Source organism: Poecile atricapillus, chromosome Z (genome assembly GCF_030490865.1).
Source record: "Poecile atricapillus isolate bPoeAtr1 chromosome Z, bPoeAtr1.hap1, whole genome shotgun sequence".
NCBI lineage: Eukaryota > Metazoa > Chordata > Aves > Passeriformes > Paridae > Poecile > Poecile atricapillus.
The window spans coordinates 18,663,543-18,797,424 of record NC_081289.1 but is presented as its reverse complement, the minus strand read 5'-3'; the positions used below and the strand labels follow the sequence as shown (position 1 = coordinate 18,797,424).

General features: G+C 41.2%; 1 protein-coding gene and 2 long non-coding RNA genes across 7 annotated transcripts in view; 1 reads left to right on the top strand and 2 right to left on the bottom strand.

Annotated features, from left to right (window-relative positions):
* The first annotated feature begins 12,283 nt into the window (after nucleotides 1-12,283).
* On the top strand, nucleotides 12,284-102,244 carry LOC131573415 (muscarinic acetylcholine receptor M2). Of its 5 annotated transcripts, none has more exons than XM_058827362.1 (4): nucleotides 12,284-12,412; nucleotides 92,109-93,534; nucleotides 101,124-101,227; nucleotides 101,742-102,244. In XM_058827362.1, exons 2-3 carry the CDS (start codon nucleotides 92,141-92,143, stop codon nucleotides 101,137-101,139), a joined length of 1,410 nt encoding a protein of 469 aa, XP_058683345.1. In that variant the 5' UTR covers nucleotides 12,284-12,412; nucleotides 92,109-92,140; the 3' UTR covers nucleotides 101,140-101,227; nucleotides 101,742-102,244. The 5 variants fall into 5 exon arrangements, with proteins under 5 accessions (XP_058683345.1, XP_058683342.1, XP_058683346.1 ...); XM_058827360.1 differs by lacking the exons at nucleotides 12,284-12,412; nucleotides 101,124-101,227; nucleotides 101,742-102,244 and adding exons at nucleotides 13,786-13,891; nucleotides 71,081-71,306; nucleotides 96,791-97,329; XM_058827359.1 differs by lacking the exons at nucleotides 101,124-101,227; nucleotides 101,742-102,244 and adding an exon at nucleotides 96,791-97,329.
* Nucleotides 57,594-108,436, bottom strand: LOC131573417 (uncharacterized). The gene is made up of 3 exons (XR_009276193.1): nucleotides 108,294-108,436; nucleotides 58,435-58,502; nucleotides 57,594-57,612 (listed from the first exon to the last, which is right to left on the bottom strand). It is a non-coding gene; the product is annotated as an uncharacterized LOC131573417 (long non-coding RNA).
* Nucleotides 108,437-129,500: 21,064 nt separating this feature from the next.
* The window catches only part of LOC131573416 (uncharacterized), an 8,870-nt gene continuing 4,488 nt past the window's right edge, over nucleotides 129,501-133,882 (bottom strand). The window contains exon 4 of the long non-coding RNA XR_009276192.1: nucleotides 129,501-130,158. This is a non-coding gene — a long non-coding RNA (uncharacterized LOC131573416). The remainder of the gene's footprint in view (nucleotides 130,159-133,882) is intronic.

Below are 133,882 nucleotides of genomic sequence, written 5' to 3'. Positions count from 1 at the left end.
GATCTTGTTGCTTATCCTCCAGAGACCTAGAGAATGGCTTGGGATGATGAAAGAAAGTTTTTGTTCTGTTTCCCTGTATATTATTATTGCCTGGAATTGAAAAGATTTTGGTCCTTGTTCTCCAGAGTGCTTTGTTTGGGCACAGCTCAGGTAACAACTCGTACAAAATACCTGGAGTTGATACAAGGAATTTTTTTCTGGAATTGCAATTTATGTACTAAAAAAATCAAGCTCAGTGTAGATCAGAGGTGGAAATCTCTGACAGAAGAGACCATTAGATAACAATAGCAATTCTGTAAAATGTGCTGAAATAAAAAAGGAATAAACAAAATCCCAAACTACCTTAGCTAACAGATAAAAAAATGTCATTTTCTGAAGCATTTTTCTTTTGTTTTAAAGAACTGTATAAACAATGTGATCTATTTCTTCTTACTGATACAGTGAATTGATTCTAAATCAAGGAAACAGCTATACAGAGATGTAATATTAATTGTAAACATGAATATAATGATATTTTATGAGTATTTGGGCATGTAAATTTTAACCTTGTTGAACCAGAGTCATGAGGAGGAACAAATAACCCACCCATTACATGAAACAGATATGTGCTTCTCTGCTCCTCTCTTAATTTGTACAATAGCATCTTTGCCACGTGTACTTTTCCCCATGTGAAAGACTTCAGTTAGCAGCACCTCACAACACTCCTTTGAGAATGAGAAATGAGAAAAGGAAGCCAAGACAGATTGTAGCCTATATTTTCACTAAGTTCTTCAGGTTTTAAACAACTAACTTGACCAAGAAAAACCCTGGTTCTCAGTAACAGCTGCTCTGCTCAACAGCCACACACACAGTAGATAATTCTGCAGTTCTGTCAGAGCAGCCTTGTGTTTGGAGCACAAGTTCTGCATAACCTGCACTTGAAGGAACTGTATTGAGGACTGGTACTCAAGTGAGTATTAAAGTAATAACTCTGACTCCTGAGCTTATTCTATACTCCCTGAGATCCACGTGAGAGCATAACATCCACATTCAGGTCCTTTAAACCAACACTTTTGTGCTGAACACTGAGCACTCACATAGGCATTCTCATGAACTATTTTCATGAACTGTCAGAATAATAATCCTGATGACACCATTTTAGAAAAGATATCAATATCTGGGTTTATCTTGCATGTGGAAAGAGGCATGAAAAGTCTCTCTATGGCATACATCTTTTTACTTGGGCCTGTTTCTGTGCACAAATTCAGCTGTAATGCTAAGTATAATCTTTAAAAATGCACTACACTGGGCTTGGCAGTTCAGGTACTCAGGAATATCTTTCCTTGAAGAGACAAATCAAGAACAGAATATTAACAGTCTCAGCAGCTTATTAAGTTTGCACCAGAGAGTGACTTCTTCTAAAGGTTCTAAAATACATTGACATGCTAATATTCCAAGTGGCTCATAATTGCATGCAACTAACTTTACTCACCATGTTTTTCATTAATGTCAAAAAGGGTCTATATACTTACTCTGGAAGAAAACACATACTTTCTTCTTCTTAGAAGACATATACAGAGTTTTACTGCATCATCTGTTGTCTCTGCTAGTGATACAAGAAGGAACTTGTCTTAATAAATGCTATTCAGTTGTTGAAATGTGTGGTACAGTGAGGAAGAGTAAAAATTCAAATTTGGTATTTCTGATAGAAAAGATGGTTTGATGAAGGTACTGTTTCATTAAATAGTGTTTGACCCAGCAGAAGTCCACACTGATATCTTGGTATGTGAAAAAAATATATGAAAGGAAGGAGATTTTTAGCTATTTTTCATTCTAAGGATTCACAAGAGAATCATACAGACTTGGATACAAATCTCTGTTCCTGTGTAAGATTGCCACATGCTGTGATCTACAGTCTTGCTGGATCACCAAAGAGTATTAAAAGTGTGGCTGCAAGACACATTCTAAAAGTGCTCCAAAACTAATTTAGTTTGCTGGCTGAACTTGACCCCATATGATTCATTGCTCTTAATAATCACCACAGCAATGTAGAACTTCATCTGAGAGCTTTCTCCTTCTAATTTAAAAGCTTATTAGAAAGGCTGCTTATATTTGATTTAATACCAGCTTGAGCTACAAAACTATTGTCATGTCTTTCCTCATGAGAGTCTATTCCTTCCAGTGTAAATCAATTCTACCAAAAACTTAATACAGAGGAATGTGAAAACAGGTAATTTTAAGCTGTACAATATGGAAATCCTGACAGAGGGTCTATAAATGTTATGTTTGTTGAGTCAAACTGAATCAGAAAATTTTGTTACTGTTTTTATTAGTATTGTCACAATTAAACATATCCTGTTGACAAGAAATAACCTAAAATCATAGTAAAGAATGGCTGCTTATTGTCATGTTTCATAGGCACATTTCACCCTTTCTAGGTGGGAGTACCTTTCAGCAAAATACACAAGTAAATTCTCCAGGATGCTTAGGAATATTGTGAAGTTCTTTCTGTGTTGATAATGAAGGTGAGGAGATAAGAAACATGGTAGGATTTTTAACTTCTATGGAAAGATAACACTGGCTACAGTTCAAAGCTGCACAAGAAAAAAAAAGTATTTAAGAGTAAAAAAATTGAGTAATGGGATATGTAATGGTAACTGTTCCTAACCTTATCCTGATTTGCAGGCTGCAGGTGGAGAAGCTGTAGGTACACAGATGAAGCGAGTCAGTACAACTTGAGTGCAACTGCTAGAAGTAGAAAGGACGGGAAGTCCAAGCAACTCCATTTGGTGGAGTTTTATTCTCTTTCAAAGAATAAGCAGATAAGATAGGAATGATGTAATGAAGGAAGGAAGAGCAAGAATTTAGCACTCAGACATTAGTAATAAATGAGTTTGAGAATTGGTTGTGACAAAGGGACACCAGCAGCAGTTCAGAAGAGTGCAGTGAAATTGAGAATGGGTTTTGTGCTGGGCTGGAGGCAGTTGAGAAAGTGAACAGTTGAATGCATTTAAAAACTACGGTGGCTGAACAACAGCACAGTTTACAAATCTCAGTGCTGGAAAATACAAAGCAGTAGATGTTGAAGAAGAAAAAAATATATGTTGTATTTTACTGAAATTTTTCAGTTAAACATATCAGTGACAAAAGTATTAATCAAAACAGATTAGCATAGATGTGTTCAGAGATTAGCTAAGTAAATAAGGCAGAAGGATGTTAAGCAACAAGGTTTATGCTGATTTATGAAATAATATTGGGCAATCATATTAGAACATTATACGGACATTATACAGACCATCTATCTAAGTGGTGTGGTTTCATCCAGAATAGTATCTGCAATAAAATTAACTTATCTCAAGAAAGATGCTCTAAAAGGGGAGCAGAAAAGGGGAAAAATAATTGCCATGAAGAAAGCAAAAACAGAGGCACTTGGCTGAACAGAGGGTGAAGAAAAAAAACCTGGAATTCTTACCCTTAGAGAGTAGGGACATAAGAAAAAATATAGAAAAAATAAAGATAAAATTAATAATTCCAGTCTGGGAATTTACTTTTACAAGACAGGAAATCACTGGTTTTGCCACTTCAGACAGAAAACCAAAACATTGTGGGGCCATCAATTGAGGTACTAGGTATCAAATTCAAAACTCATATAAGAAAATACTATTTTTCACAGACTTTTGAAGCGTATAACATCTATTTATACTGTAGTTCTCAAAGCCAAGGATGACCTTGGGTGTGAAAACTTCCCAAGGTTCAAAGAATGGGGTGTTTCTAGACATATCATCAATATCCTAATTTACAGAGCATAATACTAAGATAAACAGGAGAAGAGAGAACAGAAAACACACAGGAGAATTTATGCAACTATAATTCTCCATGATTTGGAGGAGTCTTCTAGGAGGAAACAGATTTTGTCTTGTCTAAGGGTTAAACTGTCGCTCTATTAGGAACGGCGAGAAGAACAACACAGACTCTCTCAGGAGCTAATCAGGAGAATTTCTCTCAGTTTATTACTTCAGATCCTTTTTATAGACTGATATGTGAAAAGTACAGAAAAGAAACTCTTATTGGCTAACAATAACACATCACCATCATTGGTCAGTGGGGTTCACCACCCCTCAACCGTCTCTTGTAAGAAAACAAGGAACAGACAAACAGCACCTGCAAGGCTGTTTTCTGTCTCTGAGGATTGTTTTAATTCCTTCCCATGATTTCTCAGGCCACTTTCTCAGGCAAGACTGAGAAAGCTATGTGGCCTGCAATTTCCACAGGCACCGTGCTTCTCTGTTTTACAGTTAGCATCCATATTAAACTGCTTGGCTCTTTCTACAGAAATACCTGAATCTGGCCATTGCTGGAGAACAGCTGTTAAATTTGCCAGCCTACAGATTGGAAATTCTTTCCTTTCCTCATGCTGTGAGCCTGAGACAAAGATAAAAAACTTTAAGAGAAATTCAAGCTGTGAAGGAGAAGAAGTGAAAAATGTAGAAAAAAAATGAACATGAAACTCAGGTTAAAGAGTAAGGTAAACAAATGAAAGATGTGTTTTTGAGGCCATCTACAGAAGTCACTGGAGGGTAATGGTTCAGGTGCTGAAAACAGAGCAGACACAACCACATGGAGCTTTATCTGAGCCCATAAGCCCTGATCCATGGAACAGATATTTATAAAATATTGTGTCTCATTGCAGAAACACCTCTGGCATCTCAGGACTCCTGGCAGTGCATGGTGCAAACCCTTTGGTGAGTGTGCCACTCCCATCACTACCAGTGGGAGAGAGGAAAAGGCTAAAATAATGTCATATTATTCCTGAGCATGATGAGTGATGTCTGCCCCAGAACACAGGACAAATAGAACTGCTTTCACTCTGATTCAAATCAGCAACTCACTGGACACTAAGGAGAAGGTGCTATCCAGCACTGCTCATGCAATGTTGTTGTTAATGCTGGGTTTAAAATGAAATGGTTGTCAGTTTTTCTATTATTGCTTGAATTCTCATCCCAGCTGAGTGCATTTGTGACCAACATGAAGTTAAGCCATTTAATCAGGCAATGCCTTTCTTCTGCAGGCATCAGTGCTCCAGTAAGTGACAAAGGCACAAAACACAGCATTTTTGGGAGTAGAAAAAATAAAAGGTACAGTTTCCAACGCCCTCTCCCCAAAAGAAACTGAATTAATTTTCCACTTTGTTTTTTTTTTTAGGATGGATTTAAGCTGCTTGCTGAAGTAGTTTACTAAAAAACTTTTCAGGATCTCCTATTTTAGGGAATCTGTTTCTGGATTTATGTGCTTCACCCAGGCCATTCATTCCTTCTGTGTGCTTGGGTGAGCAGTATCAGCATCAGATTTTGCATGTGCCCGGTGGCAGAATCAAAAGTTCAAAGAAGCAGCTACAGAGTTACATTGCAGGAGAGCTTCCAATGTGGGCTTGAGTGTTTAAAGAGCAGACAGAACCCTTGACTTCATGCCCAGGGAAGATGAACTATTGAGTCTGTTTGTAAAGTAATATTTGGGGGAAAAATTTCCCCCTGAACTGTGACCCTCTTTAAACCTCTTCATCAAACAAACAGTCCTTGGTGCCTCTTTGCACTGGGGTGCACCTTTGGAGCCACTGGGGTGCACATAAAGCTGCTAACAGTCTGGCTGCTCTGAGAAAAAATTGAGTTTGAAATACCTCTTGGTCTTTTTCCCAGCTAATTAAAAATAAAAGAAGGGCACGGCCTGTCTAACACCTGCTTTCCGGTGTCCACACATCATCCTTGTGTACAACATGAGTGAAGTGGGCAGGTTTCCAGTAACTGAGGCTCTCTGCAGAAAAATTCCTCTTTTGCAATAACACAACTATTTGCTTAAGCCCATACTGAAAGGAGTTTTCCTGGTGCTGAGCTTCAGGTTACTGTGTTCTGTGTGTTTGAACTTCTCTTGAAATATTCAGAAGCCATCTGAATGCAGCCCTGACTAACATGCTCCAGGGGACACTGGGAGGCTGGGCCAGGTGTCCTCTGGTGGTTCCTTCCAACCCTTCCCATTCTGGGGTTCTGGGGTTCTGTGACACTCTCAAAGGCACAATGAGCTCTTCCTCATTTCTAGCCACTGACTGCAGCTCACGTGAAAGACACAGAAACACCCTTCTCCAGCTTCCTGCGGGGAGTCATCTTCCAAGCGATGTGGCATTCATGACTAGAGGTGTGACCTCAAGGGACACGCGGCCCATTATTGGCTTGGGTTTGCCTGAGCAGCTGCAAGCGCAACTACGAGCAAGGGGCATGCAAAGGAGGATGTGTCTGTGTCCCTGTGTGTGCACAGACACAGGGACACACGGACACAGGGACACATGGACACACGGACACACGGACACACGGACACAAGGAATCGGGCACGCCGGCTGCGGGCAGGCCGCTCTCCAGGGTGCTGCAGAAAGAGGCTCCAAACTCCTCCGGCGGTTCCATCCATTTCAGGGTTTTCCCATTTTCCCCCCATTAGAGACACTTCAGGATATGAACCCCTGAGATTCAAGTCAAGGAGGATCTGTTTTTCTATGGTCAACATCAAGTAAAGCTTTTATGTGGCAAATAAGCCATTCCACACACCTGTGCACAATTAGTGAGAATTTTATTTAATTCTTTGCCTTTTAAGAGCTTTGTGTCAACAGCTATAAAACTTACCATGTTAAAAACAAAACCATATCCCTGCTAATCCCCTCGTTAGTGTGTGTTTTTTAAACTCCTGTATCACATAAATTGAAGTGACATACTTCTTTCTTGCTTTCTTTTTTTCTGAAACACACTCTCCTGTCTGTACTCTGAAGTATCTGACAACCTTGAACATATGCTATATTGTGATTATCAGTCATTGTCTTCCCAAATCTGAACAAAGTTGACACTGATTCTCAGCAGATATATTTTTCAGATTGTTCTGCAACTCGTTTCAGATCTGCTCACCTGGGACACTGCAGCATTTGCAAGGAATAACCATTCCTACACAAAACAAACAAACCCCAACAAAAACTGCAGTGAAGATCTGCAGTTGATAGGGGTTTATTGCTAGGATGATAACTACGTGCATGCTTGTATTAAAAAGTGCTCCATCAGCTTTGCTGTGCATAGCAGAATGCTCTCCAGATACTGTGCTTATCCTTAATAAAACAGTAGATTTGATTTTCCAGTTCGCCACCTAGCTGCTCCACGAGTGAGAGGATCAGTTTGGCTCTTAAAATTAGACCCTGAGCCCCATCTAAGCCTGCTGGGAATTTCCACTGCATCCATTTTCATCTGATTTGAATAATTCCGGGTATGTTGGGCTTTGAGACTCAAAGGGGACATGAAAAGTGCATCATCATTCAGGGGAAACGGAAAAGAAAACTTGATGATTTTGTATTAACAAAGCAGTTTAATGTAGCTGGTGGGTGAAAGCAACGCCCCTCCTTGCCAGCTGTTCTGGAGGACTTTAAAGCTTGAACTGAGAAGAAAAACACAAGATGTTCTTAGTCCCCTGGCACTAGTGAGATCCAAGCTAGCACGTGTCAACATTGCACTGCCTACCCTGGCAGACCTAACTGTGGTTTGTAACACTCCTAGAAATGCACTACCCTGGACAGAGCTGAGGGATTACACATAATTTTCTGTTAAAGGTTTGACCATCAGTTTATTGAACTCATTTAATTTCCTCATATTTGCATCTATTAGGAATTTATTTACACAAATTCTGGCCTGCCTTTGTCTCAGTTGGGATTTGTTCCTTTCTTTCTTCTTGCTCTCTGTGTTCTGCACTGTCAGGATGATTTGCAGTTCCATTGTCCCACTCTCACCAGCATTTTCCCATCATCTCTCAGGCACCTGCCTCCCCTGCACATTAAACTCAGCTATCTATTGCACGGCTGGGGGTAAATAAATGTACAAGTCCAAGGGCCTTTCATTATTTGCACTAAGAACCTGTTTTCCTGGTGTTTTCTCCCACAGAGAAATTAGGGCTTTGTCCTGCTCTTCCCAGTCCTGTTTGCCTAAAACTGCTGGCAAAACCTCACAGGGAAGAGGTGCTCTCAATAAACACGGCTCTCAGACCCACTTCTTTCCCCTGGCATGTCCACTTCCAGCAGGCACCGGGGAGAGGACCACACCTCTGAAGGAAAATCAAGAATTTTGGTTAGCAGAGCTGGCTGTTCTTGGGCTTTCTCTCTCAGTATCCCAAGAAAGCTGTGTGCTGGCTGGGAAGCCAGTCACCTAAGCCATGGAGAGCATATTGGGAGGGAGCTGAGCCATCAGATCCCCGTCCACCAGGCATTTGCACATCTAAGCGTGCACCCTCCCTGTTTCCCTCCTCCTAGGAAACCTGGCAAGCAGGAAACAGCGAGCGACAGGAGCTGGGCTACTCTCCTGGTCCATCCTCATCCATCTGGGGATAGGAAGAGGCTACCAGGAGAGAAGCTCCTATCTGCCCTGACTCCAGGTGAATGTGAGAGCCTCTGGCTGTGAGAGAGAAGTCACAGCCTGCCCTTTTCCCATTCCCCTTTCTAGCACTAATCCTGCGGCAATGGGATGAAACAGGCGTGGAGGGAGGCTGGGAAAGAGGAAATAAGAGGAAATAAGAGCCGTGGGAATATGGGGATCACCCACCCAGCCCCTTGGTAGCCTTGAGAGAATCTTGAGTTTCTGCAGATATCTCTGTGACCCCCAGGTGCAGATGAGAGCTGAATCGGAGAAGGAGCTCATCCCTACAAATAGAGTAAAAAAGCTCCCTTTGGAAGTGGTTCCTGGGGACACCGCCCCTCCCTCTCCCTCCAGGCTATAAATCCATGGGGACGGGGGACTCATCCTGCCGGAGCACACCCCAACGAGGCAGCTCCACGCCGGGAGAAGGAGCCGTTTGGGAGACGTGTAGCCAAAAACAAGGAGAGCCCTCAGCAAAGTCTCACTAGAGATCACTCGGCATCTCTGGGTAGGGATGCGGTTTCCTTTGGAAATAGCCTCGCTAGAAGTTGATGTCTTTGCTTGCGCTCCCCGGGAGCGACTCCCGGTCCCTCTGCGGGAGGGGAAGTTCAGCATGAGCAAATACTCTCTTCTTCACCAACCTTTTTATTTTCCCTCCCAGCGAAGGGCTGAGTGCTTTGTTCTGTGGTTCTACGAGGAATTTAATTCTACAGTTAGCGCGCTGTAAAGGACTCGGCTTCCTCTTCTTGCATGAGCCGGGGACGAGGGGACTTTGGAGCGGCTGGGGAGTGGGGGGGGTCGGGGGATGTGTTTTAAACGTTTTAAGCTCAGAAGCGGCATTGTTTCCCTCAGGAGGAGTATCTAGCACGTAGATCTATAAAGAGGAGAGCCCGTAATGACGGATGCTCTGTCAGACGTAAAAGGTGCCAATTACCGCGGAGTCCCCGGTGCCATCAGGATGTATCTGCTGAGGCTGATGAAGAGCCGGGCTCGGGAAGGCAGCGCCGCTCACACGCGTGGCGGTGCGGGGAATCTCCGCTCTCCCCGGGCGGGCTGCAGACAAGGCACGGAGGAGGTGAGGGTCACACTCCAGGGGTTTTCAGGACTTTTATTTCCCTGGGAGATGACGGCGCTCCCCGCTCGGCGGAGGCCGGCGCGGCAGAGGATGTCCCTCCATCGCTCAGCAGCGTGGCACTGGGGAGCCCCCTGCAGCTGTGCAGCGCCAGCTCGGAGCTGCCTCCTGCCTCCACTCCAGCCGTGCTGCTGGAACCATCCCCGGGCCTCTGTCCTTTCCTGCAGGGGAGACTGGGGAGTCCCCAGCACTGCCGTGTGCTGCCGGGGTCAGCCCAGGGCAGGGCCGCCACCCACTCCCGGCTCGCCACGGTGGGAAGGGCTGACTCCTGCTCGCAGTGACTGAACTCTAATTAAATCTCCAGAAATCAACGCGCACAATCAAACACTCGCTGGGAGGGAAAAAAAAAATAAAAAATAACGATAATGATAATAACAAGGGGAAGAAGAAGCAGGCGTTGTGACTTTTGAGGCTGCTGATCATCCTGATTAGTGAATGTTAAAGTGTGTTAAGTGCCAAGGTCTGAGAGACAACCCGTGGGAGGTGCAGGAGCCGGCCGGGGCTGAGGCTCTGTCTGGCAAAGGAAAGGACAGCCAGCCTGTGGAGGTGCCTGTCCCCTGCCCTGGCACTTGAGGGGGAGCAATCCCATGGAGCTGAAATGTGCTTATGGAATACTTCCAACCTCCCGATACCAAATATCATCTGAGTTGCTTGGATAGCTGTCTTCCAACCTGCTGTGAAGTCCAGGCAAAATTTTCTGTGAAAGCTGAGAAACCCAGGGGCAGAAGTCAGGTCCCAGGTGCTTTGATGCTCCTGAAGAGCTACAAGTAATCCAGCCCTTAAATCAGGGAAAAGTGCTTTCAGGTAGAGAAACACAGCCTTGTGTAACACTGAAGGACAAGCACCTCCAAAATTCAGAGCTCCCCATCTCCAAATTAGCTGGTAGTGAGGAACATGAAAGATCATTTAATTCCAACCCCACTGCCATGGGCAGGGACATCTTCCACTAGATCTGGTGCTGCAAGCCCCATCCAGCCTGGCCTTGAGCCCTTTCAGGCAGCAGCCCTACTCGGAAGGCACATCACCCTCTTTGGGGAAAATCCACCCCTAAGAACCTTCCAGGAGCCACAGCTACATGTATGTGAGTCATGCAGGAAACTCTCTTCCTGGAGCAATCTCAGGCCAATATTTGGAATATTTGGAATATTTGGAGAAACAGTGGTTAGAGTGGAGAGGAGGGCTGTGGCTCCTTCAGCCTTTCAAGACAAGAGATGGGGCAGGGGAGGCAGCAGCCAAAAGCCTGGACTGCCTTCATAAAGTCCATTATTCTTTTCTGCACTGAGCACTTCCCCCCTACTAGGCTTTGGACAATAAATGAGATGGGTTCTGCTCTCCTGCTTCCTACTCCAACAGGCCCTATCCCAAGGGAAAAAGCAAACTTCAGACCACAAATCAGTTCTGGTCCAGGAGAGAGGCAAATAAAACAAAGAAAACCTAAAGATTTTTATATCTAGATTATGTCCATAGAACTGTCAAGTTTCCTTAAGCAAGGTGAATACTTCTTAGGCTAGTTAAAGACTATTAGTTAAAGAGGAATTCTTTACACCCTATGAGAACTATTCTCAGAATGTATCTGTTTTCCCTAATTTATTTGTCATAGTGCGAAGGAAGACTCTTCCCATTAAAATTTCAGGACAATAATCAGTTTAAGAAACTGGATTTAGTTTAAGAACTGGATTTAATGTAACAACATTTCTCCACAATGTGCAGAGCCTCCCATGACTGCAATAATCTAAAAACAAGATCTCTTTCTCTCTTTCTTCTCTCATACATTGCTTTAGACTTACAGCTATCAAGGAGTTGCAAAAAAAAAAAAATTAAATTAAAATAAATAACTAGAAATGAAGAGGACAGTATTACAGGGAAAGATGGGGAGGAGGTAATTGAAAAATAAAAAATAAAAAAAAAAAACCCAAAAAAAAGTGGTTCTGATGTTCTGATGTGCAAATTGTAGATAAAGACTTGTGATGAGAAAGAGGGGAGTGCCTGATGAGGAAGACTGGAGAGTGTGTTGAGAGATAACAAGAACCAGTAATTTCTATTCAGCAAAGCCACCAAATCAGAGAGCACCGCGATCTTATTGGAGGAGAGCCTTCAACAGCAACTAATCCTGTCATATTGAAAGAAAATTGTAAATGTTCTCTGCAGAAATTGCCTTGCCATTGCAGCTAATCGAGCCCACTTCGCACTCACACACATCACACACCCCCGCACACGCTCGGGGCGGTCAGCGAGCGCTCCCAGAGCCGCAGCAGCCGGCAAGGACACTCACCCAGCCGAGATGCTCACCTAGGCACCCCGCTTCCCCCGCTCGCCGCCAGCTTACCCTCACTCCCCACCAGCTCTGGGGGAAGTAGGAATTATTACCGGCTCACTCACGAGTCCCGGCTTCACCTGGTTTTAATTACTCCAGTTTTGTCTAAACCTTTAAGCCAGGTTTGATAGCATTATTGCTCTATTTTTTTATTTATTTTTTTTTTTTTAAAAAGAGCTCAGCTTGGCTGAACTGCAGCAGCGACTCCCGAGGGTTAGAGCCACCGAGGGGCTGTGTGTGTGTAAAGTGTGTGCCTGTGGGTGTGGGAGGGCGACAGGGGAGCGGGAGACAAAAAACTCCATCAGCCCGGACAATGCCACCCCTAGTTTAAAGCTTCCAACCTGTTATTCCTTGCCCCCACTATCACGGTACCAAGTGCTGTGTATTTCCCCCGGCCCAACCCCCCTCCCTGCTGGTGGAAGATATGGAAGAGGACGATAAAGGCGCTGGCTGCGGGCGCTGACGGCGCTCAGCCCGCATGCCTCTGCCGCCGCGGCCGGGGCCGCTCCAGCGAGCCGCTTGCAGCGGGATGAGATGCAACTTCTGCTAATTGGATCACAGGTAGGAAAGCTTTGGTTTTTACTGACGTTTCCTCTCTCTCTCTCCCTCTCTCTTCTTTTTCATTTTTCTTTCCATTTTTTTTTTCTTTTTCTTTTTTTTTTTCTCTTGGCTTTTCTTTCGCGTCCTCTACCCTCCGCCCCTTCTTCGCCGCACCTAGGATTTCATCCCCTGCTGTCATAGGAAAGCTCCCGCCAAGGAAATAATGTCTAAGAAACGAGCTTTTGTTTCCTGGCAGAAGAAGCAGAACAGACCATAGGGAAACTTTTGCTGAATGGGTCACAGCCGAGCGGGCCACCGGTGAATAGCAGCGAGAGGAGAGTAGGCAAAGCGATTGTTCCCAGCACAGAGCCCTTCTCTGTCGAGTTTCAGTTGCGATATTAATCCCAGAACCGAGCCTAGCATGGTGTAGCGGGAGCGACACGTAGCCTGATATAGAGAAACCTTCACATTTTTCAAGAGCTATACACAGGGGGTTTTATTACAAATGCTACATTCCGACACAGGTTCATCTGCCGGGCTGCCCTTCCCGAATGCCTCTGTGACATGTTTGTCCACGACTCGTGCAAGATGTCCCCGGGAGCGGGGAGCGGAGCCCGCCCGCCCGCGGTGTGCGCTCGCTGTCGGACGGGCAGGAAGGGACGGGGCGGGGGGGATCCCTGCCCTGCGGGACAGGAGCGATGTGGGGTGCCGGGGAGGAGGCTGCCGCCGTGCCGGGGCTGTCCCCCGCCCCCAGAACCGCTGCTGTGCCCGGGAGCAGCTCCCGCCGCCCGCTCTCTCCCGTCCTGCCCCGGGGAGGAGAGCTCGGGCTGGGGGCGCCGCCGGGGGTGGGAAGGGTCTGGGCTTCCCCCGGCTCATTCCCGACTCCCCTCGGCCGCATCTCTGCCCCGGGGCTCGCTCCCAGGAGCAGGAGGCTGGGTGCTGCGGGAAGGGATGCTCCGGGTCCGGCTGGCCTCTCTGCCCCGCTCCGGCTGAGACCCCGGCAGGGCTGTGTCGGTCCCGGCCGTGCCTCCGGGCTCCCTTTCCTCTCGCCTGTGCCGCCACCGAGGGGTGCTCAGGGCCAGAAGGAGCGAGCTGATACTTTGAGAGGGAGCTCCGATCAATCCGTGGATGAAAAATTGCCTCCCAGAAACAGCCCTGGGGCATCGAGGTCCTGGTGCAGCCCCACAGCGAGGCCGTATCGGGGGCTCTGAAGGGACAAAGTGCTATCTGCTTCTTCTCGGGCGAAAGCCGATTCTGGCCAGCTAGGGCACTTCTCCTGGCTTTGCGCCTTTCCACCAGCCTGCCCCATGCCGCGCTTGGCGGCTGCCCCAGCGCCAGGGCGATGGGGGAAGGTAGGCTGGGAGCTCCCCTGCTCTTCCCCCTGCGGGGCAGCCCAGCCGGAGGGCCCTGATGCCAGGAGCTCCTGGAGGATGGCTGTGCCCGCTGCCAAACCCGAGGGGAGGCTCTCGGGGCTCACAACTCATCCCTACTAGCCCACGGGTGAGTCCTTACCCCTTTGCTGGGTGAAGAACAAGGGATGCTTCTTCCCACCCCTGTAAGATTGTTTATTCCTACTATTTTCATTTGTTAAAGTTCCTTCCAGGGCAAGGAGATGGCTCCATTTCCAACTGGAAATTCTTGCTGCAAATCTAGCCAGAGTGACATCTATTCCCATTTTGATGTATCAACTAGTGTGTTGGCACACACTGGCTTGTCCTTGTCCCTTAAGAAAGATACTCTGTTCGCAGGAGGAAAAAGGCAAGGACAAAAAAAGAAGGTCTAACCTCTGCCTGACAGCCCAACTGACAGACAGTCAGTTCTTGCAGCTATTTGGGGGATATACCAAATCCATAAACTATAGAAAACAATAAGGAAGGTGAATACAGGAGAGCGGAGGCATGCATGCTGTCTTTTATGGTATTGCATCACTTGCAATCACAGCCCCTGTCTGAATACACACCAGCTTTGATTGTGTGGTTTATGACACCAGCCGCTCTTGGTGACTCATCTATAAACCTCTCTAAGCTACACAGAATACACTTCCTCCCTCCTTTGGGATCTTTTGAGTATAAGTTTGGTTGAACTTCCCCCCTGCAGGACCCCCAGACTGTTTGCTTTTGCACCAGGGGAGTGAGAAGTGTAGTAATCTCTCTGGTTTGTTGAGCGTGTGCCCCACTGAGCTGCCCTCTCTGTTCCTTCCCTCAGCACTCTCTGATTTCTGCATTGCAGTCCACTTGGGAACAAGGCACAGGATATGGGAAGGGAGGGTTTAGGATGTCCCCAGCTTGCTTTGGATGGAGATCAAAATTATAAAAAGGAGAGGTCCTGCTTTTCTCCCATCCAAACCCAGGATTTTGTGTAGTATCCTCTACCTGAATGGTTGTAACCCTGCATCTGGGCAGAGCTCAGGAGACCTGGACCATGTGTGACCACGAATGTCCTGAGGAGATGGAAGGGACAGCAGTCTGGCTGTGCTCTGTCACCATACAGGATGGAGACCCAGACACTGAAAGGGGGAAACTGAGGCCATCAGTTCAAAACTGAATCTATAAACAAAACCACATTTTGTCCTCCTAGATGTTCAGCCCGGTGCCCACTGTCACTTTGGTTGTCACCTCTGGGCTGAATCCCTGTTGTGTGTGTGTGTGTGTGTGTGAGACAGTTCTCAGCTACTCAAAATGCTTGGCTCTTTCAGCCCTTTTGGTGTCTCATTCAAAAGCCTTTTGAGGACATCTACTATGAAATCCCTCAATGTTGTAAATATAATCCCAGGAGGTTTCTCTGTCCCACTTCACGTCTGTAACCCACTCACCCGTTCACCCAGCTTTCCCTTTTCTGCTAATATCATGACCTACATGCAAAAGACGTAGTTTCTGGTCCTGTTTCCATAGCAATGCAGCATGGGGAACTCAGACAAGCCAGTAATAATGAAGCCAATTCCCTTTCTGTGAAATCAAGACCTCTTTGAAAGTTGAGTTCAGTTTAAGGCGAAGCAGGGGGCCGCGGAGAGTTGGATTTCCAGCCCGAAGCCCAGATCTCCGCGCCCTCTAGTGCCAGAGGCAGGCGAGGAAGAGCATCCCCGGGCACAAGGAATGTGAGGCTTCATAGCCAACTACTGCAGAGGGGGAGAGGCAAGTGATATGAGAAAAGGGCATTCTTCCATCCTTCCCAGTGTCTGTTGCCAAGCAGATCTTCCCTCTTCCAAGCTGAAAGCTTGAATCAGCTGATTCAACTGATCCTGCTTTGGTCACTGGGAGATTATGGCTTGGGTGGGTTAAGCTGTGGAATAAAAAGTGGGAAGAAATTGGAGCTGGGAAGCCCAGACTATGTCTGACCATTTTTTTTGGAAATTGTGGATCTCTCTGGCTTTGAGCTTCGCAGCTTGTAGCAACTCGCTGCTAATTCTGAGAGATTTGAAGGTACAGAAGAGGATTACTCACTTGTGAAACTGCTGCCCTGACCTTCTACTGGCTGTTTAGGTGGGTGGATGGGATAGGCAACAGTAATCAGGCTAAGAAAAGCTGAAGGGGCTTAGATCCATCTCATATGAATGACAGGGATAACTTTTCCACAAATACTTGTAGCCTTAAATCTTAAAAAGCTTAAATTGTATGCTGGTATTTAACGTATGGTAGCATTAAATTGTGTGGTAGTATTTCAAGCCCTGTTGAACCCATCTTAGAGATTCCCATCTCTGAGAACCAGGCTGTAGAAAAACCAAGCACTGAGAACTCCTACAGCTAAGCAAGGCTCCATGCATACCACCTACCCATCTTTTCCAGTTTCCATATTTTAGCAAAGGTAGCTTTCAGTTTTGCCAGGGTCTCCACAGCTTTTCCTGTGTCAGAGCTGCCCAAAAAATACGGTTTTGTATTTTGTATTCCCTACTTGCTTGTCCACATCCCACCAGCTGACTGCCAAACACCTGTGCCTAGCAGATTGCATTTCCTAGCTCTCCATATTAAATCGAAGAGGGATCCCTTGCTGATTTATCCCACTGCCTTCCTACACTTCCCTGATTGAAGTGGGCAGCATTAAAAGTTGAGACCACTCCTGAAGTTGCATTAAAGGGCTGCCTCCTTTTCCCATGCGCCCTGAGCTTTCTGCTGTGTAAAAATGCTTCAAGCTGTGGGGCTGCCTGTCTTTTTGGACTGCCAGTCCTACCCTATAAACTGTATTGTTACCTGTGTCTAACACCATCTATTCCCCACAGACAGGGTTATATATCAGCAGGTCCTACAAAGAATATCTCTCATATAACACAATCTGAAGTCCCAAGAGGATAGGATAGGGTGGAGTGATCTTATTCCTAAAGAATGTTTGCCAGTGCCACTAAGAAGTGCAATGGGATTTCAGCAGTGCACGTGCTCCATGTATTTGTTTTTAAGGATACGATGCAGTTTAAATGAAAGAGAATGCATTTAGGGCCAGCTACTTTGCTCAAAGTCTTCTGCATGTTTTCTATTTGATAAGGTGATTCCTGTCATTCCAGTATTTCTTGAGACTCCATGGGCTAGATTCTGATCTTAATTACCTTCTTGCAAATCAGGGGTGCCTCCCGTGATTTTAATTGCGTCTGGTTTATTCTGGTGCAATTGAGCTCAGAATCTGATTTTCACAGAAACATAGTAAGTGTTGTAATTAGAATACGCCAGTGTTTTGACAACTGTTCATGGAACAGCTCTGTTTCATCAGACTCTGCTGAAAGGGAAATGCAGTGTGATAATGGGCATTGGGAATAGCACGGGGCACCTCTCGCAGTGATGGCAATAAAGATCTCTGTGAGCAGCCACAACATAAATAGGCGAGAAATTTTGTAAATCAGCATTTCCCAGGGTTTCCCTCAAGCTCTTAGAAAAGCTCTGAGTAAACTGTGGGCATGTGTGGGTTTTCTTAGTTTTTTTGGTTGCTTATGTTTTTTTTGGTTTGGTGTTTGGTTTTGTTTGGGGCTTTTTGGCTTTTTTTGAGAGAGGTGTAATGAGACAAAAATATCTCCATAGGTCTGTCTTCTGAATCATTGTCAAAATTAGTGTTGGAAACCAAGGTGATAAAATAAACCTAGTAATTTAATAGAATTTTCTTTCTTAGTGATTTCTCTGGCTCAGGATTTTCAGGTAGCCTGAATATATAAAGATTTCTTTATTTCTGTGCAGATAGGATGATTTTCAGGCATGGAGATTAGATCCTTCTCTTCTGTAATCCATTCCACCATGAGAGAAACAAAAATTAGTAAAAACTATTATAGGGAAAAATCTGGTTTCTGATATAGATCAGAGCATTTTCATAGATTCCTGAGAAATTTTCTCTCAGCTTTGCAATGAATTACTGATGTCTATTTTAAACTCGTCTATCTCATGTTCAGTCAATTAGAAAGCAGAGCAGCCATATATTGAAAATTATTCATAACTTTGTTCATGAGTAATGGCAACAAGCTTATTCCTCTATTATTTCTGAAACCCTTTAAAGCGAGCCAGTGACCAATGATTTATTCATGAAAATATTCACACATTTCAAAAGTTTCATGAATGTTAGCATGAATTATTAACAGAATTTGTGTTATTTGTTCTCATTGCTCATTATTTTCCTATTCAAAAAGGCATCAGTCATCCATTTACAGAGCATTAGAACATAATGATTACAGCATTGGATCAGACAGGTGTTTTGTCTCGTCCTGTAGAGTGTTCCTATCAGTGTTGGTTACCAAAAAGACAGGTGTAGTGAGTGCTGCCCTAGATGTCTGCACTGCCCTCAGGTAAAAGGTTTTCATCTTGGGTTTGCTCACCACCCAGAGATCTTCTCCAAATGACAAAAAGATCTACTCGCCTCCCTCCCCAGATGGAAACCTCTAGTGATTTTAGAGAAGCTGCAGATGTACTCACTGGCCAGAGAAGAAACTAATGCTGTTTTGCCTCCCAGTAAGTTCAGTACCTTAGTGATAGCATGTAGCAGGGAATTCAGCAGGTTAATTAAATATTTTCTTTGGAAAATCATATTTCAGACAACCTTTGATCTATTTAAATTAGTTGTCTTTCAACATTATTGATACCTCTCTGTTATGTGACAGGAAAAGACCAACTGGAACAGCCAGTTCATTGTAAAAGTGCCATTCATTTATTCCAGCATGACAGAAGAAAAGAACAATAAAATAATTTACATTTTAACACCTCTTACTCCTCCCATGCTAATGAAAGTTTTGATTTTTCTGTTTGGTTTGGGATTTTTTTTTTTTTATTTCTGACCAGTGCTGTAATAGAGAAGAATAGAGTTGTTCACTGTAATGTCATAATGAGTGGCCACAGGTGGCTTAGAATAGAGAAAGGCTACCAAATATTTCACTCCACCTCTGATTGTTCTGCCTCAGCCAATGTTAATTTCCATTGGGGATCCAAATGTTAGGTTCTCCCAACTTAATTAACATACTATGAGGTACTTCAATCCTTATTCTCTTTTTCTAAGAGCAATAATTTCAGCAAAGAAGTTCTAAGTTCTTGGACAACCCAGCTGTTAATCTTTTACTGTGAAAAAGGATCATTTATGTTTGGCTTCTGTTTTCTCTTTCTTAACCATGTTCCAGCTTGTAATAATAATCCACCTAGTCTATCACAACTTAAATGTGTCAAAGAATTTAATACAATATATAAATACCTATATATGTAGACTTGTCAGGTTGTTTTTCCTGGTCTTTTAGCTTGATGCTTCAAAAAATATGTCAGACAACATTTTTTTTAAGAAAGCTATGATTCTTTTTTATCCCCTCCTATATGTAAATCTAGTTTTTGTTAGTTTCAATCAATTAAGGTGGAAGAGAAACAAGGCTTTTCAGTGTATAATACCTGAGATTAATCCTGTGCTTGTCCTAAAGATAGGTATGCTTGTTGCTACCCTCTTGTCCTTCTGCAGAGTATCTGACTTCAGCAACAACCTGCCTATTTTTGCTATCAGCACAGCCACTTCCATTTCAAATGCTTTCCAAACCCTTGCATATATAACCATGAGGTCCTTTTGATATGCTGCTGGTTAGTTTATCAGTTTGTTCCAGTGTTTCCCCTTTCAGTGTTTCACATTCTGACAGCTCACATGCTTTCTTGTCTCCAAAAAAATAGGTCTAACATGGATATTGGCACAGCATCATTTGCAGAGAAGATTTAACCAAAAATATAATTCAGAACATCTGCAAAGTCCTTTTCCTCATTAATTATTCCTAATAGCCCCTTGATGTGCAGCAGATCCCACTGGTTTCCTCCTACACTGAGTGATTTTAAGACCTTTGAGAAATGTCCTGTAGTTCCCCCCTCTGTACACCGCCCCACAAGCTCCTGTCAGTTTGTGCATCCTTGGACCTCTTCACTTACCAATGACATTTTGTTTGTGTTTTATTTTAACTCCCTCCCTTAGCCATGGGCTTCACCAGAGACGAAGTGTCATTTCCTCAAACCTGGTGGCTTGGCTCAAACAACTTCTTGGACTTTAACATTTCATATTTTTCCTGTCTTGCCTTCCAGTTTGCTTTCCACATGACTTCACTGAATCAGAAACTGTCTGTTGAAACACCTGTTGTTTTGAATCCATGGATTTTACTTTCTTTCTCTTTTGTTCTTTGGCATTTGTTTTGTTTTGTTTTTTAATTTATTTTATTTTTTTTTATTTCTGCCTTCAGTACTTTTTAAGCAGTTCACTAATTATAATTAGTTTGTCTCAAGTTCTTAATGTAGTAATAAGTTTATTATTTTTCAGTGTTTTGTCTGTATCACATCTTCAGCTATTTAGTTAAGAGCACCTACTCTTATGTTCTCCACTTATTCTAGAAATTACTTAGGAATTGATGGGGTTTTTTAACCTGCTTGTAGCAGTTGACTTACCAACACGTAGGTGGGTGAACTCACCAACATTTACCATCTTATTAGACTTTCATACCTCTTTGATCTCTCTGTAATAACCCATTGAATATCCCAGACATTTCTTGGACTAAGGGTTCTGGTGCTTTGTGCAAGCATCAGGCTTGAACTGGAGAGGATATTTTTTCACTTAGCACACTGGACTGAGGCCAAGTTGATCACAGATAAGCTCCTGACCATGCCACCAACCTGCTGCCTGATTTTTGACACATTCTTATGGGCCTGACACAAAGTCTGCTGAGGTCAGACACCAACTCTTGTTACCTTGGGTAGGCTTTGGCTTGGCATCCTGAGGCAGGGACAATAATTCTTCCTGGTCCCATGACAGTGTTGTTGGGATTTGCTTCCTGCAGATTGTCAGATAGTGAGGTTCACCTGTGGTGCTGCCAAATGAAAAAAAAGGACAGACAGACTCCATCCACAGGGTTTTTCTTCACACTGGGATGTTGGAAAATTGAGCATTTTTGAGATGCTTACTGGGAAAGTCTCTGTTCAGAAAAGGAGGACAAGATAAAATGTGTAGTATCCCTCAAACAAAAAAATACTGAAGCTGCAACTGCTCTGGATCTTGGCGAGAAGAGAGGTTTTCTCTGCTGTTGCTTTTCTATGATTAAGCTAAACTTAAACTGATCCCCTGATCCATTACTGGCATCCTTAACCCACACTAATTTCACTTTTCTAGCAGTGTGTATTCAGCTGATGAAAGCTGTCAGAGCACGAGTGACATGAGAGGAGAGGCCATCACCAAAGCACTATATTTAACCTGGCAATGTCATGCCTTCTCAGAATGACCTTGAGCCCCAGCAGTGAGAATTTAAACAGGGAATCTTGGTTGTGAAGTTTCTTCCTTTAGCCAGACACAGAAGGCTCTTAAATATGAGGAAAAGCAGGGAAGAAGGAAGGTAAAATAAGTTACCCTCCTGCTTTTGACATTTGTGATAGCCCACACACTTAACTGCCACTAGAAGGAAAGAATACATGAAGGGATCACTGTTAAATTCTCATTAAAAATGTCTGTTTGATGTCTGCTAGTCATTTTCACAATCTGATCCACTGGGAGTAAATGTAAGGATTTTTTCTGAAAGGTTTTGACATCAGAAGCAGTTTCCTGCAAGGAATGTCCTACTATGATTAATTATTTTGCTATGTGCTTCAGTAAAGGGGGAAAAAACCCAGAAATATACAATTAGAAAAAAAAAAAAAAGTAAGGAAAGAAAAAAAAAGAAGATGAACAAAAGCATTTGTTATGTTTTGTCTGAAGAAAGCCTGTAACTATCTCTCTCCCTTTCTTTAGCCAAGAGTGACACTGTTTATCTCCTACTTTGAAACACAGAGGTATGCAAAATATCAGGTTTAAAAAAGCCCAGATAAGTCAAGCACTGCCATCCTTTCTGAATGACATGTTTGACAATTAATATTCCACATTATTGTCTTTAATTCCTCTTAAAAATCAAAGTGGGGTGTGGAAATGACACATAGCTAAAAAGGTGAGTAATGGTCTTGTTAGTACTTTCAGAAAGTAGTGACAAAGGCTGAATTCCTGGTTTCACCACAGGCTGCTGACATGGCCTTGGACAAACCCAGTTACCTCCTCAGCTTCTAACATGGATATAGTATAAAATGACATTTTAATTCTCACAAGCCTTTGTCTGCTCTTCCTGTTTAGATTTTAAATTGTTTGGCAGCATTTTTTGAGCAGTCAGCACTAAGCTACCCTTAAACTTACCTAAATTTAGGCATCCATAGAAAGAAATGAAGGATATATTATCTTCCCAATATTCAGCTACTTTTTATTCCATGTGGAAATTACTTAATAACATGGGCCTTTGGAGATTGGGAGCCTTTCCACTGGCCCCTGGTGTCACTGGCACAGGCAGCTGTACATGGTATCCCAGTTTATGCTGGGGTGCTACCACCATGTGCCTGTTCCCTTTGCCTGCTCCCTGCTGCCACACTTCTGAGAAAGTGGAAAAGCTGCCTTAGGGAGGATTGCTTTTGCACTGAGTCATCAGGTGAGCCTTCTTCTTTGGACAGTGCTCAGCCTGCTTTACTTTTTCTGCTCAGCAGAAATTTTTTGTCCTTCTTGGCTAGGTTCTTACTAAAACTAAAGCTACTGTAAGACATTTTGGGAAGTTGCCCTGAGGGAAAGGCAGGTACAAAGCTGCAGAGAGAAAGCACTTAGGCCCACAAACCAGTGACAGCATATTTACCCAGGCTGGGGAGATGTGACAAGGTGATGTAGTGGCAGCCTAGAAATCAAATGTGCTGCTCTTCCAGGAGAGTCATTGGATCTGGCTGCTGTGGACAAAAGGTGCAGTTTCTAAAGACTCAGTCCCACTGAAGACTGACTGAATCACCTTTTCCTGGCACACAGGCAGGCTGGTCATTCTCTCTCAAAGGGGATCTCCTGGCAATCAGCAAATTCTGTGATGCTATGACTTGAATGAGAATGAGCCCCTGGCCCTCCCTACACCTTTCTTTTCCCCATGTTTAAGAGTTGAAACATCAAGTCTCCTCAGTGCAGGTCAGTAGACAGGACCAGCTGAAGGTGCCTTGATTTTGTGCTGAGGATGACAGCACAACAAATGCCTAGAGCACAACAGCAAAGGAAAAATGCATTCTCTGCATTTTCTGATATTCTTTGGATGCTATGTTCAGTTTGAGTCAGCTGGGAGACTTGTGATTGCACATCTTAGCAGGTGAAAAGCTCTCAATTTAACTTTTATTTCAGTTTGAGTAGATGGAGCAAACAAAAGAAGTCTTCAGGCCTTTCCTTCAAGGCATGAGGAAACTCTGGTTAAATGTATTTCCTAACCCTCTGGCAGTGGTGTTAATGCAGTACAACAAAAAGAACAAGGAAAAAAGCTCAGGAGAGCTCTCACTTTTTTTTTTTTTCCCTTTCATAATTTGTTTATTTCTCAAGAATAGCTCCAGATCAACATTTTATTCATTGCACACTATTGTTTCTTAAACGAAGGAACTAAATTAAAAGCACAACAACCAGAAAGGAAGAAGTTTTTTTGCAGCTGAACACAGACAGAGAAGAGATGATAACTAAGTAAAGAGGAATCATTTCTTTATTTTGAAGGTCTACTTAGATCTCATTTTTAGGGATCACATCAGCATTTTTTTGCTGACAAACACCCTCATCTCTTCAGCATCTTGTTCTCTGCCATGAAGCCAGTTCCTGCAGTGCAGAGTTAAGGAGTAATTATCACTCTTTCTTCTATAATGATTAGTTATTATACAGGCCACCTAGAAGCCTCCTGTAGTGACCATGCCAAGTGACCTCCAGTGCTCTTTAACCCACTCCTCTTTGCTGCAGTGCTCAGCCACAGGTGGGATCTGGGGCTGCATGCAGGCTGTGCACAGCCCACCCTGATTTCACAGCATCCTGGATGCTGAAGGGGCACACAGGGTCACCGAGTGAGTACAGGCACAGGGATTTATCAGCCTGTGCTCCCTGCCATGATGGGAGAGGATTAGCATGTGTGCTGGGTGCCAGACCTCTTGCTGCTCTGCAGCCAAGCACTCTGGGTGCTTCCAGTGCAGCCTCAGAAGGAGCCTAATCCAGGCCTGTCAGCTGGCAGCATGTTTTCTCTGACACCAGGGCTTGACAAGCTGGGGCTCCATGGCTGTTTATGAGGCAGGCATGAAAGCAGGAGGAGAGGTGCTAGAAGAAGACAGCACCTTGGAGAAGTCAGATGCACTTCTTTGCTCTGGTAGGAGCCAAGGTGTGTTTCCAGCTACCCCTCAGTGCTGCTGCTGCTGTGATGTCAGTCCTTTTTAGGGGGGAATCAATCAGCTAGAAAGTGAGAACATCACTGTCTGTGCTTTAAAGTGGTGGCTACTGTCCCACTAGGGAGAAGGGAGAAGGACTGTGTGTTGTCTGATCTCCCACCGTTCCTTCAACTCCGAATTGAATCACACAGTGAGGAAAATGAGAGCTGATCTTTGCTTAGATAAGCATTCTCAAGCAAATTAACCAAACAATGACAGAGCTATTTGTGCTCCTATAGGAAATCATATACACATCATCCTAGCAAAGTGCAGTCCTGAGCACTGAATGGTGCAGGAGCTGAAGCAGCTCCCTCAGCTCAGGAATACCTGGGATTTGGTACAATACCTATATATATATATATATATTTTTTTTTTCTCTTGCTGCTTGCTGAAATGACTACCTACAGTCCCTCAAGGGCAAAAGAAAAAAAAAAATCTGAAAAAAGCCCTCCATATTCTCCACAACAGAGTACAGGCAGTTGTTCTTATCTATTTATACATAGATGATTATGCTATCTTTAACACAGTGAGGAATGAAAGGATTAATTGGGGAAATAATCTGAAAATCAAATACTTCTTTCCTTGATGTTTTTTAAAAGGATAGATTTTGCCAAAGCTGTCCCACATTTATTTATTTTTTAAATAATTTATTATTACTCTAATTAAACATCTAACTGAAGATAGCAACATTTTTACAAAAACAAGTTAAAGATTTATTATTATGTGGAAAGCAGTGCTCTGTTTTGGATAGGGAAAGAGAGAGGAGACTTTCTTTCTTTGGTCTACATCCAGCAGCTTGAAAACACAGAACTCTTCTGTTCAGTTTCCTTTTTACTCCTCCACCCTCCATACTCTTCCTTCCACCATGCACTTCTCACCATTCTTTTCAAAGACACAGCCTCATCAGTCACAAAATTACTTCATCTGCTATTTGAGTCTTTGAGTCAATGAGTTATGATCACCTATCCAGCCCCATTCACACACAGAGCTTCTGATTTTCTAGGTTTTGCACATTCACTGCAGGAGCACGTCGCTGTTCTGAGCAGTTTGCAGTCTGTGCCTTCTGTGGGGTTGTCTGGCTGTTATCTCTGCCCTCAGCCTAAGGAAGAGAGGGCAGGACACAAAACATTGTTAGGCTTGTGAGAAAAATTTAGTCTTCCCAAATAGCCTCAAAGAGGGTTGTGTGAAGGTGGGCTTTTCTGAGAACATTCCCTCAGTCCTGGGTCTCATCAGTCACTGGTCTCATCAGACAGCTGACACTTCCTTCTGCTTTCAGATCACTGAAAATAAAATGACCTATGCTGAACAATCTGTTAATTGTCATTAATTTGTCCACTGGATATTTCCCCCCTATATTTTAAATTGTACATCTGCAAGTGTGCTGGCTAAGCTTCACAGTCTGATTAATAGCTTTGATTATTATGTCAAGGCCAAGAGATTCTTTTAAGCTTTTCACATTCAGTATTGAGAACTTGGTACTTTTTGTGTGTGACTGTTCACTCAACACACGTAAACCATCTTCCCACCTCTAAATTAATGACCTGATCCCTATAGGCAGAAGCTGAAGGTGCTCTAGGCAGGCTAGACAACAGCTGTTCCCTTTTGCTCTAAGAAGGGCTTGAGAGCAGCACAGCTGAAGGAGGAGATGGCAAACCAGAAATATCTTGGAGAAAAGACAAAACCAAAGGCATGGGCTGTTCAGTAGGGGCTGTATTTATTGCTCCTTTCCCCACATCATATAATTATTGCAAATCACTGGTGGCTGACTCCATACCTCAGCCTCTACTTGATCACATCTTGCAGGAGGATCTTTTGGTTCAATACCTGTGAACATAGCACTGATATGTTATGGTTTAGCATTATTTAGCATCATCCACCCATCTGTTTAAGGACAAGAGGTATTAAACTGCAAGTGTATACTGTGGGTAGTAGGGGAATCTCCCTTTGGGCACGTTTTGCCTGAGTACACCAGGACTGCTGCCACACACGGCACAAACTGTGCTGCATCTCCTCCATCCTGGAAGTGGCAGAGCTCAGTCCACTCCAAAAGTGTAATCCTGGTTTGCTTTCTGCGTCCCAAGGTAAAATCTGTGAACTTAAGATAGACTTGGCTCCCCTGCAGAGTTCATTTCTGTCTCATGGTCTCCTTCACTTCAGCATTGGCTGCTCCATCTTGAAAACTTTCGTGAAAACTTCACAAAAACTTGAAAGCAAAGGGATTCCTGTCTTATGGCATTTCTGCTGCTTTAGCACTGCCTTTTTTTATACTACCTGCTGTCAGTTCAGCTCACTTTAGGATTGAGGCAACTGCTCTTTTATTCAGTTTGGCTAGTATTTCACCAGTGAACAAACACCCCAGAAATGTTTGTCACATCAGCTGCTCCATACTGTGAATGATAATCCCTGGATCTGGCACAAAATACTAAAGGAATGAAATAGTATCTAGTCTGAGCAAAGACTGCAAAATCTTTCATTAGCTTTTCACCCACAGTTGTTAGCATCTCCTCTTTTACACATAGAACCTGTTCACACAGGCTGAAAATACAGGGCAGTACATTTGAAAGTGTTTGCAAGGTATATTTTATTCAGTGATTTCCTTACTGTTAAGCAGCTGAATATAGACATTTGCTGAACCAAGAAATGTAATGGATTTTTAAGAAGTATTGGTCAATATGTGGAAATAGACATCACTCTCAAGTATGATTAAAATTACTAGTGGTATCAGACCTTATGTGCCTGGTTTTACATTGATTACTGAGTTCAGCGAATTATACTTCCACTTAATAAAAGGCTGCTGATTATTGAGGACAGCGCATGATTTTCAAAGAATTAAATATAAATAATGACTATATTATTTTATTATAATATTATTTATTTAATACATAATTTGTTTTATATATATACATAAATATATATATTCTTATATGTCAACTTGTGACTGCTGTACCCTTGAATAGGGGCATCAGTGGTGTCTGCCTCCATGGAGATTCTAATGTTTCAAGAATGTCTCAGAGCCATAAAAGAATGACCAAAGAGAGCATGGGAGCCTCACAGGGCCCCAGGGACCTGTAAATAGACAGACAAGTGTGATAACTGGCAGGGTTAGATAAATTCTATTTGAGACGTCACTTCTAAAGAGTCTGTTCTTCATTTGTTGCACTTTGTTAGCAAAGCAGAGCTTCTAGAAATCTATTTCAATGCATCAGAGTAAACAAAGGCAGCAGGAAGAATAAATGTGTTCTGTCTAGTCTCATGCTGATGCCAAGGGGCCAGAACCCAGATGTCCTAACCCTGAGTTCAGCACCATGCTCTTGTTATTGGACTATAATTTTACATGGAGCTTACTTTCTCTTCCTTTTATTTTTTAACCCAGGGTGTTGGGGGGTGGTACATTGTATTTGTTCACATCAGCCAAGACTGAAGAAAAAATATTATGCATAATTACAGAGCTAGGCAGGCTCATACGTCACCCACCAGCATTGTCTAATCGCTGGTATTATTCTCTGTTCTTACTCACCCTCATGTCACTGCTGCCTCTCTTTCCACCTCGAAGGCTTAACTCCTCCTTCCTCTGACAGGAGGTACAATAGCCAGAGCAGTATAAACCAAAGCCTAGAATCAAGAGAATTATAACAGATTGGAAGTGCCAGTTCCTCAAGAAGGAGAAGAGTGAAACAAGACGGCAGGAGATCAGAAGAGTGATTGCAGCTTCATTACAAGGGCCGTTCTACCATCACTACAGCTTATTGCCTGTCACAAACTGTTTTTATTTTCCAGCTCCTGACTGGTGAAGATCTTGATCTGAAATACATGCCAGCTATCCACTTTATAAATCTCCTTGCCCTGCTCACATTTAGTATTAACTTGCTGTCATGTTCTTCATGTAAAATCTGATTTTATACTTTTTGTATCTTTATTGTAAAGCAGCAGCAGAGAGGTTGAGAATTACAGAGGGTCTCTTACAGGTCCATGCTGCAGTGGGGCTGAGAGGGAAAAAACTCAGGCAGATCAAAATTCAGGATAAACTGTGACGGGGTTTCCACACACTGCACTCAATATAAACTGCTTCCTTAGTCAGGTCTGGACATTAATCATACAAGTGGTCAAAATACTGCAATATTCAATTTTTAAAGCTTTCTTTCATTAATTTACTTACCAGTTAAAAAAACAAAACAAAAACAACCAATGAACCATCAAAAATAAAATAAAATCTTATTCCCAGCAATTCTCTAACACCAGGTTGAAACCTAAGGGTTTCAACAGCATGTCATTGGGAGTTTCAGATTTAAGAGAACAGTGAAAAAATGCCTGGAGCAGAAAGAGGTAAAGATGGTTTCTGCCTGAATGCTGGATCTTTCTTTGCTAAGTGTTTTTTTGTTGAGAGCAGATCTCCATACTGACTTTTCTGGTGGAGGGGGTGGTTGGGGGTGTTGGGTGGAAATCATCTCTTTAGAATAAAGAATTTCTTTTTATTTTAAGATTTATATGTATAACAATGACTGGCCTTTTTGTTAGCAGCACCTATAATTGTTAGACCTCCTATTTACACAGCCAGCACAGTATGCCCAGGTTTCTTTTACGGAAGTTGTGTTTGGAGGGAACTTGAGCAACCTTTGCAGTACTGCTCAAACTCGTGGGCTGGCTTATTCTCCCCGTGCTCTGCAAACAGCAAAGTGCTTTGGGGTAGTAATTTTTGAGTAGCTGCCATCCCTAAAGCAGCCTCTGTGTCCTTAGCCTGAGGTTGAGTGGGTGTTCTTCTCCCGCTGACACTTTGGACGCTGTCACCCTCACAAGTGGTCCCTCAGAAGAAGTTAGGAGATTTGGTTGAGTAATAGGCATTTGTTTGAGCCAGAACTGCAGGATCTGAGTCCTGAACTGGGAATGAGGAGTTCTCATTACCTCCAAGCAGTGAGGGAGAGATCCAGCTCTGATTTCCCACCTGTGTATTGTAAATCTGCGTGGGAAGGCTGCTACTGACACGGCACAGGACCTGTGAAACATGCAGGCTGTAAGGGTACCTTCCCAGCAGGAGGAAATCTGCTGCTATTCAGCCTTGGCTCACTGTGAGAGCTGGCAATGAGCAGTCTGGTTGGGTTTGTGCTTATGCACTGCACTTTCCTGCTGAAGTTTTGTGCCCCAGTCCCATCAGCTAGGTTTTTAACACACAGACGGACTTGGAAGACAAAATGTTCACTCCATTTTTTACAATAAGCTGTTTGACACCAAAATAATCTGATTTTGGTACTTTAATGATGTGTCCCAGTGCTGCTTTAGGTTAATGTGTCACTGGCTGGGTAATTGTTCTGAATAGACCAGGTGAAGTTGAAGTCTTGTTGCAATAATGGGAACAAAAAAAATCATCAGTTTTGCTTCATGAACCTCTTTCTCACCTGAGATGTATTTTCAGTGTCTCTGTGGAACTGAAGAGTAAGATTTCAGCTACGCTTATCTCTATTGAATGTCCAGACTTGGAATGAAGTATTACCATTTTAGTGATTTTTTCACCCTTTCTCTTTACACTCCTTAATTAGTTTTTAAGATTCAGAGCTGACACCATATTTGCAAAGAGCTTTCTATTTCTGACTGAGTCTTTTTATTTTTTGAACAGTCTTACTATTTCATTTTTAATCTTTATAGTATCTCTTTATGTATTAAACTTCCTTATTAGTATATATATTATAGAATTATTGCTGTCTCTAATGAAAAACAATATTTTAGAGCAGAGGGGGTTTATTTCTTTTCAGATTCAGAAATTTCCTATGCTTAAGAACAAGAAAAGACCTATCAGGAGTCTTGTTTCTTGTTTCTTGTATCTTGTTTCAGGAGAGGAAGATAAAAAAAGAGAACAGCTCCAACTGCCAGTCCCTGTCATTTATTTGTATTAAAAAGCAATAACTGCCAAAAATTACAGAAGCTCAAGAAAGTTATTGCTTTAATAAATTTGTTAAAGAAGTTTCCTTAGTAAAATATTTAATTTTATATTAGCTAAAAATTCTAGTGGAAAACATCTGTCTAGATTAAAAAGAATCAAAACAACAAAAACTACTAATTGCTTCATTAGAAATGCAAAACAAATGCAAATCCATTTTCTCAGGTTCCAACAGCTTGTTGAAGCTCTTTGCCTTTAATTTCTTTCATTTTAAAACAAAGTTTTAAAAACCTTGCTGAACTTCTTTGCTTTTTCTTATTGTTTGGAGGGATCAAAGTACCAGCTCAGCAGTGTGCAAGGTGTATGTGAAGAAACTAAATGCAATGACAATTCTATTTAGTGGACAAAAGGAGAATGAGATGATGTAAGCCTTAAGAGATAATGGTAATTTTATAAAAATATACTTTTTACTACAATGATATAGCCCATGATAAGTTTGTGACCTAAAAATTTGTTATTTTCCTACAGGAGAGTAGAATATGTATTTGATCAGATTGGATCCATTTAAATTTGGAATTTTTTTTTTTTTGGGTTGGTTTTTTTTTTTGTTTGTTTTGTTTTGTTTTGTTTTTCTTTTTTGTGACTGGGCCACTAAGACAATTTCTTGAAACAGGCTTCATTTGCTACTTTGAACAGAAATAATTTTTTTTGTGCCTGCTGTGGGCTCTTCATGTGTTTGGGCAAAGTAGGCAGGTATGAGTTTGAAAGTAACCTTTGTTTGATATTTTCCTGTCTTCTACCAAAATCACCATAAAACATCAATGCTTGTTTAGGATGAAATATGATCACAGTTGTTTGCCACTGCTTGACTGTGGCAGGGTTTTGAATAGCAGGCAATTTCTTCAAATTGTCACTTGGTTCATTTCTTTTACCACATGAAGGTTTGGAGGAGCATGGACAATTCATGAACAGGAGAGACCTGTCTGGAGAGACAGGGCTGGAGGGAATAATTCTGAGGAAATACTGTTTTGTCTAGATATATAAAAAAAAAATCTACCTCAGTAAAATTATCTAGCTTACACAATTTTTTAAACATGATTCCAAACTAATTTATTTTCCCTCTCTGTTCTGAGCTAAAGTGAGCACTAATGTGTGTCTTATCTTTATTGTAGGGAAAATGTACAGGAAAATAAATAAAAACATCACAATACTTCCCAATGTCTGTCCCATGGAAAACATAATTTAAAGATGAAGAAATGGATTTAGAAGACAACTTGAGATAACCACTGTACCTTTGCAGCAAAACACAGACAGATCAGTTGACTGAGAAATGAACAATGCAAATGAAGCTAGTTGTTTTAGATAAATAGATTAGGGATGAATATATCCCACTGCTTTAAGCCAGACTCCTGTTTGTCTCTTAAACTCTGTTCAGCTGTCAGTCATTTCTTCTCCAGCTGGCTTCTTCCTTATCCATTTGGTTTTTTTAAACTAGATCGCATTTTTGGTTGGGGTTTAGAAGGAGTTTGATTTTGTTACCTAATTCACTCATTTTGGGTTATTTTCTTTTTATTTTCTGGTGGGTTTTGTGTGGTTTTTTGTTTTGGTTTGATTTGGTGGTTTTATGAGGTTATTTTCTGTTATGTTTCTGGTGTATGATCTTTTTCCATTCTTTCTTTCCATGTTTCAGGAGCTTGTTTTATACTCATACATAAGGATTTCCCCACTTCTTTCCTGCCTCTGCTTTCTCTTTTCCACCTCCCTACCTGATGTCTTATTCCTTATATGTTCACCTGTAGTGATTTTTGCAGAATAAGTTAGATGGTACAATCCTATCCTCCGATCCTTTGCGGGCTCTGAGTGTCACAGAGGGACTCCTAAAACCAAGTAAAGTAGCTGGAATTTGGTTCACAAATGTGAAGCTCGATTTTTACATTACTTTTAATGCATTCTCTTGAAAGTACAGTACAAACTTAATTTTCATTTTCTGCCTCTCCTTTTTTTCTACCAGCACAGAGGGGTTTGGTTCTCCAGCTCCTGTCACACAGGGTGGTGTGACAACATTAAACTATCCCAGGATAATTTAAAACTTGCTTGCCAGCAAAGCTGCACCAGCTCGGTGCATTTTACTGTGGCCTTCCATCACATCCACAGGTAGAGGCTGGCTGAGAGAGTCCAGCCTCAAAGCTCAGGTATTTCTCACCTCCACAGTGCTGCTGTGGCAGCTACTGTCAGAGCCCTTGCATGTGTATTCCTTGTAAAAATAGCTGGGTAAGAGGGTAAAAGCAGTGTCTCCTTCACGCTGCCAGCTGCCAGTAACAGCAATTATTCAGAGGCATGAGATAAAGAGCAGACGAGCAGCCTTTGTCTGCCTGCTCCCAGCACCCTCACACCTGCACTGTGAACTGCCAGCAGAGCCCACAAATGCAATAATGTAAGGAACACTAAATTAAGAGAGACTGGCAATTGCAGGCCAGAGAGACTTCAAAGGCCTCCCACAGTAGGCACTCAGTAATGAGCCCTGAAGGGCAGCCTGTGCCTGGAGCAGAAATGAGCATACATGTGCCTGCTTCATTCGTGCCAGGTTACCTTAGCTTGGAGCCCAGGGTGTTTCCAGACTGCCTGGCTGCAAAACACACACCTGATGCTGCCTCTCTGAGCATCTCTGTGTTAGCCTGCTCAGGTCAATGGCCTGACTGCTCAGAATGTGCCCCAGCAGAGCTGGCAGAGGGTGGTTTTTGTCACAGTCCCCTGAGATGAAAAGAAGCATCTTTCAGCTGTAAAGATGGAAGAGAAATTATTCTCAAAGCCCAAGCTACTCTGGAAATAAAAAAAGAAGATGGATTTGTTCTTTATAATTTTAACAATTGTAATTTTCATTTTTTTCTAAACTAGAAGATAATATATATGCAGATTTATAAACAAAATAAATGAAAAAAATGCACAAATAAACCATCTTATTCTCTTTTCTTTCTCCTTATTACTAACATTATTATTCTCTTCTTATTTTCGTTCTACATGTCTGTGTGGAATTTCTTGAAGTGTTACTGATAAAGCTCCTGAAAGGCTTAGAAGAAGTAAAAAACTTAATTGGAAATCTGCTTGCTGTTCCAACTCAGCAGCATTCTTCAGAAGGAGACTTTTCCTTGTTAATGCTAATGCTTGAATAGAAATCTTTTGTCATCTGTGGCTGCTTGGAGCTGGCATCCTTTTATCCAGGAGCACTGGGAGCAGGTCTTACACTTTACCCTGAAACTGTTTAGGAAGTAGTTCAGTCTATTGATTGTTGAAGGAAAATATTTCACAAGATAACTGGAGTTTGTGGGCGATATGAAAAACCATGTAGAATTACAGGAAGCCTTCTGCCGAGGAGAACAGCTTTGAGTTATGCTGGGAAATTATCTGACAGCTGGTAAATATCACTTCTATATGACACATTGTTCTACCTTTATTAAAGCAAGAAGTCTGGAAAATTGCTTAAAGCCTGGGATAGCAAAAAGCCCCAAAAAAGCAGGGAAAATTAAAATATCTTTAAAGAGTCTCTTTTTCCAAGGTATTACCATGAGGATGCTTACTGTCAATTACTACCTCTGCTTTCTGACAAGATGCAAAGTATTTCTTGGTATTACTTAACTAATTCTGTGCAGTGCAGTTTTTTAAAGAATTAAAATGCAATAGCAGAAGCAATTAATATCTGCTCTGGTTTTTATGTTGGTGCACGCTGACTTGAGTTTAATTCAAATTTTTTTCCTGATTTTGTGTACTTTACCGAGCTGTTCTATCCAGTTACCTCTGATATGCACAGCAGCCTGTTCCAAAAATACCATATTTCTTGTGAGCTTCAGTAGTAAGAGAAAATCAGATTTCACTCCATTTACCTGAGGAAAAAATCAGTTCTTCTAAAACAGTGTTTCTACTGGTCAAAAGAGCAATCATCATTTTCTGAAAGCAAAAAGTAATAAGCCCCTCATCTTCCAGGGTTTTGTTCTGCTGGTGGTGGTTTTTTCTTTTTGTCCTGCAACACATCACAGCCCTTTAATGTAATTTTGTTTTCTTCATTTTAATCAGTTTATCCTTTAACTACAAGATTTCTCTGCCTGCCTGTCATTTCCCTTTAGCTTTTAGACAAAATTATTACAAAGTAGGAAAACCAAAAGAAAAACAGACCAAACCAAAAAGTTGGATTTCCAGTTAAGTCTCTAAACAAGACCATCTCAAAATGAGAACATCCTGCTGGGGATATTTCTGTTTTGGAAGAGAATTCTTCCTTAAAGATAAATGTCTAGTTTTTTGTTTAGTTTGGTCACTGTCACTGGCAGGAGATCATCCTACCCTGTATATCCGTTTTTCATGTAATGCATTATGTAGTGAGCAGCATTTGAGTTTTATTGGGTAACACGGGTGCTCCTAAGATTGTTCTTTCTCTTTGGTGAGTGCTCTTTTCTTTCTCCTTGTGACCTGTCATGAGTGATGTGTAGCAGACTTACAGAATTTAGGAGCTTTCAGATGCTGGCAAAGCAGAGTGTCTCCCTGAAAATTAACCTAATTTCCTGAGCTTGGCATTGCAGCAGGAACACAAGGCTGGGACACAAGAGAACGAGAAGTGCTCTCTTGCCTCTCACTCTCTTCAGGTCCTTGCTGGCATCATGAGTTTTGCACATACACACGAATCGCATAAACCCATTACACAAACAGGCAGACAAATGAACAAACACCGAAAGGAACATTAGAAATAAAACACCAAAGCCTTGTTCAAGCCACTTAGGCAAGATGTAGCTTTCTATCAAAGCTTGTGCTCAGTTTTTAATGGATCAGAATCCTCATGAAAATACTGGATTTTCTGACACCAGAGTTAAACTCCTGTGAAAAATTGTCCTCTACTGGTGAGGGTTGATTTCCTACCTAAAGCCCAATTATAAAACAGCAATATGGAAAAGGACTACTTTTGCCAGGCTAATTTTTTTAATAGGGTAAGAGATAGAGTGCAATTTGTTTAAATACCACGACTATCTTGAACTGAAGCTCAGCCTTTTAGTTCAAGAAATGGCTTGTGATGTGCTTGAGATTTTTCAGTACTTAGATGGCTCGTTCTTTGGCATTAAGCAAATGACTAGCACACTGAGGAGTGAGCTGGCAAGGAGTTAAAAATCTGAATGTGAAAGATAATCTCTTTTGAAAATGCCAGGGACATCAAGGTGTTGCTTGTCCCATTTGATCAAGATTAAAGATCCCATGTTCCTCACAGCAGAAGCTAAACTCATCAAAGAGGCAAGGTTTTGTAGGCAACTCTCAGCAGGGTGTTTGTTTTCAATGTATAATGGTACAGCTAGTAGGAGTCTTCTTCAAAGAGTTGTCTGATTTAAATCCCTGATGGGAATGGACACCCATGGACTGGGGTAAGATTGTCTCTTAGGTGAAAAAAGTGGTGCTCTCTTAGTTTTCAAGCAAATCTCTCCAAAGACTGAAGCCTCTGATATTCCTGTGGATAATTTTGGTAATAGTTTAGCATACTGTCCTATGCAACACTCTTCAGGACTCAAATTCTCTTCTCCTTTTTTTATGGATACATCTCATGAGCAAGTGTTTCAAAATTATCTCTTTATTGAATTGGAGTAGATGAATTTTTTTTAGAATTGTGTGTTTTCTCTCAGCTTCTGCCTTAGTGTTATCACAGAATCCTAAAATATCCGTGAGTTGGAAGGGACCCACAAAAATCACCAAATTCCAACTCTTGGCCCTGCACAGGGCACCCCAAGAATCACCCCACATGCCCGAGAGCATTGTCCAAGCACTTTTTGAACTCTTGCTGTGACCACTTCTCTGGGGAGCCTGTTCCAGTGCCCAGCCACCCTCTGGGTGAAGAACCTTTTTCTAATATCCAACTTAAGCCTCCACTGACCCAATTTAAGGTCCCTCCCTCGAGGGGATGCAGTCACCACAGAGCAGAGATCAGTGCCTGCCCCTCCTCTTCCCCTCACAGGAAGCTGGAACTGCACTGAGGTCTCCCCTCAGTCTCCTCCAGGCCGAGCACACCAAGAAACCTCAGTTGCTCCTCATCTGCAGCTTTCCCTCAATGCCCTTCATCATTTTTGTTGCTCTCCTTTGGATGCTTTTTAACAGCTTTATTTCTTCTGCAGCGTGCAAAACTGCACACAGGACAGGAGGTGAGGCTGCACAGCTTGGAGTAAAGCAGGACAGTCACCTCCTGTACTTATCAGAGAGCTGCTGGGTTTTATAAGACAATTAAAACAATTATAGTAAACCATTCATCATTTCGGTATTGGTTATAGCTCTTGGATGAAAGAGGGCAAGTGGCAGTATTTGGGGACAGGCAGTTTGCATGGTCAGTACTAAGATATTGGATACTGTCAAAATCATCTCTGAAATGATGGATTGTGCTGTCCCTTAAAAAGATTTTAGCTGCATGTTGGTCTTTATTTGTCTTCAGAAAAATGCTGGCCCTTAGAAGAATCATTTCATTTTTGACATCCTGCAAAAAACTGTGTGACTCAACAGAGTGAAATGCCCTGCAGATACCATATCCATCAGCAACTCTTCATTAGTTCAATAGTACACAACACACAGTTCACATCAAATTAATTCTGCCCATTAGGTAGAAATCTAGAAATCTCAGCTCACAAAAAGTTGGATTGGGAGAAATCTTGTTTCCACTGTGGTCAAAACAGATCTTCTTTCTCTCCTGGTTGTGACAAAATTTCATCTTACACCTCTGTGACCAGGTAGTATTAGACAACATCTTTCTCCAGATTAAAATGAAGCAACACAGGCATGCTTCCCCAGAGATCCTCAGAGATAGGAAAATTTTTAATCTTGTGAGAAGCCTGCAACATTATAAAACAGCTATCTCTCTTGATCAAGTCCTCCACAGAAATTAGTGGAAATTTTTGACTGAAATTCACTTTGTAAAGATTTTATCCTGAAATAAATTTTATACAAATACTAATAATAAATTTCTTTGACACTTCCCTTGGACTAGTAACTTTACACAGGCAGGAAAAGCCTTGACTTGGCAGAACTTTCATCTTATAACTTCTACCCAGGAACTTTCACTTCTATGATGATTATAAAAATTACCATCCAGAGCTTTCATCTTGTCTCTGCTTCATTCCCTCATGTTACTAGCAGTAATTACAGGAAAGTCTTCTGTAGCATTTTAGGGAAGCCCTTGAGGCTGATTTACTGAGATTTTGGGAATCTCTTTGCTTTCATAGCCTTCAGCTGGAGGTGCTAGAGCTCAGCACTACCAAAAATCATGCTAGGTTCTCCATAATCAAATGCTACTGGAAATGGTTTGCATTTTCCTGTTATCTATCAACTTAAGGGAATAATAAAATATATTACCAACTGATTCAGCTCCAGTACACTAAAAACTCTCTACTGCATCATATTCAGCACACTTCTGGGCTGAAGCATGCCAGCTGCTTCAGAGTATTTAGCAGAATTACGCCTTATCAAAGGGTAGGAAATAGAGTATGGTATCCCATTGCAACGCCAGATAGAATTTTACATATTGGAATTTAATTACCCAAGTTGTATTAGGATAGCAGTTCTCTATCTGCTTCAATCCAGCTCATTATCGTTTTAGAGAATAGCACAATTGCTGGTAATTTGCTGCTGGTGATACCAATGGTCTCTAGAGGTAGTTTTATCCAGCCCTTGTAATGTTAAAAGAGAAAGGCCCCAAACCAAAACTGTTTAAAGGAAAAAAGTGAGGAATAAAAGAAAATCTGCTTTGAGGAATGCCTTTCACATGCCTTTAAATCAATCACTGAAAGACTTTGCAATAACACACAGCTGAGATGTAATATTTTACATATTTTACATTAATAATATTTTAATATTATTTTGTAGTATTGCAACAACAAATTTGAACTCCAAACTGAAAACGTCTAACAGTATTCATGGCTTTTGGAAGGAATTGAGTCTCTTTAAACTCTTAGCTTTCTGAGGATAGAGGAAATCACAGAGATGGGGTCATCTTTTAAAACCTGCAAAAGAGATTGATATGGGATCTGGACAGTGATCAGTCAGTCAGCAGGCACTACAGATCACTGGGCATGTTAAAGTAACCTTGGAGCAGATCCCCAGCCAGGAACTTTCACAGAAGTAGAAGCAAGAACATTTGCAACTTTTTTTCCTTTATTTTTTTTTCCACATTTATCAGTTTGCTCTGCTGCTGACAGTCAGGAAGTTCTTAAGAAACTGTCTCTGGTGGTGCAGTGGAATTTGCTGCTACAGTGATAATATCATAAGGGGGACTGACAGAATGCAACATCAATTATCTTTCCACAGTACACTGGCATCATTGCTGTCAGCTATCACTGCAGCATATTTGAAGCACGGACTTACAGTCCTACCTGAGCAAGGAAGGAGGCAGGAGAGGTAAATGAAAGTGAAAAGAGCACTGGAAGGTCAGACTATACATTTAATTTGTCTTTCACCTTCCTTAGTACCTTCTTTTTGGCAGCTCTTTACCCCTATCCTTTAAAGATTTTCTCATGACAATTGATTTTATAAAACTTTATTCAGATTTACATTTGATGGAAATGAAACAGGAAACAACAAATCTCCAGTGCCATTACACAGTAAAGTGGTCAAGGGGCTGCTGATCAGTTGTACAAAACTTGCTGAAACACAGTCTTGTGATTTAGTTATGGATCAGATTCTGTGTCTTTTACTTACTTTTCTCTTAGAGCTAGAGCTTGAAACATTATTTCATTCTGAGAAGAGCTAGTTTTCCTATCAGTCTTGCACATTGCTGCGGGTTTGCTCAGCAGCAGTTCACGTATTCCAACTGGGCTATTTGAAGAATAATGTCTTACTAAGCAGGAATCCCATGTATTTCCCCACAGCAACCCAGAGAGTAATGTACTGTTCACCATAAACTAAGTATATGTCATCAACATAATTTGAATTACTCTGCATATATCTACTTGAAACGACTGCTGGCAAGTGCATGAAAACAAAGACTAAGATTTCATTTGTCCTTTCTGCTTATACTTGTTAGTTGTCCCTGCTGTGACATCAGCAGCATCTTTGCTGCAACTAAAGTTAATGGCACAAACAGCATTGTAATTTCAAATAAAGATACAGCAGCAAGAGCAGATGCACATCCCTAAACCCCACATTCCCTAAAACCCCCCAGCTCTAGCACATGTATTTTGACTGTGAACAAAAAATCGTGCCAATACAGTGCAGAAGAAATAAGCACCAAACACATCCATTGTAGAAACCAAAAACCTCTAATCCACATACTTTCACGACAGTTATATGAGACATCTTTATAGGGAGGAACTGAAAGATTCAGCAATACTTTCTTTGCCTTAAGTAGTACTTCCTTAATACAGTGTAGTTTTCAGAACTGAATTGTCATTGGCATCTCTTTACATGTTTGTAGGAACATATTGTATATATCATTACTAAATGTTAGATCTGCTTTCTTGTTCCATTTCTACAATTCTAGAGAAAAAGATTAGGGAGTGACTTTTACTGTTCTGTTGAACAGGAGCCTAAATATGTGTAAGATCTCTTCTTCTGCTTTTCCCAGGTTATTCAGGCTTTTACAGAGTGAGGTGGCTGTGTGTGCTTTTTCCGTGTGACAGAGTGGTGGGGCATGCATGAATCTTGTCCCTGTGTCTTCTCTAGCCAGGAAATGCTGTCATGTACTGTCATTGTATATCAGTAGTGAATAATTACAGCTTCTTCCCCCTGAAAAGGAAAAAATAAAATTGGGGTGGCAGAAAAATGAATGGCAAACCTACCTGCCAACTTACAGATATTGAGGTTTACTAGTTCCTGCTTTTCCATGTATAGTTCACTTTCCCGTGTACAGCTGCACAATTTATCCTGTCTGCCTCTCAATGTCTGCTTCTCCATTCACATATCCATAACCTCAGAAATATTTACAAGTATGAAGTCTCCAGAAATAATCCTGTCCCTTGGAGTGACTTTTTTCCTTTTTTTTTTTTTTTGTAATTATCATTCAGTCAAAAATAAAGGAAAAAAAAATATACAAGCACAGCTTAAACAGATTGCCTTTGCACAGGCACTGAAAAATTAAGAATGCTAGGTTACAAATCAGTAGGGGAGATGAGTTCCAAAAGAGATGCCTATTTGTTCAAAATGTCCTGCTATCACTCCTGAGTGAAGCAAGCTTAAAACTCTTGTCAAGAATATATCACCACACATTTTAATCACCACACTGGTCAGCTGTTTGCATAAAATAATAATGTGGCATTTAGTCTTTCTGTGAACCTGTCTGTAAAATGTATAGCATGTTTTAAAATTCATATAATACCTTGGAGGAGTTTTGTAAGGCTAGGCTAATTAGTGTCAAGCAGTCATCTGAAATTTGCTCTTTAAGCTAAATTAATTTATCTGAACCTTCATAGAAAGAAGATTTCTTAATACTTTTCCCTAAAGGTCCTATAGCCATCACGCTGACCATTTATTATTTATACATCAAACCCAAAGTGAAGGAGAATAATGGGCAGACCAGAAAGCTTGAAAATAATAGGTTGCAAGAGAGGTCTCATTAGAGGCACCAAAGTGAAGTACCGAGAAAGAAAGAACAGTTTATGACACTGTGCTTGCACATTTGCACTCTGCTTGGAAACGTTAGAAAAATTTCTAATATCACCATGATCACCATAGATACACTCTTCCTTGGACACCATGTGATTTGAGGCCAGAAAGACAATCCAGATTCTGCTCATCTTTGAGAAATACTGAGGCATCTCCTTCTAGAAATCTTTCTTGGCCAACCAGAATACATTTCTCACATCATTACTCACTTTCCTCCACATCATGGCAAAACAAAGCAGCTACCAAAAAAAGATTGTTAGGACTTAAAAAAAATCACAGATTTTGTAATTCCTGATGGAGGTCTCCACCTTGATACTCTGATACAGAAGGTGCTGACTATGGAAGGTGTAGAGTGACTGATTTACCAGATGCTGGAAGGAAAGGCGTGTGTGACCTCTTACCCATGTGTATTAAAGTGTGCAATGGTGGGAAAGGGGTACTGAAAAGGGGTACTAAAAAGGAGGAAAGGACTTTTCCTGTCATAGAAGAAATGCTAAAGGATTCAGCAATCTGCTATTCGGCGCTCTGAGGATGAAGAGGAACACTGGAAGCAGCGCTGTCTTCCTGAGTTCATGGTTCGACACCATGGATCTCCAGGTGGGTCAAGATTATAGAGATACACCAACCTGGAGGACTCCATGCTGTTGAGCTGTTCATAAGCAGCGGAAGCCAATAAACTCCTCTCAACTACCAGGTTATTTTCCCTGTCTGCCTCTGGAGCTCTTCTGACTGCATTGTTTGTGCTCACTTTGGAGGAAATTACCCGTGGAGAAAACCCAAAACCTTCCACAACTGAGGAGACGGAGCAAACCATCTCTCTGTTGGGGACTAAAGCACAGTCAATACTGAAACACAGCTAAAGAGGTTTCCAGGCTGTTATCAAGCAAGTGCATGTGCGTGCACATGTCTGAAGTGGATTTTCTTCCATCTTGCTGTAAATGCTGCAAACTTCATTTTTTTTGTCACAGGGAGAGGTGAATGAGCAGATGATGTTCTCTGTGAAACCATTAAAATAGTAAGTGGGTAAATATCTAAAGGAAAGAAATCAGGCATGTTCTGAAGGGGTATGACTACACTGTCAAAAATGTATGGGTATGAGACCATTCTCCAACTCATGTGGATGGATGCCTTCCACCCTCAGTGAAAACCTGCAGTGGTGGTAGCAGTTCTGAATTCAGTTCATTTATGATTCTTCTGAGAGAGGAGCCTGAGCCCATTCCCAACCTCTGCACAAACCCAAATCTCGTTTAAATATTTCAGGCAGAGCAGGTTGTGCAGTATTCCAGGCAGAGCATGTAACTCTGCCACTGCATCAGCACATAGGGACAGTTTTTTCCTTTTCCCTGGAAAACTGAGCTATTAATACCAGTGAGGATGGAAAGCTTTGAAGACATGGGGAACAGCACCCTTACATCTCTTTTTTGAGCTCACTTTACACCTGGAAGTGTAGACATACCTGTAGAGGATCATGTCTTCTGCATGATAGTATGTGTTTATGTACATTGATGTAATTCAGTATCGAGACCTCTGGGGTTCACTTGGGTAAAGACAAGCTGTGTCATTCTGGGAGAAGGAAATTACCTTGGAGCAGAAGACAGCTGCTCAGGTTGAAGACCTTGTGGCTGTTGGGACACCCACTTTTTGCAAGGCTCTTCAAGGATATTGGCAATGAATTGTTGCAAACCAGGAATTTTTTGCTCTCAGGAATTGTCAGTGGTAAAACTTTTTCCAGTAAGAAGCTTCCACTTCTTACTGGACTTACATTCTGTGTTTAGTATACAGGATTTCTAATTGAGAGTAGAATAGGAGGTTGGACATGAGCAAGAACTCTGTAATGGGGGATCATCCTTATGCATGCTTCACTGAAATGTGATTTAAATATATCTGGTCTGCCACTGACGAGCAATTGAGAATTGATGGGATTTTCAGAGAGCTCTTTTGCTTTCCGTGAATCATTTCTCTTTTCCTTGGGGAAAAAGAAAGGAAAAGAGATTAAGAGAGTGAAAGAGTTCTTTGGGAGATAAAATGACTTTCAGAAACAAACAATGCACCTGTATTACACAGTATAGATTGTGACCGTGTGGCTGTGAGTTACATGGAATTACGAGTTCCCTTGCTCTCTGTTTCACCAGGGCTGTTTCACCTGTATAAATCGACACAGGACCCACAGCTGAGGGGCTGTTTGTTTCACCCTTTCCCCTGAGCCCTTAGAGCTGCTGCTAATGGCTGAGAACAGGGGGGAAGTGATAACCAGGGAGAGTGGAGGCAGTGTATTACTCACTTCCCAGTGCCCTATTATCACACTGCTGAGCTGGCTCGGGGGACACAGCCCTCTCCAAAGCAATCTGCAGTAGAGCCATTTGCCTCCAGCAGACAGAGAGCAAGAGAGCACACGGGGTGTGACTTCTGTACTGCTTATCTAATGTCGTGAAAGAAACTTTTTGGACTCCAAAGTGGCCAGGAGTCACCAGATCTTGTTACTAAGCAAAACCGGTTTGAATCAGGAAGAAATGAATGCTGCCGCTCATTCAAAAGGGTTCTGTGATGTAGCATGTTAAATTTTGGCTGTGTGAGTGGATTATACTCAAGCAGATCACTGATGTTTTTGAAAACAATGTTCGCCCAGTAATGCATTCATTCATTGTCCTCAAACAACTCCTGGGGTAGAGTGGGACCTTGTTGAGGCCGAGGGGCTCTGAACTGTCTATACCGATCTGTCTGGACATGCCCTTAGAGAGTAGGGTGTAGTCATTGTCACTGGTTTTCCCTTGTCTTCAGAACAATAAAATATGTTCCTTTTCCCTCAGGTTCCCTTAAGCAACTCTGGACCATTTTTTATGGGTTTAGGGCTTTTGTCCCCATGTTTATGGCTCTTATTTTTAGACTGTGACTGGTGCTGAATTACAGTACACCATGGCAGCTGCTTATTCACATGTTTGTAGCTGTAGCTTTGACTTCAGTTGCTCCCTGTCTCATTGCAGCATCTCTTAAAAATGCAAACATGCTTAAAAAAGTAGATTATATTTTGAACCAAAGTGAAAAAACAAGCCCAGTTTTCTTTGTTTATGAAATTTCATGGCATATGGATGTTTGCTAGCAGGGTAACTAATCCCAGCTGGTGTGTTCAGTTTGCAAAGTGTAAAGTGTACTGCAAACTGGCTAATCAAGTTGTCCTTTTCAACCTGCTGATTTCATAAGAGTTATAAATCCATCCTTCCCATTCTGGTGTGGCTGGATAAACAATGTAGCAGCTATTTGAATCTGGGTACCACAAGCTGCAAAAACAATCCATCAGACTAATCCAGTTTAATATTGCACCGGGCAGGGTTTCTAAATCTGTTCAGCATAGTGCACCTCAGTATGAGCTGGAATTTGCCTTTTCCTTTCCCTTCTTTGGACATTCACACATGGAAAGAAAAAGGAGTAGGGGCAAGTGAAGGAATTCTCATCTTCTAGCATGTAAGCTAAGAGAGTGTAGGTTTTAAGTTGTGCCACCTTCAGCACAGCAAGGGTTTCTGTCTTCCCTCACTAGTAGCACAAGCCACTATCATATATAGGACATATATAGGACACTAGACAGCAACAACCTTTATTTTAGTGTTAAGGTTTCATTGGGCTCCTTTGTGATTCCTTTCTACAAACAGATATGGAATTATCTTCACCTCAACCCCGTAGATCTCCACAGATCAGTCTTGCGAAAATCATTCCTCAACAAGCATCTTTTAAAATGAAACATTTGGGTTGTTCTCAATTCCTTCCAGATGCTGGAATGTTTTGATTTTGATTGAAAGCTTACTTTCTTTCAAAATATTAGATGCTATCATAACCTGATTAACAGGACTGGTATTTTAAGGGAGAAAAACAAAATAAAAAGGACCCCAAACACATGAGGTATTTAAATTACAAGATCTGTCAGTACTAGATTTTGCATCTGATTTATAAAGGCTTTTAGGTTGGCTTTTGCTATTTTTGGGAGGGGTCTTCCTGGTACATTATTATTGTCATTTTTATAAAAACAAAACGAAACCCAAAAAACAGTCAAAATCACAAAGCAAAACACAGCAACCAAAAACTACAGATCAGAATTTCATCTTGTTAATCAATATTATTTTATTGGACAAGGAAATTAACAACTGAAGGATTTCAGTAAGATGAAAGCCAGTTTTAAATCTGAATAGAAGCCGTTCACGAGTTGGATTGTTGCTCTCCTTTTCTTTTTATAGTTGCTTGAAGGATGTAGCCATCTCATTGCTTTGTTTTCTGCTCAGAGAACAGAAGCTGTGACCATCCTGCTTGTACCTTCCTACCCCTAATTACAACACCTGTGGCACAGATTCCTTCTTTGAGGGCTCGGTGACAGGAGAGATGCTGCACCAAATTCCCAGATAATATCAGGCTGCTTGTGTCAACACTGCTTGTCGTCCTCTTGAAGGCAACAGGATGAGCTTTCTTGTTTTCTGCATCAAAGATCTTCATTATAAGGCACTCCTCAGCAGGTGCTTTTGATGGGCTGTGGTGGAACAATGCCATTAATGGTGTTGTGAAGGAACAGCAGAGCACAAATCTACACAGCTAATGTAGCCTCAGCCTAAAGTGTGAAAAAGACTTCTTGATCCACATTATGTATGTGTCCTTGAAGATTTCTGCTTCGTTTCCTGACCAAGATTTTCTATTGTTAGCATTGCACAGCCATTACAATCTGGAAGAATGAGCTGTGCTCTGATCTGGTGTGCACTGTCAGCAGAATTGTCAGCTCTGCCTTCGTCACTGCACTTTTATTATAGGAGGGTCTAGGCACAAGGCTGGGTTTGCAGGCCTTGTAGACATCAGATTGACTCTTTATTTGTGCACTGAGCTAATATGACAGAGAGATCTACACGAGGCAGCAAACATGAGCTAGAACCCTACTTGGTACTTTCACAGCGTGGTTTTTGTGGTTACCACCAATCTTTGCAGTGAGGATAAAAAAATCCCATTATTACCCTTTTTTTGTTTTCAGAACTCCCTTCCAGCTCATTTCCACCAACTGTGAGTTCTGTCTCACACACATAATGGAGAGAAGGAAATAATACCTTTAGCTTGAAAGCTTTCTAATCACAGGCTAGAGGACTGACATTTTACCTAACAATAGCCAAAGAGATCTATGTGCTTTAAGAGCCCTTTCTAATGCCAAGGAAAATGAATAATAGCTTTACTACTTAGTAAGCACTGAGAATTCCATGGCACATTTGTGATGATGTTTCTTTTCTTGCAGTGGGATGGTTCACAAGTGAAATTTACTCCAGTTCAGTACTGGGGGTGGGATTCCTCCCAGTTAGGTTTCAAAACCCAGTTACAACCTTCTTGTCTACCAGGTCTGCCTAGTGCTCCTCTGCAGTAAAGTTCTACTATGAGAATAAGGAAGAGGGGGAAGACTCCCTTCTGGATTCCCTTCTCTGTGATGTTCTTTGCTGTAGAAGGACTCTAGATAGCTTTGTTAAGGTACCTAAATTTCAGAAAACTAAAATTAGGCAAAGAGTATCCCATGGAAGGAAAAGGAAAATCACTTCTGAAGTCTGTTTTGCCTGCTGTTTCCTATTTCCAGCCTCAAAACCCAATGAACCTTTGTTTCAACCAGAAAGGGGTACCTTCCTACAGCCTTTGATATAAAGCTTCTGATCAAATATGAAGAACAAGGAACAAAGGGTGAAATACCCCAGTGACAGAGACCTGGTGCCCCTTTCCCTTGGTACCTGAAAGAAGAGATTTCGCTTGCTCTTCTTCTCCCTTGCCACCTGCTTTGTAGAGACTTCAGATTTTTTCTGTGGTTATTGGGAGCAGACCCATTGATTTCAACAGGATTTTTATCAGCAGGTGTGTCTGTGCTGAACTTGTTATGCATTTACAGAGTGCCAATCATTTCAGTAGCCTCTGCTTTTGAAAAAGAAAGTATCTGTGACCTGGGACCCTGAGCCCTGAACATACCCTCACCCCCAGCACAATATTTGTAATGCTCTGCCTTAGTTGTAAGGTACAGAGCTAGCTACTTCTGTAGATTAGGGGTTTTTCTAACAAATACAGGTAAAGTTGCCATATCTAATTCCTATTTAATTCATGGTGCCAGGAGAGGAGGATTCAAAGTTCCCATGAAAATTCCCCTTGTACTAGATACTGAATAAACAGTGAGTTCAGACTTAGCTCCAGACAGCTTGATTCTTGAAGTTTCATAAATAAATTATTTTCAGAAAAGAGTAGATAACCATGGCTCCACAAATTTACTGCTATCAATGACCTTAGTCCTTCTTTCCAACATTATATTATTTGTGTCTCTGCGATTTTTAATGTGAAAACTTGGCTTCTGGAATGGGAAAAAAAGTTTTGAGGTTTTTGTTGTTGCTCTTGTTGTTTTGTGAGGGTTTTTTTCTTCTTTTTTTGAACTCATTTTACTTTCTAAAACTACAACATGCTGCACTTTTTATCAATTACTATTATATTTACCAATGTATAAAACTCTCTGATGTGTCAAACAACTGATTTTCCCAGCAGAGAAATTTAATTCCAAATTACTGAATTCCATATGAATATTTTATTTTGGTTGCATATCAGTTTTAAAAAATCCATCCAAGCAAGATTTCAGGCAATGAAATTTTGATTTTTAGATTTATTTATTTTTTCTGATGGCAGGCAACACAGCCAGGAAGTGAATAATGCTCTCCCTTTTTCAGTGTACAGTTTTCAAAATACCATTGTGTAGTTTCCTTTCCATCTATGCATTTTCTTGAATCAGCCACAACTTGCATCAGTATTAAGATTTCAGATTGCTCTGTGTAGTTTTAGGTTATCTCAAAATTAAATTGCTGTAATATAAAACACTGCAGAATCACTAAATCTTACAAAATTAGTTTTTCTGCATAGCCCAGAACAGGGGAGCTGCATGTGGCAAAGCCAGACAGATTTTAAATTATAGTGTAGTTAAGTTCCATGCATTTTCTTAATGTACACAGTAAGAATTACTGGGGCTAACAGCTTCTGTCCTGCTGTGAAGGATTGCTTTGAACTGCTAATTCTCCTGTTAGCCTTTCCAAAATGGACATACATTTGAAAGTAATGCCCAGTTGAATATGTTTTCAGATGTTCTGTCAGCAAAGAACTGAATCCTAAAAAATGAAAGTACTAAGCAGGTTTGTTTTGCTCTGAGGTCACTCACCTCTGTTGCCCTATCCTGTAGCATTTTATAAGTATTGGAAGCTGGAATCTGATTTCAGATTCCAAAGATCTGTGCAGGAAGTTTTACCCCACTTTTTTTTTATTCTTTGACCCATTTAATTCTTCATTTGATCTTGGCAGAATTATTAAGGGAGCCCAATAGAAGTATGAAGTGACTTGATTTAGAAAACATACATAGATAAATGCTTGCATTTTTAGATTGTATGTAAAGACAAATGACTGTAAATAGAAATCACATTAAGTCAAAAGGCATTTTATCTTTAGTAAGCTCTAATGTCAGCGCCTCAGCAAGTGTTACGTGACACAGCTTCATTACAGTCAGTAGAAGGACAATTTGGTATAGCCATAATATTTCCAGCAGCTCAGAAATTCTCTGCCCTGTGCAGAGAATTCTTCTTCTATTTGAATGCAGGTTATTTAGCTTACCTTTTAGAAGGTGCATGAAAGTAACTTCCTCAAATTGTGCCAATATGGATAAAAAAATTCAATTGCACCCATGCAGGAATGTGGTTTTTTTCCCCTCTCTCCTTACTTTTACAGCCAAAACCACCACCACACCATCTGAGGGTCTTTTACCACTAATGGCTCCAATTTATTCTTTCTGAGCTCATTCCAGAATTTTCAAGACAGAGAGGTGCATGCCGATCGTGTTACATAGCTACACTGAAATGATGAAAGAGATCTCTTTGCTTCTTCCCACAGGTTCAGGTGTTGTATGAGAGGATCCCCTTCCTCGTATGGAAGAATTACTATTTATTTTATATAACTTAGCCCGCTCTGATACCGAGTGGTGCTGCTGTTCTGTGCACTCATAGACATTCCCTTCACTGAAATAATGTGTCACTTTGCCAGCCATCCTTCAGAATGCCAAACAAGCTCAATAAGGTAAAGGTGAAAATAGCAGAGAGTAAAAATGGAAAAGAGCTATCAAACCACCCACTGGTGTATGCCCTCTCTTCAGGGTTTTTCTGCAAGCCTTGTAATGGTGTGATGATTAGACATTTTAAAAATGACACCAGAAAGTGCGAGAAGGGGGTCTGTGATGTTTTTACCCTTAGTCCATGGAAGCAGTATGGATGATATCTTGATTATCCTTGATAGGTATCTGTATATCCTGATATTAAAGACCCTCACAGATGGAGATACTGCAAAATTCTGTTGGTACACTGATCCAGCATTTAACTCTCTTGTTAGCTAGAACCTTTACCTAATTAGGAATCAAAATCTCTTTTTTCTGCAGGCCAAAGTAATTATTCCTTGTGCTATTGCTTATGAGGGTGGAGAACAGTTTCTCATCCTTTGAAACAGCCTTCTGAAATTCAAACTTCTCTAGAACGAAAAAAATTCAGTTTCCCAATTTTGACTCTATTGCAGGAGTTCTTGACCTCTGATCAGTTTAATTCTACTGCCCTGGACCCCTGATAATACATTTGTGAATTTCTGAAGGTGGTGTTCTAAATAGAATGTAGCATTCCAGCTGAGTACTCATTATTGTAAGGTGCCAAAATAATTATTTTCCTCAACTTGCAGATTTGCACATTCCATAATCATATTTATCTTTTCATAGCAACACTGTATATTGGATCTTACTGATATGAAGATATTTTCCACAAGAAGAATAGTCTCTATTTTGTGTTTGCCTACCTAATTTCCACTTCCTCCATGTAGGATTTTGTTCTTGCCTTTACCAAATTTTAATTTCCGATTTAATTTTTTTCCCAGTGTACCGGATCACTTGAGATTCTCATTCTTATGCTAGTTGCTTATCATTCATACCCACACATTAACGTTGGCAAAGTTTGTGGGTGAGCAGGATTCTTTTTAAATTAGATTATCAGTCTTGTGGAACTACGCAAACTTGTGTGGTTTGTCTGCACCTGGTCCATTGAGGGAAATGTGCTCACCCATGGTGTGATATCAGCACAGCTGCTGCTTTTGGGTTGGTAAATCAGCTTTCTAAAGAAAGTTTTCATTAATACTGTTCCTTGATATCCATCTAGTGGTATAACACACTACCTAGTCACTTTTCCTTATTGCTGAAACCTCTCTAAATATATTATTTTTTCTCATTTTCATTGTAAATTAATACTCTGACAATTTTTCTTCAAATGTCACAATTGATAGAGCTTTACTCCTGCTCTGCTTCCAAATCTCCTGAGCACTCAATTCACAAAAATATCTTCTTGAACAAAAAGTTTAAAAATACACTTAAGACTAATCATGAGTTTCAATTCGAAATTACAGCATCATATTTCACAGCTAAGAGGAAAAATCTCTTCCCCTTCTCTCATTCCTGCACTCACGAGGACATATGACAAAAAGAGACACTGTGCAGTGTCTTCCATCAACATTCTGGCCACTGATAATACAGAAATATTCCTAAAATCTGATATTTCATCCTAAGATTTTTCTGAGTAAGTGCCTGCTTAAGTGCTTTCCCAAATCAGAGCTCAAGCTAATTTGTATTATTTTCCATCTGCTCCATTATTTCTCATAATATATTCATATTGTTTCATTTCTAAGCTGTTTATGTTCTTGAATTAATGAATATGTTAAATAAAATTAAATCAAACAGCTCTCCCAGTAGCCACATTAGAGGATATCACCCTCCAGATCAGACATATCACAGAACTGTTATCTTTATTTGCAATCTCTTGTTTTTCCTTAGTTCACAGACAGTAGTGTTCCTATTTAAGTCAGATGGGGGTTCTGGGGAAAGCAACATTTCATGGAAATCTACATTACATACTTTAATATAATATTACATCATTTTAGAAAATTATTTGATATTCTGTCTCCTAGAGCATTATCTGCAAAATTAATATGCAGATAGAACATATGATAGGGATGCAAATTAAAAAAAAAATCTATCTATCACACATTTTTATTTTTAGTACCTGTGGAACTGAGGGCTCTGGTACTCACAAAACACCCAGTGACCTTCCAGTGAAACCACAGGATGTTGATGCACATAATTCAGAGCTGGGTGAAAGCTTCTCAGTTGTGACCATGTCTTGCTGCCTCTAGCACAGAGGCAGGAGAAGGTGAAGCAAACAGGAATAAGGAGAGGGAGCCAGAGGGTGAGAGCCTGGGGAAAGCAGCTGCTGGTTTGGTCAGGAGCCATCCCTGCAGCAGTGCCTGCTCTGAGGTGCCTGCTGACAGCAGAGGGGCAATGCCAGAGCTGGGGGGTGGCAAAAGCAAGGCAGCAGCACCTGAGCTGTGTCTGCTCCTCCTACACTGCCCACAGCGGGGGGCTCTGCCCGTCCCACGACTTGTCTCCAAGACTACTGTGACCTAAGGCTTGTTAGATCTTTACTGAGCTGGTTAAAACAATGCCACTGCTTCGTGTAGGCAGGGAACCACCCAGATTCCAGCAGAGGAAACATCCAACTTTGCACACAGGTGGCAAAACACAGGCCCATGGTGGCTCTGCTGTGATGGGCTCTGGCACGCTGGGGACGTGCAGTCAACCCCATTTCACTGCCAACACCAGCCACCAGCCCTCAGCTCAGGCTGTGCAGGTGATAAGGCAGGGTACCAGGTCTATTTATAACTGCAACCTTTAGAGAGTTTATTTTCAGGACCAAGTGTGATAACACGGTGGGGCTGCAGCTCGTGGTGGCGGTGGTGGTGTAACACGGTGCAATAACGCAGTGTTTCCATGCCACGGCTCAGATCACTTACACACAGACAGCGCAGCACTGCTAAGTGCTCTGGGGGCAGTGTGCAGTCTCCTCTTATGAGCTACTGCCTGATATTCTTACACTACTACACTCAGTTTTGCCTAAAAGCATTAGGATGAGCAGAAGCATCCTGAAGTGCAGTGAGAAAGCAGGTTTTAATGGTATTTCAAGCCTCCCTCAATATCCTTTATCGAGGCTGGCTGCATACCTTCCCTAAGGTAGAATTTATGGTGATCTGAAGAAAGCAGATGAATGACAGAGCTCTGGTATTTGATTATGTGTCTGCAACATCAATTTTTTATCTTTAATTTTTTTTAGCTTGAAAAAAGTCTGAAGAAAAAATCTTTGGTCTTTATCAACAGGCTCAAACTTTTCTTGTTATATATGAAAAGAACAAGGATATTCATTAGTCTTAGGCTGCTTCCAACTATTGTGCATCCAGAAACCAATTGAAACTTCTGAAGCTTCAAATGTGGGTCATTCTTCACCAGCTACAACACCTGTACACATCCTGCAGGGAAAATCTGTGACATTTCTCTGTAAAAGCTTCAGAACATCTCATTTGCTTTTCCTTATGCCTTTCCTTCTCCCCATTCATTTTTCTCCCTTTTCCCTTGGTCTTCTTTCTGCTGTCCCTCTTTTTACTCCTCTATTTTCAGACACTTCCCATTGCCCTCAATCTTTTCTGCCAAGGTTTCAGTCCTGTGCAGTGGCTGGAGCAGATGTTCACACAGAAAGTTCTACATACAGATTGGAAACACCCAGCATGCTGGATGGGAGACTCTCTCAGCTGCCAGTGTTCAGCCAGGACTGGGCAGCTGCTCATTGCAATTCATTTCTGAGACCCCAGAGGCTCCCAGAGCCTCCAGTCTCTCTCCCTAATGGGCACCCAGCAAGGTACAAGCCAGGGGCCCCAGGATGCTGATGTGGGGTTTTGGTAATCAACAAACAGAAACCTCCAGAGGTGTAAATGCAGACTAAAGCTCCACTTGCTGCAGGAGGGCAAACCTGTGTTCAAACCCACCAGGCACTGCAGAAGCTTTCAACAGGAATGTTTTCACTTGGCAAGGAGATTTGTATTCATCAGGTGGCCTCTAAGAGCAGCAGCCCACTCTAATAAGTGTGCTGATAAAAGAGGTCTTGTCCCCAAAGGATGTCTGATTGGGACATGTCATTTCTCCTGTAAAAGATGATTAAAATAGTCAGACACTGATTGTCTTCTAACAACCTTAAGGTGACAGTCTTTTTTTAAAAAAAGTTAAAGAAATTACACTTATTCAAGGTTGGTCAGGACTGATGAAAGTTATTGGACTGATGACTCTGAGAAAAAAAGTCCTGTGCTTCACAGCACAGGCATTGTCAGTGCAGGAAAATATCACCTAGTTAGCAGCACTACATGACCAGCAAGGTTCAAACCTGCATGCAGGGACAGTCCTTAGAGTCAGAGTTAATGTGACTTCCAGTTCTCCTGTTCCAACTGGGATAGGAACCAATACCACCTCAGCTGCATATCCTTCAGTGTGTAACCTCCATACAGCCCTTTGGGCCAGGCATGACCATTGCAGCAGATAACCAGCGATTTAGTCCTGAGAGATTTCAGAACTGGGTGAGGAGTGAGCTGAGAGACAGCTGAATTATTTCTGGGAGCCTCCTCTTCACTGCACTGTGTGCCCCTGTCACCAGAGAGGAAGGGACCCTCTTGTCTCCTGCCTGGATGTTGTGGATGTCACTCACTGGAGACACAGGAGCAGGCACGGAGCTGGTGCTGCAGGAGGGTGCCCGCACTGTGGGGCTCAGGAGGAAAGGCCAGGGCAGCCAGCCCTCACATGCTTTTGCTAGAGACTGCAGCACCTCCACTCTGCCTTCACTCTGCCTTCACAAGCTGTGCCCTCAGAAATATGAACCAAATATGAAATGAGACCAAATGTGGAATCTGAGTGTTATTAAGTGGTAAAGAGTTAGGAAAAAAGACTAGAAAGCAGAGGAGAAAAATTCTTTACTGATTCTTCCACAGGAGACTGAGCTCAGTAGAACACAGCCCAACAGAAAATACCAAGTGTAAATAGTCATCCAACTGCTTATTTGAGCCATTCACTATAGTGTTAGAATTTAATTACCTAAAGACTAATAAGACAATAAATAGTTTACTATAATATCTTTCCTCACTTTAGTGGTTTTTTTGTTTGTTTGTTTGGTTGGTTGGTTGGTTGGTTTGTTTTTGTTTTGGTTGGGGTCTTTTTGTTGTGTTTGTTTGTTTGTTTTTGGTTTGTTTGTTTTTTTTCATTTCCACTGTCCAGGAAAGTTTTCATTATTCAGTTTTCAGGAGTGTGATGGGGAACTAATTCACCTCATGGTGAGGCTGTGAAGTGTTCAGGTAACAGTGACATGGAGCCTGTATAAAACAGACACCTATCTGTCTTCTGCTTCTTCCTTCTCATTTGCAGATTTCTCCCATTCCCAGTTAACGACTCTTTTTAGTTTCAGAAACCTAAATTCTGATTTACCCTCACTGTTCAGTCTCTGGGTTTTTTCATTGTTTGGTTGGTTGGTTTTTCCTTTCCAAATCTAGATACTTTTTTACTAAACTATTCTACCAGTGCAAATAGCAGGGACAATTTAGTGTTTGATGACTTATTGAATAATTTTCCTTTCATTCTTCCTCAGTGATGTTTTTATTTAATTCCTAATACTGTATCATTTTGAAACATATCTGGACATTAACCTGTAACTAAATTCTATACTTCAAAACTAAATTCTGTGCTTCAACATGTGTGGACCTTATGAAAGGATTTCTTTCTCAGACCTGCCACTTTTCTATTTTTAAGATGAGAAATTCACAGTTCACGTAATAATAAACATTTCCTTTCCTCTCCCTTTCAAAAGATTTCCTTGTCTTGTGCAACTTCATGAAACCAGAAGGATTGTCCCTTTGTTTTTGCTCCCGAATTTCAAAAATATACTTATTTATCTGCTCTTACTAGGTTTGACTGGACAAAAGATATTAAACTCCCATCTAAAATAAATACACTGTTTCTAGTGCTGCACTTTGATAACCATCTTCACCTTGAGCAAACCTCAGCAATTGCAACTGCATCTATTTATGACTGGGCATTACCAAGATTTCTGCTCCTATAACTGATGGATTTCCCCAGTTGCATACTGGAATTTTGCCAACAGACTTGGCAGAGAGCAAGGTTGCTACAACTGGCAGGAAAATCATAATGGAATTTAACAGAATTTCATTGTATTTATTATTAGACAAGTGAAGAGAAGAAAAATGGCAAACTATAATATCACTCACAATCTCTCAAACAGAAACAAACTTTTATATGAGATTTGGTTTCTCAGAATAGCATCATTCAAATTCTGTAATCAACTGTTCCTCAGTGACCTTTTTTCTTGAATTTTGTGCAGCCTTGAAACATTGGCATTGCTGGTGCAGAGAGTTTGCAACACGCTTGTCACTGCCAAGATATTTTGTCCCCTGTGCTTCCACACTAGGGGCTCAGCCTCACTCTCTTAATTCTTAAGCCAGAATCAGCAGTCAGGTTGTCACTCACATCACATTTACCTGCCTCTGGCAAGAAGACAAGAGCTATGTTTTCTTTGAAAAATTTCTACTGCAGTGTTGCCAAATCTTAATTAGCTGGGACAGACATGTTTCATTTGCTAAAACAAATGAGACTTCTAACGTCAGGTCAGGGCATACAGACTAAGGATAGGGAAAACAATGTAATTAGGTCTTTAATCACACAGGTTTCCAGAGGAAGGGGTCTGTGACCAGAAACACTAAGCTCAGTTATGTTTGGGAACCGCACATCCTCGTAGGGCATGGCTTAAGAGTGCCTCTTCCAGGCATCACTGCTTATTGGAAAGGAAATTGCTTTCCTCTTCGGAGCTGGTGTTGGTTGCAGCCACATTTTCTTTGATGACTTTTGGGGACACATATGGGGACAAAAGAATCAACAGTTTGCTTATAATGAAGCCTACCTCTATAAAATCATTTCTTCAGTTTTATATAAAGTATGACCCTGATGCTCAAATACAGTTGTCTCACCAGAGCACCACAGGGCAGGGCTTTGGCCAGAGGTGGCCGTCATGTGTGAACACAGCAGGGTTCCACATTCTGGAGGAAACCTCTCTGTAAAATTCATATGGAAGGAAAAAGCCAAAATTATGGTAGAAATTGCAAGCAGAAACCTGCTTGAAGTATGCCAACCCTGCTACCCACCATGATTTTAGGGAAAAACTGGCAACTGAGAGGATTTCACAAAGGTAAAGTGCTTGGGACAAGCTCTCCACTGCTAGAAATGTATTAAACAGGGTTCAGATGTGTCTCTATCTGTGTATTACATACTCAAGGATCCCTAACCATTAAATGTCCCCAGATTCATCTATTCTTTACCATCCTCTGTAGCAAAAGGCTGTAAGAAAAAATCATTTCCAAGTGTTTCCTTGCTTTTTGTGCGTAGCTTCTCCCTGCCTGACCAGCCCAGGTGTGCTTAAGCTATGACAGCTGAGAATCATTTCTTTTGGAAAAACAAGCTCCACAGGGTTTTCCACATGGTTTTCCACAGGCAAGGCATTCCTTCTTCACAGTTCTCTTTCACCCTTGTATTGTCTGAAAGGGGATTTCAAATATGCAGGCCTAACATGATAAACAAACTCCATAATTTGCATTATCAAAATCCTAAATTCTGCATTTTGGTGAAGATTTCAGAAGGAACAGAATAGAGGTATTTTCAATCCAATTCAATGGGCTATTTTCCTCCAAAGCTTTGCTTTGTCTGGTTGTTTTTCAAATATATATTAAAACAGAAGTGTATTTTTTGCCCTTGTAAACAAGAAAATTACATTAATTTAAAAAAAAAATCTTATGTATGTCTAGAACATTAAAATAAACTCTCCAATGACGACTTAAAATTACTTCAAAATACTTTTTGAATGTACACAATAATTCTGTAACAGAAATATCCAAGGTCTTTGTCTCTTCTTGCATTCTTCTGTTCTTCATGAGCAATGAATATTTCAATAAGCAGCCATTTATTGTAAGATAACGTTTCTTATAGTATGAATATCAATTATGTGGAAAAGTGACTAATACAATTATTTTTTCTGAAGACAAGATAACCAGAAAAATACACCTTAACTCTTGCTGACACTTAATAAATGCTTAAGCCTTCATAAAGCAGAACCAAATTTGACAATTGCTATAAACAGTGAAATTAACATGTATGCCTCTGTGAAATTGGCTGCATGACTCTTCTGTTTCCCAAACACTGTCAAGAATCCAGCTAATAAATTTTGTCTTCTTGACCAGATAGAGTCTCTGGCATTGTACTGAATTTTATTATTCAAGAAACTTTTGCAAGTATTGATTGTATTTTCCCCGACAAGCATGAAACCAGCCATAAAGAGTGATGCCAAATTGTCTTAAGAAATCAAACAGTCTGGAAGAGCAGCTCAATCTTTTGCATCTTTAATAAGCAGTGTAATCATGCAGAAATGCTTTTGACTTATAAAACACCTCTTAGTTAGGTTCTACAAATTTTCTTACATGTAAAGACATGCCCCAGGGTGCTTTAAAATGCAAACTCCATGTGGGAGATGGTGTGTTCTCCTTATGCTCTGTTATCTTCGTGGTTTCATTAATACCATGTGTCAATGTAAAATAATAGATTTTTGTATTGAATATATGATACAGAGGGTTTGATTTTTCATTCTTCTCCTCGGATTACACTCTGTGCTTTCTCTGTTCTGAAGAGCAGATAGATGTCTGTGCAGGGAGTGTTTGCTATGGACAAGCCATGCAGATGATTAACCTTGGCACTGTCCCATGTCTCTCAGTGTAAAATTTTCACTGAGCAGATTCGAAGTAAATCATCCAGCCCACTTCACTTAATAATGCCTCTTTAACATGCTCTGCAATTATATCATTTGTGCTGTTGAGCTTGGCCATTTTCCTTCTCAGCTATTCATTTCCCCCCAAGGAATGGCCAAGGGGGCAGTTTAGCAGGCATTTCCAGTGACATAAGTGGTTAAACGAGGCAATGAGTTATCTTGCTGACCACAGGATTTCTCTCTCTCATGGCAACCACTGCAGTCAGGTGTCATATTTGTTTCAGGAAGAATTCTTCTTCCATCATAGACCACCTGGGAAGATTGATAAAGCTGGTCCCTTCCCTGCAAATACAAAACAGAATTTTGTACAGACAAATTTGGACAGAGAGTTTCAGGTGTTATGGCCCTCTCTGTGGTTCCTCTGGTGTATCCACCCAGCCTCCAGAGAGCCCAGCAGCAACAGTCCAGAGTGCCCAACAGCTGGCAGAAGGCACCAGAGGGATGTCTCAGCTTATCCAGGAGTATCAGCCATCCATGGCTGCCCACTGGGCTTTGGTTTTAAAATTTCCAAATCCCTGACAGCAGATGGCAGAGAATTCCATGAGTCCAAACCTCAATTTTTTGCAAGATTCCTACACATTTTGATGAGTGCATTCTCTCCCCGTTCCTGCAGCAGGAGCTGTCAGCATGAGGTGGGACACAAAACTACTCTTACTTCACTCCATTCCAGTTCAGACTCCTGACACCTTAGGTCACTGGCAGACTCATGGTATTTTATCCTTGTGCTTAGCTGGTATTTCTTTTCTGTGGGAAAGAGGCTTTCCTTCCCATCCTTCTCTCCTTTACTGTTTTAGACGGTGTGGTCATTTAAAAAGTGAGTTTCTTATATAGCAAGGGTGCTCAAGCAGCTGTGACACTCTCAAACTACTAACACCTGACTTTGGGTTACTTAACTGCTGATTAATTTTTGCAATGCTCAGATTCAAAATATTTTGAAATTTACTGTTAGGTAAAGACTACATGCAATTCATAGCAAGACAAACTACCTTCTTGGACCAGGAATGCTGACAGGGATGCTGTTACCAACATTTTCCATGCAAACTGCAGTGAGGGGTTCTGGTAGGATGGTTCTCATACCAGATCACATTTGAAAAGGAGTAATACCTTGTGATTCACCATGCTTCTTTTCTGTGACTCCACAGAGTCACATAATAGCTCCATAATGTCAGCAGCTAGAATCATAGAGGGAAAATAGTTAGTATACATAGCAGGGTTCCTGAATCAAAGGCATCCTGGTCCATTAATAGTTTTTTGGCAGTTTCACTCCTGTAGAAACATTTGAAGGGTTCTAGTTCAGTTTTAGCACAGAATAAAAGTCAGTAAAAAGAATATCATAGCTGTCCCCAGACAGAATGTTTTCCTTCTGAGAAGTGAGATACATCATGCCAGATAAAGATCCTGTGTACAAAAAATGGATGCAGGTGAACTGAAATTCAGGAAGTTTTATCCTCTTTAGGTGGGTTCCCATCCTTTAAGCACGTGATTAAGTGCAGGATCAAGTACAAGCAGTGAGATAGTCAAAATATAACTTGGTTCTAGGGAGGCATTTCAGATAGCTGTAAAGAATGCCTTTATCAGTGCACAAAGTAACAGATATTGATAACAGAGCCAATGACTGGAAGTAGAAGGTTAAAAAAGAAGTGAAGAGGAAATTTAAAAGAGTTTAAGGATAAGCAGATACAAACAAACCAAAAGATCATGGAGTGGAGATCAAAATTTATTTTCCTGTGGTCTAAATCAAAGGGAAGCTGCATTGAAGAATATTAGGGCACAAACACAGCAGTGGCTAAGAAATCTCTAAATGTGTCATGGGATTACTCTTGAAACATATTATTACCTAGAGAGGTTGACAGGGTATTCCTTTAAACAGAAATAAAGATAGAAGAAATTAAATATGTAGGGAGGGCAATTTCACAAACAGGAAAGCTACGAACATGCTCAAACCTGGGTTCCAAGCTGTACTTTGTTGTAGACTTCCTAGGCTTTCCTTTGGAAAATTTATGCACAAAATTTCCTTATTTTTATTTTAATTTACACCACTTGTGAAAAAGATTGGTGTCCTCACTGTTTATACTGAAAGGGAGTTTCTCAATACAAATTATCTGTAATGGAAGCCTGCATCTGTCACCTTTCTTCTCCTCTTCAAGGAGGAAGCAGAAACAACAAATCTCTTTTATACCAGCCTGCCAGCCATGGAAAGTCCTCTGAGGGGACACCAAGCACAAGGTCTATTCTAAGACACCACTTGTCTGTGGCTGACCATGTAAATTAAAATGCTGCAGCCATCAGTAAGGTTCTGATGTCTTCCCTTACTCTGCTGCAGAGATTTCTTGGTGAGAAAGAAAATGTAGCGCTCTATGATTTTATCCCTTAATTACCTGCCTATAATAAGTTAAGTTTTAATTCAGACTAATATTTGCTTTCTTCCAGCCTATCTATCTAGTTTATAAAGTCATTGAGAGGGAAGAGCTTCCTTCTTCAACTATTCAAGGGCAAGATGCTCAGGGACTGACATAATTGAATTAAAGCCACAATGCAGTTATACTGCTTTATCTGAGCTGGTGACTTTCCCCTGAAAATTTTAAAGGAACACACTCCAGGACTGCTGGGTCCCTGATCCCAAAGCAAGAAAGGTGTCTGTTCTGTCCTGAAACAGATTTAAAAAGTGCTGCCATCAGTTCAGACAGAGTGTTGAAAACTCTACACCCTTCTGGGGCTTTGATGTGTTTAATATCGTGTTCTACAGGCACCCTGTGCTCCTCACCTCATTGGTTCCCATTAGGTTCTGAAGTGTTAGTAACACTAAATCATGCACTTATCAGGCATGGGTCTTTCTGGGTCTTTCCTCCCCCCGTGTCACATTTGGAGCAGGTGTGCTGTCGACATACATTGGAGTCTCAGATTAATCTCTCTATTACAATCACTGTTTGGCCATGAACTCTGGTACCTGAAAGTAATTGAAACTTGAAGAAGGTTGTGGTTGTGAATACAGGAGAACACTAATGAACTGCAACACTTTCTCAATAGCACGAGCTCGACTTGCAATTATGAAAAGATTGGGTTCACGTGGGATTTTTTTTCCTTTTGTTATTTATCCAAACTTGAAAATACCAAGACAGCAAAATAAAGACTGTTCTAATCAAATTAGTTCAAAACCAGGAGAAATAGGAGCTCTTAGAAATAACAAATAAAGAGGTGATCAATGAAAGAATGAGGCCAGCTACGTCTCAAATTCTGGTAAACAAATGGAAATCTATCCAGAAAATTAATTTCTACTCCATTATATTTCAGTGTGACAAAATAAGTGATTTTCATGAGATTTTTCAGTAGGGTTTGTTTACCAAGTTTCATAAAAATTCAGTTTATCTTCAGTGAGAATTCTGAGGTCTTGGATGCTCATCTAAATTCAATTAAGCACTTGGAGGGTTTACTTACTGAAAATGCAACCAAAAAACTTTAAAAAAAAAAAGATTAAAGGTGTATAAAGGTCCCCTGTTCTATGTTACCACACTTGAGTGGGAAGGTAGACAAGTTGACCTCCATAGGTCCTGTCCAATCTCAACCATTCTGTGATTCTGTGATTAATTGTTTAAATTTGTTACTGTAATCTCAGTTTGGTCTTTTAAAAAGGTGCAATATTTACTCTTTTTTTTTTTTTTTACTTCAAGTATCAGCAATGAAAACCAAAGAGACTGTCATTCAGTTGTCTGGCACCTTTTCTGGTGATGCATTACTATGTGCCATGATTTTGAAGGTTAAGCTGGTGTGTGCTTACTGTGCGCTCATAGAGTTTGAGCACAGCTCTATTCACCAGTAGAGCTGGAAAAATGTCCAAGTCATGGCAGCAGTGAACGGCTGAGGAACAGAATTTGTGTTATCCTTTGGTAAAGCTCCAAATATGCCATGTCTGATGGCATATTTGCATGTCATTTGCATGACTCTTCAACTGCATTTTCTGCCGCAGATCTCAAAAGCCAGAGCTCAGCAGATAAAATATATCTCAGATGGGTCAAAGCAGGTGTGAAAGTGGCTCAGGGAATGTTATTTATAAATGCAATATAAAGCCCTTCTCTATTCTGATACAGGCAAATGGATGACAGAATTTGGATATTAGATGATCTTCTGCAATACCAGTTAAAATGGTGTGTCCTACTCCACCCTCATCCCTGCCCCAAGTGAGAGGATGGGGAGGTGTCTGAATTCCCTCGTATGGCTGTAACAGTTGCAGTTGTGCAACTTTTCACTCCTAGACAGCTAACAACATCACCTAATTAAAACAAAGACAAAAAATCAGATTTCAGCAGTCAAAATATTAGCAGCAAGTGTATAAGAAGCCATCCTTCGATGTGCTTGCAGAGTAACGCTGACTTTCATAGGATAATTTAGATGACACCTACCTGAACTCTGCTGTTAAACATTTTCTGGAGTTTTGTCTGTGGATTTTCTGATAACTGACAGTTTTTAGTGCTCCCACTGCACTCTTGTTTTAAGAGTTCCTTGAAACTGTCATTTATGAACCAAATGCCTCTCATCCTAAGCCAGAAGGAAAGTGGGGGGAAAGGCTTATAGGCCTAGCTCAAACAAGTGGATGCACAGGAGAATCACAAATATTTGTGCTTTGTGATGAGACTGTCCTAAATTTACCTGATCAAGTATCCAGACTGGAAGAGTATCTGAACACCTGAGTTCTGAGTCAAATGCACAGAGATGACTGGCACCACGAGTGCCACGAGAGCCCTGCTGGCACTGGCAGGTACCCAGAGCCCAGAGCAGAGCAGCACTCAGAGCTGGGGCCTCGCAATCACTGTAGTCACAGGCTGTAGAAAATGGGAGACATTTATTTCCAGTATGGTCTCTGAAAAAAGACAGTTCAATCGTTGAAATGTGCTGCTTTGAAGAAAAGGATCTGAACTGGTCTCTGTATCAGCATGCTGAGGGAGGAAACACTTCTTCAGGGACTCCAGACTTTCCTCTTTTCTCAATATACCCCACCATGTGCACACCTGAAAACTCCAGAGCTCAACAGCAGCGGATTTCAAACTGCTTTATCTGAGTAACCATTGAAGAGAAACTGCAGTAATAGAGAATAGAATTGCTGCCAGGAAAATGAAAACATTTCAAAAGAGAAGCCCTAGGAGCAGAAAAACAGCTTTGGTGGGAACTTTGTTGCAAAGGCCAACCCTCCCTTGCCTGACTTTAGCAATTCAATTAGAAGCTTTTCCAGGTTTAGTAGCTGATTGTTAAGCACACACCTCCAACCTACAGTGCCTGCTGTTGACACACAATATCTGTTCTGTATATTCAGGATTTCTCAGTGGCTCAGAGAACAAGTGAGCCCAAAGCTCTCACAACTGCTGAAGAGCACTCGAGGTTTTAAAAGTGAAGCAATGACAAGCCCTGGAGAGACACAGGGGATGCCCATATCTAGCCCCAGTATAGGAGAAGAGAAGGAAAACAAGCCTGCATGGGAATTAGAATCAAAGGGACTTGCCCTCAAAGGAGAATCTGTTTCCTCAGGGCATATTATTGGGTTTCTGGGGTAAGGCTTCAGAGCTGCTTTTTTAGCCTTTGAAACGTGCTGTGCTGAACTGGAGGAGGGCAAGAGAGAAGGAGATGATGAGGGATTGTGGGTCTGGGATTGTGGTTGTCTAATCCAACAGATGGCCAATTTACAATGTTTTCTTCAAGTAAATTTCCACAGAGGAGAATTTAGCTTGAGTTTGACCATAATAAAAAGAGATTTGTGAATTCAATTCTGATTTTGAGGGAAGAGGGACATTACTGGTCTCCTAAGTATCTATAGATATTAATTAATTCTGATAAAACTTACATTTCTCAAGTGGCAAAGCATCCAGACATATTTTTGCTTTTCACATAGAGACAGGAAGAAGTGAGGTACCAGGACTTGAACTGTGAAAGTGTGAGTTTTTTGCTGGTAACCTATGGCAGACCTCTTCATTTCTATTTCTCGTTGCTTTCATTTAAAATGTAACAGTTAAATATCTCAGGAAATCAAACTGCAACCTTATATTTCACCCAGTTTTCACTGAAAAGTCTAATTTGCTTGAAAAATGCTCCATATTTTCCCAAACAAAATATGAGAGACAATGAGTAGGAATCAAGCATTCAATATGTGTTGAAATACAAAGTCATGGTGCTTGAGTAGAGCTTAGCAGAGAAGTGTTTACACTACAGTTGTTGAAATTCCTCTAATCCATTATGGGTTACCATTGCCTTCACCAGCTCCCTTAGCTTGACTGCAAAATATCTCAATTTAAACCCATCTACCCCAGGCAGTTTTAGAAGAGGTTTCAAAATTGATATTTAGGAAAGTCCATCGTATACAAGTGATTTTCTACACTGAATATTGCAATATTCCGCAGTGTTGTTAGTATGAGCAACTAAAACCAAACCACAGAAGTGCACTTGTACTGACTTTTTCCAATTACACAGCCAATGAAGGGCGGTAGAAGCAAGGCAGATGAACACTTCTAATATGAAGTTGAGTAACCCAAGAGGATTTAAAGGTGAATGGAAGGTCAATGTTAATTTAAAATATAAAATGTCTTCTTGATGTTATTTCTCTGTGCAGTTTAGTGACTCCTGAAAGTGCAATAGCTCCAGCCTGAGTCTGGAGTAAATGAAAAACAAAATACTAATTGTAGCTTACTCTTTGGCCACATTCTTCAATCACTGCTGATGTAGGTTCCCTGATCCTTGTATTTAATCACTAAAAACACGAAATCCATTTCCCCTGTCTCAGATGCCTCTGTTGGAGTGCAACACCGTGGTACCCATATTCCTGTACTTTACCTGCTGCCAGTGTCACTGTTATCAGCACAAACTTGTCACTTCCAGTAGAGAGTTGCCTGACAGAGTGAAGCAATTCAGGGATTCGTGGAGGCCAAATTTAGGGAGGAAAAAAATTGAGGTGGAGGTAGAAAAAGTTTAATTAAAATATTCAATTTGTGTCATATGCAAAAGGTCAGTGTGATTCAATGAGAATCTGTATATGCATGGGTATGTAGCCTCTGCTGGCATCAGACATCAACTTGTAGGGGATAAACCTATTGTTTGCTGGCAGATAAAATACGTATGACCATGTCTTCCAAAACCCTGGTTCCCATTTCATGTCGTCACAAAAATCCAAAAGAAGCATTTATGTCTGACACTGCTGACTTTTCTTCCTAATGACTCCTGTGAGCCCAGCCTGCAGCGAGGATGAGAACACCACGGGCTCCCTGCCTGGGGTGGCAGAGATGAGGTGGAGCCCTCGGGAAATCTGAAAGGTGGCATGCATTTTGCCACAGAGCTCTCTCATCCAAATAACCCAAGCTAATTCAAATAAAACAAGGTAACTTGAACATTAAGTTACATCAAATTTCTCTTTCGGTGACAGCTGTAAAAAAAAAAAAATAAATAAAATATTCCAGTTGCACAGATGTTTACTTGAAATCAAACCCAGGATTTTCCTTCTATTGGGTTTAGGTTCCCTTTCCATACTGAAACAAACATTTCTCCTCTATTTCCTCCCATATTGTGTTAACAACTACAGCAAATAAAGAGAGCACATAATTTATCAAAAATGTTTTCATGGAAATGAAAACTAGAAACCATTAAAAAAATGTGTTAACCATCATGTCAAAAATAATCCAAGGCCCAAAATAATCAAATGAAAACAAGTGAATTTCTGAGTTCATGCTGACACATGTGGTGTCTTTTTAAAATGGACATCTTTTCAAAATGCCCCTTCTCTGGCACGTTCATGGATATCCATTTTTATGGATGCACTTGCATGAATGCTCTCTATGTCTTCATTCAACCAAGAGAGTGTCCTCTCAAAGATACTTCTTCCTTTTGTTGTTTTTTGCTGGAAAATAGACACTAGGAGAGAAGCTATCTAAAATCTTTTGAATGAATCTTTTTCTTAAAAATCTAGAATATAAAAATTTTAAAAAATACACCACCACGAAACAAAACAGGATGTTTTCACTGTAATATTAGTTATATAATATTTCAAATAGAACATTTCATAAAAAAATGTTTCAATCAAAAAAAAATCCCAACACTAATATATCCAATTGTCAGAAGTATTGTACAAATTTTTGAATGACAAATACATCAGCCTTTTGAGATTAATGATCTTCTCTTTGGTCAAGAGAGAAAACATTTTGCAGTCCAATATTTCCACCCTAAGATTGTTTTCCACTTTCTTTTATGTGCATATAGTTGAGATGTCAAAATTTCATCAGTGTGGGCTGAAAACAAATTAGTGATATTTCCTACAGGGAGACAATTCAATTTTCCACATTTCTCTGGCCGAGAAGCTATTCAGACCAACACGAGTTTTTATAGCATGAGGGCTTTGAAGTACCTGAATACCCACAAGTCCTATTAAGACTTGGTTTATGTTCTTTAAGACTCTTCACCTCCATCCTTCAGCTCTCCTCAGAGTGCACACTTTTAAGGAAAAAGCTTTCCCAATGAGATAGTAAGGCAACTGAAATAATAACTGTCAAACTTCAGTATAAGGTCAAGCAGATAAATGGACTACTCTCTGCAATAGTTGCTCTTAATTAGCTGCAATTATTACCACCCTAATGAAGTCAATGGGCTAAAGGGAAATATAGAGTTGGCAAAATTAGATGATGGAAGTGGTTAGGTTAGCCAAGATAGAATATGTAAGGCTCTAATGCACTCCTAAATAATTACATCACGTACAAAGTTGATAAATGCAATGGGCAGTCTCAGGTGCATCCATGTACAAACATCAGCTTTGAAATCAAAGCAACCTTCTTAGGGAAAGAAATAAAAAACAACAATTAAGGGCCTCTTCTTAATGAGAAACATAAAACTGAAGAGGAAAAAAGTGAATAAAATGAAGAGTTAAGTGTCTCATCCACAGTGGTTTCAGCCCTCTTGTCTTTTGTTTCAATTATCTTCTCTTTAAGAAATAAAAAAACAGAAATGTGAAGGTCTAAAGACACTGAGGGAACATCTTCCCTCCTCCCACTGAGGGAGACATCTTACTTCATTCAGCGTAAGAAGGAATTGAAGATGCTAGGGAATTTTTTTGGCAAAGAAAATAATATCAATCATGACAAAGTCATAAAAATTAAATTAATTGCATTGAGAAAGCTAAATAGAGCTAAATAGAGATGTCTGCCTACCTTGAGTTGAATAGCACAGGATGCATTAATAGTCAGCAAATGTACAGCAGGGGAAATCGTTTCATGCAACATTTAATTGAATTGTTGTTTCTCACTGCAGGGAAATTTTACTGACACTAAAAGCTTGGCAAGATTAAAAAAGCAGTTGGTGTTTGTATGAGTTACATGTTGGATACATGCCTGTGTTTTGGAACAAGGTGCTTGGCTGGAAACCTCAGGCTTGATCCCATTTCCTTGATAGTAGATGTATAGCTTTAGGATGGGAAGAATTTCAATTCCCTGTCCTGCTATGACCTCACCACTGTGACTGTCTAAAGCACTTTGTTGTTGCCTTTAAATGGTAGCAGAATAGAGAAAATTCTAGAAATCTTACTTCTTGGAAATCCTTTCTTTAGTTCTTTCTCTAAGACATTCAAGTGGCAAGTGAGGTGACAGAAAAGTTTTTCACCATTTTCTGCACTCACCAAAGGCCAAGTGAATACTTTATGTCTTATCTTTAGTCCTCCAATACAATCTATCTCAGCACTATGGGGACTCTGATGTCTATGATGCTAGGATAACTCTGACAAGAAAGAAAATAGAATTGTTTATGTGGGTTTACCCCATTTTGTTGTCTTGAATTCTCTCGTGTATTTCCTCCTGTGTCATATTATTAGAAGATAAGCCACCAGTAACATAACAGCAGTCGCATATAAAAGCAACACTACATTTGCACAGGAGACAAAATAATTTCGACAACCTTTATCAAGTACTACTGTATACAACATGAAAATAATAATACCCACATAAGCAGAAGCTGAGCAATAATTATATTGTCAACAATCCTGTTTTGTCTTGCAGGCCTTCACAGGGGCTCTATCCCAAAACTAATCCCCTCTAGCTTAGTAAGCTTGGATCCAGCTCCAGAAAAAAAAAATTATGAAATAACTTTTTTATTTGATCAGAAATCCAGTTTACCATGTTCTTCATCAGCCCCAGATGCCGTTTGTTTATGCTTCTAGATACTTATACTTTATACATATAGTTTGGGAAGCTAGAGAGAAATTCCTGGAGAGCACATGTTATGCTGGAGAACATCTACCAAAGGGAAGATTTTCTGCAGTGAGTTAGCCCTGCTGATTTGTGTCCAGTGGTACTCTGTAGCATTGTCCCATATTAAACTTGCATAAAGCAAAGAGTTAATGAAACATGAGATTTGTCCTATCCTATTCTGTTTTCTAGGAAGATTTTTTTTTCCAAGCCTTGCCTCAAGCAAGAAATTGCCCTCCTAAGTTCTATAGCATTCTGCTATTATTTGTTCTTATCCTGTCTCACTTTCTTCTTGTCTTCTGGACATAGCACCTGAACCCAAGTGCAATCAATAGCAAATAAATTTAGACTTGGGAAAATTCTCCAAATGAAAATGGTGAAAGAAGAGCACACTTATCTCCTGTTATATACTTCTGACAAAGTATAATTAAAATATTTTCATGCTGGCTTGCCTGCTCTGTCTGCCTTTCATGAATGATGAAGTCTATCAAGCTATTATTTGTCTACACATTGTGTGAGAAAGGATTAAACCAGTGAAGTGTTCAATATCACTAAATGATCTGGAACTCCATAAAAAACATCAATTATTATGCAGCTAAAGACATTTCAGAGATCTCTCAGGAAGCTGGCGTTTTGTCTTCATTCCTCTGGTGATGGAGTGTAGGGATGACTGTCTCCAGAGACAGAACATGTACAACTAAAATGAACATGTTCCTTTTGCACAGTCCTGTAAGCTACAGAACTGTGCAGAAAGGAGGGGATTTTCTCAGTTATTTATTAGGATGTACTGGAAGCAAAATGGAGCCTAAGTCAGTGCAGAAAAAGATGCCTTTCATACATCTCAGAAAAGATGGGCTTCTCTGCCTAAGCCACTCCATTTTGGGCTGACACAATGCAATGGTACCACGTTCTGAGGTCACAAACCTTTGAGGATTTTTGGTGAAGCAATTAAAAAAACGAATAAATTTGAATGTATTGGTGTCTGGCTGAATAGTAGGCAGCCTGGAAACCTGTTGACTACGAAACAGATCCCTGCTCCAAGCCACATTGTCACGTTCTGGTTATTTTTTGAGTGGTAGGTAATGTTAATGTAGAATCAAAGAGGATCTGAAATATTGAGCAGGCACCATTCCCAAGGTCTTTCCCATAAGCAAAAAAGAAAAAAATTTAACTAAAGCAAATAATATATTTGCAGTGTAGAGACCGCATATAAACCTCGATGAAATGATGATATACAAAAAGTGTGACCTTAAGTTACACAACAAAATGACAGAGGACATCTAAAAATTAATTCTAACTCATTAAATGCATTGCTCACTTAATGAATGATTCATGATTCGTATTGCTCAAGTTGCCAAACATTACCTCAAATTATAGATTGGGCACATCCTGTCAGCAGTATTAATAATTGCAATTATGTCAGTGTAAGTACCTTCAGATACAAAAGCCAATACATTATCTTCTCCAAGCCTTCCGCCTCATCCTCACAGCAGGACTAAACTAAGGTCCCTGGAGCACACGAGAGCACAGAGAGGGAGCACTTTTTTTTTCAAAAAACCACCATATTTGGGAGATCTAAAGGTCTAACAAAGGCTGAAAGATGTGCATGGTCAGGGTTGATCTCAGCACACTTTGTGATAGCCAAATGGTGTTGGACCATGAGAACACAGGACTTGCCCAGTGAGTTTCTAATCCTCCCTCTGTGTCTATTATTGCTTCAAATCTTATCAGCTATTAAGGAAGCTCCTAAGCAAACAACAGGATGAATAGCTGTAAGTCGAAAAAAAGGAAAAAACAAAAGTCTCTGTAAGTTGTAGTGCTTAGAAATTGTCCTGGGAATCCAGCCACAGGTGAGCAAGAACCAGAACGCCATCTCCCTGTGCAGATAGTCTTGCAGACCTGTATTATGAACATTTTACATGTACTTTTTGTGAGGCCACACGTTCAGTCCTGTTTAGATGATGGTGAGACCACAAACCACTCAGTGCAGTGCGCTCTGCAGCCATATGTGCAGCAGTGAAAACCCAGCCCCTGTGCCAGTCACATCTGTGGACTTTCAAATTTCTCTAAAGCTCCTAGCTGAGAGGAATGGGGCAAAATAAACATTGAGTTCAATCTCAGTCTGACACAGAGTGCATTTCATGTGATCACTGCATCCTCTCCTTTTTCTCTTCAAGCTAGACACTGTCAGTCTCTGATGTCTCAGCAGGTCAGCTAAATTAACCTTAGTAGAGACAGAGGAGATAAAAGACCTTTCTATCTGAAATGTTCAGAGGGAAGAATCCTAACCCAGGGTAGTCATTATACAGCTTGGAACCAGCTGCTTAGAGGACTTTGTGGTAAATATCAGAATGAAGCTTATAAATTTATTGTTTATTTATTTAATTACCTACTTCTTGGAAAAGATGAAGCATTTAAAGTAACTTTTGAGGTAATAAATGCCATAATTGAACCAGGATATGAAAAGACATAATGTAAATTGGTTTTGGTTCTTTTTTAGCAGGGAATTTTTTATGACTCAACAGAAAAACAAGAAGCAGGAAATCTATTTCTATAGTGAAGCACAAAAAAGCCTCTCCCTGCTGTAGTGACAGGATTAGAAGATGTAAATATTGTAGAGTTGTCAAAGCATCTGCTTTAGGATTTCAGATTAACTACACGGTTTGAATGGAGTTTCTAAAATGTGTTAACCAGCAGGGTTTATTGAACTTTCTAGAGCTGGATATGATTTACTTTCTTTAAGTGCAAAAAAAACCAAGGCAATCTTTCTTCATGTTGAAAAATTGCAGAGGTCAAAGTCACTTTGCTGCTTATTGAAGTAGATACTGAACTGCCATCATTGCATTCACTGACCTTTTGTCTCAGTTTGACTCAGGGTGAGAAACTGAGCAGCCGCTTTCATATAAATTACCACTATAATCTACAACAGCATGCTTGATTTTTTCTCTTTTCTTTGTTCCCCCCTCACCTCACGAAGCAGCTTTTTCCTTCCCCAGTGAGTGTTACACCAGAGGAGCACCAGCAAATTTACACTGCTTGGTTTACACTGCTTGGTTTACTCATAGGTAAACTCCATTTCCCTGTACCTCCCCTCAATTCTACACACTGCTTAGATCCATATCTCTTATTCTGCACCCCAAATCCCTCTGATATTGCCCTGGCATCTCAAATAAACGATGCCTAGCTGTCTGAAATATGCCAAGGAAGGCATTTGTGGGCTGTCCAGTTGCAATCTTCTATTCCATAGCAACGATACAAAAAGTCGGGCAAAAAAATTATGGGGGAATCCTTGTATTTTTATGATACAGTTTATTTGCCATGAGCAGGCCACAGCTGGATCTCTCCAGCCCCAAGAGAACATGAGTGTAGGCAGGTTTGACTTGTAACCCGGCACAAGACGAATGGGCAGCATTAGGGGAATGACAGAGCAGCAGAACACAATAAAAAGCAGCTCATGAGGGAGGCTGGCTGGTCAGCTTTATTACCATGCTGTTTACTCCACTCTTTGCAAGGTATTTATAATATACCTATTTGACTGTTGTTTTCTCCAGGTCAGGTTGCACAATAATTTGTGGAGGAGAGATGAGACAAAGATGAGATATTGAAAGACTCCCTAAGAATAAAGTGGATAACAGAGAATAAATGGCTCAGCTGAGATACTTGGGTTAGGACCCTAAGAGGGAGCAGAGTGGAAGATTTTGGGTGCCTGATTCAGAGGTCTGAAAAGCCAAATGTCTGTGACAAACCTCCCAATCCTCATTCACTGAAGAGCTAAAGGTGAGTTTGCTAATTTAGGTACCACTGTTAAACATCAGCTGCTGTAGGTATGAAAACTCTCTCCCTCACTCTCTATTTGTTCTGTAGTAATTAATCAGTAAATCTGTAACCAGAAGCCAGGTATTGAACTGCATGCTGACACATGACCTGGATCTTGATACCTGTATGGCTTCTATTCCTTTCCAGTGGTGTTAATAGTAAATGAAATATTCTTTGCAGAAAGCTACTCAGGTTTCTATGGAATATAATAAGATATGCCAGGAAATCAAACAATAATAATCAAAAATTTTACTCCTCTGGACACCCATACTTTGACTTCCTTCAAAGGATTCAAAATAGTTCACAATTTCTTGCAAGACATGTGAAAACTGTCTTTCTTTAAAGCTGTGAGCTTCTCCATTTAAAGTATACTTTAAAGAGGTATTTCAACAATCCATATTGTGAAGGGATGAAATCTTTTAAGTGCCATAAAGAAGATTTTTTTCTGAATTCAGACAACCTTTAGAAAGTTTGCAGGAGCGTTTTCAGAAACAACAGCCAAACGTAGGGGACTTGCTCTGAATCCAAAGAAGGGTAGCCCTCTGACAAGACCTTTCTTCAACACCTTCTAAGCATCACAGCCATTAAGGTCTCAGAACTGGCACTTTTATTTCCTGAATGCCTACAACACTGGAGATAAAAGATTAGCAGGAAAAGAAAATACCAAGCAGAATGTTTTTCAGAAGTTTGTTCCACAAGGAAAGACACTTTTCTCCAAGCAGAAAAAAAATTAGCATGAAAAAAAAAAAAAAGCCACTTTGAAAGCAGCCCTGCAGAGTCGTCAAAACTTAAATAACTTATCTTTGTTAATCTCCTGGGAGCACGGCAAATGACAGAACAGAGAGACAGAGACAGTCCACAGCTTAGTGGATACAAATGATGGAAAACACTGTGCTATGCATCAAACAATCTTTAGGGAAGAAAATGTGTTTGGAATATTTTCGGCACTTTCATTTCAAATGGCATCAGAGAACCAGTTAGGGAAAGGAATGAATTAATGAGTCAGAATGTATAGGTATTCCAGGGAGTTTTTCTGATACTGGATTCACTGACAGAACTTTTAAAGCAAAAGAGAGGTGGTTATGATGACACAATCTATCTGCTATCCATGAAGCAATAATATATAAAATTGGCATTATATCTTTCCAGAGTAGTTTAATATGAAAAGAATTGATAAGAGTTGGAGGTGATGGGCTACTTGTTTTGTTCTTGCTATTTTTGGTGAAACTACTGAAAACCTTTCAGGCCCTTTCCAGGTTTTATCATTACAGCTGGAGCTGCAAAATACTAATAACTTCCTTATTTATGGTTTCACTGAATATAGGAATGGAATAAGGATTCACTTACCTTCAGCACAAAAAGATGAAAGAGAGGGGGAATTATAAGCATGAGTCACTTATTATTTAGTAGTCTCATTTGGGCCAGCTCTACCAGGCTTCCACCAACTTCATGCTATCATTTCAAGGCTTTGATCCAGGTTTTAGCTCAGCTCCACTGCATTTAAATGAATCCTCTTATCTTCCCTTTTTCCTTTCTTAGACCCTGATTTCTCCCTTCTCTTTGAGCATTGTTGTAGCTCTCCCTTAGCAAAAGCTCTGTGTGTTTACATGGAAATGCCTGATGTCAGTGATGTGCCCCAAAATCCACCACTGCCCACAGAGCCTGTGCTAAAATCCCTCAGTGCATGCCTGTTTCATTGCCTGTAAACAGATAAGAAAATGAAAATGTGAACAAACCTTGTTCCATGCCTCGAGCTGTGGCAAGCCATGAAGCCACAGACCAGCTCAGGTGTCTTGGCCTTCCTATTGTTCCCAGCATCACTCTGAGGTGAGGGAGACATCACCCATGACCTGTAGATCTTTGAGCTCCCAGTTGCAAGATAAACCTGGAGCAGGAAAAAGAGAAAAAAAATGGACAGGCAGGAGACTGAAATGGATAAATAGACTGCCATAAGCATTAGCATTTCTGGGTTCTAGACGTGCCTTTGAGGTTAGGGATGAAGTGCTGTGCCCACATTTTTCAGGGACAGACACTGATTCCAGAAAAGTTCAATCTAAGTTATTGATTTTATGCCAAAACCCTTTTCCTTTCAAAAGCTCTGTGTCATTACGTGCAATATCAATCATCACTTCTAGTGTAACAGTTCTGCCACAACACATCCTTCTACTTTTTTTTTTTTTCATACTCAAGTATTTTGCAAAGTTTATTTCTTACATTATAATGACAGTCAAAAAACTGAGAACGCTGATCTGGCTGGGTTGTAATTAGAGCCAGACTAATTACAGAGGTAACTCTTCATGGAGCATCAGTGAACTGATTATTCTTTAAATGGACTCAATCTTTATTCCCTCATCCTCTTCAGCAATGGATGAACAGAACCTCCAAGTTAACAGCAGAAATGGTAACCCAAAGAGTCTGGCTACCTCCCTGCAAGCCTTTGTGTTTGAACTGGTTGTGGTTGGCACTTTTGATACTTCTGTGCTGAGAATTTACACTGGAAAATGAATCTCAGCTGCATCATCATTGCAGACTCCATTCATGTCAGGGCTATTATGCTCAGAGAGGAAGCAGCTGCTCCTTCAAGACCTGCATGCTTGGGATCAGAGATGGACAGCTGTCACTGCCACCAGTAAAAGCAATTTGGAGGGGAGGGAAAAGACAGAAAAGATGTAATCTTGTAATTCATTCATGAATTACATTCATGTAATTCATTTTCATACATGAAAATCATGTAATGGAGATGGAAAGGCTTTCTGCTGTGTGATCCTGTTCACTGCTATTGCACGGTTCTGCCAGGGCCTGCTAAAACAGGCATTTCTCCTGCTTATGCACAAGAGAGCAAAGTAACTCTTGTTTGGCAGACAGTGCAGAGCTTGGGATCTTCTCATGTGATTCATTACAACAGCTGTGTGAACTTGTGGTAGGGCAAGAGTAGAAAAAAGTGTTAAACATGGAGCTTGTGCTTAAAGGCATGTTGCTTTGGAATGAGCTGAAGTATGCACCTGAGGAGCTGCTCTTGTGGTGAAATTTTGCCAGCATACAGCTTTGCTCACATGAAACCTTTCTCCAGGAAGATGCTGTAATCAGGGCAGAACTGTAAGAGTTAAACTGTTCTCTATGGGCCCTTCTATCCATCCTCAGGGTCTCTTTCAGGCTGGCTGCAAAGGCTACCTAGTGGTCAACAACAGGTCAGAGCTGTGGAAATCAGCTGGGGAATCAAAGGGGCTCTCTCAGATTCCCTGTTCCTGGGAAGCAGCAGATTGCAAGCTGCAGACAGGTGACTCCTCTTGGACAAACTTTGGGGCAGCTGATTCTGGTGCAGATCAGATGCTGACTTACGCTGGATAAGAAGCCAAGGACCTGCATGATGCTGGTTCCTCCTTGTCTCCAATGTGCTTTTCTCACAGACTGCTTTCTGCACAATCACGTGGGCTGCTTTTGCCATCTCTGACTCCATATTAAACAGATATATTTGTGTTCCTGCTTTCCTGATCCAGAGCACCTGCAAACTCATGGCATATGCTAGAATCACAGAAATATAGAATAATTCATGTGGATACAGCCCCAGGAAGTCTCCACTCCAATTTAATACTCAAAGTAGGGTCAGTGTTTAGCTGAGGTTGCTCAGGATTTTATCTGTTGCAGCTTGATAAACTTCCAAGGATGAAGTCTGTACACAAATCTGTGTCCACTGCTTTGCTGGCCTCATAATGATTTTTTTCTCTTCAATGTCATCAAAACCTTTTGTCTTCTTTCTTTCATCCTCCCACTACACACCACTATAAAAAGACTAGCTCTGTTTTCTCACTAGATTCCCTGTAGGTGTTGGCAGGCTGCTGCCACAGCCATCTCTTTCTCAGGCTAAGCCTCTCTCTGCCCTCAGCCTTCCCTCAAAGATCCTGTGCTTCACTCTGTCTGACAGTGCATCCTTTGTCATTGACCTTGGACATGTGCTCTGCTCTCAAAATACATTCCAAGATGCATCAGTCACTGGACAAAAGCATTTTTTTTAAAAATTAGAAATCTCTATATTTGAGATACTTCTGATCTGCTGGACACAGTCATCCCTGGACATAGCCCAGAGGCTGGTGGGAAATAAGGAGATATCCAAAGCAATTGTCTGGTGGATGAGAGACACTGCCACCACAGTGGTAAAACTTAGGAGAACCAGGGCAGAACAATGTCAGTAGAAGGAGGAAACACAGTGTTTACCCCAGTGGTGATTTGTATCCCCAGGCTTGCAAGCAGAGCCCACCTGCCACAGGGAATAGTGCATCACTTCAGCCACCCCGTGTGGCTTGAGTGACTGGACTGAAAGAACCAATCTTCCACCCAACAGTTCTCTAAGAAATTTCCTGTAGTCTCCATTGATTTTCTTTTGAGAGGGAGACATACATGTAGCTTTGCTTTTTGTTTTCCTTTTACACAGAGAGAGCTTTAATTAGTGGTCTTTGAGTTAAACTATTAGATGTGGCCACCTGTGGTATCTTGAGGTTATTCACATTTGTGAGTGTTTTAAAATGTTGGGTCTAAACCACCCAGAGATTTTACAGCAGGGGGAAAATACTCAGTTGACTGGAACCTTTTCTATTACCTTACACCACAGGAGTGGCATACAGGAGCTGAAAACAAGTCTGAGTCTTGTAATAATGTTTCTGCTACAGGAAACATTTCTTTTAGGATGTGGGAGGGCAAATGGGGAAGCTCAACTTGTTTTGCTGTTATGTATTTGCTTCTTTGTCTTACTCACTTGAGGGACAAGGCCTGAGTAAAAATGATGATGACTTATGTCTACTTTATTTTCTTCAGACAAACACTTGCCCATGGCAGTCATAATTTCCTTCCTCTCCTCCTCTTTGTACTATAATGACCTTGTCTTTGTCAGGGCTTCCTCCAACTCATCCCATCCCCTGACACCCCAGTAGCTCTTCTCCCTGCAGCTTTGCCCAGAGTTTTCATTTCCAGTTTATAAAGGAAACCTGTTATCCGCATCTGCTCCATAGAAAAGGTGAATGAAAAAGATGGTGTTTTATTCCTCAGTTGTTCTGCTGATTATCACAATCTTCATAGGACAGTTACTATGCTCTTTTTATGATGATTCTGCTAGTCTCTGCCATTTACAAAGTCCTTTTCTCGGTTAAGGTTCTGTGTTACTTTATGAACTTATAATAGTCATATACATGGAGATCCATTTGGACATAAACAGGATGGGTGAACTGCAGCAGGTTCTTAAAAGTGCTTAAAAGTAGGGGAGCACTGCCCAGTAAATACACCTGGAAAACCAGCCTGCAAAGCAGAGTGTGTCTACAGCTCCAGAATATCAGAAGCTCATTAGGTTCCAAACCTGAACCCAACGTTATACTTGACAGATTCTATTTTATTTTTCAATGTATATATGCCAATAACCTGCCAACAGTCACAGCCCCAGGTAGTGCTGCATGACCGTGTGCTAAGGAGAGAAAAGAGAAATATTGTCCTTCACAAAGAGGAAACGCTTGGTTGGGCACTCTTAATGTTACAAGCAGCTACTGAAGACAGAGTTTTCTCCTAAGTGATGAATAGCAGGGGTGATCCCAGGACAGTTTACAGCAGGGAAGAGCAGAATATGATTCTGGACCTAATAAAACAATGAACTAGGACTAGTCCCCAGACACCAATCCTGCTTTTCTCCCATTTCATAGGAAAGTCATGAGCCTACCAAAAGCAACAGAAATTTTGCCATTGGCATACACAGGGTTTTTGACCTATTGATCTCTTTTCAGAGCAATTTACCATGAGATTTCAGGCTTTGAAATTGGAGTGTGGATGAGTAATGTGGCTTGTACAGTGGAGCCCTGCTCTCAGCACTCTCTGAAGTCAGGCTTCCAGGGCCAATGCTGATGTGTGGAATTTCACAACTCAATCCATCAACATTCTCTAATATCCTCCCAGTGATTGCTGCTTTCACGAGCAGCCTGATATTTAATTAATTCTAAACCCGCACAAAAGTAGCGTGTTTGCAGAGCAGATGAAGTGATTCTAGCACAAGCAAATATTATCTGTGTGTTTTTGTCACGAATAGATAGCTCTGTTAGCTACAGAGGGAGCTCAGATTAATTCTGTGAATCTCAAACCCAAACAATATAGAGGAGAGACATAAACACACTGTACATTTAATGGGTATGCACTTTCTGACAGAAACACTGGTTATTGTTGATTAGCACATATAATTTTGATCATATTGGATTTATTTTTCTTTGTCTAATCTTCACAGTTCTGTCCAAACCCCTTGTGTACACAATGACATGACAAACAGATAGAGAGGAAAAAATGTAATGCAGATCAACCATTTTGAGAAATATATTAGTAAAGAATGAAAAAGATAAGAAATAACAAAACCACAATAGAGGTAAAGTATGTATTCTATACATACACACAAGGAGAAAGAGAGATTATGCTTTGAAGGCATTATGAGCTTTTGATTTTCTATCTGTTGCAGAATCAACCCATTTTAAGGAAGCACAAAAAATCATAACTTGACTTGTGATTAGCTCTAACAAACTTCTGTGTTTGCAAGAGTCACTCTTGGCCATATAACACCTTCTCAAATTAAAATAGGAGGACAAAAAGAAAAAAAATATTATTTAAGGTGAAGCACTAAACTTCTTGACATTCACCATCATTAATAGTACTACCTTTGTCAGTTTGCTTATAGGTCTCAAAACAACTCCAGGAATTTTCTTTTCGGACAGAGAAAAATCTCAGTGTCTCTTGTCACTCCTTGCATAGAGCCTTGCAAAACCAAAACTTCAGGCTCACTTATCCAAATTCACTACACAAGCTTTATTTTTATCCTGACCCTAACAAACAAAGGTAGAATGAACCACTTCCTGATCACAGACGAACAACGCACATCACAAGTTTTGAAAAGAGAAGCTCAGAAATGGATTATTTTTTTTCCTCTTTCTACTACATTATTTTTATTCTCAGCCAGATACCAGAACAAGCTGCATCACCATTTACTTGCTCTCAAGCATTACCTTGTTCCCCAATATTGAAAGAAGAGGAAGTATCACAAGTCATGTGCTGCATGGTCATGACAAATTCTCTAGAATTCCTGAAACACAAATTTCTGTTTGTGTTTGAAGTCCATGTGTATTTACATGGGAGTTGAAGTCATATTGACTCTGCTTAGCACAAGACAAATTGCATCAGATTCTCACTGCCTGATGTAGAGCAACAACCTCCCTTCACCTGTGAAGATTACAAGGCAGCAAGAAGAGATTCCTCCAGACAAAGTGTAAGAGTTCAGCTCTCTTAATCTCTCTGCCATACCTGTATTTGAAAATAGCTATGAACGTGTTCTTATGTTCAATTATAAACAGACTGTGCAGAGGTTTGGGTATGAATTTAGTAAATCACAAGATCCAGCAGGAGTAGATAGAAAAGACATTTTAATTCTTACCAGATATAATTACATTTGTGAATGCCATCTTTTGGATGCTTGATCCTCTCTGCAAAAGTGATGCAATGCAAATGTGCTATCATTGAAATGCTTTTGGTGGGGTTAAGGAGAAAGCACATTATCCCTTAAACTACAAGGTCTGAAATCTACAAACCTTACACAGTCAGGAAGAGAATAAACGCCTATGTCAGTGGCATGGTGGGTTGGATAACACTTGTTTAGGATGACCAGAATTATTATGAGTGGGTACAAAAGATCTCTGTAAAGAAAAATTACATTTTTAAATGCTCATTTGCAAACTAGAAAATGTACAGAAGCAGATAATTAAATTTAAAGGCCATTTTCCAACCATAACATTAGAAAGATTAAGAGGTTAAATATTAACCTGACTGTAAATCCATCCACTATGTCTTTCTACAAATAAGAATGTCTGCATTTTAATTATTTGGTGTTGTTCAGTGCCTTGAACCTTCAATGGGATTGCATTGCATATCACAACTGATCAAGAATAGGTCACCAAACAGATCCAAACTAATTAAAATTTTAAAAAAAAATCTAATCCTACTTTAATATAGTTTTATACATACTAAGAAAAAACCAAAAACAAAACCCAAACCAAAAAATCACTTTAGGAATTTCATTAGAGACATTCAGGACTTTACTTATGTGGAGGACATTGATTTTATAGATAACATGTTTAAAGCCTTAAAAAGTATTGAATTTAGAACAGAACCTCATTCCCACTAAGAAACGAGAAAATGTCATGTTAGTGATTTGCCTACAGCCTGAAAGGGCAGCACCAGCCCTCAGAGATTTTCCTGTTTACTCTGTAACTGGGTCTGCAGCAGGGAGCAGTAGTGCTTTAGCATGTGCTGCTGCTGAAAAGCCTAAAATGAAAAACTGAGGGTCACTATCTTAGACATCAGTCCAGCTTCACCCAAGGGGCCTGCTTAGAGAATGGAAAGTCATTTGCCTGCTCTTTGACAAGCCCACTCTAAGATGAAAGCATCTGGATTGGGATCACACAGCTGTTTTCTTCCTCACTGCCAGGTTTTTTCCTTGGTTTTTTGTAAAATAAGAAGGGAAAAATAACCCACTGAGAAGCAGTTATACCAAAACATCTTAAGCCTGTTATATCATGAACAGAAAAAAAAGGACAAGCAGACAATCTTTTTCTCTTTTTTTTTTCTTTTTCCCTTTTTTTCCCTGCAAACATTTCTTTTCAGCTGTCCCTTTGAAGTCACAGGCTTATAGCGTGAGTGACTGAGAGCAAGGAGCTGTGAAATGCGCCTTTGAGCCACAGATTTCTCAAAGAGTACCACAAGGCGTGCACGACCGGGGAACACGACATCTGCAAATCAGCGTGGTGTTTCTGAGGCTTTGTTCAGCCTCAGACTCCAAGAGCTGCAGAGAGCCACAAATTTCAGCAGGGGAAAATCACCTCCCATCTTCATTCCACCTTCCCACCTGGGTTATCTCACCTCCACTCTGGGCAGTGACTGTGCTGGTGTTTATGGGGAAATAATTGAGCATACTCGTACATTCTGTCTATAATATAACTGTTTATTATATATACATAAATTAGGTGATGTTACAATCTTCCATTCCCCTTAGGCTTGCTGCCGATCTGTTACTACTGGACACTTTCTCATTGTTCAAATGCTGTTGTGAGGTCACCCCTTCACACTGCCCTCATCACAGATTGCTCTTGATGCTTCCTAAAAACAACCCCTGCTCAGAGGGGTCTGGTTTCCTTCATGGTCTAACACACAGACTGACAGAATACTCCAGTATTCACGATTAGTTATGTCTCCTGATTCTGCAGTCACAAGTCTTCTGCATTTCTCATCCAAAACAGTTTACATCACTTCTCCTACACAAAGGATATTGTAAAAAGATACTCTGCCCCACTGATAATTCTTAAAGAGGGAGCAAAATTGTCTCATAATTTTGGAACAGTCAGTAGTGATGTGCCAGTTTCTTACAAGTAGAAGGTTAGCACTATTTCTGCAGGTTGTCTGCTAGAATCAGTGATCAACCTCACGCAATATTTGTTTTCAGTGGAATGGCAGAACCATAGTGTGCCATCACTGCATCCTGCTACAGCCCTTAGGAGTTTTATTTGAGACTGCAGGAATCTCTTTGGTTTTTCTGCAGTTTAAAGTGATCAGAGAAATGGGAGTGAGCACTTCCAGCAAAACCAACACCTGTTAGACCAGAGGATGAGAAAAGCAACACAGTGGTTGCCTAAGGAGAAATGATAGCCAGAAGATGGATGTGAGCAGCAGAGGGCTGATGAACAAGATAAGGACCAGAGAGGCTGAAGGGGAGCAGGTGTTGCATTAGGCAGCAAGGGAAAATGAAAGGGGAAATGGATGAATTAGTGATATAGGTCTGTCCCAAGCTGCAGATCAGGTCCTAACGCAAAGCTGCTGCAAATATCTGAGGAGAAAGTGTCACTGTTGAGGAGAGGAGATGCTGAGGCAACACTTAGTAATACAACCAGGAGCAGGGGAAAAAACCACCAAAACAACTGGAATTCCCCAGATGTCACCTCACGGAGAGCTGTGGCTGTTCCACAGCACTGAGCTGTGCCTCTGCACGTGCAGCTGGCACAGAAGGGATGTGATGCACTGGATTCCCCGCTCCAGGGGTTCCCCAAGTTCAGTCACAGTTCCCCTTTTCTGTTCACTTTATGTAATTTATTCCCATTGTGTTTTTGAAAATTTTACTCATCCCCAGAGATGACAGGCAGAGATACAGAACCCTTTGATAGCTGCCAGCTTTACCTGGAGATAAAAATCTGAATCCCACTTGTTCATCAGAATCCCATACCTTTCAGAGGCAAACCCTTTGTGGAAATTATTCTTAATGATCCCATATTCAAGGTCATGGCTTTTCTGTAGAAATGGACAAGAAAATAATGATAGGAAAAGGAGGAAATAAGTTCCTCTTCCCAACCTAGATAATACCAACAAAACAACAAAGGCAACATACTGGGAAAAAATAATCTCTATACAAATGTTAAATACACTGGAATTTCTGATTATGAAAGAAGATTATAACTTTTTGATAAAATAATTTCTGTCATCTTCTTTGAAGAGGTTATGGAAGCCAAGTCTCAGTGAATGGTAGTGGATTTAAAAACTTAAATGTTTGAATGACAATTGAGGTGAGATTTCAGAACTTCAAGTCACTTCAGTGTTTCCACTACACTGTCCAAAGTGCAAGGCTTAAAGAAATGTTACCCTATCTCTCTGTGGGTTGTCAAAGGATAACACAGACAGGTGCTAAACTAGGGTCAGTGAGGAATTTTGACTGAAAACAGGTGACAATTTGAAGAGCCCATGTGAATGTTCTTGCAGAACTGCTTCTCTTGCAGTCACCATGTCTTGCTTTCTTCTAATCAACTTCTTTTCTTTTTTATTCATGCCTCAGTCTTGTTCCTATTGTTCTCTCTCACATTCACTCCATTTATTATTTTCTCTTGCCCCACACATCCTTGTATGCCTTTCTCTAGGTATGTTCTTGTGCTCCTCAAATAAGTTTGTGCTGTGTGGAGTCACGTTGCAATGCAGCAATCACTGCTGAGTGGTTCTGCTGCTGTTGCATGGCACAGTGGGAGGGATTTAATCTCCAACATGACACTTCAGGGACACAGCAGATTGATGGAGGAGATTGTTCCCTAGGTACACTGCTAGGTATTATTCCTATCTAGATTTAATTTTACTTCCCCTAAAGTTCGCTTTGCCACAAAGTCCCAATTTGAAGAGTTCTTATGTAAAGATGGATTTAGGTTCAGAGAACTGGACCACTGCAGAAGAATAGGGTAAAGTGAGACCTCAGAGAATGAAATATATCAGTCAGTAGTCTTTTTGTCCTTAGACATGTTTGCTGTGGAAAGGTGGCTGAGAAACAGGAAGCCTGCAGGCAGAAAAAGGTAAGTCTGACAAAGAAACTCAGAGAACAATGCACAGCATAACTGTGGAATTTCAGGATAATAATGAAAGGAGTTTGAGATCCTCAACACCACAACTGGGGCAGGACCTGACTTCATCAGTGGGTCAAGTCATTATACCAAGGGTTGTGCTGAAGCTGACATGGTGTTTCTGCCACAGTGTAAAAGAGGTTCCCATGTGGTAAAATACAATGGCATGGTTTCTGAATTTCAAAATCAACCTCTTTCTCTCTTTTAATTAAAAATTCATCTTTTATATAGAATACAAAGTGCAAGGGACATCAAATATATTCATCACCATCACTGTGGAAATTTTGTATCACACAGACTTGCTTCATTGATAAAGTAACATGGTGAACTTGTTTTGGTGAGATTTTTCCACACAGTAATGCTCTTCTCCATCCTGTGCCAGCTAATGCCCCTCAGGCTTTTAATTTTTTAATTTTTTTTGCTTCAAATAATCCATTTTATCCCTTCTTAAACTCTACATTTCAAATGTTTCCATTATTTTATTTTTGTCAATATTCAAGTGTGGTCAAAATCTGGTGCAAACAGGCTTTACAATGTCTCTTTAAAAACCAAAAGGTGCAGAGAGCTTGGGAGTATTTGCTTATGAATTTTAGTCTACCTGGCCCAGTGAGGATGAATATAATTTTTAGAGAAGGTACATGGACAGAGACAAGTCCCTCAGTTTCCTGTTACTAAGTTAAGCTTGCTAAACGTTACATTATTTTTTAACAGAGCCTTCTCTTAAAGGCATGTTGAATGAATGCAAAGTATTTTACCTTGCTAAGAGTAGCTGCAGCATGTTATGACCAATATCTGGACCCATGCATCAGAGCCAGATTTAGACACAGTTCTTTAAAACCTGTAATGGAGTCAAAATGCAATTAGTCTGTAGCTATAGTCTATGTAATTAAAGTTGGGAGCAGTCATATAGTGAAACATAGCACAGTCAGAGACTTAGGGAACCTAGCCTACTGCAGAAGCTATGAAAAACTGCTAAATAAATCTCTCCTTTCTTTGGCAAGGACTACGTAATCTTTGAGGCTCTCTGTTCACAAAAGGGGTGATGTTTGTGCAGACTCACAGAAAACAATCATCATATCAACATATTGTTGTGATCAACATATTTATAATTAGCTGTAGAAAGCACCTCATCTGAGATTCTTATATGTTTATATAAGTAGTTTGTTAGGCATTTCTTCTCTTTCCATCTTTCACAAATTTTTCTCAGACTGCAGAATGAACTTGGAAATATAGATTCTGCTTTGGAAGTTTAGATATGACTGTTTTCTGGTAAGGTAAGAACCTAATTAACTTCCTTCAGTATTTCACTATCACTGCTTCAAATGCAGTCTACAGTAATACAGGCATAAACAAGATTTAGTTTCCCTCTCAGAAACAAGTTTGAACTTCAATATACGCTTAAATACTTGCAAAGAATTTGAGCCATTCCCTGTTATATCTGAGTCAGCATTCTTCTCTGTGCCCCTGATTTACACCTCAGGTAAGCTGTTAAGTAAAATGGAAGATGTGTAGAAATCCCCAGAATTTATGGACACAGAAGAACAGACTACATTTTCAAGCTCTTGAGAATTTCTTGTGAGACTGACCATGATGGTGTTTAAAAGAATTTTAAAAGCATTTGCTGCATAAAGAAATAAGACACTTTCCAAAGCAGATTTGAGGATTATCTGATAGATCTTAGTGAGGGAATAAGAAAATCCCTTGCAAAAGCCAGGTACTTACACCATTTACAACCTGGGGAAAAGGAAAGATTTTCTTTAGCTTCAGTAAGAGTCTCTTTGGGCTCTCATATGTTAATATTCCCATCAGAAGCCCTACTCTGATTCTGTCTGAGGAGCAGAGTGAGAGTCTCCATGGATTTATTCATGATCCCAAAAGGACCTCTATGACTTGAAGGGATTTGCAGACATTCACTGAAATATCACAGAATCATTTCTGGAGTCACTGGCAGGTTGAGGGGGTTAATCCATGGTTTCTTGAGAGACCCTCCCTGTGCTGTATTGCAGTTCTCTGGGGTATTTCCATGAGCAATACTCCTACAGGCTCTTGCAAAAGTAAAAAACAAAAAAAAAAAAAAAAGAAAAAAAAAAAGCCAGGAAAGACTAGAAAGACTGAGGTTTGGGTTTTGTGTTTTATTATTTTGTTTTGTCAAAGGGGGGTTGGTTGTTGGTTTGGTTTGTGGGATTTTTTTTAGGTTTGTTTGTAAGTTTTGTTTTTTTTTTTTAAAGAAATACATTTCTCTTATGCATTAGCTTCGGGTAAAAATAAATTCTGAGTTGGTTCTTCTGATCCCTTTCCTCTTTCACCAGCTTCACACTTGTCACTCAGGGACTTTGAGTAGCTCTCATAAGGTTTTTGTATGTAAAAGCACAGGTGTGATAGGTGATCTGAGGATAATGAAGTACTGTGCCTCCAATTTGTGCTGGGCTGCAGAGGGACTACTTAACTCTCACCACACTCTTCCTTCAGAAGATATATCCTTGAACCTAATGATCTTCAGTTCAGTCTGAAGAGAAACTTAACTAACTCTTCTGCTGTCTCATGGCTGAGGATAGGTATAATTTTAGTCTGAGTTCTAACATGATTATTTTATCTAAAGTGCTTGTAACTTGTAACTTGTTTGTCTGATGGGTGTGAGGAGCTTCAGTCAACTTCCAACAACATTGGTGGAAAAAATCAACAAGGTGGGAAGGAGAAGTGACTTAATGAAGTCTGTCATTTTGATGTCCCTTCTCTATCTCTCCTATAACCTCTGCCAGTAGAAATCAGTATAGGTGCACTGATGCAATGTGTATGTGGTATGAAATAAAATCCCTAGATTTTACCTTTTGATGACATCATCCACTCTTCCAACCCATTTATGGCCTTCTGTATGTATGTGCCAACTCAATCTCTTTGAGTTGTATCATGCCCAAATTGATGTCTAAATGATGGTGATTGCAGTGAATAATCTCAGGCCTAAGCACATGTTTCTGTGCACTGATTGCCCCAGTCTAACTAGATCACAGGATATTCTGATTTGGAAGGACCCACAAGGATCAGCAAGTCCAGCTCTTAAGTGAAAAGGCCCATCCAGGGATCGAAACCACAACTGTGGTGTTATTAGAACCATGCTCTTACTGACTGAGCTTTTCCCAGGTCATAAACCTCTTCACCCAGACTGTTTGCTCCAGGAATATTTACCTGTAATGGTTTCAGGTTTTCATCAAATTATATCTGTGCTCGTTTATTACAATAAAATTTAAATTGCAATAAAATGTTGGTCTCCTCTGCCTGAGAGGTAAGTAAGTTTTAAAAATATTTTTAAGCCATTTTACTGCTGGAAATGACTGTTTTATGTGGCAGCTGCTTATCTGTGCCTCTAGATGGAGATCCTATCCATTTAACTCAGCCCTCCAGAGAAAGATGTGGGATGCTTCAATTTTGCCTTTCATACTCCAAAGACTAAATTTTTAATTTTTCTCTGATTTATGGATTATAAATTTATTTTGATCTCAGAAAATAGACATATTTTACAGCTTACCTGAAAACAAAACAAAACAAAAACAAAGAAGCAAACAAAAAATATTTTAAATGCTCTTCTCTTCTAGCTTGCAACAGCACGAGCAGCCCCAGCTATTTACTTTGCCTGAAATGTAGTGCTGAAACCCTCTGCTTTACAATTGCTGTTCTGAAAATTCCCTCTACTGTGTAAGCAGCTCTGACAAGCTGAGGTGCACAGGATTGCAGGTGGGACTCAGAAGGAATGATATGGACCATTGCATTCAGCCACTTTTATCATATGGATAAATCTCATGGTTCCACAAGAACAGGGAGGAAAACCTTTCATAACTTCACAAAGAGAATTGGTTATTTTCTCACTAGTTTTGGACCAAGGTTTTTTATTATAATCCTAGCGAGAATAAGGAGGCATGTGAGTGAAAGTATCTCCTCTAGTCCAGGAGGTGAAAATCCCCTTTTGTGGATCAAAACCAGTTAGACTGAACCATGCCTATTAAGCATATTTTTCAGGTTTGCCCAGTTCAGTAGGGTGCAGGGTTTAGCTTGTAATGGTATCAGCTGCCCAAAGACAGAATGCAAATTCTCTCTTGATTACACAGGTCCTGAAAAACAAAAACATATCTGCAGCCAAACCTGTACTGACAGAAAGGGAATATTTTGTGTGCCTTATGGGTGATTATCATAACAACAGTAATAGTAATAGCAGTACCAATATATTAAAAGTACTTTGTTATCTACATCTTTGAGGAAAACTACCTTTTTTATTATTATTATTTATTTCCTGAAACTAGAGAGATTATTTTTTGTTTGGGTTTTGAGGGCTTTCTTTACTATACTGTCTATATTTCTACTTGTGTGATATTTAATACCAACAGGTTGGGCTCATGACACTATATTTACTTCTATATGGTTTTTTCTGTATTTCCTTTCTCTGCAGTTTGAGACTGCAAGAGCAGCAGTGTGCAAGGTGTAGTTAACAGCTTTACAAATCCTCAGACCCTGCCCTGAAGCAGCAGTTTTGGTGCCAGCATTGACACCTACTCGTGTACAGTCCCCTGCTGCTTTGGGGGAATATTTTTATTTCTGCCTTGTTTCAGTTGTTGCTTGTGGTACACTGTTGGTTTGCTTGTTTAAATATTAAAATTTTGACTCTGATCTACTTGTTTCAAGATCTGTGCAGAAATTTTAAATTTTGCCCTTAGATATCCTTCACAATTAGATGGAAAAAGTAGATCCACGCAGGCCCACAGGATATCTTTTTTACAGGACATGTGTTGATTGAGATAAACAGAAGTGCATGAAAGTAAAAAAACAAACAAAAAGCCAAAAACAGACCACACCAAGACAGTAACACTTAGCAAAGATGTTTCTAGTTTCAAAAGGATTGCAGAAGATAATCCATGTGTTGAAGATTTTAGTCTTCAGGTTTGGGTATTTTCTGAAATGTATTTTCACCAAAACTCCAGACTATATCTATATTCTGTCTGAAAGCCTGCAATAAATTCTGGCTAACAGACCTAGGATATTTATCACAGATGAAGGGATTTTGTTTCTCTCTTTTTATTTTTACATTGTGAGTTTAAAATGGTACCAGGAAGAAATTTAGAATCAAAGCCAATTCAGCCCAGGATAAAAATCAGCTCAGGGAAAAAAACCTCCCATTGTTGCTACAGCAAACATCAAATCCATCTTACATAGGTTTGGGATGAGGAGGAACTAGATCAAAAAAAGAAACTAAAAGAAGCATATTTCCTTCTGCTTGAGACTTAGATGTGCACTCAGAATGACAATGCACATACATTCTTGGGTAATCCTGTTTAAATCACAAATATAACTTTCAGGTGCTGATCATTTTTTGCCTCTTTCATGTCTTGACCTTTATATGGTAGCAGAGAATTCAAAGAAGACATTAAATCCTTACCAAATTTAACTTGTCAATATGCACAATACAGAAGAATGGCTTGTCTAACAAACTTTGACAGGCGTGATGTATCAGCCATTTTTTTCAATATAGCAAACATTTCTGTAGTCTGTTTTGTGACAGATGTTGGAGATATATTTTAAATTTAAAATTAAAATGTTTGCTACAAGATTTGCCTGCACCAAATGGATGTGTTCCTGCCAGGATAAGTGGAAAGCACAACTCAGCAGGATGCAATGCTTAAGTATGCCCCAGTTGCCCAGTCAGTACAAGGGGATGATTTTCAGTACTATGAGTTCTTTGAGTTCTTTAGAGGGAGGAACTACTGCACTGTGAACATTTCCCAAATACATATCAAATATCAAACAATAATTATTTTATATGTGGATTTTTTGGCTTTTGGACATTTTCCGTGCAGCGATTATGGTGTATCCACTCCAAAAAGTCATATATATTTTGAAATATATTTCATAAAATTATCTTGGTTGATTTTCAGGTCACGAGAGACATTCCTTGCCTTTTCTGGGTATTCTCTGTTTAGCAAGAATGCACTTAGTATAGAAGGATAAATTATGGTAGCCCATGGGAGCCAGTGCCATATTGTGCAGCTCACACAAACAGCCATGGGCTTGCAGAGGAGAGCTCTGTTTGTTCAAGAATAAGATCTGGTATTTCTCACACAGGAGGTCATATTACCTTAAAACGCCTCTGCCCCGTAGGTCTGCCTGATGAATAACATCTGCTCCCATAACATCTGCCTCTCCAGCAGGAGAGATGGGCTCTGTGGCAAGACAAAAACAAAAGTAATCCACAGGCAGCCCTGTAGCGAGGCAGCAAGCGGCCACGAGGAGAAACAGAACCCTCTCTGTGCACCTGATTCCAACCCACCAGGAAGGAGCCCAGAAGGTTGTGGGGGCTCTTGGGTTAGGAAGCGTGCACACCCCTGCCCCTGCGTGTGGAATTTTAGTACTCAGGGCAGTGACAGCATTTGTCAGGGGAAGGCAGATGTGTCTCCAGCCCTACACCCTCCCATCAACATCCACAGCAAAATATGCTTCACCTTACAATCACACTGATGCTGCCAAAGGGAAGTTTTTACTGGAGCTGGAGACAGCAGCTGTTTCCCCATACCTCAGAAAGATGTAACTCCCTGTAACTCCAGAGCTACCAACCCTCTTCAGGGCTGGAAAGTTTTGTGCAAAAAGAGACCACTGGGAAGGGGACTTCTTTGCTTTGCTCCCATTCATATTAACACAATGAAATCCTATTCCTAGCAAGTAAGATCAGCTTTTAGCTTTCATCCATCTCTTTGCATCCCAAAGATTCCCATAAAATCAGAATTGTTACTGAATTACCAATATTTCCAGTGAAAGTGGGTAAAAATTTCACCTGAAAAGACTGAGGAATAAATTTAGTTGGGAGATGGTAATTTGGTTTTACAAGTTTCAAGTTTTTAAAATTAATTTTGTTCTTCAGTGGAATCAAAACAGAGCTTCTGAACAGTTTTTCAAAAATATATTGTAAAGAAACACTTGTTTCTTTATAATGAAGCACAATTGTTTCATCTCTGATGCACTCTCACTCATTTCCATTTTGCTCCCCCACTCACTTTCTGTCACCAGAGGTAGCTGCAGAGCCCTGGACCATGAACCCTCTTCAGCTGATTATTTTTACTTTTTTTTTTTATATCAATACAACTCTATGCATGTTTTTATCTCTCCATTAAAAATACATTCTGTTAAGAATGTTCATAAACAACTCTGCTTGGGAGAAATCCTTAGCTTGTCCAAAAAATTGATGTCTTACACGTCTAACTGGATAACCACCTGCTCAACAGTGAAGCTTTGGGAGGAAAATAGACTGGGAATCGCTGAAATGACAGTCCTATCAATGACAGGTGTCCTGTCAATGTTTTTGCACCGAGTAAAAATTCTGCTACATTCAGCCTAGTCTTACTGTATGAAACACACACTGAACTAAAGCATTCCTCTTCCTTATTTTCTTTTCTTGAACCTGATCCCAAAGATTTTAGTGATGTACCTCTAAATAGATAGCTAGAAAAAAATGTCTGTTTGAGCCTTATGTTCCTCTATTTATTCATGTATTCACTTCAACATGGAATTGGCAAACAAATTTTAGCTGTTTTTCACAGGAAAGGCAAGTGCAGGAGCCCCACCCTCTGCCAGTTGTATTCCTTTCAGTATAAATTGCAAGATGACAAAGTTGCCTCAGACAGGAAACCTTTTACCCTGGTTTAGCATTTTGACTTTTCCATGGAGACAGACTTGCTTATTTTTTCAGAAGGGTCAGAAGGGATTTTGCCGCTGCCGTGACATTTTGTATCATCTTCTTTCTTTTGCATCCGGAAAAAAGGAAAGAGGGGGGGAAAAAAATAAAAAAGCACAGTTCTGAAATGACAGTAGAAATGTATTTCTCCTTTGAAATGACGTGGACTGCATGTGTCTGTGCATCAGCAGGTTAGTCAGAGGGACCAGAGGAGAATTCTCTAATCCCTGGTGTATAGAGGAGCTATACATAGATAATTTTTGTCTTCCTTTGATTGCACCACCGTGTTTAGAGACTCTTAAAGAAGTGATGCCTTATGCGTGGTTGAAAAAATAAGCAGAATAGTGTAATTAGAAAAAAACCCTAACTTCCCTGTCACATCTGGCCTTCACGCTTCAATAGTCCCTTGAGCGCAGCTCATAAATAATGAGCGCTCAGAGATGGGCTGCACAATTCCAGTGCATTTTATTGACTTCCAGGGGATGCACAAAAGGATAGAATATATCCTGAAGGCAAAAGCATGCACTGTTCTCTTAGTCTTCTATCAAATGTGTATCACTAGCAATTTAATTACTATTTATTGAGCACTGCCAGTAGGGTATACGGGGCACAAAAAGAATTGTTATGTGTAAACAGAACTGATTTTTATCTGTTTCTTTATTTAGCAATACCCTGCTATCCATTTCAGACCTTTTGTTGTAGCTTAATGTGATACAGATTAAAAATATTGTGATTTGAAAAATAATGGGGAAAGTCCAATCAAGCAAGCATCAAAAGATAAATATTATGTTTAGAAAAAAATCCCGAAAGAAAAACAATGCCTTATGAAAGTATAAATACTCAAAAGTAAGCAAAAAAAACTTTAATCTTACTGAAATTGAAAAAAATAGAGACAAAATACGTATGCAACAAAACAGATAGCCAAATGCTCATCTGAGGTGAGCTTACTAACTTCAACAGAACCACCCTCTTTTGTTCATTGACAGACTAAATAATTTGGTGCAGTGCCAGAATCTTTGTATGTATTGCCTAAAAAAGGAACTGCAGGGTGATAAAATTTTGGGGAGATAGGATAAAAATCCATTCCATAAACCTCACAGAAGCATGCTCAGGTGGAAAATGGAAGAAAGACAGAAACAGAGATCTCCTCCCCATGATCTGTCTCTCAGTAGATTACAGCTTCACTTTGAGTTATAAGAATGTTACACCCTCCATTCTGGACCTTTTATTTGGAATAGGGTTTGAAATGAGCCAAGTGAACTATTTTGTTAGCAAGAAAGAAAACAATGTGCCGGTTCAGTTCCAAAATATTCAAGTCAATACCAGTTTTAAAAAAATAGCAAAGAGAGAAATGCATCCAAGAACTTAAAAATATAGGTTTTGGTCCGAATGTGTGCCTTTCTCACATATTTAGAACCAGAATTTATTAGAATAATTCTGTTATTCCTAAACTGTACTGTACTAAACACTGTAAGGTGTTTCCTTTAGCCAAAGCCAACTGTTTTTTCCTGAATGCATCTTCTAGCTTTAAACTTTTGCCAAGTCCGTTTATTGGGATCCACTCCTTAAAGGCAAAGGGACTAACTTCCTGATGGTATCTGTTTTCTTTCCTTTCCTCTGCAGGTGTAACTGGGTATCTTGTTATCAGAAGCGAAATGAATAACTCAACGTACATAAACTCTTCCACTGAAAATGTGATGGCCTTGGAGAGCCCCTACAAAACTGTTGAGGTGGTGTTCATCGTCCTGGTGGCAGGGTCTCTCAGCCTGGTCACCATAATTGGGAACATCCTGGTCATGGTGTCAATCAAAGTCAACAGGCACCTCCAGACTGTCAACAATTATTTCCTCTTCAGCCTGGCCTGCGCTGACTTGATCATCGGCATCTTTTCCATGAACCTGTACACCCTCTACACTGTGATAGGCTACTGGCCCTTGGGGCCTGTGGTGTGTGACCTCTGGCTGGCTCTTGACTACGTGGTCAGCAACGCCTCTGTAATGAACCTGCTCATTATCAGCTTTGACAGGTACTTTTGTGTCACCAAGCCTCTGACGTATCCCGTAAAGCGGACCACCAAGATGGCCGGCATGATGATCGCGGCCGCCTGGGTGCTGTCCTTCATCCTCTGGGCCCCTGCAATTCTCTTCTGGCAATTCATTGTGGGAGGAAGGACTGTCCCAGATGGGGATTGCTACATCCAGTTTTTTTCCAACCCTGCTGTCACTTTTGGCACTGCCATTGCAGCCTTCTATTTGCCTGTTATCATCATGACTGTCCTTTACTGGCAAATCTCTCGGGCCAGTAAGAGTCGGATAAAGAAAGGAAAGAAGGAAGCCGCCCAAAACCAAGAAACAGTTTCCCCCAGCCTTGTCCAAGGTAAAATAGTGAAACCAAACAATAACAATATCCCGACCAGCGGAGATGGGTTGGAGCACAGCAAAATTCAGAATGGGAAAACCAGTGAAGAGACTGTGACCAATAACTCTGTTCAAGGGGAGAAGGAGAGCTCCAACGACTCCACCTCCATCAGTGTGGTCGCTTCCAACTTGAAAGAGGATGAAGCTACCAAAGATACCAGACAGGCTTCTGCCTCCCAAGCCCATGTCAAAGCAGAGAACTCCAAGCTGACATGCATCAGGATAGTCACCAAGTCCCAAAAGGGGGACTGCTGTGCCCCTACCAACACTACTGTGGAGATCGTAGGCACAAATGGGGAGGAGAAGCAGAACAGCGTAGCCCGGAAAATTGTCAAGATGACAAAGCAGCCAGCCAAAAAGAAACCACCCCCTTCTAGAGAGAAAAAAGTGACAAGGACGATTTTGGCCATCCTCCTGGCCTTCATCATCACCTGGACCCCATACAATGTGATGGTGCTCATCAACAGCTTCTGCACATCCTGCATCCCTAACACCGTATGGACCATAGGTTACTGGCTCTGTTACATCAACAGCACCATCAACCCCGCCTGCTACGCGCTCTGCAATGCCACTTTCAAGAAGACCTTTAAGCACCTTCTTATGTGTCATTACAAGAATATAGGAGCTACAAGGTAAAAATAATAATAAAAATAATTATAGAAAGGGTGAAGAAGTTCCAAATTAAATTTAAAAAACCCTCAACGCTATAGCACTTTATGCTCTTCTATGGAATGTGCAATCCAGGATGTTGGTGGAAATACTGATAAGGGGCATCAGCTGTACCCCTGAGGACTACACTTTAAAACATTTTTTTAATAAATGAAAATAAATCTTTAGGACACAGGGATGTTTGAGAAATTAATCAAGTATGTGGACTGGAGGCACAGTTCCTTACTTTCTGAGAGTATTCTGCAGAAGGGCTTCAAAGTCTCTGATTTTTGGTCATTCTGTGTAAAATACTTGTTCTTTCATTCTCTTTTTCTTGTTTTTTCCTGTGTGTGTTTATTACATCTTCATCTAGGTTAAAAAAAAACCCAAATTTTAGTAATAACTGTGTGGGAGAGGCACAGGAGTTTGGATGATCATTGCATAATCCAAATCAATCATAGCAGAAATTTTCTAAAGCTCAAAGTTGTCTAAAGCTGTTTTGCCACTGTCGTGTAAGAAGCTCAATGTTAGGTAAATCATGCTGGAAGTTTTTTATGTTGTTTATGACCCCACCATTTCCAAAACCACATCAGTTCTGAAAGTGTACATATGTGCAACATGTAATCATTGTATATCGTTCCAAGTCTGCTGCTTGCCCCCTCCCAGGGGTTTTTATTCTGTGACTGCTTCATCATGACAAGATCAAAGTGAAAAGACATGGTCTCACCCAGATTGCTACATGCAAAGACTTCTTCAGCATCCATGTAAACCAAAGCTTTTGAGATGATTTTGGTCACTTTGTTCATCATGTAACATCGACCTGTGGATTTGTCTATTACCTCCATCAGCCTTTTCTTCCTTTGTGTACCTTAGTTGTCCAGGGCAAGACTGAATACCAAAAGAAGCTGTAAATTAAAAGGTCTCATCCAGTCCGCCACTATGATGGCCAAACAGAAGGTCTCAGCTGAAGAATAGAAACAAGATTATTAGTAGGAAAATGAAAGGCTACATCCATTTAAGGTTGGATGTACAGATGAAGAGGTATGTTGAGGCTTCACAGAATGAATAGCTAATATTAGATGACCATGCTCTTGACCTATCAAAAGATGATTTTTGATTAATTGATTGAGGAAAAGAATAAGATAGACTGACATACCCATCTGGATCGAGCTCTGCTAAGCCCTTAGTGTGAAACTGGGGTTCTTTCTGGGTGAATCCTGGACAAGATGTTTGCTTTCTGGAAAAGATACTGGTCACATTGCCTTGTACTACCTGAGAGCCATATTTTGACTTTAAGCCAAGGGGTAACACTAATAAAATGGCAGAGAGGAAAACTGTGATTGTAGAAAACCAGATACTGAAATAATCTGGATGGGAGTCTGGCATGGATTAAGTTCAAATATTTTTTTGCTACTCTACACTAGAGTAGCAAATACACATGAAATTTTGATTATTTCTGCCTGACAAAGAATTTAGTATTCCAATATTTGATATTTACTGTAGCAAAACTAAACATTTTGTGGGCAGGTCAAAGGGTATCAGATTACTGAAAACAGAGATTGTCTACGAGTTACGCATATTTTATTTACCTTCTTCTTAGTACCTCTAACTTCCAGCACAAACAAAGGTACATTTATATATTTTGTTACCAAAAAGAGCATACACAGTGTCCTAAGGGTCTCTTTTCTGGAGTGAAAGCCACCCACCAAACAGGACACAAATTCATTCTGTTATTTCATGCTACAGTTTTAGAGTATTGCACAATTCACCTCAAAATAGCAGCCTCTGAGATTACAGAGAAATTAATCTTGCAGAATTAAGTTTTACATTTGACAAGCTTATTGGAACACAGTGTCAAAGCACTTTGGTATCATGACAATTTTCGTGTTTTGTAGTACCAGTTCCCAGCAGAAAGTGAAAATGAGGAGGATTAAACTGCAGTAAATTAAGGCCACGTTAAAACTCCGGATTAATATGTCTTAATATGAAGTCATTGAATTTATACCCCTAGTGATTTCATCCTAATATAACTGTCTCTATACAGCCAAGGATCTAATTTTGCAACCCTCACTTACCTTGAGTTATATCCACTATCACTGTTTTGATCTTCCTGCTTGTAAGGAAGAATAAGTCAATGACAAAGCTTGCCAAACTGAGCACTGCTTGAATTTTAAAACTTCATTCTCTAGGTTTATCTCGACAGGTCAAAGAAGGACTTATGCATTCCTGGGTTGTTCATTCCTTTTTGTGGTAAAAAAATCCAGATAAAGTCCCAAGATATAATAAAATCAAATATGTTCGATTTCTAAATCTGACTTCCTTAGAAAAGTTGCATAAAAGAAACACCTGCTTCTTTCTTTCAGCAAGTGCTGTGGGTATCAATAGTACAGGTACTCAAACTGGGAAATAATGATTTGTACAGCCATACTTAGTCTTTTAACTCTGGCTTTCTATCAGATGTGCAAATATTTTATTCACACATTTGAAGCTATCACTTGCTCATAATGAATTAATCTAACAGCTAAGGATGCTCCTACAGGTTAAAAAGTGGGACAGATAGGTTGCACTTATACTTCATCATGTGATATGATGACACTCAAAATACCACAGGAAGAAAAGTATTTTGGGCCAGCATTTGTAAAAAAAAAAAAAACAACAAACAAACAAACAAAAAACAAGCAAAGGAAAATTTTGAGTTTGAAGTTTTCTAGTGTTTTTCCCTAGCACCACCCTCACTTTTGATCTTAAGAGACAAGGTGCTTTGATTTGTGTTATAGTATATCTAAAAGGCTTGCAGGACACACAGTCCTCTGTGCTTCCACCCCATAACAGTTCCGTGGTACATTTACATTTGCAGACTATCAAACAGTGTAAAAACAGATGACATAGTGCACCTACGTATGGATCCACAGGCATGCAAACACACAACTCTACATGGTTTATATATGTGAAAAACAGCCAGCTAATATTCAAGATATTGCATGGCATTTTGTCTGCCTTGTGTGCATTGCCAGCTGCTGGGAGGTACAGAACCAACTCTTATTGCACTGTTTAGCCCCTCCTGAAGGCAGAGAAGAGGCAGAATGTGCCCTCAGGTATTGGGAACCTCTTGGGTTTTCAGCTGGTTGTGGCTCAGTAAGACAAAAATGTGATAATGGGTCGGAACTACAAAGTAATTGGTTCTTGAATATCCTTTGAGCATTCATGTCTTTCCTTTGTGTCCCAAACTACGTTCACCAGGTTTCACTTCCCTTCTGAGTGATAGTTCTGCAGGATCTAGATGTCAGTCTTGAAGAGCAGCTCTCCCTGGGTAACTTCGGCTTTCCTGGCTGTCACCTGCACCCTGTGGTCCCCAAGGCCCCAGGTGGCCCTGCTGCTGGATCTGCCTCATCTTCACCTTGGGCTTGGCCAGAGGATCCCAGCGGCATGTCCACACCATGTGCTGCTCTGGCCACTTCTGTTTCACACAGAAATCAAGCACACTGTGCAGGTAACACATGAGAACAAAAAGAAAAAAATCCCAAAAGCTATAACCAACAACAAAAAATTTCAGCTAGAACTTCTTGCCGCCTCCTTTTCTTCCTCTTTCATTATTTCCAGAAAGAGGCAGCCCATGGGGAGTGATTTGTGCTGTTGTGGGACAGTCCTACCTTCCTGCTCCAGGAAGAGAACAGCAACTTGGAGATGCATCAATCCAGGGGCAACTTTTCTGAGTATTAAAAATGTCTGTGGTCAAAGAGGAAGGAAGAAAGAAAAAGAAAGGAAAAAGAAACAGAAAATTAAAAGAAAGAAAAGGAAGAAAGGAAGAAAGGAAGAAAGGAAGAAAGGAAGAAAGGAAGAAAGGAAGAAAGGAAGAAAGGAAGAAAGGAAGAAAGGAAGAAAGGAAGAAAGGAAGAAAGCTGAAGCAATACTTAACATCTGTTTTCCAGTGAGAACAAAATCTAAGAAAAACTTGTCAGCCTTCTTTCTGTTTGAGATTTTCATTTGATTTATTAGGAGTCATTTGATCTATTCAAAGATAGTGAAGTATTTGAATGTTGCCTGATGAAAGACAGTCCAAAGACAACAAACGCATCTATATAGGTCAGATTGTTTTTTCTTTCTTTCATTGTTTTTTTGCTGTACAAAAGCTCACAGGGATGGGAGTGCTCAAGTGGACCCCAGAGATCAGTTGTTTGGCATTCACAAAGCATGAAGAGGACAAAAGCAAGTGCTGAATCTATCAGCCCTCTGTTTTATACTCTTCTGGTGGAGGAAAACATACTGACAAGAAGAGGTGCATTCAAGAAGTGTGGCTGTGGTGAGAAAAGCCCACACACCGCTGAAGAAACCCTTGAAGTGGCCCAGCAGCTCCTGGCCATCCAGGGATAGGAGCAGGAGGGCAGAGACTTTTTTTGTTATTTTGTCTCCTTATGGATTTGAATGTGTCCATCTGTCTGTGGGACTTGCTAGCAAACTCATTGTTCCCTTCCCCAGTTTTGACTGATTTTGATCTCTGTTCTTCATTCTTATGAATGAGATATTCCTAACAGATGACGCAGCTCCAGCTTCTCCTGTGGTGCTGGGGTGGCACACTGAATTTTTCACCTCTGCTGACTATCTTTCCTTGCCACTTCTGTGCCCCAAAATTAATCATGGCAGAGGCCTAGCAGGACTGAATAGTCAAAGCCATCCTGCTGCAAACCTGACATGAATGCAGCTTGGGGGCAGGGGAGAGAGTGGAGAAGAGTGATGCTGATGTTGTTTTCTCCCTCCCCTTAGAATACTTCATAAAAATCTTCATTTTTTTGGCAAATTGTGGTGTTTCTAGGGGTGAGAATCTGAAGTTTGACAAAATAAAGGGCAGGAGAACAAACTCTGGCCCTGTGCATGGGGGTTGTTTGCTGGCAGTGAGTTTGGAGTTTAATAGTCCCAGATGATGACAGTGCAAGTGGTAGAAACTGAGATAATTAAAATTAGCTTTTCTTTCACTACAGACACTTACAAGGGTATGATTTCTATACAATATTGCTTTTTCAGTTCTCGTATGTCATGAAATGCTCTAGACTTTTAAGGAATATTTCTTTTTTAAAATGTATAGACAATCTTGCCTTGAAGGAACCTGAAAGATGGTCTTTAATTTGCTGTGGCCTCTCTTCTCTGCCTGTTTTTCCTCTTTTGCCCCAGTTTTACTAAAAAGTTTTCCCCCTTCCTCACTTTAACAAGTGTCACCCATGTTACAGCTACAGGCTTGCAGTTCCACTTGCCTTTCAGGCACTGTGAATGCTGGCATTCAACCTCTCTAACCCCACCCAAAAACTGCCTTCCCTAGCATGCAACATCCTCCTCCACTGGAGCCCAAGCCACTGTGTGGAGTGGCAAGTTCCATAAATCCATTCTGCATGGGTTTTAAATTGGAAGTAAAACAAACCCTCACATGAAACAAAACCAAATCAGTTCTTCTGTTGCCCAGTTTTGTTACCTTTGTGTTAGGTACAAGGGGGATGATGTTAAAGAGTGAATGTGCTTGTAGAGGAATATTGTGCTGCCACATGCACAAATTCATTTTCTGCTCTGTGCAACAGAAAGACAGCCCTGCCTTCCCTTGAATCCCCTTTCATTCATGAGCTTACTAGCAGAGTATCCACTGAGAGTCCAAACCTAAGAATGTAATTACAGCAAGGCTGAGTTGAACATGAATCATTTACCACAACACAATTATTTCTCCTGTATTTTTACTTCCCTCCTTTTGCAGGGGCCTCTTTTGCTACATAGTGGAGTTAGTGGGTTACATGAGCATATTAATCCTTCCAGGCCTCATATTTCAGGGTACTGGGTAGATTTGTTAAACGCATTTCATTCCAGTAATAACCAAATAAAAGAAAATAAATTCTGGTGTCTTTTTGCCTTCCAAAGTTCCATTCAGTAAGTTGTCTTTTTCATCTTTCCACTGTGAGTTTCTTTTCTTCTTTTTTTTTTTTCTTTTGTTTTTTTTTTTTTTTGGGGGGGGGGGGGGTGTTTTGTTTTTTGGGCTTTTTTTTGGATCATACTTGCCAAGAAGCACACAGAAACCATTTTCTGAGACATGTCCCAAAGTGCTCTGACTCTGGCAGAAGCAGCTCTGTGTGGTACATGAGGCAGTGTGATCCCAGCCCGTGCTACAATGTCTTTGGAAGGATTTCACTGAGTGTTTAATATCCAGACTGACTCACCTGACAGCACTGGAGAAAGCACAGGGGGACAAGGTTGGTGTGTTCTTACTTGTGAAGGGACAAACAAGTCACTTTTGGATTGTTTTTCTGCTTCCCCCATGTAGTCTTCAGGGAAGAGGTAGGGATTTCTGCCCCCACTGGAGACTCTGTCTCTCCACCTCTGCTCCAAAGACAGCCCTTCCCTGAAGCACATCATGGTACCAGTGGCTGTAAAAATGATAAAAACACTGCTGGGAGCACCATGCCTGCCAATCAACAGACATTCTTCTATCCTGTCCTTTATTTCTGGTGCCACTTAGCTGAGCTGGTTGGTAAGTTAGAGACTAGGAATTTGTAAATACCTTTAGATAGTGTGTTTTAACATGACCAACACCATATCTTGACTGTGTAAAAAATAATACATTATGTGTAACACTACCCAGAGAAGCTTATAATGTAAATATATCTACAATGAATGTCAAATTACGCTTCAAGCTCTATGAATGAGGGAGAACCTCATCTCTTCATGAGATCTTTTTTAACTTAACTATATGAAAAACTTGTTATTCGTTTATATATATATATATTTAAAAAAAACCTGCATTCTTTTCTTCAAAATAAAATACTACTGCAAAAAAGAAGGGAATGCATTACTTGTATATGATATCCAAAATCATGTGGTAAAACCAGGAACTGAGAATCTTACAAGTAGAAGATTGGTCAAATTCTTGATGCCGTACATTTGATCTCATATAAATAAGATAAGCACAAGTTTATGGTTAGCTGTATAAAGCTGACCCACTTGATTATATATACATTATAGATATATATTTATATATGCTGTATAGATATATTATACACAACATTCATACAGTGAAAGCAATGTTTGATAAAGTTATATTAACTGGGAATTTGGATGTAATGTTGTGTTCCATTTGGAGGAAAAATGTCTGTGTTATTCAGCAGCATTCTAATTTGTTATACAAGATGAAGAAAGAAGGTACTTCATCAAAACAAGCCATGAAGGAATAAGATGATGAGAGTCAAACATTTTGAAGAGACAACTAAAATTACATGCAATATATGTGTATGTACTTCTGCTGAGTTGTATTCCTAGTTAAAGCATTGCATTAAACAGAGAATTATAATAGTAAAAATGTGTTTGGATGTGGTATCTCTGTTTATTAAACTTTCCTACTGACTGAACTACTCTGTGAAATGTAATGGTGATAGATGGAGAAAAATGGTTTTCCAACATTAGCCACAGGCTCTGAAAGTGTCTGTAGTAACCAGAAAAAAATTTCTAACTTTTTCTGATTTCCTTGGCAAGTGTGATGTTCAAGAGAGGTCTGAAGTACAACTTCACCTGTCCTTGTTTTGTCCACATTTTGTTCCTCCTTCAGAAAAGGTCACCTTTAACCACAATGTCCCTTGAGCATTCTGACAAGAGCCTCCAATAAAACATACCTCCAGATATTCCTGTCATCCAAGTATTGAAAGGGAACAGGTAAGATTCTTTTGTAGCTGTCCTGTTATAGCCAAGGAAATAAATTTTTAACTTTGAGTAGAGATGGCACCACTAACAGCCAAATACATATTTTGCTCACTTTGCCTTACAAATGCAAACGTATCTGCATGGCATCCTCAGAAAGTGTCTAGGAGTAGAGATAAAGAAACAAAGTGCATATTCAGCTTCTTGGGGCCTCAGGACACTGTTTCACCCCCATGTCAGAAGCAGACAGGGCTCAGAAGCAGCAAAGGGAGCCAGTGGTGGTGACTGGGGACCATGCCTAGCCAGGGAAATCTAGCTTTTGGAGCACAGTCAATCAGTTTGACAAGGGATTGAAGTGGGGATCTCTTGGGCATGGTGGGTGCATCAGCTCTGTCAGGGCCAGGATACTTTTGTCCAGCCACTCCAGAATGAGAAGAAGCCATTTTAAGAAAGTGGTCTATGTTGGCTTCCTTTTTGTATTTTTTCCCTTTCTTAAATTTGAGGATCTTCACTTTTTCCACCTTTACAGGACTTTACACCTGTCTCAACCTCTCTGCCAAAGACTTTCTGCCTCTGACATTTGCTCTACAGTTTCTTCAGCCCAAGCTCACCTTCAGCCATTTCACCACCCCTCTTCACCTGCACCTTTCCACAATGAAAGGGAGAAAATCTAATTTACCACCTGCCTTTGTCTCAGAGAAATCAGATAAATTGATGTGTTTGAATAGATTTATTTACTTGTCTTGTATCTAAACCTGCACCCTGCAGAGCAGGGACTCTACTGATAGGCTGTAAGGTGGGAAAATAAGGGGCAGCCACTTATGGTCAAAAGACATTTGTAAGAATCACAATAGAGACACAAACAGGTACCTGAAATCCATTTTCCCAAGGCACAACTATTTTCAGCATGCACATTTCTTATTTATACATGTATTTAAGATCCTCATTGTGAAGCATACAGTTAAGGCTACCTGTAAATTCAGAGAACTGATGCTAAACTGTTGTTTGTCTTCTCACATATATTTTGAAAAGGATTTTGTCAGTGCTGGTTCTACACATTAGAAAAGACCCATTGATATGCCAGATTACCTGCCTGAACCATTCACTCTGACTCACAGTTTCACCACTAGGCTGTGAACAGTTACCTTTTTATTTAAAAGAGGAGAATCACACTTAGCACCATAAAAATTTCTGCCTCAGTCATCAAATACAGCCAGTAATATTTGCAGTTAATGTAATATCTAATAATGTATGTCATCTGGAGAGACATCTTGAGACAATGGTCACCAGGCCAGAAGTGTCTTTATTAAGTGCTTTGCTTTAAGGACATCTATTAGCAGAAAAAAATTAGGTAAAGTGTAGCTACCTACTTCACCCTGAGTTCTGAGAGTGCCCTAACAAAACCAATACAGACAAATGCTGCTATTTAGTAAATCCATTAACAAAGTTTCTGGCCTTTTGCCAAGAATTGCATGCACCGTCTAGATGTGGGAACCTACTTGGCAGCACTAGAAGCTTGACACCTTCTTCTCCATGGAGCTTGCCAACTTCACTTCTGCCAACACACAGAATGGGGGAAAAGAATAAAATCAGCAAGAATGATATTGAAGAATTGGAGAGACAAAAACACCCCTTTCCATCAGCTCTTTGTTCTGTCTTGCCACCCTCTCCTTCCTTATTTTGCTCCTTCTTCCCCTTACCTGTCCCTTTCTTCCTCACCTGTCTCTGCTCTGACAAGTCTCATCTACCTCTCCAGGTTTCTCTCTCTCATTAACAGCTTGCTAAAGGTGCTAAACAAATCACTTTGAAATCAAAGCCTTTGGCTTAAAAATGCAAAGCAATGTAAAAGGGAAAGGGATAAGAAGGAATGCCTCAAAAAACTCTGGAGTTAATTCATTTAGTTTAGGGACCAAAGGTTTTCCCTGACTGCCCCCATAATCACTACTATCATTTTGCCTTCAGTCAAAAAACACTTATAAGCAGGGCTGAGCAGAGATTATTGAATCCATATGGTGCAGGAGCAATATTCCTAAATGGAAGCATTGCTGATGGCAGCTGCACCAAATCATTTTCTGGAACTATAGACACAATAGACCTGTGGTTTTGCAAAATTCATCCTTCTGAAATGCAACCTAATAAAAGAATAGGGAACAAAGAAGTTAAATCTTTCCAGCACAGATCTACCTTAGCTCCCATTACAGATGGGAAGACTAAGCAGCGCCAGAAGCCCAAAGGAGCAAGAACTCTGTAAAAGTCACACTCTGGGAAAAAATTAAGATACTCTTGGATTGTCTGGCCGGATTGTCATTTTATCTTTCAACAGGAGGGTTAGGCTTTAGCCTTCCTGCCAGTAGCCAAGAGATAAGGATGAGAGCAGATTTCAGTGTATACAGGCTTAGTTATTAAAACAGTGGATGTTCCACAGAAAATATAAACAAGACATATCAAATACGGACATCAAATCCCAGATTTTGTTATGCTGTTTTTTTAAAATGAAAAATAATTAAATCAAAAGTTTCCAAGTAATTTAATTGGTGTATTTTCCATTACATGGAAAAAAGTCACAATAATTTAATAAAAGGGAGGGTTGAAGCCTTCTGTTCATGCTGAGAAGACAAGAATTAGACAACTACAAAATAATGGAGTTGGTTGGGAACTTTCTAGGGAAACTTTCTTCCTATTATAAAATGCTGATTTGTTAATTTTTAATTTTTTTGTGGGCGTTGGAGCGGGTAAAGCAAAAGGAGACTGAGGAGAGACCTCACTGCAGTTACAATTTCCTTGTAAGGGGAAGAGGAGGAGCAGACACTGACCTCTGCTCTGTGCTGACCAATGACAAGACCCAAGGGAATGGCCTGAATTTTTGTCAGAGAAGGTGTAGGTTGTATATCAGGAAAATATTCTACCTCCAGAGTGTGACTGGGCACTGGAACAGGCTCCCCAGGGAAGTGGTCACAGCACCAGCCTCAGAGTTCAAGCAGCACTTGAACCCTTGGGCACACAGGGTGACTCTAGGGGATGGTGCTGTGCAAGGTCAGGAGTTAGACCTGAGATCCTTGAGGGTCCCTTCCAACACAGCTTATTCTGTGATTTCAAATTCCTGGTTTTGAAATGCTCTAGGAAAAAAAGAAGAGGGATAAGTTTTATGGCATATGCACAGCCTTGAGCAGTGGCTGACCAGAGACATGCAGCAGGCTAGAAGTATAAACAGGTTTCCATAGCATTTCACAGAGAACAGGAATGACCATGATTGTTGTTCTGGGTGTGTTTGGGTCATAAGCCAGAGCATACAATCAGCATGATAATGCTTTAATCAACACTTATAGAGTTACTCCTCTAATGCTTGGAAAGTGGAATGAAAGGGAGGAATATATATTTTAAAAGATACGTACTAAAATATGTGTTAATCCCTTGGCAGTCATAGTTCAGAGTGGAGAGGGCTGAAAAGTGAAAGTCAGTGGTGTTTGCAAAGAATTGTGAAGCCACAGCAAGAAATGAAGATGAGGCATGTCACACTTCATCTGTCAGAAGTAGGACACCTTCCTAGGGGCAATTTAGAAACATCAGTTTCCCTTATTTAAGGAACCTTATTAAATGGGTCTCTCTGGATACAGTTTTGTCTGCCTATACTGATGATGGGAACAGCCAGAGCGACAGGCTTAGAGAGCTTTGAACAGCTACAGTTAGACAGAGATGCTTCCAAGTCCACATGTGCACAGCCCCAGGGTTTCACAGGTTTTCTAGATGCAGCTGTAACAATGGTTATAATAACAGATATTACACTGGGAAAATATGAGACAAGTAGAGAGGGAAGGAAGGATGAGAAATCCATTATGCAAAGCTGCAAACGGTATAGGGAGAAAATAAAGCTGATTGATTCTTACGCCTTTGCCCTGTATTCAGGAGTGTCTTTTGTTCTGACAGAGCTTTTGGTCCTTACAGCAGAAGTGTTATGTCCAGTTTTACCTGTCCTTGAATGCAGCAGAGCCACCTTTGAGATAAGTTTCCTGAGGGCACAGGAGAACAGCCTTCTTTCCTTACCCTGGCTACAGTGGTCAATGCTGGCATGGACCTGCCCCTCTCATCCCTCACAAAGGCTCTTCATGAGAGGTGAACAAAGCAGCAAGGCAGAGAGCTCTGGCCTGCTGCAGTGCAAGCTGGAAAGGGCAGAGCAGGACTGCTCTGTTAAACAGGGTCTGACATCCCCATCACGTTTTCTCCTCTCCATCACTCCCTGTTAGCATGCACCCCACCGAAGGTGCCAGGAAAGCCACTTCACCATAACATCACCCCACATGAATACTAACCTGAAATGAGAGGAGCCTTACAAAGGGAACCAAGAACCTGATTGCAAAGGCCCAATGTGACAATCACCCAAAGGGCAAGGAAAGGACAGGCAGCAGCTTACATGCACTTTTTCCACTTCCATCACCCCTCCCTCTCTAAGTTTGCATTTTGTACAGAAGGGGAAAATAAAATAACAGATTTGGATTCAGTTCCATACAAGTCGCTGCTCTTCCTGTTATGCTGGACACAGGTTGTGACTGTGATGGGTAAGCAATAAATATACTGAATACAAAAATACACCCTTGGCTGTTAATTTATCAGGAGAAGCCTCGAGACTCTAGAATAAAGTAATTTCCATTGCACACCCTATCTACTGCTCTATTGCCTTTTGCCTATTGTTCCAGGAAACCTCCTCCAAGGGGCTTTTCTTTCTATTAGGTTATGGACCTAATGATGAAATAGTAATTCCTCAGGGGCCCAGAGAGTGCTGATTACCTTCTAATGAGATAAAGCACCCCTCATCTCTAGGTCACTGCCTTGAAACCACCTCTAGTTTCTCCAAGGCTAGCAGTGATCCCAATCTGTTGATAACAAAATATGTTCATGGTGGTGGGTACTGCTGCCCCAAAGCAAAGAACTTAAAGGAAAAACAGAGATGAAATGTTGAATTTAGGGAAGGAGTGTTATGAGTTTTATCCTTAATTTCTGCTGTTTCTCATCAGGTCAGTAGCTTATCTGAAAAGAAATTTAAAATTTACCATCCACTCAGAGCAAATACAAGCTCAGTGACCATTTGTGGATACATCTCCCCCATAAATTATTCTAGAGTGAATCAGTAATTAATCAGTAAATTATTCTACAGTGAAAGGCGAGAGAGAGGTGTTATGCTTATGCTCACCTGTACTGAAGCAAGCATCAGAAAAGCAATTCAAAATTAGAAATGAAAAATTCAGCAAAATGAAAATTTCATTTAACACAACTTCACCACTTATTCTTTGATTATTGCATGCATTTCTAAATGATGCTGTAAATAAATCAATTAAATTCATGCACCATATAGCATAAAATATTGAAAGCTGTTTCCAGGATCTCTCATTTCATGGGAAGTTGTGGAAACAAGCTTTTGTTCCAAGCCTAAACAAACAAAATAATAAGAATTTCCCAGTTTTCCATGAGTTGGAATACTGTATTTCAATGTCCCTACTATTTGTGTGTCTGCTCCATGACCATATACACAGATGTACAACTAAAAAACCTGAAGGCCAGGATGTTGACATACTAGATATCACAAAAGCAGGCACAGAAGCTGAAGTATAAATAACTACTGTCTCATCAGTACAAACACATTTTTCAGTATTTAAAATTTGTATTCAACATAATTGTGCAGTGAGTGTGGTTTGAGCAGAGCAAAAGAGAAATCTGCTATTTTAAACCTCAGGAAAACACTGAAAAGCAGTACTTTTTCAAAATCTGGGTGGAGTGTTTGCTGTCCTGTTCAGTTCCTCAGCTGGGAGGAGGTGGTGCAGCATCAGCACACAGCCTGTCTTTCATGCCTGGTACAAACATTTCTCTCCAGACACCTGGGAGTGGTCAACCCTTGTAAGAGTTTAGGCCAGCTGAGCAAGGGCAAGAAGGAAACTCTTCTCTCCCTGCACAGCCTGGGTGCCAAATTCCCTGTGCCCCTGTCTCAGAGCTCTGTGTATTGATCAGCACAACACAGCTGTCCACCCACGTGGTTATTCATGGCTAATAAACAGCCCAAGCACCCACAAGCTGCGTTTTCCTTAGCACCAGCCTGCAATCAATTAAATAACCAGAAGGGCTCCAAGAGGTGCCATCAATTGCAGAAGTCATTACACTCTCAGGATGTTTCACTGAGAACTCCCACACAAAGCAATTAGGTGTCAGATGCTGCTGGGTCTTAATCAGGAGTTTTCAGTGGGGTTGGGGCCCCTCGTGGGCACTGCCTGGTGCAAAGTGGCAGTGCTGCACAGAGCTCTCAGCTTCCTGGGAGCCTCTGTGTTCAGCTACCTGGATTAACTACTCTGTGGTCCTCAGGAGAAAGAGAGGAAATTAGAACAGCTAAAGGAGCACAGAGAACAAAGCACAGAAAAAAGTATCTGTGGCTGGCTCCCATGAGGGAGAAAATAATGTTTGCTGGTCAAAAAGCCCCAAAATATTGGGTGCTTTCCAAGGGAAATATGAGGAAACTTGAGTGAGGTATCCCATTTCTTCTGTTTAATTTAACAGCTTGCTGTTGGTGTATGTGAAAAAGGCAATTGTAGCAAACACGAAGCAAATAAACCTGATTTAAGGTAAGTGCAGAAAAAAATAGAAGAGTTAGACAGATATGACATTTATGTTCAGAAAAAACAAGACAAGATTTCTTTTCCAGGTTGTTTTTCCTAATAATATACAAGTTATTTTACATAGTCTTAGCTATGCTCTGTAGTGTAAAGAAACTTCCATCCCAACTTTAGGACATTTCTCATACTGAGATTGCAGTGAACAAAGCAGAAGGGAAAGGTGATTGACTTCAGGTCACTATAACACAGAAAGGAGAAAAAGTGATGTAACATCTTCAACAGAAGTCAGCAGTACCTAACAGGTCTCATTTCTCCTGTGCCTACACTTCTGACATAACAAACAAATAGTCCAAAAGCTTCAGCAAAATTTATAACACAGGAAGACAACACACCATTCCTCACATGCCCGAGATCTTAGCCATAAGGACACAGAAACAGCCATACAAAATGTCAGAGAAAAACACTTAAATGAGCTAAGAACAACTTACATGGTAGCTGAGCAAAGGCTCTGAGTTTTCAAGACTCCTTGTGCAGTGACAGGAGCAGAGGTAGAGGAATAAGTAGAGAACTGGTAAAACATCCTCAGTGCCTAAAAACTTGCAGCTGCATTGCTAGAGCTGCCTCTGCCTGTGGAGTGCTGACCATAGAGGGTCTCTGTTCATCCACAAGACCTGCTGGGATTCAAAAACTCATAAACAAATGAGTTTGCTGCCTGTCTGCTCTGGTTTCAACCAGGAGAGTTAATATTCTTCTCGGTAGCTGTTACAGTGCTGTGTTTTGGATTTAGTGTGGGAATAAGGTTGTTACTAACACACTGATGTTTAAGTTGTTGCTAAGTAGTGTTTACCCAAACTCAAGGACTTTTCAGAAAGCAGGTGCACAAGGAGATGGGGGGGGAGCATATCCAGGACAGCCGACCCGAAATAACCAAAGGGATATTCCATACCATAGAACATCATGCTCAGTATACAAACTAGGGGGAAACTGGCCAGGGACAGGCTGAGCATCAGGAGGGAACACTTTTACTGAGCCTTTCTTGGGTTTATTTCCTTTTATTTCCACTGCTCTAGACAGAAGGTTAGGTAGTCACTCTGCTGAGCATTGAAAAAAGGAAAAAAATAAAATAATAATAAAAAAAGATAAATCTGTTGCTCTTATGGATTTAAATGGAAATGGATGTTTCAGCCTTCTTGGACATGACAGACAGACATACGAACCAAGGATTTCTAGTGGTAGGCAAGCATTTCTGGGCCACTAAGTATTGCTTCAAGACTGAGAAACTGGCAGCAAGATGGGAAAAAAGTTTACCTAGAAATACAAACTAGAAGAAAGTGTTCAGCCTTCTCTTTTATTCCCTACTGCCTCCAGTTAACCAAAAAAACAGCTCCTTCTTAGCAAGCAGCTAGATCTCAGGTCATCCTCTCCAAGGCACCCAGCTCCTTACAAAGGGAGCTTTTCAGTGCCCTGGCATTAAAGGGAAGTGTACCAAAAGGTCTGGCATTGAGTCCTCAGCTCCTTATGTGACTCAGTTTATTCTTGAGCTAGATGGATGTTTGGAAGCTCTGCATCTGGACACATCCTATAAGGTCCATTCCAATTCATGACATATATTGGGAGTAATTCAAACACAACAGAATAATTACAGCTATAGGCTAGAAAGGAAAATTTCCCTTTCCTTCAGTGTTTGAGAAGACAGCATATTCCCCATGGCACACTCATCCTTACAAATGCATTTGCTGAAGATGATGGTTGTCCGCTGCTTAGTCAGAGGGAAATGCACTGCAGAGATAAATCATTCCCATGGAGGAGCTTCACTGGCAGCTCTTGCAGCTGGGGACCCCAGGCTGTCACCCACGATGCTCTGCCACTTGCCCAGTGCTCCAGGCTCTTCAAATCAGGATCTAAACAGGTTTATTCTCTCCAGCTCTGGTATTGCTCAGTGCAGTAGTTCACCACTTGCTGACTGATGCAAGATCCCCTTTCCCCAGCCTGGATCAACCACCCTTCTGGGAAACTCCCCCCAGATTATATACGGGACATGACATTCCATGGTATGGAATATCCCTCTGGTCACTTCAGGTCACCTGTCCCAGCTGTGCTCCCTGCCAGTTTCTTTTGTGCATCTCCTCAAGGGCAGAGCATGAGACGAGGGAAAATAAAGTCCTCGATTTAGGATAAACATGACTTAGCAAAAACCTCAAAACATCAGTGTGTTAGCAACACCATTGCCATTCAGATTCCAAAACACAACACTGTAATGAGAAGAAATCAACTCTGCCCTGGCTGAAACCAAGACACACATGCAGTTCTGTAACTTGATCCAACAGCTGACCACAAGCACCAAGTAGACTAATTAGAATTTCACAGAAATAGGCCTGGGATCCGAGATGATGAATCAGCTCAGGTTTCATCGTTCAGCAGTATTTCTTGAATAAAAATTGAGCTCTTGCTCACACCCAACCCTCCCCAGCCCTGCCCTTTTGTTGCCGCCCATATTGCTTGGTTTTATTAAGTTCAGAGGTAGTTTACCCCAGTTGCTCCCCGGTCATAAAGAATGGTTTGTCCCCAGGTGCCCATCATGGTAAACCCTTCCCATTTTTCCAGATTGTTCCCCATCCATCACCCTAATCCTGCCCCTAAGCCCTGTCAATCTATGTGAACCCCCACCTTTTGTTCCAGTTCTTTCCCTGCCTATCATCCCTTCCTCGACGCCCTATTGATTGTACAGTTGCTTTCCCCCCCCCCCGGGTCCCTACCATTGGTCCTGCATATTGTAATCCCCACCCTTAACCCCTCCGTTGCTGTTGTCCCATTGGTCACCATACGAGCCGCCCACGGTCCTTAAAACCTGGCGCATGGGGGTGCCCAGGGTCTCGGCTCAGACCTCTCCCCTGTGATCCCAGCCCCGCACCTGTTGGAATAAACTTGTTCCTGGGAAATCGGAGGAGTTTGAGCACTCTTTCTCCCTTCGTCACAACCCGTGTCGCCCTGTAAGCCCCAACGCCAGAGCGCAGAGGAGCTCTGGAGGTTCCAGGTTGAGCCTCGCAGTGCTAGCCTGGTTCCCCACTCCTGCCGCTGACATCGGCCACAGCTAGCCGAGGCAAAAGAGGCCGATTCGGGCAGCGACAGATGGCGCCCAACGTGGGGCCTCTCGTGAGGCGTGGAGACCCCCGGAGAAGTCGGTGAATCTACGCACTTGTGTGGATTTTACAAAAGACTGTGAGCGGCAGCTACCCCGGTAGAGCAGACTCATTTTTGTCGAGTGCTGCTCCTGGGGATCGAGGTGGCAACCGTCGACGTGCCGACGATCGCCTCGGGGTTTGTGGACGTCTCCTGCAGCACCGGTCTGGAATTGGGTGAGTAGCCCCACGTGGGGGACGAGGGGGTGTGCAAGTGTGTGCAGCTCCCCCTGCTGTGTGTTGGTGTGCAGCTCCCCCTGCTGTGTGTTGAGAATCCCTCGGGGAGGGAGTGTGGGGTAGCCCAGTTCAGACCCGTACTTTGTTACGTGTGCCTTTAGCTGCAGGGGGTGGTGGGAATTGCTGTGCTGGGGTTAAAAAGATGGGCGCACGTCTGTCAGCACAGCAAAAAAGAGTTTTCTACCAAGTTGTGACTACCCTTGAAGGAGAGAGTAGACGGTTTTCTCGTGGGAGGGTGAAACAGTTTGTGAGATGGCTGTTCCTGCATTTCCCCAACTTCACCCCAGACAGAGCAAACACCGTAGAGTTTTGGAATGAAGTCGGAATAAAGTTAACAGAGTTAGTAAATGAAGGAGATACATCGGCTGACAAATTTGTAACATTGTTTATCTTAATTCAGTCTGCCGTAATAAAAGAAAAAAAATTGCAGGAGCAGCTGCCACAGACTGCCCCGGTTTCCCCAGTTTCCCCATCCCCGTGTTCCTCTCCCCCTGATCCCGAGTTGAGGGAGACCTGCGGAGCGACCTGCAGTGCAGGTTGCCCTGTTCAGGGTTCCCCCAAGGGTAACAGGATCCCTGGCCCCCCACGTCTCTCCCAGAACCCCTGCCCTGGTAGCCCTGGCCAAGTTACCAGAGCACTTTTCGATTCCCCCGTCTCCCCAGTTACAAACCCTCAGCTAAACATTTCCCAAGTTGCAAGTCCCCAGTTTTCACCCTCAGACCCCCGTGCCTCAGTTTCCCCCAGTTTCCAGTGTTCCCCTGTGTTCCCCTACCCCTCTCCTAACCCTCAAGAGGGCTCCCGGAGGGCACAAAATGGCGGGGACCACATGGCTGGGACCTTCCCTTGTGCCTCTTCTCCCCATAATCCCTTTCAGACCCCCAGGAACAACCCTTTCCTCCCTAGCTCCACCCCTTCTCCCTACCCTAACTCCACCCAGTTCCCCTCGAAAACCTCCTCCTCCTCAGGGGCGGGCCCCTCTGAAGTCATGCACCTAAACCCCGCCTTTTCTGATTGCTGCTCCTCCCCCTTGCCCTCCTCCTCAGTCGGTCCTCCAGTCCCGCCCCCTCCGGCTCCTGGTTCCCACGCCCTTTCTTCCGGTTCCCACGGTACCACACCCGGTTCCCATGCTTTGGGAGCTAGAGGTGGTAAGCCTGGAAGCCAGAACCCGGAACAGGTAGAAATCCCCCTTGCCGCACCGGTGACTTCTAGTGGAAGGGGGGGGCGGTCCCGGGAATGGGAAGCCCTCTCCTTCCAGACTAAGAGAGAGCTGTGCAAGGCACAGAAGGAGTTTGGGAGAGGTAGTGAATATTTTAAAGGTCTATTAAAAGCTACCTTTTCTGCGAACGAAATGGTGCCCAGTGATCTGAAGGAGCTGTTTTCCTGCCTCCTTTCCACAGCTGACTTCAGGTTGTGGAAACAGGGGTGGAAGAGATCATTAGAGACCATCCTTCCAAGCCTCTTGCACAGTATTGATAGATGTATACATGGAGTCCCTCTGACTTTAGATCACTTGTGCGGTGAGGGAAATTGGGACAAGCCAGAGGAGCAGGCCAGGGTATTACCCCGGCCTGTCCTGATTAAAATCATGGAGGCCGCAGAAAAGGTTTTCAATACATTACCTGAGGAGGGACCCCAGATAAATTTAATGAGTATTTTCCAGCTCCCTAATGAACCTTTTAATAAGTTTATCAATAGATTGCAAGCCCAGGCAGAGAAGCAAGTAGAAGAGGCAAATCTACAAGAACAGCTTGTATTAGAAGTGGCAAAAGCCAATGCCAATGACATTTGTAAACAGATAATTTTCAGTTTGCCTCTCTACCCAACCCCGACACTAGACATCCTCATCGAAGCCTGCTCCAGGAAGGTGCCGATGATGGGGATGTCCAGAGCCATCCCACCGCAACAGTTGAGACGAGCGCCTACGGCAGCAGTGACGCAGTTTCCACCATCACCAGCGCGTCAACCACTGTGTTTCCGCTGCAGGCAACCTGGACATCTAGCTAGGGACTGCCCGGCAGAGCATCCTAGCCAAGGGAGCAGTGCGGGGGCGAGGGCAAACAATACAATAATAAAAAAAAACTAGGGGAGCTGCGCGAGCCTGCCCCACGCGAAGCGATAAATGGGGCAGGTCTTGCGGGGGAGGGGGGCTTTTCACATCAGGCTTGGACACCCAACCGGACGCGACATCTAACCACCACCAAGGACATCCTCTTTCAAACCCAGCACTGGACAGTAGTTGCTGTGGATCCACTGGAGGGAGGCAAGAAAAACACTGGATGTGACTGTAAGTACATCGCCATCGGGGACACTAAACACACACCCCCAGAGATTGAGATCTCCCCGATCACCTTCCCAGAGGGTCCGGAAGATCTCCTCCTCTTAGCGCGCTGCATTCACCCACCATATTTTCTCCCAAAGGGGCAAATCATAGCCCAATATATTCCTGTCCCGGAGGGAGTCCCAGTGGACGACCACGCACCAGGCGTCTACTGGACTGAAATAGTGGGTGAGGACAAACCCATCATCGATTGCAGCATCAAGCAGGGTGCGGAATCTGTCCATCTGAAGGGTCTGCTTGATACGGGGGCAGATGTGACGATCATCCCCCAGAGGAGATGGCCGTCACATTGGGAGCTGCAACCTGTGGCAGGGAAAATTCAGGGTATAGGGGGTACTCAATTAGCGCAAGTATCAAGGAGCGTAGTGCAAATTATGGGGCCGGATGGGCAATTGGCAAATTTACGCCCATTCATTGCGGATTTCCAGGTTCCCTTGTGGGGGAGAGACCTTATGTCACAATGGGGGGTAAAGATTGAAATCCCGAAAACCCCTCGGGATTTTTAATAGCGGCCACTGTAGAGCGCCCCTTCCAAAAACTTGATTGGACCACTGATGAAGCAATCTGGATTGATCAGTGGCCGCTTCGAAAAGACAAATTAAAGGCGCTCAACGAGCTCGTGGAGGAGCAATTATTAAAAGGTAATCTTGTAGAGACTACCAGCCCTTGGAACTCCCCAGTATTTGTTATCCGGAAGCCGGGGAAAGACAAGTGGCGGCTCCTTCACGACCTTCGTGCCATCAATAAAATCATTGTTGACATGGGACCCCTCCAACCAGGGATGCCTACTCCAACAATGCTCCCCCGAAATTGGAATCTGGCCGTAATTGATATAAAAGACTGCTTCTTTCAAATTCCCTTGCACCCTGATGACGCCCCACGGTTTGCCTTCTCGGTGCCCACCCTCAACCGAGAAGCCCCAATGAGGAGATTCCACTGGCGGGTGTTGCCACAAGGCATGAAGAATTCACCCACCATCTGCCAGTGGTATGTTTCCTCATTGCTGTCTCCCGTGCGCAAAGAGATGGGGGAGGTCATCATCCATCACTATATGGATGATGTCCTAGTGTGCGCCCCCCATGACGATCTACTCACCCGATCACTTGACCGAGTGGTTAAGGCTTTAACATCTGCAGGCTTTCAACTCCAGGAGGATAAAGTTCAACGGATGCCACCCTGGAAATATCTGGGTCTGCGGATTGCTGAGAGGACCGTTGTGCCTCAAAAATTGGCAATAAACAGCAATCCGAAAACCTTGTCAGACCTTCACTCGCTGTGTGGGACCTTAAACTGGGTCAGGCCGTGGCTGGGCCTTTCCACTGAAGACCTAGCCCCCCTCTTCACACTTTTGAAGGGGGAGAAGGAGCTGAGTTCTCCCAGGACCCTGACCCCAGAAGCGAGGAAAGCCCTGGAGAAAGTAGAAGAGGCCCTTGTTGAAAGACAGGCGCATCGGTACGAACCGACCCTGCCTTTTGAGTTTATTGTGCTCGGGAGAATGCCACACCTCAGTGGGCTGATTTTTCAGTGGGACCAGGGCTCAAAGGATCCCCTCTTAATCATAGAGTGGGTTTTCTTGAGCCATCAAAGGTCCAAAAGTGTCACCCGGCCACAGGAGCTGATGGCTCAGCTCATCGGGAGAGCTCGGGCCAGGCTTCGGGAGATGGCTGGGTGCGACTTTGCATGCATTCGGGTACCAGTCAGCTTGTCTCGGGACAAAGAGTCCCCAAATAAGCTGACAAAAGAGATGTTTAATCAGTTACTTCGGGAAAATGAGACACTCCAGATTGCTTTAGATAGTTTTGAGGGCCAGGTCTCTGTTCATGCCCCTGCCCACAAATTTTTCAATTCCAAATTCGAACCAATTCCAAAAGAAGTACGGAGCAGGAAGCCCCTCAAAGCCCTGACTGTGTTCACTGACGCATCCGGGGCATCTCACAAGTCTGTGGTGACTTGGAGAAATCCTGAGACTCAGCAGTGGGAAGCAGATGTTCAATATGTGGAGGGATCTCCACAGGTTGCTGAGTTGGATGCAGTCGTCAGGGCCTTTAAGAGGTTCTCTGAACCTTTCAATTTAGTCACTGATTCGGCCTATGTTGCAGGGGTGGTTGCCAGAGCGGAACACGCTGCCCTGAAGGAGGTCTCTAACCCAAAATTGTTCGAGTTGCTTTCTAAATTAATATATACTGTTTCCCACAGGAAGCAACCATTCTTCGTGATGCATGTGAGGTCGCACACAGATCTCCCCGGCCCAGTAGCCGAGGGAAACCAGATGGCTGATTCCCTCGCTGCCCCTGTTTCCATGGCTCAGCTCCCCGATCGGTTCCAACAAGCTAAGCTGAGCCACCAAATGTTCCATCAGAATGTGCCTGGCCTGGTCCGCCAATTCCACCTGCGGCGGGATCAGGCCAGAGCCATTGTGGCCACATGCCCCCATTGCCAGACCACTGTCATGCCCTCTCTAGGGGCGGGGGTGAACCCTCGAGGCCTGGGGAGCTGTGAGGTGTGGCAGATGGATATAACTCACATTCCCGAATTTGGCGGGCTGAAGTTCGTACATGTATCCATAGACACTTTCTCAGGGGCAGTCTTTGCTTCTGCCCACACAGGAGAGAAAGCCGAGCAGGTCTGCAAACACCTCTTGCAGGCTTTCTCTGTGCTGGGGGTCCCCAAAGAGCTAAAGACAGATAATGGCCCAGCATACATTTCCAGGAAACTGGAAGAATTCCTGCAGAGTTGGGGAGTGACACATAAGAGAGGCATCCCACACTCCCCCACCGGCCAAGCGATTGTAGAGCGAGCCCACCAGTCGCTCAAACGCGTCCTAAAACGTCAATGGGATTCAATGAAAGGTTGCGCCCCTCAGGATAGGCTATCAAAGGCGCTGTTTACTATCAATTTTCTGAACTGTACTGATACTAATCCCAATCCTCCAGTGGCACTGCACTTTAACTCCACCAGCAACTACGAGCTCCAACATCGCCCTCCAGTGCTGGTCCGAGACCCAGAGACCCAAAAGATCATGGGTCCATTCGATCTGGTGACCTGGGGGCGAGGTTACGCTTGCGTCTCCTCGCCCCAGGGACTAAGGTGGATCCCACAAAAGTGGGTGAAACCTTATGTCCCAAAACATCCTACCAGGCCACCAGATGAGCAAGAGGATGTCGCTGCGTCCGTGCAGGCCGCCCCAGTAACCCCCGAGGACGACGAGGAGGAGGAATGTCTCGAACCCCTTTTCTCTATTGATTTTTTGCTCTCCCTTTATGTTAACTGAAGTATTTGTTTTCCTTTAATTTTAGAGAGCCATCAGAAGGATGACCACCCCGAACGTCGCACTAGCCACCGTGCTCCTACAGGATGGGGTGTCTCCGGATGGCTCTCTTCTGTTATAAGAACCATATTATAGATTGTTTTTGTGAATTTTATTAGGTACATTCGCGGTATTGCGGAAGTGGTTAATTCAATTTATCCTTTCTTTGTTATTCCCCCCACGGCAAGTTAACTATGTTGATGTAAACCCTCTTTCCCCTCCTCCTCCTCTTCTCTCTCCCACTCCTGAATGGTTTGCTGTACCCTCTGCTCCCCTAGACCCCACGCCTTCCTCTGTTTCTTAAAAGGAAAGGGGGAGATGTTGCCGCCCATATTGCTTGGTTTTATTAAGTTCAGAGGTAGTTTACCCCAGTTGCTCCCCGGTCATAAAGAATGGTTTGTCCCCAGGTGCCCATCATGGGCCCTTCCCATTTTTCCAGATTGTTCCCCATCCATCACCCTAATCCTGCCCCTAAGCCCTGTCAATCTATGTGAACCCCCACCTTTTGTTCCAGTTCTTTCCCTGCCTATCATCCCTTCCTCGACGCCCTATTGATTGTACAGTTGCTTTCCCCCCCCCCGGGTCCCTACCATTGGTCCTGCATATTGTAATCCCCACCCTTAACCCCTCCGTTGCTGTTGTCCCATTGGTCACCATACGAGCCGCCCACGGTCCTTAAAACCTGGCGCATGGGGGTGCCCAGGGTCTCGGCTCAGACCTCTCCCCTGTGATCCCAGCCCCGCACCTGTTGGAATAAACTTGTTCCTGGGAAATCGGAGGAGTTTGAGCACTCTTTCTCCCTTCGCCGCATCCTGTGTCGCCCTGTAAGCCCCAACGCCAGAGCGCAGAGGAGCTCTGGAGGTTCCAGGTTGAGCCTCGCAGTGCTAGCCTGGTTCCCCACTCCTGCCGCTGACATCGGCCACAGCTAGCCGAGGCAAAAGAGGCCGATTCGGGCAGCGACACCCTTTCTCCTTCCTCTCCTTCAACCTCTGAGCTTCCGCCTTCAGGAAGGACCTATTGGCAACACTTTGTCTTGTGTTCAGGGCCACAAGCTTCTAAAATCCTGGAGATCCCAGTGGTGATGTTCTCACTGTGAAAGAGGCTGGATTTGAATATGAGCTTATTCCCTCATAGGCAGGGATCTTCCTTGAAACTAAGCTTCAGGGGTTATTTGAACTCTGTTCATTTTTGGGACTCTCTGAAATGGGATGCCAACACAAATGAAGGTGGATTCTGAACCCTTTTTCTCTTCTGAAGTCACAACGTGCAAATTTTTGAAATTAATAAGATGAGGTGATTACTATAGTCATCCAGCTGAGATATTTTAAAGATGTTACTATTGCTTTTAGAAATAAAGTGATTCAGACTGACATTCAGACAATCAAAAGCGCATACTGAACCTTCTTTGAAACTTAACCCTTTTGCAAGCTTCTCATTTTACACGAAATGAAGGAGTACTGTATTTTTAACAGTGTGTTGGATTCACCACACAGCAAGAAAGCACGAGGGATGCCACTCCAGAATGACATCTCTGTGTTTTTAGGTGCACAACTTCTACATATCCCTGGGAGCTTTCCTCATCTATGGCATACTCAGTAGGAAACAAAGAGGGTATTTTGAAAACAAATCATCAAATATTTATGGTTAAAAACTCCTCATAGCCTTTGCCATTCATCTCTGTGAAACATTCATGGGTACAGGGAACTGTCCCTTAAAATAAAATTATACAATTCTCACTAGAAAAAGAGTGAAACTGGGCAGGACAATATATTTCCCATGCTGAAATAATCCCTAATACCAGTGAAATTCATCATTTGTGTTCTCTTTTAGCCAGCTATAACCCTGTTTAGCAATGAGGTGGTCTGATACTAATTAGCCTTCATTAGGTACTTATCCGCCTTTACCATGGCAATTTGCTACTCTTTATTAAGCATAACTACTGAACATCCATATAAACAAGAATCTACAAATTATTTTTCTGTCACCTCTTTAGAACTAAGACTGCTACTTAACAAGTCCTCAAGGGAAAAAAGTGACATGCCAGCCCAGGGGTTACATGCCCTTCAGTATGGGGAAATGTACAGAGTGTGAGGTCAGATTCTTTTCTCAAAATCCTAAGATTTGAGCTCAGATGATAAGTCACAGATTCTTTTAGTGGTGGGAAAAATAAAATACATATTTGAGTCAAGCAGAGCTATTTGTCCAATGTTTCTCAAAAAGTGTACATGGGTTAAAATGAAAGTCAAAAATTTAAATGAAAAATTGAAATATTTTCAGGAAAACATAAAAAAGAAAGAAAGATCTGAAAAACTGCCTACATTATAGTTTAGTAAGTGGAAAAATTAAGAAAAAGAATAGAAAAACAAACCTTGTTCCATTTAAGTAGATTTTAACAGAATGTCTAGTGAGAAAATTTTTGACATAGTATTTTTTATTATCATTAATTTTATTATCATTAATTTTATATTAACTTATGAGGAGAAAATAGTTGCAAAACCTTAACTTCAATAGTCATCTACTCTGACCTTCTGCAGAAGAGATAGCATGAGTTGCCATCAAGAGATTCCTACTGCAAGTTCAGAAATTCCACTTGAATTAAAACTTATTTTATAGAAAAACTTTTTGCTGAATCTTGAGACATTTTTAAAATAATCCTGGTTTAGTGACAGTGTTTGCTGGCAGGTCTAATCCATTTCTCTTAAAGATGCTTCAATGATTGATTATTCTTATCTTAAACATTTGCCATTGATTTCTCTTCTGAATTTGAGTAGCTTCAGCTCCCAGGCATGAGAGCCATTTGCAGATTTTTATATTTTCAGAAGCTTAAAATGTTGTATTCTAGTAAATCTGCTGCTCTCATAGGCACTTACGTACAGTGAACAGGCACCATTTATCTTTCAAGATAAACGAAAAAGACATTTTACAGCAAAAAAAAAGATTTTCCAGGACTCCAGTATTCCTTGTAGCTCTTTTCTAGACTTCTCAGTTTGGCAATATGCTTTTTAAAATATGAAACAGAGCTGATTCTGGATACTGTTTTATTTGAAGCACCTTTCTCAATGTAAAACAAAGCTTTCCATGGAAACACATGGATTTACAGGAAGTTGTCAAACTGTCTCAGAATTAGACCAACAATGCAAATATTGTCTAGGAATGTGGCTAATACATGTACGAGTCATCCCGATTCAAAGCAGGGATCTCAAATCTTTAATTCTGGTAATCCAAGGGATTGACCTAGTCACTAAACCAGCCATGAGACATTGATTGTCTCCAGCTGGAGTTATTGCACTTTTTGTAACTCACTGAAGCCCAGTGGACCTAAACTGAGCTCATTGTAGTTCACCATGCACTGCTCAAGAGCTCTCCTGGCACTGCTCCTGGCATGAAAGTCTTGAGTTCAAACTCCTGACCCAAACCCTCACATAGACACCCTCAAACCTTGACCCATGGCCTGGTGGGATGGCCACCATCTCGGTGTCCTGATGGACTCTCCAAAAGGACAAGAATGTCCAGGCCCTGTGGCAGAATTCCCACAGGACAGGACCTCTGCCATGGCTGGGAGAAGAGGTGGCTGTGGCTGGGGACCATCAGGAGGGCTCAGATGCACCAGGTGCTGAGATGTACCCCAGCTCCAAGGCACCCCTGGAGTCCGGGACACTCAATCCAGCCACTGAATTTATGTCCCAGGGGAGTGAAACCAATACTTGCCACAGGCTGCTTCGAGTGCCTTGGAGTTCTTCAGCTTTCACACAACAAGTATCGGACAACTTTGGTTTGCAGGGCTAAAAATAATTATATGCCTTGAAACATCCTGAAAAGCACAACTCCTACTTTTCAGATTTGGTTTACTTACAGAAGCTGTATACAGTCTTGCTACATGTGGTGGAAACTGTGGCCCTGTTTGTGGCTGACCTTTATTCACACAATCAAGGACTGCTTAGGCTCTTGTCTTGCTAATATACCCTCCTTAGAACTCATGTTACAAAGATTATTCACCCTGATCCTTCGGTCCTTTATCTCGATCATGATTTCTAAACACAGCCTTCATCTTATATAAGTAAGGCCTAAAATTTTCATTCCTAGTTGAACAACCTTACATTTAGCTGTATTAAAAATAAAAGGTGGTCATTGTTCACCTGAGCCCCCCATGCTGTCACCAACATGCAGCCTTGGAAAGTTCCCGCACACTTCATCCTTCCAGCTGGAGAAAAGGTTTTCACAGCTGATGTGGCTGAGGGAACTGTGCAAAGGGAAAGGGATCCAGGCAAAGAGCATGCCAACAGGAAACCCAGGGAGATTTGCCCTTACTTACTTACAATCCAAAAATCGCCATGAAAAGATTTCTAGTTCTTAATCACCTACCAGCTATCTTTTCATCCAGGAAAACCAGGCCTCTGAGAAATGTGGAGCATCCCACATCATCTAAAGTCCTCTCTTGCTCTGGAACTTGGCATTAACACCATTCATCCCTCCTGCAGCTTCAGTTCCTCACACAGGCAGTCAGTATTGAAAGCAGTCGCAGCCTTCTCCCTCTCTCTGTGACAAGAAACAAAAAAGCAGTCCAGACAGCAGATTTTATGTGACTGGAAGGAGGGTCTGCCTATGTTTTCCCAAAATACAGATATAGTTACTGTGCCTCAGGCAAGGTGAAAGAGGGTCAGAGAAAGAATGTGTGCCTATAGGCACACAGCACAGCTTAACTAGGTCCTGTACAATTCTTCTAGGTAAGGGCAATTTTCAGCTATTGCACGCCCCAAATCACATGAGAGACAGGTTCTTAAATGCACAGGGTAGCATTTAAGGTTTGGTGTGGATTTTTTTCAAAGACTATCCAACTTGTGCTGTTTATTTCAGTACTTGTTCCAGCCTCCTAATACAGAACAGCTTTCCCAGAGGAATGTTAGGAAGAAGTGAAGTGACTCTAGCCCAGGTAACATTGGTGTACAAAGGAATCTCTTCTGTTTGGCATGTACTTTATGAAATTCTATTCACAGTTTCCTCTCTATACAGTGCAGCTTTTCAAGGATGTGCATGAGAAGTCTTGTAGGATTGCACCTTACGCATGCAAGCTTCTGTGGAGTTTTGCTTTTTGATATAGAATCATACTGGCTCTGTTGATCAAAGCATGGTGCTAACAACACCAAGGTTTGTGGGTTTGATCCCTGGATGGGTCATTCCCTGCAGAGCTGGACTTGAACCTTGTGGGTCCCTTTCAACACAGAATATTCTGTGATTCTGTGGTACAGCAGAACACTTGTAATTTGACATCTTGGAGGACTCCTCTAATCAGTGTCTCCTTTTCCTATTTATCCATGGATGCACAAAGAAATTATTCACACTGCATTTTTTCCAAAGAGGAAAATTCCATCGCTCAAGAAAGCAATCCCAGAGCCATTTACTATGCTGCTGACTCCTGAATTATCCCTCCATTTCAGAAAACAATAACTTTCAGTGTTGGTTTTTTTTTTGGTTGGTTTTTTGTTTTTGTTTTTTTTTTTGCTTGTAGACAACCAAAAAGTTTTTCTTGGAAATGCAGCCTTCTGTAAATTCATTTTTGCCAGCTAGTAACAAGCAAGTTTCTCCTCTGCCTTTTGTTCATCTCCCCTAAGCCAATAGACATTCAGGGCCAACAGAGCCCAGCCAGAAGGAGCAAGAATTATCCCTGCATGGAAAAGCATACTGTGAGTAAACAAGACACTGTTTTCAATATACATAAGGGTTGTGATTACAGGTTAATCCAGGTTATCCCAATCTCTCCTGGTAAAATTTTTATACTTTTCACTTAAATATGTTCCTGGTTAGTTTTAGAGTTCAAATTTTAAAGCGATGGTGTTTGGGATTTTTTTTTTTTAAATCACACAGTTGAAATATTTCTATCCAAACCTGCTCAACACTCTTACCCTTTAACTGAAGTAACAGCCCAAATCTCTTGGTTTTACAAGTTTCTTAATACATGCAAATAGAATTCCCAGGGAAAACAGACAGCTTTTATGAAATCAATATTTAAGGAGACAGCTAATATACTCATAACATTATATTCCAACAGGAGGATTCTCATTAGATGTAATCACTTATTTTAAAAGGGGTAATACGTTCTTGGTCTCACCGCCCACTGCAAAAACTCAAAAAGAAAACAGAGATATGTACCTTGCCTGGGGTGGTGGCCAAAGGGAAGGACTTTGATAATATGCCTGTAAAAGACACCTAGACAGCTTGCATCAAACAGGAGTGGCTCTCTATCACCCATTTCACAACCCCAGCCCTGTACTCCACAGGCTGAGGCTGCGGCTACACAAGCACAACATCATTTCTGGAAAACAATCAGCATCACAGCAGATTAGCATAAACCCCTTTTCTTTCCCAGAGTGGGGAAATTCTTGATTACCATAAGCTGTAACCTCATTAAAATATCACAAGGAAAATAGTATTTCTGACATTCACAGTGGTTTTGGTTTTTTAATTCTCTCATCCTCACCAGCAGCAGTTCTGGAGAGCGTGGGAGGACAACTCCTCTTAACCAGAAGCAGCCTTCAAGGGCAAACAGCTCTGATTGAGGTTCCTGAGGAAGGGGGAAGAGACAATCCCCAAAGGAAGCAAATCTTCAAAGGCTAGCATCAAGACTGTTCTGGGGAAAAGCAAAGTGTGTACCACTCAAGTTTAACATCCCTTTCTCTCCTCATTTTTCAACTCCTTTAACAGATAGAAATGTAAAATGAGAAATTTTTTTCCCCAATTTTTTACTGAGGTACTGCTTTTAGACTCCTTTACAAACAAACCCCACAACTAGTATTTGGGCTACTGCAGAAACTGAGCAGTGTATGAGTCAGGCTGAATACAAACCCTGGGTAAAATAGTGGCCACATTGTGAAAAGCGAGGTGGCAGTGGAGCAGGGGAAACACTCACATGCACCTCCTGCAGTGGTTATGGTTTCTGTGGAGAGCAGCTGAGCTGAAGCACTGAGCCCCTGTTTACTTCAGACAGCTTGTTCCAAGCTTTCACAGAAAACAGGAGGTGGCTTAGGGAGAAATGTGATGGATTTAAAGTAGGAATACAAGTACAGATCTCCCTCCATTTAAAGTAATGCCTGGCTGCCCTTTCTAAGCACTACATAAATTATCAAGCAGACTGAGCTAAGGAGGGGGTGGAATCCAGCCTTGAGGTAGTTCATTTCCTCCAGCAATACTCTCCTGATCAGTAGAATATGTGGGACTAGATTAAACAGGAATTACATTTTTAGAAAATACCTTGGTCTCATTCTGCATTGGATTAAAGTCCAGAACTCTGTGAGACACTTGATAAAATCAGACAGATTGTGCTCAAAGATGTTCATGTCCCTGCTGCTCTGGAATTTGCTTTATCCCAGGCACAAGCACCCCACAGCAAGCTATAATGTCAGTCTCCATGGGGTTATCCATTTGGCAGTGCTGCACATTCCTTGCACACACAGCAATTAAGTTTTGAGTAAAAAAGAGCATGAACCAGACAGGTTCTGTTTCTCCCCCATGTTGACATTAGCTGAGAACCGAGAGAGTTCAAGTAACTCACCCCAAGAAACTGTACGAGATAAAAGAATTTTTTCTTTTGAAACTGCAATGCAATGACTAAATAAGTAAATAGTATCTCATACATATCCTGTCTCACAGAGTTATAAAGGGTATGCAGCCAACAACTACACTGAAAAGTGCATGTGATATGAAAGATTATACAAAGAAAATTTAAAGATTATTTCTAAAGAATTATTTCTAAAGAATTTCATTTACTAAGGCAGAAACCTTACCCAAGGAATTTAAATTTTTGAGCTAGTCACAGAGGTATATTTTAGGTATCAAAAGACAAGAATGCATTCCTCTGCTGAACGAGCATGGGATTAATAGAAGGGCAGCATCTTCTCCATGGTGGTCTTTATTTTATTTTTATTATTTGCATAAACTTAGATCAATAAACACCTTACTTAAGGTGGTAAAATATCAGAGTACTCTTTTGACTTAATTGAAGCAAGATATAAAATTTTGATCTGCTGTTTTTGAACAGATTAAACTCTTCTGATCTTTGTCTATAAAGTGTCCCAGTTATCGAACTTCCTAATATAATAAGTTATTCTGGCACAAGTGGCCACTATTTTTTCCCATTCATGCAAAATTACTATCACCATTTTTGTCTTCCATCCATAATGATTTCCACATATTATTTCCTACACTGTCCTATGGAGTGTCTTACACTTGGACCTGCAAGAGGGCTTAGTATTGATTGATGGCTTTACTAATGAAAACATTCTCTTTGACCAGAAGTCCATTCAGTCTGATGTACCATCTTGGCAAATCTTCAGTATCCTGCAAGGAAAAAAAAACAAACAAAAACAACCCATAAAAGAAACTTACTCTGTTCTGGAAGATCTATCTCAAATAAGACTTATTCCTATGTATTTACAAATTATTAAACTAATGTTCTCTAATCTGCTTTAGTGAGGCTTTGAATTTTTAAGCAAAAGAAAAACACAGAAAGAAATAGCACAAACTTTTTAAAACAACTTGCTAACTTAGTGAATGCTTCTAATCAGCAGCTATGACATCTCACTTGGAATTAGGTAGCACAAAGTATCCAAGCCATATCCCCTCTAGGATCCCTTGCAGCTTTTATTGTCCTAAGTTTACACAATCAAAGAACAAAACTGTGTGCCCCCAAGTCATCTAAAAACTATTTCAGGGACAACATGTGATTTTGTTTTTCCTGAAGAGTGCATCGCTGCATTAATTGTGAATGAAAAATTAGTCATATTCAAATTCCAAATAGCCCACAGGCCTTGGCTGGCTTTTCTTTGGTCCCTTCCATTAAACAATCATGAAAATTTTAGCAGCTCAGTTTTGCATAAGAAATCAGCTCTTTATCGGTTAATGAACTGATAGTGAATCACCAAGGCACACATGTTACCTCCCTGAAAAGAACATGCATTTACATTATCGTGGCTGAGATCCCCAATTAATTCAGTGTAAGGGCAGAGAAGGCTTCTGCTTTCAGTTTTCTCCAGCACACTGAACAAGGACTCGTACCCTGGAAACACGGAAGTTGCTTGCCTCTGTTTTAGACTGAACTTGCACCTAAGCCTATATTATCTAGATGTAATTACTGCCATGTATTAAAAGGGACTTTTTCTGTCCTTTTTGAATTGCTGTACACAAATTCTGCTTCAAGACAGAAACATTAAGCCCAAAAAGACACATTTTCCTGGCAAGGGTACATGGACTGTGGGTCCTGCTCTACACTGGGGCACCATGAAGGACTCCTGCCTGCTAACCCTTGTGCATAGTTCAGCTCCACACCCCAACTGGGATAGGGAAAAAATTAGAGAAGTAAAAATGTTGGCTGAGATAAAGACAGTTCACCTGGTAAAGCAAAAGTTGCACATCTAAGCAAAGCAAATTAAGGTTTTTATCCACTACTTCCCATGTGCAGGCAGGTGTTTAGCCATGTCCAGGGAAGCAGGGCTCCTTCACACCTAAGTACCTAGGGAAGACAAGCACCATCACCCTGAATACCCCATCCCCATTTCTTTCCCTGGCTTTAATTTCTGAACACAACATCATATGGCATGGAATATGGTCACTGTGATCCTTCCCACCTTCTTGTGCCTCCTCATTGGCAGCAGCGTGAGAAGCAGAAAAGGTCTTTGATTCTGTCCCTGCGTTCTCAACTCTGTTTTGATCATGAAACCCAAACAGCAACATAGAAGCTACTGTAATAAATTTATATTTTGTTCTATATTTTTTCAAGCTTACTAGCTGAAATAGAATGTAGAGGCATTCAAACCTGGATTCAATGGTTTCATTTTATGTTGTTGGTCCCAGGCATGGTGCCTGATTCTGCCCTGCCTTGCATTTTCTCTCCACACCTGTGAGAGGGAAACTGATAAACTGAGATTATAAATGTGAACAGTTTTCCATTGGAAACACAGGTATGTGATAGGAAAGCACTGTGAGCAGGTGGCTTTCTGAGGCCAAACACCAGGTAGCTGTGAGCTGCTCAGGTTGCCCTGCACAATCCCTCTATCCAGACCTCTCTATTTTCTGCCCCAGAACAAGACAGAGACTGACAGAAGGGCTCGACTGGGCTGCTCATGCTACAGCCCATCCACTGTGTCAACACTGAGGCTGATGTAGACAATAATTCCTTTCCAGGTTTTAATGAGAAAGATTGAAACCATCACCACCTTCTTCCCTGCCTTTCTTTTTTTCTTTACTGGTGGTATGAGGGAGAAATCAAATACTGTTTTTTGCATGCAGTCAGTCACTGATTAAATGCAGTCACCTCCCTCTATATATGTCCAAAGGCTTTTAATGCATTTACAAAGTGTCACACAAAACAAATATTAGCCCTAGGCAACAGAGGAAAGGAAAATAAAGTTCAGCAAAATAAATGCGCTTATACTCATGGGTCTCAAAGACTTCTCCTAGCTTATTACAAGATCCAACAAAATCTAATGAAACTTCAAGAGGATTTTAGAAAACAATCATCATGCTGTTACTCTGTGGATAGTCTCAAAAGTATGAAGCTAACAGAGAAGGCACTTGAAAAGAAAATAAAACATCTCTTTTAAATTGAGTGTGCTAAATGTCACAATGCCAGTAGGAGTATCTTATTTCCACTACATGCAGGAAGGATGGGAAACACAGTTTTCCTGATAAACAACCCTGATGCTAAAGCAAGTGAGATAATTACAGGTACACTTGTCTTGGGGATGGCACATACCATGGGGGAAATGAAAGGCTTGCAATCGTCCCAGCTCATTCACACCTTTCTTCTACATTCCTGGGGATCATAAATTACAGGAACCTACTGGGAAAGGGCTCTCTAAGCTCTTCCTTACTTTCCCTCTCTCCTTACAATATTTCCAAGTCCATACAAAGCTAAAACCCCCTTTTAAATCCTCTCTAAATGTTAACAGGTTGCCCCTAATAACACTGACATGATCAAGTCTAGCACTTGCCTAATTGCTCCTCCCTGTGTGGATATTAAATTCTGAAGGTGAGAAAGTAATAAGATTTTATACATTCATGGTTACAGTGAAAAAGCAAAACCTTTTCTTGCTTTTACATAATGTGGGAGCACACGTGCATATATTTTGTGTGTGTGTGTGTGTGTGTGTGCCTATATGTGGACACAGGCTGATCCCTGGGTGAGGGTTTGAATGTGGGTCTCTTTTTTGTGACTTACATTTCCAGCAGGCTGTCTGGTGGCATCTGATAATTTATGAATGTTTATTTATTGTGCATTAAAACTTCCCTTCAAAGACTCCCACGGCCCTGTCTGGGTTGCTGCACATAGGAATGCTGCAAGAGAAAGGCAGAGCTTGTTTCTAGTGTTAATTTATCTGCAATAAAACTGTTTTCACTGTCCCACCAGAGAAATAAATCTGGAACTTGTGGCTACTATACAGGTTATTATAAAATAGGTCAGTGACACTTTGACAAATGGACTGTGTTGATTCCTGCCTTGCACTAGAGCTGTGCTCAACTTCTTTGAGATATGCAGGAAATAACAAGGTGTAATTATTTAAATATTATCAGGTAAAAAGATACAGTGTGGCTGAAATCAATCTTTACCTTCAGGGTCTCTTTGCATGACCTCTAAATTAACTCAATTTCCCATCAATTTAGATAAGATTTTTTTCTCAGTGTAGAATCTAGGGGTCAGTGGGTACCACTCCATCAGGATACAAAAAGGATGACATTTCAGGAGCATCTTCGACTTGTCACACCCTTTCCTCACCACTGCTGCAGTGTAGTTGTTTCAGGAGGGGATTTCTAAAGACAGAGGGACAGACAGCATTTAGGATGTTGTGACATATCCCCCTAACTCTGTCATGTGCTCTCTCAGTGAAATGATATGCCCTGACACCTTCTAAGAGATCACAATCAGGGAGTACAGTAATTAAGAAAATTTGTGAAATCAGAAATTTGAAGTCATTGCAGAGATTAATCCAAATTAGAAGAGTTTCAACAAAAGCTAGACTGATATAGATGATGGTTAGCTAGATTTTTTTCTCTCTCTTACAGTTTCTTGTTTTATTTCTTCAGTTCTTTAGATAAAGTCTAGTTCAAATCATTGAAAAAGATGTTTGTTCAACAGACTCTAAAAAATATTATTTTGAATTTCTTGGCAATTCAAATTATTCACCATTGTTGGGGAGGAAAGAGTTGTAGGTGGGTGAGGAAAAAAAGCATATATATATATATATATATATATATATATGCTTTTTTTGCATATAAATATATGTAGCCATTAATTTATCAGTGCAACATCTCAGAGATGGAAATATTGGCAGAGAATTTTAAATATTGGCAGAGAATTTTTGCTTTTATGCACAACACTGAAAATCTGAAAAACAAACAAAACAGAAATTCTGCAATCATTTCTTGAAAAAGCAAATTTTCCATTTCCAAAGGAAGGATATCTGGGCAGGGGGGGAAAAATAATGAATGTGAATAAGTCATGCTTTCTTTCCACTAAAGAAGACATTATATAAACCAGCATAACAATGAGTTTAGTCATAGCATTTTTCACTTTGTGATTTGAGAACACTGAGAACATAACAGTATTTACTTTTCCACTGGGTTCATCCTCAAGCTCTTGCTGAATATGCATAAATAAATTCCTGCCAGATATATATTCACCTTAAAGAGCAACAGTTTAATTGCTCTCGTCGTAAGAGAGTATAAATCAACATTAACAAAGGAGCTATGCCTTCATTGCAAATGTTCCTCTAACAAAAATACTACAAGCATTCAAGAGTAGTAGCCCAGGCAAAATTTTGAGGTATAGAAAATTTTGAGGTATTGATGTTCTTTCACAGGGAAGGACAAAGGAATTTCATGGACCTATTTCATCTCCAATATGAAAATCCAAATTTTAGACCATCCTGGGTACACTTTGCAGTAACTTAAAAGCAGAAAAATCTCTACAGTCTACATAAACATTCATATATCAGCAAAAGTGTGGAGTTGTGGTTGCCCAGTGAAGAGCCAGGAGTTGGACTCAATGATCCTTGTGGGTCCCTTCCAACTCAGACTGATTCTATGAAAAGGGCTGTGTGTCTCTTTGCTCACAGACAGGGCAGAGAAAAGGTTACGAGAAAATAACTCTTCTCCTCAAACTGTAGCTTGCGAGGAGCAGGACCAACAACAAGGATTTTGCACTATTTCTGTTTGTTGCCGATGTCAGGAACAGAAATTCAAGCTGCTAAACACTGCACTTCCTTTCCTTGTCCTTGTTCTGCTTCCTTCAACAGTTGCTTTTTCTGGAGAACAGAGAAACAAACGCCCTGCAAAGTTGGAACAGCAGCAAAAAGTATTCTCTCATCTCTCTTAAAACAAGATGTGTGTGCTGCTGTTGTTTGTGGCTGTGACTGACAGATGGAGCTGCCAAGGCTTCCAGCACAGAGAACATCATCACACAACATCACACCTAACAGACTGGGATAGCCCCTGCCTACACATTTCTGTCTCTCTCATCCACTCCTCTGACTTGCATCTCAACATCTGCAGGAAGAAATGAAGACCAACATTTCTACACTTCCCCCCCACAAATTAGTAATTATAACTTGGGTTTGCTGCACACTGAGAAAAAAACTGTTAAAGCCAGTCATCAATAAAAATTTTTCAACAAAAATGAGCAGCTGATTCTTCTGTAGGCAGTGCCTCACAGATGCCTCCAAAAATAATCCCAGAATGCCACAGCAACAGTCAAGTCTGGTCAATTGTACAACACAGATCACAGCATTTTCAGCACTGAATTATCTCAGTTTGGGCAAGCATGTCCTCTGTGGAAGAATGATAATTTTTAATGCCATAGTTTTCAAGAATGGAGAATCCATCACAATTCAGTAGAAATTCTTCCATGCCTAACTACATTAATGGTTTAAAATGTGCTTCACATTTTAGGAATTGTCTTTCAGAAATGCCATTTGAAAGGTTCAGGTTTCTAGATGGCTTCAAGCTCAGGAAAAAAAAAAATATTCTTTTTGCATAATCAAACACATTGCTTCCCTGGAATACTTTTTATTTTTTCATTATTTTGGGTTTTTTAATATTTCAATAATACAACTCTCAAACTGGCAGATCTATCTGACTTTCAGTGTGTTTGAGGTGTATTATAGAGGCCCATAGGGCTTTTGCTTTTCCTTTAGTCTTTGCACCACTTGGAACTGATATCAACACATTGTGTGCTGGCTAGCTTGCCCCCGAAGGAACCTGGAGTGATGGGAATGTTTCCCTCACCAGACAGGCTTCCTGTGTAAAAGTTGCTGCTTGTTCTTGTTCTTGTTCTTGTTCTTGTTCTTGTTCTTGTTCTTGTTCTCCTTCTCCTTCTCCTTCTCCTTCTTCTTCTTCTCCTTCTCCTTCTTCCTCTTCTTCTTCTTCTTCTTCTGCTGCTGCTGCTGCTGCTTATTCTGCTGCTTCTGCTTCTGCTTCTTCTTCTGCTTCTTCTGCTTCTTCTTGCAATAAGGCACCTATGCTTGTTTGACCCTGCATTAGATGTCAAAATAACATCTTGCTAAAGATGCTTAATTACACAGGCTCAGTGTAATTTTTCTTCACTAGAAGCTCAGACCCAGTCAAAAGAGGAGATGGCTTCAGAGAAGGCAAGATCCAAATTAATTGTAATATCCATAAGATCAATATGAGATAAATTGGTTTATGACTTATGATTAAAAAAGAGCTAAGATTTCAATTTCCAGTGTGGCTCTCTCTCTCCTGCTGTCTGTCACAGACTCACATTTTTGGGCTCCTTTTGTCTATGATAAGTCAATGAAACAACACAATAGCAGCCCTAGCAATCTATTTCATAAGCATATTTGTATATCTCATGCCACATACTCTGGACAAGTACATTAAATGCAGTCAATATCAATAATTTTGTAGACTGAAAAATGGCAATCAGCAACTACTGCATGCACTTATCTATTTCAGATTTTACGAAAGACAATTTTTTTCTCTTATTTTCCATACCAAGGGAAAAAAACCCACTTTGTTTCCATTGCATTATTTTTCTTCCTGTTTAATGCTTATGTCTTTCGAAGCCTCTTTAAAGGAGGCATGTCATGAAAACAGGTGTGAAAAATGAAGTTTTTGCAAAAGCTTAAAATAAATAAAATATAGCTCCTCTGTGGCAACACTAAATAGCTTTTGCAAAAGAGTTGCACTAAACAGGCTTAGCTCTCTCAATAGCTTCTTATATCAAAAAATTGACCCATGACAGTGATTCCAACCCTAGGGTATTGACAACATATTATTTCAAACAGATAGAGCTGATGGTTGCTGAGCTTTGGTTCAGTAAAGGATCTTGTGAGAAAGTATCTCCAGCACAAGAGTATCTGAATGCTGCAATTTTTTTGCCTGGGGAGACTAGGTGGCTAACAACATGTAGGATCCAGAGAAATTCAATTAATTTAAGCAAAATGACATCTGAGGCTTCTCTAAAACTTTGTCAGAGCAAGGGCTGCAGACAAGATGCGGTCACTGTGCTGTTATTCACAGAAGAGAAAATATCGTTATCTCTAATGAAAATAACATAATTGTTTGGAAACCTTACAGGTAGGAACATTTGCAAATAGAATTCAGTGTAAATCAGACTGATGGTTTTCCTCTGTCACCTCCCACTGTCATTGACAGTTGTGACAATGAAATCATCCAGCAGATGCTGTATTGCCTTAAACCCTTAGAGCTACAATGCTACGCCATGTGCTTACAACATTTTAGCATCACTGACATAATTTTCATAGTTCTTCATGGCACAGTGCACATCCACATGCCCACAAGTCGGAGAGAAATCTCACAGGTTTATTTGGCCACTGCTGTCCTTTATGTAAAGCGAGTGAAAATGCCAGCAAAAGGAAGAGTGGTGGCTACAGGTGACTACAAATAGCCCCAGTTAACTCCAAAATTTGTGCACTAGAAGGATTCACCAAGGATCACGTTAAAGACATGGTGCTAATAGAAAATACTATATATTCTTGACAATATTTCCAAGTGGACTTAATTAGCATCTCAAGATGCAACCTGTGTTGAAGCCCAGCACTGCTCAAATCATGTCCTGTTTTCTGAGTCATCCTCTTAAACACTCCCATAGTCCTTAGGTATTCTGTCAGAGTTCCTTGTACAGGTAGATCACCCTTAGAGAAAGAAGTCTTCCAGAGTATAAAAGAGACACTCTAGAAATCAAGACTCAAGTTTTACTTCACTTCCTAAGAGACTGATTCTTTTATTGTTTTCTTTTTTATTTTTCTTCCCTAAATTAGTTCTTTTCTTTCCATCATATCTCTTGCTACCATGAAAGTTCCTTCCTTCCTTCCTTCCTTCCTTCCTTCCTTCCTTCCTTCCTTCCTTCCTTCCTTCCTTCCTTCCTTCCTTCCTTCCTTCCTTCCTTCCTTCCTTCCTTCCTTCCTTCCTTCCTTCCTTCCTTCCTTCCTTCCTTCCTTCCTTCCTTCCTTCCTTCCTTCCTTCCTTCCTTCCTTCCTTCCTTCCTTCCTTCCTTCCTTCCTTCCTTCCTTCCTTCCTTCCTTCCTTCCTTCCTTCCTTCCTTCCTTCCTTCCTTCCTTCCTTCCTTCCTTCCTTCCTTCCTTCCTTCCTTCCTTCCTTCCTTCCTTCCTTCCTTCCTTTTCCTCCCTCCCTCCCTCCCTCCCTCCCTCCCATGGCCACGTTTGATTTTGATTCAGTCTGGAGGATTTTATGGTAGTGTAGAACAAAGATAAGACTTTGAAGATATAAAAGGTTTATCACTATGCTCTGTGAGCCACAAGGTGCTAAAAGGCACAAATGCCTGAGGCTGGGGCAGCTTACATGGCACAAAGGACAATTCTTAATAAATGATAGCCTGTTTCTAAGCATGAACTCATTTAGCTTGGCTGGATGTGAGTTTTAAAATAATTATAAATAAAAAATAAACTGACATACTGTACAGCCAAAACAGAAATTGAGGAGGGAACAAAATGGCACCATATTGCCTGCAATTCCAACACTTTCTAA

What these genes read in the sequence shown, in the direction of transcription:
- LOC131573415 (XM_058827359.1), top strand. Translation starts at nt 92,141, where the DNA reads ATGAATAACTCAACGTACATAAACTCTTCCACTGAAAATGTGATGGCC. An exon ending in AAGAATATAGGAGCTACAAG is followed by an intron (nt 93,535 to 96,790) that starts GTAAAAATAATA and finishes TACGTTCACCAG; the next exon opens with GTTTCACTTCCCTTCTGAGT.